This window comes from Nyctereutes procyonoides, unplaced genomic scaffold (genome assembly GCF_905146905.1).
Source record: "Nyctereutes procyonoides isolate TBG_1078 unplaced genomic scaffold, NYPRO_anot_genome, whole genome shotgun sequence".
NCBI lineage: Eukaryota > Metazoa > Chordata > Mammalia > Carnivora > Canidae > Nyctereutes > Nyctereutes procyonoides.
In genome coordinates, this window is record NW_026575051.1 from 27,111,766 (window position 1) to 27,255,944 (window position 144,179).

Below are 144,179 nucleotides of genomic sequence, written 5' to 3' on the forward strand. Positions count from 1 at the left end.
TACATGTTACCGTAAACGATTTATTATGAAAAATACATTCTCCAAGAAAACTTAATGAAAAGAGTGGCATTGCTTTAGATTTTTGCACATTTCTTCAATGTCCGCTGATGGCTAGAATCCCCCCTCTGCTTTTGCATTTAATCAGCTGCTACATGCTTTGGTTGAAGAAGATGAAGAAAATCCGGCCTTCCACATAGGTCACTGTCAAAGGACTGAAGCTCCTCTGAAAGGTGTCGGGGACCCTTCCTTCGGAGGATCCTCTTGATACACTTTGAGAGCTGCTGGCTTCGACCAGGAGCGACTGTCGGAGAAGGCCGTTGGAGTCCCGAACACCAGCTGTTCAGAGCCAAGGTGAGAATGGAGGCGGCGGGCGGCGGGGCCGTGGTGCGCAGCCCGCGGGGATTCCCGGGCCAGGGGCTCACCTGGCCTCCCTTCCTGAAAGCGCACCCAGTTAATGGAGAGGCAAATTTGATCATCAATGTTACATAGACGGCGAAGGCTGCGCGCTTCTCGCAATCGAGAAAAACCGATCCGCGCCTTCCCCCTCCGCTGCCGGCCGCCGGGGAGCCGAGAGCTTCAGGCCCGCAGGCGAGCCGCGCCCTCGGAAGACTGGGAGGGGCGCGGAAGCGCGGCGGAGAGCGACTGCCGGGGCCCCGCGGACGCGCTGCGCGGCGCGGCCGGGAGGCCCCACACTGCGCAGGCGCAGCGCGCAGGCCGCGGCCCCCGGAACGGTAAACAGTGGGGTCACGTGACGCGGCCCGGCTCCTGCCCCCGCGCCGCCGCCGCACGCCGATGGCTGCGGGGTCTCGCGCCGCCGCACGGTCCCCACGAGGCGAGCGACCCTCGGTCCCTGGGCGGCGGCGGCTGCTAAGAAGCTACAGGGGGCGGCGCGGAAGCCAGGCTGGTGTCGTCAGCAGCAGCCGCCCGGCCCGGTGAGGAAAAGAGGCAGTGGCAGCGACGCCGACGTCCTGCGCGTACCCCCTCTCCCCGGCACCCACCGGGCCCCCTCCTCCTCCTCCTCCTCCTCCTCGCGGCGGCGGCGGCGGCGGCGGCGGCGGCGGCGGCGGCAGCGGCCACCATCTTCCTCTTGCTGCCAGTGGTAGCGCTCGTCTGGCGGAGCTGGGTGAGTTGCGGCTCCGGCCGCGGCCAGGGAGACGGGCAATCCTCCCCTCCCCCATCCCCTTCTACACGCACAGCGCCTCCGCGGGCCTCCCCGCCCCTCCCGCGGCGGACGCTCCGCGCCTTTCTCCCGCGCAGCCGGGAAGCCTCGCCGGCCTCTTGCGCAACGTCCTCGGCCTGCCCGGGCCGCGCCTCTGTCGCCCGGGAGCGTTTGGACCGCGGGCTGGGAGGGAGCCGCGGCGGCGAGGGCGCCTGGCGGAGGTTCGGGACCGCGGCCTCTCCCCGGCTCCTGCTCCCGGGCCTCGGGTGGTGAGTGTGCCCCGCCGCCGCCGCCGCCGCCGCCGCCGCCGCCGCGCGGGCGGGCGGGCGGGCGGGCGGGCGCGCAGGCCCGGAGGCACCGCGGGCGCTGCCAGGAAGGCCTGGCCCGCAAGGCCCCCGGACCCGGCCTGTCGGACCTCTTCCCTCCAGGGGAGCCCGGCCTTGAGCCTCGGGCCCGAGGTCTGGGAAGCCGGGATTGGCCTTTGCCGGCGAGGCCGAGCCCAGTCCTAGCTTTTTGGAGAGGGGGGAGTTGGCGCTCTGTGCATCCTCCTGCTTACCGCGCGCTTTTGTGCTCGGGACCCAAACTGTCGACTCCTTTTGATTAGTTTGAAATGGGAAGCCTAGAATCTGGCCTTCGGATAATAGGAGTGATTTAATGAACCACTTGTCGATACTTGCGTGTTAATGGTGCTAAATAACTGATCACCTGATACGGGGGGGGGCGGGGAGGAGGGAGAAAGGGAGAGAATGTTGGTACCGCGCACAGCCCTGTTTCCCTTCTTCCCCCCAGCAATGTGTTGCCGGGTCCGATGACCTTTTCCCACCTTTGGATTTTTAAATGCCATTTCCTAGAGACTAGGATTCGAGGTAGTTTGAATGCATGATTATTGGTGCTATTCAGGAATCATTTCGCAGATTATGATCATGGATAATCATTAATGTAAGTGGCAACAACGCTTTGATACCTGCCTCTGTAAAGCCTTCATTAAGTGTAGAGATACTTCGTTTAAAATGAGACTTGGTTACTGAGCCTTTCCCAAATGCTTACTACCTTTTTTTTTTTTTAAAGCTTAAAAAAAAAAAAAGAGAAAGATACAGTAAACTATTTAGGGAGTACCTAGTACATTGTTCTATTTAGTTACTATTTCGAGGTCGAACTTGTCTTCCTTTTTACAAACTGGTGGTTTGAGATCTTCCAAAACTACGCCTCCATTACTCATTCATTTCCTACCATTTTTTGATTCTTGAATGAAGTGTTTGGGATCGTGAAAATGTTTGTAGTTGTGTTTGTGGTTGGAAAGAGACAGGAGTCGAAGAACCAAGAAATCTTTGCGGCGTTCTTCTGTTTTTGAATTTTTGTATTCATTCCAGAACACAACAGATATGTAAAGATTATTATTTCGGATAGTTTTTATCTTCACTAGTACTCGACTTTTTCTTAATTATCTGTCCGATTCTTCTGTTTACTGGCCCTGTATTACAATAATGGATTTTTTTCTCCATCATCATTATCACTATTAATTTTTTTTTTTAAAATACAAACTTCATTTCCTGACGATAGTAATATAATTTAAGAAGGGACATAGGAGCTATTATTGCTCTGATTAAGCCACGCACGGTTCAGTCAATTCTTGAGCTGCAGAAAGACGTCTCAGCTGACGTGGGCCACTTTTTAAGTGTTCAGAATTACAACAATAGACTTTAAGCTTTATTTGGTAGCTGTACTCATAATTTTTCAAAAGATAACAGATGAGCTTCTGGTGGGACCAGTTCCCCCTGTTTGTTTAATGGTTTATAGGTCTGTTTATTGAAGAGCATGAAAATGTAATTTATTAATACTACTTTTGCATCCTTTGGGAGGGTAGTGAACTAACTTATCTATCACACTGCGTTAGTTTTGCATTCCATCCTATTGGGATAGACTTCGCAGAACTTCAGTTGATCCTTTGGTATGTATGCTCATCTGTTGCATATTCAAAGAAGTCAAATCTAAGAGAAGCGGTCTGTGTAAATAAATAGAGGTGAAAATTAGTGTTGATTAAATGCAAATTTCAGGATAGAAATGTGGAAAGGAAATTGCCTTTATGTCAAAATCCTTTAAAACCATACTATTAAAATTTGTATTGAGATTGGAATTTGTTAAGGTTGATAATCTTTGATTTATGTAATAGAATATTAATAAGACTATTATTGATAAAAGTTTGGGAGGCAGCAGTCAGCAATTTGGATTACTGTAAAATTATCCAGAGTTTTTTTTTTTTTTATGGAGTATGGATTATATTTGGAAAAAACTGGTGAATGTAAATTATCACACCGTTCTTTTTTTTTTTTTCTTTTTTTGAGTACTAAAACATAATAATGGTTATCTTCCTCGGTAATATGGTGTTTCACTTTTTGATACATTTTGCTTTTAAATGTGCACTTTTTCCCCGTATTGTTGTTTGTTTTTTTACACAGATTTCTCATGAAATCTGTTTTGCCTAATTTTTTTGTCTGAAGATAAGATCTTTTCTATTTTTTAATGAGATTTATTGATCAACATCTTAGGTTTGTGGATTACCCATAACTACTTCACCAGTGTCATGAAGTATCAGTGTTCTTGGAGGGTTGACTTCTAAATATTTTCATTCATTGATGTTTTAGGAAATCTTTCTGACAAGTGGCTGCTGGGTTTCTTTCTTGTGTGGAGTAGTACATCTCGTGCTCGGTTTCTCTCTTATTTCTTCTTAGAGCACCTCTGAGAATCCTGGAGTATCTTTTCAGAAGCATAAACATTTTTTAACTACAAAAATGACTCGGCAAATTGTTAGACACAGTATAGTTGCATGCTGAACAGCAGAAGATACTCCCTTTTAGTTGCTGCTCTTTGATTACTGGGAAAAGATACTGAGAGTATTGGTTTGGTTCAAAATATGAGACCTAGGTGCTGTTTGTACCCTCAAGAAACCTAGGTTGAGAAACAAGATTCAAAGACATGAGATGTTAAATCATTGTATTAGAGTTAAAAGAAGAAATTTCAAGACTTAAAAAAGGAATTGTGTGAGGAATTGCCACGTGTATAGATGGGACACTTACTCCTATGCATTTTGTGCTTAGTTTAGATCATTTTTTAATGGTCAGGGGATTTTGGTTTCTATGATTATTTGTAACATGAAGAGAGGGGATGGATGAAAAGAAATAGTTTAATAAAAATTTCAAATATTATCCAGAAATTTTAATCTGCACAATGTAACTTTATTAGATGAAGTTTTAAATTTTTTTTTTTTAAATTTTTATTTATTTATGATAGTCAGAGAGAGAGAGAGAGAGAGAGAGGCGCAGAGAGAGAAGCAGGCTCCATGCACCGGGAGCCCGACGTGGGACTCGATCCTGGGTCTCCAGGATCCCGCCCTGGGCCAAAGGCAGGCGCCAAACCGCTGCGCCACCCAGGGATCCCTAGATGAAGTTTTAAATGGCATAGTAGATTGTACAGAAAGGCTAAACTTTAATAATTTTGGTTCACTCATAATTTGTGTGAGTTGGCCACATGAAAACATTCTAAAATTGTGGACTTGAAAATAAATTGCAGAGTTTAGTTGATAACTTCTAAAATGATGTTTATACATAGAATAGCCACTGTATTTTTATGTGTAGGGAGTGGCTAAGTGTGTATATTCTGACTTATTTTGGAGGAAGTGTGTGTCCCTTTGTTTTTAGTATTTGTAGGATTTCATTAGTGATACATTAAGAACAGAAACATAAGTAGGTGTTAATGTAAGTAGAGTGCATAAAATATAGTAGTTTAAACGTGTAGTCTCAGGAATCACACTGCCTGGGTTCCAGTTTGGGTATACTGGATATGTAATTCTGGGCAAATTACATAATGGTCTGGGTCTCAATTTGCTCATCTGCAAAATAGGTATAATAATTGCACCTGCCTCACAGGGTTGTTGGGAGGAACTAAAGAGAAAATGCATTACAATACACTGAGCATATGGCCTGGTGGCGCATAGTATATACTAAAGTACATTTTAGCTTGGTCTGTTACTACCTAGGCTATAGTTTTAGTGATGAACTGCTTCCACTTTTTCTATGGTTAATCCACACTGTTAATGCTTCCCATAATATGAATAGGGTATAGTTGTAAATATTGAAGTTTTAATTCAGTACAGTTGGCTAGTGTAATTCTGCTTTTGCCAGTTTCAGCTTGTACTTGATGGTTCTTTTTCTGGATTCTTAGGTTGGCTTTAGTCTTAGTATGGCAGATACTTTTTGGATTCTTTTATATTTGATATAAGAATAATATACCTGATAAATTCAGAAAAGTTATGAACCTTGCTGCTGCTTACAGATTTTAACCAATGAAACTAGAGTAGAATTTGGTGTGTGTCTTTAGAGCAATTGATTAGGTTGCATTGCTCTACAGAATTGTACTTTGTAGAATTGGATCATACTATCATGGTTTAACTGTTCAGTGCTTTTCCTTTATCCTGGAAGAATAACCTATTTAATGTTGTTATATTATGGTGGTTAAGAACTGACCTTTATGTCAGAGCAGAATTGAGTCCCAGCTTTGTCACTTACTTATTCTGTAATATAGGGTGTAACTTTGCTAAACTTTAGCCCCACTTTTACAATTTGAGAATAATAATAGTACCTTCCTAGTTGTGTGGGTGTGAAGATTAAATGACATACATTTAGATTTAGCATAGTACCTGGCACATAATAAATATTTAATGCAGTTTACTTTATAAACAGATAATATGGTTACCCCATATTATGGTAAGTGCATTGATTCTTGAATGAAATTTTCTTGGTTCAGTTCAGATTTCAGCCCTACCACTTACTATAGCAAGTAATTTAATCTCTTTAATCCTAATTAATTTCTTCCTTCCTTCATTTGTGTTTTTCTTCCTTTGTTTAATGGATTATACTATAGCATGATTGTGAGGATTAAATTAATTAATAAATGTAGAGCAGAGTTTCTTAACGTTAGCAGTTTTCTAGCTGGGTAATTCTTTGTTGTGGGGCTTTCCTAGTGCATTGTAGTATATTTACTAGATGCCAGTGGCCTGCCCTCCCGTTTTGATGGCCAAGTGTCCTCTGGAGGGGGCATAATCACCTCTGATTGAGAATTACTGATGTGAAGCGTGTAGAACATTGCCTGGTGTGAAATTAGAAAACCTCATTTCACATTTTTCATCACTGTTAGTGGTGGTACTTTTATTTTTCTACTACTACTACTTATTAGAAATTTGTTCATGGTATCGTGCCTGATGAATTGATGGCTTAATTTAAACTGTAATGTTGGGGCTAGAAGGCACCAAGTTTCCATTCCCAGGGCCTGCATTTAGGTCTTGGCCTGGATTGCTTTTCCCCATTTTTGCATGGACCACTCTCTCTTTCCAGGTTTTGGCTTATATGTTGACTTATAATAAACAAAATCTTAATTTACCATTGTATGTAAAAACCCTCCTCCCCCCCATCACTATTACCTTGTTTAATTTTTCATCATAGATTTTATAATATCCTGAATATATTTGTACCCCCCCCCCATGCACATAAAACAGAGCATAGACTGCCTGAGAGAGCTTCATCATGGAATAACTTCTTACGGCCTTTGATAGCTTTAATAATTTATTGTTAGGTTTAGATCTGTTTTTTTTTTCAGGTGATAACATGATAAAACATAGTTTTACTTTGAAGATGAGTCAAGATAGTTTTAATGTACTCTTAATGTAAAGGGGATTTTTGAAGAGGTGTAATTTGTGTGTGTGTGTGTGTGCTGTTGGTGCTTTCCAAATCTTTTTGCTTTCTATTCATACATGGAACAATACGTGCTAGTTTTTTCAGTGTAAACCAAATTTGGTTGCAGTATAATTTTTTGTGAATCAAGATAAAACAAATATTTTAAAGCAGTAAATATCTTCAACTCAGCTTAAATTTTACTCAGAATGTTGGTAGTAATACTTATTTTTAAATTGCATTTTGAGTCTTTCTAAATGGTCTGTTAGGACCAAATTCTATCATTCATAATTAGCACATACTATTCCTTTTGCCTGGAGTATCCTCTGGACCTTGAAGATCCAGCTCATATATTACTTGCTTAGATTTTCTTGGCCTCATAAATTTCACCTTCCTCTCTGATACTGTCTGCAGTCCTTCAGTATGACACTTTCATATTTTGTTGTGATGTTTACATGTTGTTATATTTGTTTATATGTTTATACTCTGTTTTATATTGTGAGTTCCTTGAGTTTTGAAAATGGCATTTGTTTCACTGGTACCTATGATAACTAATTAAGTGAAATATCCAATTCTCTGACTTAGCTGGATATATTTTATCATCTGTAAACATGAGATGTGACTGTGAACTGAGAAATAATTTCTGGTTTTAGCATATATATTCCCAAAATATTTGTATTGATTTAATTGTACATATACATATCATTAGCCACTTAGCACACACCTTAGATAGGCTTATTATGTTATTTATTTATTGCCAATTTTATTATTTTTTTGTTAGGGAGGAGGGGTGGGAGGGGAGAGGGACTGAGAGAATATCAAGAAGTCTCCACGCTCAGCATGGCGTACAATTTGGGCTTGATCTCATAACCTTGAAGTCATGACCTGAGCTGAAATCAAGAGTTGGACACCTAACTGAGCCACTCGGGTGCTCCTTGAAGATTTTATTTTTAAATAATCTTGCTACACTCAGTTTTGGGCTTGAACTCAGAACCCTGAGATCAAGAGTCGGATGCTCCACTGACTGAGGCAGCCAGGTGCCCCTGTTTTTTTAAAATTAATTAATTAATATATATTTTTTTAATTTAAAGATTTTATTCATGAGAGAGAGAGAGAAAGAGAGGCAGAGACACAGGCAGAGGGCAAAGCAGGCTCCATGCAGGGAGCTTGACGTGGGACTCGTTCCCCAGTCTCCAGGATCATGCCCTGGGCTGAAAGCGGCGCTAAACTTCTGAGCCACCCGGGCTGCCCCCCTGTTTTAATTATTACATTTATAATGCCCAATATAAGGAAGCATTTAAGTATAATTTCATTGTAAGAGATAGGAATTTGTTTAACTCAAGCAGTCTGTTTAACATACTGAATCAACACAGTTTTTCTCCTTAATTAGATCTGATTGTCTTTGTTTATCCACATTATTAGATATCTCCCCACATTTTAGCTTTTAAAATATGGTTTTCAACAATATCATTTTTTAAAAGTTTATTTATTTACATAATCTTTACACTCAATGTTGGGCTTGAACTCATGACCTGAGATCAAGAGTCACCTGCTCTCTGACTGAGCCAGCCAGCTGCCCCTTCTCTAAATGTAGATTAGTGTTTTAAAAAGGACTTATTTTAGAATAATTATAGATTTATAGAAGAATTGCAAGAATTGCTTATGTAGTATAGAGTTCCTATTATATGCCCTCATCCCAGTTTCTTGGTTGTTACATCTGACATAATGCTAGTGCCTTTGTCAGAACTAGAGATTAACATTAGTACATTGCTATTAACTAACTTCCAGATTTTATTCTGTTTTTATTGGTTTTTCTACTGTCCTTTTTCTTTTCCATGATCCAATCAAGTTTACCACTTCGAGTTAGTAGATGAGTGTGTTCATGTTAAGTGAGTTAATATTTCTAAAATCAGCTTATATTTGTTTTTCAGTTTAGCATGGGAAATGTTATTTTGGATACTGAGCACTTGAAACTGATTTTTAAAAATAAATTACTTAATTCTTCCATTAAATGTTACTTTCAAGATAGTCTTATGGGATGACTGTATACCATCATTTTTGAAATTCTTCCTTGGAATTACCCCCAGAGCCAGTTGCAACTGCTTAAGAAAAGTTAGTCTTACTAATTTATAACAATTTTACAAGAGAACTCGTCTTGTGATGTGTCCTGTAGAAATCATTTCTTGGGACCCTAAAGTTTGGGATGCTTTATACCCTATTCTGTATTGGCATATTAAAAATATCTCAGTGGCAGTTATTTAGTAAACATTTGAATGAATTAAAGATATTATTAAAGAAATGTAACTTTGTTATGCCAAGTCCTCCTCAACATTTGACTATGGAAGCTTTTTCCCTGATTTGCTTATTTAAGTCCAGATAAAACACACTTTATATGTTATATACCAGTTTGGCCACAAAGCTGTACTGGAAAGTTTGGTTCACCTATGTTGTTTACAATATGCTTTACCTTTTTTTTTTTTTTTTTTCCTTCTTTAAAGACTGAATATTGTGTACCATTGAGATAAAAAAATATGCCACAGGCTCTTAAGGTACCTTTTATAAAGGAGTTATTGGGATGATTCACCGATAGCAGTGTTACTGAAAAAAAGGTCACTGTTTAGAATGGGGTGGTCTTTCCTATAGCTTTGTGATTTGGGGCTGTGTGATCGTAATTTCTGAATGTTCTGATTGTCACTTGAAAGCACATAGTAACAGACTGACTCCAGGTGAAGTTGTAGAATTTACTTTTGAGACTATGGGAATGAGTGCATTTTTAGTAGAATCAGCATATTTTTTTGTAGAAGGAAAGTTAACTATATGCTTTTAGAACTGGAATTGTCCTTTTTTTCTTTTTGATTCATCTGAGGAAAAAAAGATTACTATTTGGGATGCAACTTTGAAAAGGAGGTAGTCTTGGCCTGTAGCTTTTGGATGCCAACAGATTCAGACAAACTAATTTATCTGTAGGTCCAGCCACTTGGTTTTGTTAAACATTTAGTAAAATTTTTGTAAATTATTTTTAATCACCAGAAATTTATTACACTAAAATTTTTTGGTCCCTAAAAACATATGAGTAGAAGTATTGGTGATGTATGATAGTTGAGCCTTTCCTAGGTAATGAGAATCAGATAACATTAGGGAATTAAAACTTTTCCTGACTTTTCATCTGCATTGTAAGTTATAATTTTCTTTTAATGTTATAATTAGAAGAATGTATGTAAAATAACCAGCAAATCAATCAAATAATTACTTTATTTCAGTTTTTTAAATATTTTAATATAAGTTGCAAAATTTGAGGAGAGATGCTAAAATCCTTCTGTTAAGGGGATTGACTTTTGTGAGAATGAGGAAATTTTCTTTCCTTTTTTTAGGATTTTAAATTGAGTTGCATTAAACTTTGCACTTAAAATGAGCTGGTTGATGAATTTTAGTGGATGTATATACTATACATTCAGGATTTAGGTACATTTTCATCATCCCCTAAAGTATCTTCCTGTCCCTTTGCAATCTAGCCTTCTGTTATCCAAGGACCCAGGCAACCACTCATTTGTTAGAAAATTATGGAAAATTATTTTTATTTTTAAAAAATATTTTATTTATTCATGAGAGAGAGATTGAGAGAGGCGCACAGAGACACAGGCAGAGGGAGAAGCAGGCTCGTGCAAGGAGCCAGACGTGGGACTGGATCACACCCTGGGCTGAAGGCAGGCAGGCACCAAGCCGCCTAACCACCCAGGGATCCCTGGAAAATTATTTTTAAAGAAGATCCTTTAATGAGTCAGATCTAGTCAACTTCTAGCTCTGTAGCTCGGTGTGAAAAGGGAGGAGATATGGCGAGGGCTATGGAGTTTTGGAACCTGGGATTGAGTCTTGGCTATTTTATGATTTGGAGGGAAAACATTTAAATTGTTTAAATGAATTTTGTTTCATAAAGGAAATTATTTACATGTACTTTTTATATAGAGTCTATTATTATTGGAAATACATGGGTTAAATTTAGGTAAAATGGTTAGCAGCATATAATATATAACCAGTAAATTGTTGGATGTCTTTGGACTTACCCTTCCTTTATCATTTTTATTGGGGAAAGAATCAGAGACAGTTTGGAGAAATTTGGGTAGATTTGGAGCCAAGCAAAAAAATTGGAATTTTGGAACCCAACATGTTTCTCTGTTAGTCAATTTTCTAGCCAACTCAATATTAGATGTTTTTTGTTGATGCCTTGCCTTCCCCCATCATCTAGAATACATTGGTTCATTTTTTTCTGGAACTAGTATTGCAAGTAATTAAACTTTTGATTGATTGAGGCTCTTGTAGAGCATTAGATGACCTTTCTGAGCAGTATCTAGTATCAGTAGGAAACTAGCTTGACATCTGTATATACCTCACATGATTCACTAAAATAAAATTAAATCTCTGATGTATTGTTTTCTTATCATTTATCTCATTTTATAATACATTTTATGATAAAAGGAAGTCATTTCCTCCACTAAAATGCGTGTACGTGCACATCTCTTTGCCTGTGTATGTGTAGTTTTTTGAGTTTTGGTTTGTTGGGTTTAATTAAATTTCTTTCCATTTTTTCCTCCTATCCCTGCAAACAACCTTTTCTCTATATATTACCTTTCTTTAAATGATTAAAATGCTTTGTAAATAAAACAAGGCTATTTTACAGTTTTAATAGTTATGGAACAGTAATTTAAATGATTTAATTTTGATTCTTTTATATGGATTATTGTAAAAGCAGCGTCATTCTTCATTTATGAAAAGATTATGGTTAAAAAACGGTTTTTGTGGTTTAAGCCATGTCATTCTTTCAACTGTATCAAATTAATGGATTATATACATAGAGTTTTTTTTTTCCCCTCAAAATAATGAATTGAGTAAACATTTAATAGGATTTCTGGTAAAATGATATTCTACATGTGTGATGAAGAAACATTTAGTAAAGATTCGTTCTACATGTCCAAATGTTTATTCTAAAAACAGTGAGGATTTTTTTTAAACAATTCAGAAATACCTGAGTGTGTTCTTAGACTCAAAATTATTAAAATAATTTGGTTTTAGGTGATTATCAATTGATAGCTTTATTTCTTATGGTATTTTTTTTGTCTTTCTATAGGGCTGAAAGACACAGAAGTCTTCATGGATATAGTTGATACATTTAATCATTTAATTCCTACTGAACACTTAGATGATGCCCTATTTCTAGGATCCAACCTGGAGAATGAAGTCTGTGAGGATTTTAGTACAAGTCAAAATGTCTTAGAGGACTCGCTGAAGAACATGCTCAGCGATAAGGATCCTATGCTAGGATCTGCAAGTAACCAGTTCTGTTTGCCTGTTTTGGATAGCAATGATCCCAATTTCCAGATGCCTTGTTCAACAGGTAATTCTTACTTTTTTTTTTTTTTTTTTTTTTAGTCTGCAATTTAAAATAAAAAATTTTCAGCAGCATCTTTTTTTTCTTTTTCTTTTTCTTTTTCTTTTTTTTTTTTTTTTGGTGAGGGTAGTGAATTTAGGGTTCTTTAATATGAATTTAGAGCTTCTTTTCTAGAAATCAGAATTAGACTTTAAATTTTCTTCCAAAGAGTGTGGAATTAATTATCTTCAAGGATATTATGGATATAGATAGGATGATCATATAATTTATTATCCATAGGAGGATACTTTTTTAGAATTACAGGGGTGCTGTTAATAGTTACATCATGACAAAAAGTATAAATTGGGACTCTCCCTAGAAAAAGGGGTTTGCCTAAGAAATTGGGACATTCATTATGTCATCCTAGGCCTGCTGGAGTCAATGGGAACTGCCGAATTGTCCTTTTTCAGTGCCCCTCCCAGCCCTTCAAATTTAATATATTGTGTGCTTCCATTTCAGATATTTTGGCATTTTGTACATGTATCTTAAAATCAGAGAAAGAACTCTAGATTTGTGCTGTCCAACGTAGTAACCACTAGTCACATAATAACTGTTAATCACTTGAGAGGAGTTCAGTCTTAACTGAAATGTGCTGTAAAGTGCACATTAGATTTTAAAGACTCAATATTGAAAAAGAATGTGAAATATATTTTATCAGTTTTTAATGTTGATTATATTTGTGATATTTTAGATACTTTTGGTTAAAACATATGAATAGAATTAATTTCACCTTTTTTAAACCTTTTTTTTTAAAAGTGACTACTTGAAAATATAAAATTACGTATGTGGCTTGCATTATATTTCTATTGGATAGCACTGCTCTGGGTTCTGTAGTGGAAGTAACTGAAAGATTGAGGATAGTAACTTTCTGGAAGGCTAGTCTAATTCTTAAGAAATTACTTCAGAGATGTTAATATATGGAAGAAGTAGGTTTTCCTTTATTAAGCAAAGCAAATATTACAACAAACTTTGGGGCAATTAGCTATTCTGTAAGCTAAAATTAAATAAAGGAAAATCAGCCTCAAGTGGAGAAGTTAGGCTTTCCTTCACTGTCCCCTAGAGTAATTCACAGGTTTATGTAATGTTGATCTGTCTTTCAATGCTTCTTGACTTCTGCACTAGTTTTTCAGTATAGTTTTTGTTTCCTTTTAATATTTTCTACCTAATATTTTAATAATATTTAAAGTTTGGTTTAGGCTGGCCTGCTATTCATCCATAAATTTGTCAGATTATTCTGCTTGAAGACCTCAACACTGACTACTAGGAATCTTTTCATTTTAACAACTCTTTAATGCTGAGGTCCTTTGAATTGCTTGCTAATGGTTTATCTCGAATTATATACATTGTATTGTGTTATTTCATAGGTTTACATTGTTTTTGTTGTATTCTAAATGTTATAAAGCTTTTAAAATTTTGTTTTATGTATACATTGTTCAAGTTTTTTTACTTTGGTTCCTATGTCAGTACAGTGTACCTAATTATCTTTATTGTCAAGTGCTTTTGACAGTTCTTGGTTGCATACACAGTTTCACAGTTCATTCCAAATTCAGGAAAAACATTTATTGAGTACTTATGTGTTTGTTACTGGAAATGTAGTTACTCTTAAGTATGTTATGATAGGTCTGAAATTGGCAAATGTGTCATCTTCTTAGACTTCTTCATTTATAAAAATTACAGCCTTTTTATGGGACCAGTATTCCTACTTTCTGTTCCCCTTATTAAAAAAAATTGATTTCTGTTGATATGAAAAGATTTTATTGATGTTCTTGAGTTTGAACATTTCTTTTGTTAATAGAAGACTTAGAACATCTTTATTGAAATATTTGATTTTTTTGAGGTATTACTAATTATTTGTGATTCTATTATGTTACAAACTTTAACTTTTTTATTTGAGAAGTTAAGTAGAATTATCTAAATTTTTGAATTTTAAAATGCTACAATTTATCTTGGTTCTGAAGCAGAACTGTTTGTATTACTATGTATGTAGTTATATGTGTTTTTAAATTATGTAGAGTATTTGTGGAGGATATTCTAAATAATAAAGTTCTTCTGTCTAGGATTGTTTAGATTTATTTGTGCCACCAGGTAGGGCATTTATCTCGATTGCTTCAAAGTTCCTTTTGCCCTTTGGGATATTTGGTTGAGTAAAAGACCTGTGTATATCCTAACGATAGCAAAATGGAAATCATTTACATTTTGTAAAAATTTTTTTGACATAATTTTGGATTTAAGAGAAAGTTGGAAAGAAGACATAAACTAGTGAAAACCTTATATGGACAACTTTTATAAGTTTTAGCTATTCACATATTATTTCGCTTTTAGTCATACAATAAAAAAGGATATCGTTTTTATCCAGATGTTTTGTATGTGGGTCCATAGTTTTTACTAATTATCTAGACTTACCTTTAGCAAGGAAATGATTCTGGCAATATTCATGTCAGTAAAAGCTATAGATTATGGTTATTTTGTAACCTTGGTTTTGACAGTGTTAAAACTAGAAAACTAAGTGTTGGTTTTGTTCTCTGCTATGCTAAACAGAGTTGATTTGCTGTAGTTGTTAAAGGCCAGTTTTTTGTTGACATAGTTGAGTGGCTTGTGTATATTTCAGTTATCTCCAGAAATCATAGAGTCGCTTTAAAAATTACAAAAATAGGAAAGAAACATGGAAGATTACTTTTAGGGCTCTGTTCAAGGGAAAAAAGTTAGGATGCTAATTGTTTCATTTTGGGAGCTAACCAGTAGATTTCTCATCCCCCCCCCCTTTTTAAAAAAAGATTTTATTTATTCGTGAGACACACACACACACACACACACACACACAGGCAGAGACATAGGCAGAGAGAGAAACAGGCTCCATGCAGGGAGCCTGATGTGGGACTTGATCCCAGGACTTTATGATCACGCCCAGGGCCGAAGGCAGATGCTTAACCACTGAGTACCCAGGTGTCCCTCTTCTCCCTTTTTTTTTAAGTGCATTTGACTCCAGATTATTTCTTTATGTATATAATTGCAGTGTTTACATAATGGTTTTTAGATTTGCTCAGTAAACATTTTTTTTTTTTTAACTCCAGTAAGGAAAATCATTAAGTATTGGGGAAATGTTTGGTCTTGATGATCAAGCCAGTTATTGTTTTTTTTTGTTTGTTTGTTTTTGTTTTTAAGATTTTATGTATTTATTCATGAGAGACACAGAGAGGCAGAGACACACAGGCAGAGGGAGAAACAGGCTCCCCTCAAGGAGTCCGATGTGGGACTCGATCCTGGATCCTGGGATCATGCCCTGAGCCGAAGGCAAACGCTCAACTTCTGAGCCAACCAGGCGACCCAGTTATTGGTATTCTTTTAAAATCCTGTTAGCCTTGGGATCCCTGGGTGGCGCAGCGGTTTGGGGCCTGCCTTTGGCCCAGGGCGCGATCCTGGAGACCCGGGATCAAATCCCACGTCGGGCTCCCGGTGCATGGAGCCTGCTTCTCCCTCTGCCTGTGTCTCTGCCTCTCTCTCTCTCTCTGTGACTATCGTAAATAAATAAAAATTTAAAAAAAAAGTCTATAAAATCCTGTTAGCCTTAAAATAAAAATATTTGCCCAAATAATAGGTTCAAAATGCCAAATATATTATTTATATATACCACTTAAAGAATGTATATAAAATCATCAAAATGGTATTTGAAAACCTGGTAGTACAGAGTGTCATGAAGAAATATTTTATCTCTCATTTTAAAACATGTTCCCCGGGCAGCCCTGGTGGCTCAGCGGTTTAGTGCCGCCTTTGGCCCAGGGCGTGATCCTGGAGACCCAGGATCGAGTCCCATGTCGGGCTCCCTGCATGGAGCCCGCTTCTCTCTCTGTCTGTGTCTCTGCGCTTCTCTCTCTCTCTCATGAATAAATAAATAAAATCTTAAAAAAAAATAAAACATGTTCCCCTTTTACATAGATGCCTGTGATTCATAAATGTGAAGCAGATCTCAGTTTGACCATTTTTTTACATGGTATATTGAAAAGAAAAGTTCAGTGACTGTAATTTGATTTATTTTCTTAAGAGTAGGAAGATAGATACATTGTAGATATATGGATATTCAGAGTAGCCCTTCATTCAAGTAGCACTCATAGCTACTGCACATTGCAGTGATAATCAAGATGTTCTTTCCAGGCTACATTATGGCTTACAAAATCTTCATTCACTAAATTTAAAAAAAAAAAAAAAAAGTCCCTCCTGTTGCATTGTTTTTAGAGATTAAACAACTTAGTCATTACATTTTTACAGGTACCTAGCATATTGACTAATAGTTGATTCATATTGTTCACTTAAATATTTTTTTTCAACTATAAAGGAAAATTTCTGTTAACATGCACATGTGATACTTTCCTATCATGAATGACATTGGTAATACATGACATCAAGCAGTTTTGTTTAATAAGAATTTTAGCTTGTATTGCTTTCCTCTCAGCAAAGTATTGTAATACTTAAGACTGGTTTTATAAGCCTTGTAGCTAGTATGATTTGGTTCCTTTTTTGGCACACGAGTTTTTAATAAATCATAGCTCTGTAGTTGGGGCTTCATTAGAGGCAGAATTCATTTAGGTAATATTAGAAAAATGTGTACTTGTTCTGAAAAAATAATGGGTGTCTTATTGCATCACTTGAGATGTGTTTAAAAGGTCTTTGCAAGTTTTTATGGCTTCATGTTTCTCTTGGACATTTCTAATTAAACAGTACATTGAACTAAACACAGTGGACCTTTGGTCCAATAAAATCCTGTTTTCAGATTTTAATTATTGTTCTTGTCCATACTTTATTTGTGGGAGTGGCAAACTCTTTGTGTAAATTATTTAGATATGTGGGTCCAACTATGCATATAAATTCATTCCATATTTTCACTGGGTCCTTTTTCACTGTTTCTGTTTATTATTCTGAGTGGTAGTGTTTTTTTTGTTTTTGTTTTTTTTTTCTTGTGCCATTGCAAGAAGTCAGTGAACCTCTTGTGTGGTTGATCTTTTTGAGAATTACATTTGAACAAGAAAATACAAACTTAATACATGTAAGTAAAGTAGTACGAATAAGATGAAATATATTGGTGTATACTGTTAATTTTAGAGTAACTGATCAGTCCTGTCAGAACATGCATAGCCTTATAACTTGATTTCTTAAGATTGATTATTAATATTAAATATCATATTGAGTTCTTAGGGGTTTTGGCAAAAGTGGGTATGTTTAAAAGAAAGCAAACAGAAAAGAGTAGAAAGGTTTGTAGAGTTAGAGATGTAATTTAGTGCTGGAAGGTGGAAAGAATAGAGTATATTAACAGCCATAAATCCTTGAAAGTTTGTCACATTGGCTAGAGATTTGACCTTTTAATGAATAATGGGAAAGAGCTAGACCCATTTGATAGCAGTTAGAGCTACAGTTTGGCTAAAAGGAAGAACTTGGGGTTCTCCAAAAATCGAGTAATAGTTTTCTGAGGATATAAATTTATCCTTTTTTTTTATAGTTGACTTTTGCTCACCTTACTTTGCTTGATGTAATATAAAGTCATGTATGTATTAATTTAACTTTGCATTGACTGAGCATTTAATTTTCTGTCTTCCTAATTTAAAATCTGAAATCATGTCTTCATCACTATATCCATAATTAATGTCTTTCATTTTTTCATTTTTATCACTTAAAATTTATTTCATTATTATTCCTGTAGCCCGTTGCTTATTTCGCTTAAAATACAAACCTTGGATCAAGAGTAGAACAGTTTTTATTCTTTGGGTTGCTGACTCAATCTTTTATTTAACTTGCACATCTGTACTGCTACAACAGGCTGCTTTTTTCAGGGCCTTTGAACATTTGGTTCTGTGGAATCTACCTTTTTTCAGGATGTGTGCCTCACAGGGCCCTCTGTCATTGTATTGCTCTTGTCTAGATATGCCATTCTTCAGGCCTGTTGAATATCTGTCATCCTTGAGCTTTATTGCGCTCCTTGAGAGCTGTTGTTTTCCTGTATTTCATTTTCTTTATCTGTGCCCTCTTACTGACATTCTTAGTAACTTTCTTTCTAATAGCATCATATTTGAGTAATAATTTGCTTTTATATAGAAAACAAAGTTGAACATCACCTTTTCTTAAAATTTTAAAAACCTTGCTTCTTAGCCTTCCTGCAGCTGGTATTGTGGATGGGTTGTCTGATTTCTTGTATGAGAGTTTTGCTTTGTTAGGTGGCTATCCCTGACCCCTGCTTTGGGATCTTTTCTTTATCTTTTGGTGTTTAGTATTTCATTTTTGTTGGACACTTGGTGGGCCTTTTCCATTTGTGTGTCTTTTTTTTTTTAGATTTTATTTATTTATTCATGAGAGACACAGAGAGAGGCAGAAACCTAGGCAGAGGGAGAAGCAGGCTCTATGCAGGGAGCCCGATGTGGGACTCGATCCCCAAACTGGGATCATGCCCTGAGCCAAAGGCAGATGCTCAACCACTGAGCCACCCAGGCGTCCGGGCCTTTTCAATTTGAAGAGTGTTTGAAGAGTGATCCCTTTGGCTTTGTGAAATTATTTCTTCTTCTTCTTTCTTCTTTCTTCTTCTTCTTTTCTTTTCTTTTTTTTTTCCCTGCAACTGCTAGTAGACCAATTTTGGCTTTTTTTAGAGCCAATTTTTTAAATCTCTTTCTTGCATCTTTACCATCTTCTGTTTTATGTCTTTTTAACGTTCACTGCCATATTTTTTTGTTTCTTTGAATATTTAATTTTGACAATTATATTATTGTTTCTAAGAACTCTTGTGTTTATTCATACCATTTAAAGAAATATTTCAAGAACATTTTTTTATTAAGTTCTATACCCGGTGTGAGGCTTGAACTCAACCCTAAGAGTCACATGCTGTACCTACTGAGCCAGCCAGGAGCCCCTATCCATACCATTTTAAAATAGTTTTCTTTTGTCATAGGGATATATTTTATAGTCTAAATTGTTTTTTGTATTTGTATATTTTGATCTTTCTCATGGTGTTGCAAGCTTTTTCCAAATGTCTAATTATTTTTGGTTGCTTGTTGATGTTTAAACTGGGAGAATTGGAAATTTATGTCAGGTTTGCTGTGGGATAAATGAATGTTTGCTAAATAGCCTACAGTTATTTGGGGGGAATCTTTGAATAACAGGGTGAAAAGCGCTTTATCATTAGGTGTTACCTGCTCTAGTCTCTCCAGCTTGTTCATTTAGTTAGTTTCAGTTTAGGGTTAAGAAAAGACTGTCTTGCTTGGAATTCAGTGCTTGGCTTCAGGCCTTGCTGGGTATATTAAAGTCAGGAGAAGGGATGAGGTTGTCTTCTCAGGATGTTCGTCCCTAAGTTAATTCTTTATTTCTAGCCCAGTCATTACCAATGCCCTTTGCCAGGTGGGGTTGTTCCCTTTTGTCTCTAGGCTGTGACTTTTTCATTCTTTGTTTCATTAATCTTTTCTGTTTCATTTTCTTTTCATTTTTCAAAAATGTGTTAAATCTTTCATTTGCTTTTGGGCTTCCTCTTATACTTTGTTATTATAGGCTTTTGCCTTTTATTCCTTTATTCTTATTTTAGTGGGATTTAGTGAAAAAGGGGAGATAAAAGTTTGCCCTTGGAGCCAATGACTCTTTTAATTAAATCAGATAAAATGTCTAATGGCTAGTAATTCCTGCCTAAGAATTTTGGAGCCCTGTCCATTATTATCTTGCCTTTATCAGTGTAGAATTTTATCCTTTTCTTGATTTCTTCCATGGTCAGTTTGCAATTGTTCCCTTCCTTTTAAGATTTCTTAAACTGTTAGTAGTATTAATTGGTAGTTTTTTTTGTTAGTAATAAAGCTGTTAACAAACTTCTCAGACTTTGCAGGTATATTAAAGTTTTCCAAAGAAAGAGAAATCAGTAGGGTTTGTGTGTATGTATGTTTGTGTATTACATAGGGAGAGAGAGATATTAAAATTAAGATTGTTTTATTATAAGAAATTAGTTTATGTGACTGTGGAGGCTAGCAAGCCTAAAATCTTCAAGATAGTTTGGTAGGCTGGAATCTGAGGGAAGAATTAATGTTGTATCTTGAGTCTGAAGACAGAATTCCCTCTTATTTGGGGGACCTCCATCTTTTTCGTAAGACCTTCAGTTGATTTAATGGGGGCCCATCCATGTTATGTAGGATAATCTGCTTTATTCAAAGTCTACTAGTGTAAATGTTAATCTCCCATCAAAAATATATTCACAGTAACATTTAGATAGGCATTTCTGTAAGTAACTGGGTTCTGTGGCATAATGAAGTTAACCATCAGAGCAAGGTACCAGACTGTCAGAACATGATAGATTATTCTTTGAACTATTAATACTAGTTTATGTATGTTGTCATGAAACTAATCTCAGGATTTTTGAGAAAGTGGTTTCTTGGGGAGTTTGCAGGCAGAGGTAGGTTATAAAGCTCCTAGGTCTTTTCTTTGTAAGTGATTATATATAAAGGAAGTTGATAGAATAGCTAGTATGTGTGAATGTTAATGTAACAAGTACTGTACTTGGCCAGCATTGTCTCATTAACTCTTCACAAAAACCTTGAAAGCTGTAAATATTATTAATCTTACAGCTAAACAAACAGAGATTTTGAGTCTCATTAAGTAATTTTCCAAGTTCACTAGAAAAGATTTCTCAGTCTTTCTGCCTCCAAGTACATGAGTGCTCTTGAGATCAAGGCTCTAAACTGTACCCCAAATTTCATTTGGCTTCATAATTCAGCAAAAGTAGAATAAGGAGCTTTTTTTTTTTAAGCTTCATTTTTAAAAGAAAAAGGAGATTTTCTTTCAAAGAATATGGGATTTGTAAGAAAGATTTATGAATGCCTGATATAGCTCTTTCCTATTAAAGACCAGATGTTTTAGAGAGAGATAGTCCTTAAGTGATTTTAGTCAATTGTAAATCCTAGAAAGTTGCTCTAAGGATGTGATTTTACCCCGTGTCAACAGATAGAAGTGTACTGCAAGCTACATCAAACCTTTAACAGGTAAAGTATTGTTTTAGGATAGTATTCAGTTAGACATAAAAAAAATCTAAACGCTCCTCATTTTACAGTCGAAGAAATTGAGACTTAAAAGTAAATATTTACTTAAAGAAATTTTGTTAAAAGCGGGTTGTTTTGGCTTTAGTCACTTATTGTGTATTTCGTATCAGGTAGTGTGTCAGACAGTAGAAATAGAAATATATATATATATATATATATATATATAAAACGTTAAATGAAACAAAACTCAGTGTCTGTTAATGGAACTTCAGGTTTAGTATAGAAGTATTTTTTCTGATGTTTTGAGGGTACTTAATAAGTCTAGTTATTAATTTAACATGCACTTACTGGGAGAGGTAGTCTACCATGGGTCTTGTGTGTTCCTGAATGTTCCTGCTGAGTGTGCCAAGAATGCAAGGTCTTAACCACTCTGAAACTGGGCCATTTTTTAGAGTTGTGTTTGAAGCAAGCAACCTTGAAGAATAAGATAACATTTATTCCTTCACTCCCCCCCCCCCCCTTTATCCCAGACAAATTGCAGGCTTGCTTACTGTTTACTGTGAAAACAATAAATTCCCCACAATGTTCTTCTCCTGTATCTCAGCCCACTGTGTAGGCTCACCTGTTGCCCCTGTGGACTTGGGGTGGGGGAGGGGGGCAAAGAGAACTGACAGCATCTTGGTCATGCTGCTTGCTCTGCCATGATGACAGAATTCTTTGTCTCTGACCTAGTAGTCTTTTGTCAACACCATGTATCAATAATAGGCTAGTTTTTTAGTTTGCAAGTAGGGTAAAATCCCAGACCCTTCATGTTCTCAGCATGTTGAACTCTGTTCAGAAATGATCATATGAGGGCTTACCAAGCACTTTAATTATTAAAGATGGAAAACTAATTTACTTACATGAAGGCAGGGATAGCTCTATCTCTATATACGTTGTGGTGTTCATACAGGTATTAGAATAGTACCTAGCCTAGCACAGAGCAGGTGTTCAGTAAATTTTAATGGGGGGTGGGTGGGAGAAGGGACATACAAGGAAAGGAAGAAAGTGGGGCTAGGTACTGGGACCAGAAGTTAGGGTAGTAAATAGAATGTTTGCTGCTGGTGGGGCACAGCTTTGGCTCCCAGGTTTCTAGCAGTCACTGTGGAAGAGGAAAACCTTTCAAGGTGCAAAATTAGTCTTAAAGTAAAAACAAATCCAATATCCAGGAAAAGGAAAATTTCTGACACTAAAACTAGAAAAATTTTATCCAAAGTTTTTTTTTTTTTTAAGGTTTTATTTATTTATTCATGAGAGACACAAAGAAAAAGGCAGAGTTATAGGGAGAGGGAGAAGCAGGTTCCCTCTGGGGAGCCTGGTGCAGGACTCGATTCCAGGACCCCAGGATCATGGCCTGAGCCAAAGGCAGATGCTCAACCACTGAGCCACTCAGGTGTCCCATTATCCAAAGTTTTGTCCTAATGTGTGATACAACTTAAAAAAATCCTTAGCAACATACATTCAGTGAACATGGGGGTTTATTCTTATAATATCCCTCACTATGTACCTCAGTATGAGTAGTATCACAAGGACTAGAATAATGGTCTGACCTAATCCTATGTTAGATGTTACACTACTTTCAAACAGCGTATTCCTTGGATATCATTTCTTACACTAGATTTTTAAATGTATTCATGTGAAGGTGAGTTGTATAATACTGTCCGAGAACTGATGGGAATGCAATTACCTTTTTTTTTTTTTTTTGCCAGCCTAAATGCATAGACATAAACTTTATAAATAAACAGGGCTGTATGGGATTGTGTAAATTTAAGAGCTCTGATGGGAGTATTTGTTTGAATAAGAGGCTTCTCTCCCTCCCTAGCAGAGGTCAGAGCCATTATTTTCCTCAGAAAATGATTTTTGCATACTCTGTGAGGTGTAAATGAACAGGAGAAGCCTCATAATTTCAGACATAAATGATGATCATATAGCACAATTTTTGTTTTATAGCCATTGTTTTAAGTAGCAACTTGAGTAAAAATAATAGATTCTACCCTCTTTCATTCCAATCGATTAGATTATTCTTGGTGTTCTCTTCTAGTCATGGGAGGATTGTATAATCTCTTGTGGCTATTTTCACTATTATTACTGCCTCGATTCCTTTGGAACTCTTTAGGCTTGTTCTTTCTACTTCTACCCCTTGTACTTTTCTCTCCTCTGTATGTATTACCTTAGTTGGATAATGTTTTGAAAAGATTTCTTAACTGGAGCTGCTGGTGTTACTATTGTCCTCTGCCATCTCTTCTCTAAAATGCTGCCTTTCTTTAATTTTGATATTTTTTCACAGTGCATCTCGAATGGTAATTAGTTACGAATCGTATAAAGAGGTAAATTGTTATGGGTTGATTAACTAGAAGTTTATTTACTAAAGCAGAGAGATATCCAAAATTGTTCTAAGCTAATTGATCTAATTCCCTTTTTTCCTGGTAAAGGTATTTCCTGAAATCAGAGCCTCAGATTAGGGTGAAAGCATTAGTTGACTTGCACAACTTTAGTAGGTACCAATCCAGGAATACAGTGTGAATAATGCCCCCTTAAGTTGAGTGGACAGCTGACTGGGATAGTTTACATTTATATTTAGATATTTTTACTTAAAATTGTGCCTGATAATTATTTAATTACATTGTGGTTATGTTAATAATTTTTGATTAAATAGGAGGAATGCGTCATATTATCAAATCTCATTGGAAGACTACTAGCTTGAAAAACTAAAACTAGACTTCAGAAACAAAACAAAACAAAAAAGCTAGACTTCTGTCTGAGATGATTGGACTACCATCACCTAGTGGTGGTGTACTCTCATAGCAAGAGAAGAGAAAAATACCTCCTGTACTTTGAGTCACAAAGGCAAGGTATTTTTTTTTTCTTCCTGAAGCTAAGTATAGTCTTAATTTTAAAACATTTATCAGAAATAACTTTTGTTATTTAAAAAAATGTAAAATTTATAAGATATGGATGGCACAGTATTTTGAAGAGAATGTCAGATATTAATGATATCCTAATTATGTTAAAGTGTAGTTAAAATGAAGAACTTAAAAAGGAGTCTGTTCTGATGTATAAATTTGCATTTACCTTCCTCATTTAATAGGGTTAGGAATGGTCAGATTTTCATATTAACTTTCACATGCTTCTTAAATGTATACTCTGTTGAATTAAAATAATAAAGTGAGCCTGACCTCTGAGGCCTGGTTTTGTGGAGAAGTATGAAAGAGAAGTGTTGTTTGTACCCCTATCCTGGTGCATTTTGAAAATACGTGATATGCTTGTTTTTGACTCTTATATTTTATTATCTGAATTTTCTTACTTTTCTGCCTCTTCCCAACTGACTTCCTTTTAGCCTTTCTTTATCTGTGAGTTTTTCTCTAGAATTAACTGCTTACTCTATTATCAGAATTTATTTTTACACCTTGTCTGTGATTTCAGCTCAGAATTTAAGCAAAGTAAGCTTATCGCATTAGTACCTGCCTGATTTAGGTGTGATTGGTTACAGTTCCAGGACTGTTTATATTATTAAAAATAATGGTTTTTTTTTTTTGCATATAAGACCTTGTTATTTTTAATATGTTAAAATATAATTTTTTCTGTTAATCTTTAAAGCACTTTTCTTAGTTTCCAAGGGATAATATTACAACACACCACAGACTTACTAGTTTAAACAACAGAAATTAATTTTCTCACAGTTATGGAAAGTAGGAGTCCAAGATAAAGATGCCACCAAGGTTTTTCTCCTTCTAAAACCAAACCAAACCAAACCAAAACAAAACAAAAAACAAACAAACAAAAAAAAGAGGATCTAATGCAAATGATTTTACAGTTATTGGATTTTTGTGCATTCTAACGTAGTGGGCAAAAAAGTTTGGATGATGAATAGTATTCTTTGGGCAGAAATGCTAATATTCTGTGATTTTGCAGTTTAAAAGACTAGAGTCTTAAATTGACAGTTTAAAGTGGTAGCAGTTGGATTAAATATACTTATTTCTCATAATCATAGAATATTTAATATATGCTAGATGTGTGAACATTGATATTTAGCTTATTAATAACATGAGATGGTTTATGAGAAGCTCTTAAATCTTTAAAGTAATGAATTCTACTTTGTAATTTAACAGTAATTTTGGTATAAAGAAAATTAAGGATCCTTGAGCAAAGGTTTCTTGGCTTTGGTTTTGATCTTCTGTTCCTTTGTCTAACCCTATAATTTTAAATCTTACTGATTTTTCCATCTGTAAGAAAAATGAATAATGAGCTCTCATTTTGCTGTCTCTTGATTTTGCTATCTCTTGAGGATGTTGACCAAAAGGAATTCTGATACAAGAGTGAGAGCTGCATCTGCAGTTCTTAACGAGATCTCAATGTTGAGACAGTTTGGCTGACTTTTAGTGACCCTGGAGAGAGATTACCTTGTTTTAAGGCCCTGTCCTGGCTTACCTTCCCTGTCCTAGTGATTAGTGTACCTGCCAGCCAGAGGAGTTGAGTTTCATAATTCTTTGGTAGTGGCTAGAATATGGAAAATATTTCTACGATCAGTAAGTAGGCCTAGGATGCCTAGGTCTATGATTTGGGGAATCTAGGTAATTAGGCTTTCCTAATTCTCTAAAAACTGAAATCTGCCACTACCAAAGAATTATGAAACTCAACTCCTCTGGCTGGCAGGTACACTAATCACTAGGACAGGGAAGGTAAGCCAGGACAGGGCCTTAAAACAAGGTAATCTCTCTCCAGGGTCACTAAAAGTCAGCCAAACTGTCTCAACATTGAGATCTCGTTAAGAACTGCAGATGCAGCTCTCACTCTTGTATCAGAATTCCTTTTGGTCAACATCCTCAAGAGATAGCAAAATCAAGAGACAGCAAAATGAGAGCTCATTATTCATTTTTCTTACAGATGGAAAAATCAGTAAGATTTAAAATTATAGGGTTAGACAAAGGAACAGAAGATCAAAACCAAAGCCAAGCTCTGTTCCTTCCCTAGTCTATTGCTGTGATAGATTTGGTTCTCATGAGTTGTGATTTACTGGGTTATCTTGATAAAAATTTTTGGCTTTTTGGCCTAGGATTAAGTTCATTTTGGGAGTGGCAGAAAACTGGTGTGAGGTGGTATCTCACTGTGGTTTTGATTTGTATTTCCCTGATGGCAGTGATATGGAGCATTTTCTCATGTGCTTGTTGGCCATGTGTAGGTCTTTGGTGAAATTTCTGCTCATGTCTTTTGCCCATTTCATGATTGGATTGTTTGTTTCTTGGGTGTTTTTAATAAGTTCTTTATAGATCTTGGATACTAGCCCTTTATCTGATATGTCATTTGCAATCTTCTCCCATTCTGTAGGTTGTCTTTTAGTTTTGTTGACTGTTTCTTTTGCAGTGTAGAAGTGTTTTATTGTGATTTCAAGTCCCAATGATTCATTTTTGCTTTTGTTTCCCTTGCCTTCATAGATGTATCTAGCAAGAGGTTGCTGTGGCCAAATTCAGAAAGGGTGTTGTCTGTGTTCTCCTCCAGGATTTTGATTGATTCTTGTCTCACATTTAGATCTTTCATCCATTTTGAGTTTATCTTTGTATATGGTGTAAGAGAAAGGTCTAGTTTCATTCTTCTGCAGATGGCTGTCCAATTTTCCATGCAAGGTTTTTTTTTTTAAATAACAAAAAACTGTTGATGACATTCTATAACTGTAAAATGTTGAAGGCAAACAAGTGGTTTAAGAGTGCTGACTCCATCACTTATGGAATTCTCACTCTTCTCTCAGGATATCTCTAGATAAATTGTGACTGACATGACAAGGATGCTAGTGTCAGCTTGATTAAATACTGGTGAAGTTTAATTTCTTTTTAGTTTTTAGGTAAGTTACTATACATAATAGGATTTCATTCCCAGAGAGAGATTGATTGATTGTATGTCTTTAGATCTGTATGCCTCCTTAAGAGACCATTTGTTTAGTATATACTTGAAGTCTGATGAAGGTTGTTACAAGGATATCTATTGAAATGGTATTTTATTTAGAGGCAGTATCTTTTTAATGAATACTGACCATTTTTTCATATTTTTAAGGAGTTTTTGATAAGTGCCTGACAAACTTTGACTTCTAAGCTTCATAAAATGTAAATATTTGTTTTTTTTTTTTTTTAAATGTAAATATTTGTAACTCATTCTGGGCATCATCCTTGACTTCATCTTAGTTTCTCACCCATATTTTTCGTTTGTTTAGTTTTTTTTTTTTTTTTTACTTTTTTCTTTTTAAATACTAGCTTATTTGTATATCTTTAGGTTGTCATAATTGGTGCACAGATTTAAAAAACACATTGTGTTATACTTTTTTTTTTGATGCTCAAATCGTCCTTTTTGTTTCATATGCTTAAATTGCCCCAGATGTAATCAGTGTATTAGTGTGTATTGATGTCCAGTTGTATACATTTTTGTAGATAGAATTTATATACATTGGCTTTGTTACAGAGGTGGAGTGCTTTTTTTTTTTTTTTTTTTAAAGATTTTATTTATTTACTCAGAGAGAGAGAGAGGCAGAGACATAGGCAGAGGGAGAAGCAGGCTCCTGATCAGAAGGAGCCTAACACGGGACTCGATTCCCAGGACCCCCGATCAAGACCTGAGCCAAAGAGGGAAAAAACTCAACCATTGAGGCACACCCAGGCATCCCAGAAGTGGAGTAGCTCCTTATTTCTTTTTTTCATTCTGGGATTGAATATTTAAATTTTGGCCTTAGAACCATATTTTCTTATTTCATGGGTATAATTACAGTCAATTTCTTGATAAAAGATTTCCTCATAAGCAGATATTACAAAAGTACATCTAATATGTAAAAAGAGGTCATTTTGGTTAGCTGATCTGTTGATAGGTTTTGGTAGAAAAATTTTCCTAGTTTTAAAGTTTAACGTTGATAGAAATGCTTTATTTTTTTATGTTTTTACTATTTATTTATTTATTTATTTATTTATTGATAGAAATGCTTTAAATCAAATTTAATACACTTTAGTCACAGGAGAATTGTCAGATAAATGACCTTGACTACTGGACAAGCAATATTGGCCTATTTATTTAAGATTTTATTTATTTATTCATGAGAGACACGGAGAGAGAGGCAGAGACACAGGCAGAGGGAGAAGCAGGCTCCATGCAGGGAGCCTGATCCGGGACTCGATCCCGGGCCTCCAGGATCACGCCCTGAGTCTGGCTCAACCTCTGAAATAGGTATTTTTAAAAGATTTTATTCATTTATTTGAGAGAGAGAACATGAGCAGAGAGAGGGGCTGAGGGAGAAGCAGACACCCTGTTGAGCAGGGAGCCCAACTTGGGGCTCAACGTGGGGCTCTATCTCAGATCCCCAGGACCTTGGGATCATTACTCGAGCCGAAGGCAGATGCTTAACCGGCTAAGCCACTCAGGTGCCCCCGATATTATCTTTAAAAAAAGAAACACCGATGATTTAGGAAAGTAATTATCCATATAAGATAGTCCCCAAGAAAGAGGTAGTTTTGAAATGCTTTTTTTATTTTAACTATTTTGGGTGGGTCATTTTCTAATATGTGTTACAGAACTCTTCTTTTAAACATTAGTATGGTGAACATGAATTTAGTGACTGTTGACTGAATTATCTTAGGAAATAAACTATTACATCATTATTAGTGATATACTTAGATACTGTTTTAGTAGATAGGGCTTTTGGTCCCTACAGTAATTGGGCCTGAGGCAAATATACTTGGAAAAAAATTATTTTAATGATTTATTTTTCCTTTTTAAAAATAATAATGTCTTTGGAATGATTAGCATGTCTTTCCCAAGCTTTGAGTGTATTTTGTTAAATCTCAGGGAAATGAGATTATTAAAAATACATGAAATAAAAGTAAGGGGGTACATGCTTGTAAACAAAGATACGTGTGTGTATCACAGAAAAAATAAACTTTATTAAAGTAGTTTTTCACTGAGGCCTCTATTTACTTTTCCTTAGGAAGGGCTCTAGATTTAGACTCTTTGCTGAAATGAACTTGGTAAGGAATCACCCAGTCCAAAATTGATCATAAAGGTCTAGAGAGACTCATTGAAATAACCAAGTATGTGCTGACTTCTAAACCTACATTATGAAATGGAATGAGATATGCTTTATTATATATACAGTTGCTTTAAGGCTAAATACTTCAAGTATTAATTCATGTTTTGCTCATTAAATTGAGACCTTTACCTAGGAATATTTATCAGTATTTTTAAAATTCTTTTGTTGTGTTTTTCAAGTTGTAATAATTCTCATATGTGTTCTAAATTTATTGCAGAGTTGACAATGTTTTTGAGTTACAGCTTTTAAATTTGTGTTATTGAAGCATAATTGGCATATAAAATTGTATGATATTTAGACTGTATATCATGGTGATTTGGTATACATATACTTTGTGAAAGGATTCCCCCATGTAGTTAATTAATACATCATCATCTGACATATTTGTGTTCATATTCATATTTTTGATAAGAACATTTCACTTAGCAAGTTTCAGTTTTGCAGTAAAGTGGTGTCAATTATAGACATCATGTTTTACATTAGATCCTCAGATCATACTCCTTTTATAGCTGAAAATTTGTATCTTTTTACCAACCTCAACCTCTATTTCCCCCACAATGTGGCATCTATATTTTTACAGTCTGTTTCTATAAGTTTGATTCCATTTTTTTTTTTTGATTCCACATATAAGTCATACCATGTAGTATTTGTCTTTCTCTGTCTTTTCCTGACTTATTTCAGTTGGCATAGTATTCAGGGTCCATCCATGTAATCCCAAATGACAGGATCTCCTTTTCTCATGGCTGGATAATATTCCATTGTGTATGTATGTGTGCGTGTGTATGCGTATGTTTATCTACCTAGATACACACCACATCTTTATCCACTCATCCATTGATTGACACTTTAGTTTCTTTATTAGGGATATTGCAAATAATGCTGCAAATATGGGAGTGCAGATATCTCTTTGATACCCTGTTTTCGTTTGGTTTGGTTAATGTACCTAGAAGTGGGATTGCTGGATCATATGGTAGTTCTACTTTTAGTATTTTGAGGAACTTCTGTAATGTTTTCCATAGTGCCTATACCAGTTGACATTCTAACCAACTGTGAACAAGGGTTCCCTTTTCTCCACATCTTTATTAACATTTGTTATTTTTTGTCTTTTTGAAGATAGCCATTCTAACAGGTGTGAAGTATTATTTCATCTTGTTTTTGATTTGCATTTATTTCCCTGATGATTAGGGATTTTGAATGCCTTTTCATATACCTGTCCATTTATTTGTGTGTCTTTTTTTGAAAAATGTCTATTCAGTTCCTCTGCATATGATTTTATTGGATTGTTATTGGCTATTGAGTTTATATATATATATATATATATATATATATATATATATTTAAAGATTTTATTTATTCATGAGAGACAGAGAGAAGCAGAGGGAGAAGCAGGCTCCCTGCGGGAAGCCTGAAGCAGGACTCGATCCCAGGACCCCAGGATCATGACCTGAGCCAAAGGCAGATATTCAACTGCAGAGCCACCCACGTGTGCTCCGTTCCTATTCGCTCCTATTCGTATGCTTTGGATATCAATGCCTTTTCAGATACATGATATGCAGATCTTTTCTTCATTATGTAGGTTGCTGTTTCATTTTGTTGATGGTTTTCTTTGTTGTGCAGAAGCTTTTTAGTTTGATGTAGTTCCCCTTGTTTATTTTTGCTTTTGTTGCCCTTGCATTTGGTGTTAAATCCAAAAAAGTATTGCCAAGGCTAAAAAAAGGAGCCTGCCCTTGCAGGAGTTTTGTTTTCAGTGTCTTACATTCCAGTCTTTAATTCATTTTGAGTTGATTTTTTTGTATGGTGTGAGATAAAGGTCCACTTTCGTTCTTTTGCATGTAGCTATGCAATTTTTGCAACACTATGGAAGAGAATGTTCTTTCTCCTTTGCATATTCTTGTCTCTGTTGTCATAGATTAATTGATGTAAATGCATGGGTTTATTTCTGAGCTCTCTGTTCTGTTCTATTGATCTCTGTGTATTTTATTGTTTTGATTGCTGTAGCTTTTGTAGTGTAGTTTGCAATCTGGGAGTGTGGTGCTTCTAGCTTTGTTCTTCATTTTCAAGATGGCTTTGGCTATTTGAGGTATTTTGTGGTTCCATAGAAATTTTAGGATTGTTCTATTTCTGTGGAAAAATGCCATTGTAATTTTGATAGGGATTGCATTGAATCTGTTGATTGCTTTGAGTAATTTGTGAAAATTTTAACATTATTATTATTATTATTTTTTAAATAGGCTCCATGCTTAGCCTGGAGCCCAGCAGGGCTTGAACTCATGACTCTGAGATCAGGAGTTCAATGTTTAACATTAATTCTTCTAATCCATGATGCAACATCTCTCCATTTATTTGTGTCGACTTCATTTCTTTCGTGTCTTGTAGTTTTCAGTGTACAGATCTTTTACATACTTGGTTAAACTTATTGCTAAGTATTGGGTTTTTTTTAAGCAATTGTAAATGGAAGGTTATATCTTTAATCTCTGTGTGATAGTATACTTGGCCAAACTTTCTTTGTTGTTATTTGGTTGTTCCATGGTAAGATACTTCTGATCTTTGTTTTCTAAACTGTTAGCATTCTTTTTTCTGAGTCTTGTAACAGGTTGAAGTGCTAGGTGTCAATCAACACTACTGTTATGGAAGAGAGGTGCTTTATTCTGTTTCTTTGCTTGCTAAGGGTAATTTCCTGATTAGAGTCTAGTTTAAGGTAGAAATTCTAATATCTTGAAATGGAAACTTGGGAACAGTGACATTTTAACGTACTTTCATGCAGTTCATTCAAACTGCGCAGGGCTGAGGACTGTATATTCTAGGTGTGTTCTAGGAACTAGGGATGTATCAGCATAATGACAAATTCCTGCTCTCATGAAGTTTACATTTTATTTATTGTGTAAAATTGAAAATCTTCTCTTGCACTGTTACAGATTAGAATATTAATTAAGTCTTACCTACTGAAAAATATGTAATCCTCTAAGAACTTTTTCTCTTGGCTTCATTTGTTTTTGGTTTTCTCTTATATTTGAGTAAAAGTGAACCAAACATCTGGTTATAGAACAAAGTGCATAATTGAGATCTGATTCATTGAAATGGGAAACTGAATAAATAATGGTAAGATCCATATAACAAGATGGAGTTGCATTTTTTCCAAACAACTTTTGTTTTATGGTGTCATTCTTTTTTTTTTTTTTAATTTTTATTTATTTATGATAGTCACACAGAATGAGAGAGAGGCAGAGACATAGGCAGAGGGAGAAGCAGGCTCCATGCACCGGGAGCCTGATGTGGGATTCGATCCTGGGTCTCCAGGATCGTGCCCTGGGCCAAAGGCAGACGCTAAATCGCTGCGCCACCCAGGGATCCTTATGGTGTCATTCTTAATAGCATTCTAGGCATCTGGAGCTTATGGCATAGTTCCACAATGTATAATGATTTGCTTTGGCATAAAAGCGGTTGGTACTGTCTGTTCATTTAACAAATATTTATTGCATACCTATCAGGTGCCAGACTGTTCCCAGTCCTGGAGGGTACAGTTTTGGTAGAGACAAATTAAGCCCCTGTCCTAATGGAGCTTACAGAAAGTGTAAGGCAATAGAGAATGGTTGCTTGGTGGTGGAGGCCATGGTTTACTTGAGTTGGGCTGGTCAGAGGAGGTCTCTGTGGAGGTGACATTTTAGCAACATTCTTAGAGACATGTTGTGGTCAGCCTTTTGAAGATCATGGGTTCCCAGGTAAGTGAACTATGTTCCACATAGAGAAATAGGTAGTGAAAAGGATGCATAAATTTAGGCGGTGATTAGCGAGTCCCTTTGTTAGAATAAAGTAATCCACTGTTAATAAATAGCTCTAGTATCTCTCAGTTGTAGTTACATGATTGCATTCATATTTAGTTTTTCACCCAGAAAATGTAAATGAACTATGAAACACAGATATTCCCATGTGCTATCCCACCAAAAAAGAAAAAAAAAACCCTAAGAAATAAAGATAAAATTAGATAACCAGAAGCAGTCCTTAAGCAACTAAGTACTCCCCAGTACTCCCTAAACATTCAAGCTCATGTTAACAGTGTTTACCTGGTCACTGTAAGGTTTCCACAGTTAGCCAGTGGGTAGCCAAGTGCTTCTTCTCTGTGCTTGTTTTTAGAACCATGGTACAGAGCTAATTAATGTGAAAATTTGTTAATGTGCATTTTGATCTTTTCCTTAATTTCATAATAAGTGTTTCCTGGTAGTTAAAAAAAAAACTTTGGTATGATTTTAGTCCTTATGGCCTATATTTAGATATTTATGAAATTAAATTTTCATGCTTTGAGATTAGGTTTTTATTTTTTTGTTTTCCATAGGCATGATTTGTAATGTTAACACAATGAGACATTTACTCTTTTTGTTTTATCTCTGGTAGAATTGAAGTCTGTACACATACACACACACACACTGTCAGATCTTTACAATTGAATTTCATCGTTATCATAAATCATGGTTTGGAAGTTCATTTTGTATACATTTTTATATGTATTTGTCATATATTTGCATTACTGTATTCTTTTGCTCTTTGCTTACAGCAAAACTCCTGGAAGGAATTTTCTGTGCTCTCTATATCCAGTATCGTTCCTCCAAACTCTGATTTTGCCGTATCTACTCCACTGGATTATAGTTACTATCACTCTGCCAGATACCAAGGCCATTTTTCTTTTATCAGTGGCATTTAATTCATTTGATCTCTGACCTTGAAATGATTTATTCACTTGATTGGTTTGTAACTCTCTTCCTTATTCTTTCATCTTCCTGCCTTCTTTCTTTCAGTTTCTTGTAATATTCCTCTTCATTTTCCTGACTCCTAAACATCGGAATATCTCAGTTCAGATTTTAGGTATCTTTTCTTTTTCTACTAACTATTGTGCTGATTTTATCCAGTTTTATTACTTAAAACCTTTTTATGAGGTGCCTGGCTTGCTCAGCTTGGTAGAGCATGTGACTCCTGATCTCGGGGTTAAGTTTGGGCTTTATGTTGGGTGTAGAGATTACGTAAAAATAAGATCTTAAAAAATACTCCTTATGATTAAGTGTGTGTGTGTGTGTGCATATATATATATACACACACACACACACACTTATATATGTATCTTTAGTTTCAACTTAATTTCTAAACTTGTATGTCTATTGGGTATCTTAATTAATGTCTAAAACTAAACTCAGTGCCTGCTTTCCTACCTCCTAGTTCCCCTTGTACCACTTCTTCCTACAATCTTTAACATCTGTATAAATGGCAAGTCCTTCTTTTGAGTGGCTTAGCAAAAAAAGTTTGAAGTCGTTATTTAATTAATCCTTTTCTTTCACATTTTCATATTCAGTTGGTCAGCAAATCTTGTTGGCTTTATTTTCAGGATATCCAGAATCTGACTAATTGTACTTCTCATTTTTTTCACTACCACTGTGGTCTTAGCCATTACCATCTCTCACCTGGATTATCCCATTAGTCTCTAAGTGACTTCTCAGCTTCTGCCCTTGGAGATTTATAACAGTCTGTTCTGAAAAGAGCACCAAAAGTAATCCTTTACCAAGTTAGGTTATATCACCCTTGTGTTCACAGTGCTTTGGTAACTTTCTATTTCACACAGAGAAAAAAAGTTAAAGTCCTTGTAGTTTAGACCCTTCTTAGTTTCTCTTTACACCTCTGCAGTTTTACCTGCTATTCTCCCCCTCACTTTCCCTAATCTAGCCACACAGACCTGCCTCCCATTCTGTTCTGACATCCTAGGATGTTTCTTCTTCAGAGTCTTAGGTATTTGATATGCTTCTAGAAAGCTGTTGCCACAACTGGTGTAGGTTTTTGCTGCGAAGTCTTCTCAGCAGTGTCTTCCCCAGTCCCTTCTAGACTATACAGTGCCTTTTTGGGAATTAGAAAAAGACACCGTTTCTTCTGTGCACTGCTTGGAGAGCAGCAGAGGGGGGCCTAGATTTCAGTCTTTGCTTTAACCTTTGGGTCAGAAGCTGTTGTGCAATAACCAGTACAAGTGTCCCTAACTTTCCCTGGGTATTCTTTTTTCTTTTTTTAAAAAAAGATTTTATTTATTAATCATGAGAGACCCACAGGGAGAGGCAGAGACACAGGCAGAGGGAGAAGCAGGTTCCATGCAGGGAGCCCAATGCCAAACTTGATCCTGGGACTCTGGGACCACGCCCAGAGCCAAAGGCAGATGCTCAACTGTTGAGCCACCCAGGCATTCCAGGCATCCCGTCTGACCTTGGGTATTCTATTTAAAAATCAAACCCATCCTTTGTTCCCCTCTCCACACACTCTTCGTCTTTTTCTTAAGTGTTAAGACTTATATAATATGGTAAATGCTTGTTTCACTCTTATTAAAATGTAGCTGAAGCTTTATGGAAACCGTTTCTAAAAATTTTGCATTTTATGGAAAACATCAAACAAAGCAGTGAGAATAGTGTAATCAACCTCCATGTACCTGTAACTTAGCTTAAATAGTTAATAGTTGGTTTTATTTCATTTATATCCTACTCCTTACCTACCCCCCTGCCCCAAGATTATTTGAAGCACAGCCCAGAAGTCCTATAATTTCATTTGTAAGTATTTCAGCATGTATCTTTAAAATACAAGGATTGGGGTGCTTGGGTGACTCAGTTGGTTAGCATCTGCCTTCTGCCCAGGTTATGGTCCTGAGATCCTGGGATTGTGGGATCGAGCCCCACATTGCATTCCCTCTGCCCTTTACACCCCACTCATGATCTCTCTACTGCTTACTCTCTCAAATAAAATCTTAAAAAAAAAAAATTCTTTATTTTAGAAAAATAGCCACAATATTATTACCCAGCCTAAAAGTTCTTAATATTGGGCAGCCCAGGTGGCTCAGCGGTTTAGTGCCACCTTCAGCCCAGGGTGCGATCCTGGAGACCCGGGATCAAGTCCCACGTCCAGCTTCCTGCATGGAGCCTGCTTCTCCCTCTGCCTGTGTTTCTGCCTCGCCCTCTCTCTCTGTCTCTCATGAGTAAATAAACAAAATGTTTTTTAAAAAAGTTTTTAATATTTTTAAATTGAGCTTTCATTTTTACCCAGTTCCCTAAACATTTTCTTTAAGTTTGAATTGGAATTGAAATAAGATTAATACATCCAATTGGTTAGTATGCAAGTATGTATCAGTCTATATAGGTTCCTTCCCCCCCATCCCCTTTCTCAATATTCATTTGTTGAAGAAACCAGGTAATTTCATCTTAACTATTCTGTATCATTGGTACCTAGAATAATCTAGGCCAACATGTGACATATAATAGGTACTCAGTAAATATTTTTTTTCTCAGTAAATATTTTTAAGGGAATTGACTGAAAGGTAAGTAATTTATAGTATTCTAGGATGGAATTAAGATGTTAAATTTTTAGGGAATGATTACCATCTCACTTTTACATTAGCTTGATAGAATGATCTTGGCAATAAGAGAAATTATTTAGACAGTTGAGAAGGGGTCAGATGCAGGGCACTTAGGGCTACAGAAAGTTAGTTGAAAAAATCTTCCAAGATACATTAATAATTGCTACCATTTAAGATCTTATTATTTATATACCATGCACTGTCTTAGAAGCTATATTAGTTAATTCAGTTTTTACAGCAATCTTTCAATGAAGAGTTCATGTCTTCATTTTCCCAGTGAGGTAATTGAAGTTTAGTGGGAGAAATGGAGAAGTGGGTCCTGGGCATTAATGTTTTTCCTAATAAATTTTTAGAAACTAGAGACAACTCTTTAAAACCGTGTGCATTTATAACTTTGGTAAAAAAAAAAAAAATAAGTGGCAACAATGATACTATTTCCCTCTACATAGAAAGCCTTTGTTTAATGTGTATCTTTCTAACTGCTTTTTCTAGAACTATTTTATATGAGATGGATTGGAAAATGAATAAGAAAAAGGAAAAATCTCTAAAATAACCATTATTAGCATTTTGGTGTATGTTTGGGGTGCGTGTGTGTGTAAGAGAATATAAAACTTGGAAAACAATTACATTATACCACTTGCAGTTCTTTCTTTCATACAATGCCTGTTTAGCATATTGAAGACTGAAGATCTGCAGTGGAAAATACTGTTCTAATTTGCTTTAACCCAGTGTCTCTCTTTTATACTTGCTTGATAGAAAATCACCTTTCCAAGACATACTAATAAGTTTTACCCAAGTATGAAGTTGAGTTTGGCAAAAGTTGAAATATTTGTGCATGTTTGAATATAAGACTTTAGAATGTGTTAAATTACACATTCTAAATTTGATGATTTAGAAAGGATGGATAATTTAATAGTATTAGAGTAACTGAAGACAGCATTCTGAAGAAAAATGAGCTTAGATTGACATCAGATAATACTAAAATAAGGTAAACAAGGGAAAATACTTGCATCAGGTAGGGTAACATAGATATTATATAAAGAATTCATAAACATTGGAGAGAAAAGCACCTTTACACCTGAGTGGCAGAGTAGGCAGAGCTAAAGTAATACAAAAAGGCAGTACACATGTGAGTGTTCAAGGTTCTTTAGTAACTCTTTTAAAAATCTGAAACTCTATGCCAGTGAGTTCTTATTAATATGAAGCTCTTTGTACTGTAAATTCTTTATAATCTTTATGGAAAACTATATGATGAGATATATAAAATAGTAAAATATGTATATTTTCATTTTTTGACTCAGTAAACGTATGTTTTAAAGTTCATTGGGTTTTTTTTTTTTTTTGAGATTTTATTTATTCATGAGAGACACAGGGAAGCAGAGACACAGGCAGAGGGAGAAGAAGGCTCCATGCAGGGAGCCCTATGTGGGACTTGATCTCAGGACCCCGGGATCACACTCTGAGCCAAAGGCAGACACTCAACCACTGAGCCACCCAGGCGTCCCTATTTTAAAGTTTATTGTAGAGAAGGAATTGAAGAGGAAAAAAAGATGTATGTGCATAGTAGCAATATTTGTATTTTTCAAGTTAGGAATGTCTAATATCTAAAATGATAAATTTACCCCAAATGGTTCATTTTATGTAAACATACAACCTGATATATATCATGCCACAGCTGCTTTTAGGAATGAATAGGTGTATCATCCGTGAAGGAAATAACTCTCACTGAAAGGAGTCTAAATAGTGGCTGGGTGGTATTCTGCAGTATTAGAGGAGAAAGCTGTGGGGCCTCTGTTAGGAGGACATACCCATATAATTTCTTTTTCTACTTCATCAGTCCTGTAAATAGATTCCTAAAGCTTTTTGCTGCAACGGTGCAGCATCATGGTTTTAGGTTTTTCTCAAGTCTGATACTTAATGCCAACTTTTGTAATACAGTAAATGTTGAGGAACTAAAAGTAGTTGAGATTGGCCTTTGTACTGCCAGCATTAATTAAGGCATGTCAAAAATGAAGAATTTCTTAACTGTATTTGTGGTTCTCTCTTTTATATGGTATTAAAGTGATTTAAACTAATTCTAGTTGTTGAGAAATTCAGTAAGTTTAACTCCAAATCATTTGGTTTTATTTTATCTGATTTACCTCCTCTTCCCAAAAAGATAGATTGGAAATAGTCTGGAATAAAGTAATAGTGTCAGGAGGACTTCACATAGACTTGACTGGCGCCAGAACTCAGCAGATTTAATAAGGGCCATTTGTGGATAAGGATGGGAGAAATTTTAATGTGATCTGAACGCAAACTCAAGGATTTCTGAGTATGATGGTATATTTTATGCCAAAATTTCAAAATGAGAGTGGCATCTAATTCTGGAAATCTGGCAGGGAGGAAAAAACATTGTTTTTTCTGTATGGCATGACCATACACTGTCTCCTAAGGAATGTGGGCCATTGCATTGTTTTGATAACCCACAGTTCCCATTTTAGTGAATTTAAAAGGTGGATATCAAATACTTGTGGCAGGAGGGAGGAGATGTGGGAGGTCCCTGAGAATAGGCAGTGTTGGTAAAACAGCCCAGATTCTCCTTTACTTCTATTCATTTTCTTAGCAGAAGCAGTTGGATTAAACTGTTTAAAACACAAATACCTAATTGGGAGGGTTTTGCCACAGAGTTCATTCTGCAATGTGAATTACTTTAGTCAGATGATTGGATTAGAAGAAAGAAATTTCAGATACTTTTAAAAATTTGATTCATTCTAGGGAGGGTTGAAGAAAAGCAGTGAGGAAGAAGGAATACGTAAGTTTTGATATCTAAGGGGGGGGAGACTGAAACAAGTTAATAGAGGGCTTCCCAACTTCCAAGTGTTTTATATATATTAATTTAATTATCACAGTAGCCCTCTGACCCACTAGTATTTTCTCCATTTTATTGAAGAATTTGAGGCACAGAAGTTAAGTAGGTTCTTTACTTGTTGGGGGCCTTGTTCAGATGAGAGAGCCCTGGAAATATTAGAGACCATGTAGAACTTGATTTAATGTAAAGATGGGCTTTTCAAGGTGAAGGAAATGTGTTGCCAAGTAGAGCAGGAGTATAAAAAAGGCTATATTCTTAGAAATTTCAACTCTGAAAAATATCCCAAATGAAATCTTAGGTATTCTAATCATAGGTTTCTTATTTAGGGGGTTTTTGTATGATGATGGGACCGCAAGGCATTACTTACACTTTAAGTTATTTTCTAGCACATACAAATATGCAGTATCTTTGTTGATTTTTCCCTTCCTCCCCTTTCTTTTCTCTACCTCCCGCCCCACTCTTTTTTTTTTTTTTTTGCCAAATTCTCTCTCCCTTCCCATTCCCTCATCTGTTTCCAAAAGGTGATTCTCCTTGCCTCACCTCCTTCCATTTCCCTTTCTCATTTGTCATTTACATAGAAAAACCATCTTTTGTCCCTTTAACTTCCTTGTTTGTCCACCTTTGTCTTTTACCATTAAACTTCTTAAAAATAAAAGACTGCAGTTGTCATTCTTTACTTTTTTTTTTTTCCTCTTGTCATTTCATTCTCTGCTTCGGTGTGTCAAATTAGTGGATTTTCCTCCTTCCATTGTTTTTCTCTGTAACAATAACCTTCCTGATCTGTACTTCATTGAAATTCTCCTTACCCTTTTTTGTGTGTGTGATGTTGTATTACCTTGATGCTTCTTTTGCCTGCTCTTTTTCTTTGTATCATCAGTATATCCAAAAAGTGAAGTCAGTGCCTCACTTCCATGTTTATTCTTTCCAACTTCTTTCTTTTGGTTGGTGAGAACCTTTTTTCTTTCACTCATCAACATTTAAAATTTCCTGACCCCCCCCCCCCCTTTTCCCTAATTCTTTTGCTCAGCAAATATTTCTGGAGTGTTTCCTTTATTACCAGGTTATTATTCTAGGTTCTGAAGTTTCAGCAACGAATAAGAGAGTGACTTGTAAGCTTACATCCTAGTGGAGAAGATAGTTAATAAACAAATATTTAGGTAGTGTGAAACATGTTTTAAAGGATAAAGTACACTAATGGTCAGTAGGCAGTGATGGGAGCGTATGCTGTTTTGGCTAAGATTGTTATGAAAAGTTTCTTTGAGAAGACGATATTTGGGTAAAACTTGACGAGAGTGAGTCACGTGGATATCTGGAAGAAAAGCACCCCAGGCAGAGGGAATAGCAAGTACAAAGACTCTGAGATGATCTTAGGTTTTCCTGTGTCAGCAAAGTGTCAGCAAAGGCCAGCGTGACTGGAATAGAGTGAGTCATAGAGAAGTTGGCTGGGGAAAATCTTAGGATCCTGTGGTCTCTGGCTAGGATCTTGGATGTAAATCTAAGTGCCGTGGTAAGAGTTTGGAGGGTCTTGAACAGAAGAATGATAACAAGATATGACTTCATGTTTTAGAAGGATCACAGTGTGACTGTGTGGGAAGTAAGCTATGTGTGTGTGAGAGAGATGAGTGTATGGGGAGTGTTTGTCAGTAGAAGAACCTGAGACACTGTTATCCTATAGTTTTGATAAGAGATAATGGTAATTTGAGTAGAATGTTAGCTGTGGAGGTGGTAAATGGTTAGATGAGTGATAGATTTTATTTATTTATTATTTTTTAAAAATTTATTTATTTTAAAGAAGTGTGTGTGTGTGTGTGTGTGTGTGAGAGAGAGAGAGAGAGAGAGAGAGAGAGAGAGAGAGCGCGCGAGCGCCTGAGGTGGGGGGGGGGGCAGGAGAGGGGGGAGAGAGAATTCTCAAGCAGACTCCCAGCTGAGTGCAGAGCCCAATGCAGGGCTGCATCCCAGGACCCCGAGATCATAACTTGAGCCGAAATCAAGAGCTGGCCTGCTTAACCCACTGAGCCACCCAGGCATCCTGAGTGATTATGTCTTATAGATAGAACTAGCAGAATATGCTGATCATTTGGATGTGGTATATGAGGAGAAAGGAGCTAAGTTCTAGAGTTATGGGTTTGAACATCAGGGTAAATGGAGGTTCCAGTACCAGGAATATCTTAAGAGGGACAGTTTTATTGAAGAGGGATGGGTAGAAGCAGTGTTTATTTTTAGTATGCTAACCTTGAGATACCCATTAGAGCTAGTGGAGATGTCAAATTATACTCTTCCAGAGGTCAAATGTGAGCTTGGAGCTGGAGAAAATAATTTTGAGTCATCCAAGTGTAGATGGTACTGGATGAGATCACTTAACAGGTTTTGTGTGTAGATAAAGAAGAGAGATGGGGAAGGACTGAACCCTTAAGTCCTCCAATGTGTAGATCTCTTCCTCAAGAAAAGGAAGCACTATCAAAGGATATTGAGATGTAGCTAGTGAGATAGATATAGGAAGCTGTTGATGTTCGAAAGCTAAATGAGGAGAAAGGGATTCAGGAAGGGGAGATGGGTCAGCTACACGGGGAGGCTACTAGGAAATAGAGTAGGATAAAACTAATAATTGACCTTTGGATTTGGCTTTCTAACTCCCTTTGATTTTTGCTTTGCAATATAGCCCTGAATTTCAGAACATACTTTTTCACTCCCTGTCAACAAACATTATTAATTCTTGAAGAAGAGCTTCAATTGCTCTTCTCCTGGACTATTTTCCTCTTTTGAGTTTTTCCTTTTTCTCTCCTGATTATCATACCAAATACACACTGATTGTAGAAAAGTTGGAAAACACAGAGACAGTAAAATGATAGAAAAAACTTAAATTCTTTGTCTACCTTACCACTAGAGATAATCACTAATAACACTCCAGAGCTTTTTTTCCCCTATCCATTTCTATTTATGTATGTTTGTAATGCATATATTGTATATATGCTTTTATATAAAATTGATATGAAAAGTAGTCTTAAATTTTCCATTTTTGAATGAATATTAAAAATTTTTTGAGAATGTGTGTGAATGGGTCACAGCATAAGTATTTCATCATGATGAGCCTTCTGACTGAACTTCCCGGTCATTTCTCCTCTAATTCTATTTTAAGTGAGTCCTGATGCATTTTCCTGAAGTATATTCTTCTCTAAGCTTTCAGGGTGTAGAATAGTGATTGAAGCATAGACTATTTTTGAGAGTAATACATGCATATAGCAGGAAATACGGAAAACAGGAAAAAAGTATACTTTTATAGAATAACATAATTTTCATCTATTTTCTGCTAATCTTTTTTTCTGTTTGTCTAAATGTACATACACATGCATTTGTTTTTTACTAACAAAGATCACAGTGTTTTGTAGCCAGCTTTTTTTCCCCATAATTTATTCTATTTATAATTTATTGGTCAAAGTATATAAGCAGTTTCATTATTCTTGTTTGTTGTCAAAGTGCTCTTCAAAAAGATTGTACCATTTGAAAGTATATTTATAAAGAATTTTGTTCTCTTTAAATTTTAGGATAGACCACTATCTTGTTGAGCTCTTTTAATTGAAGTTCTTCTTGGATACAAAGATGAGGACTAGATAACTTCTTGAGGTTCCTTCTAACCCCTAGGATGAAGATAATAACTAACATTTGTATAGTGCTCTAAAGTTTACAAAGTGAGTTCTCATACATCATCTCACTTGATCCTCACAACAGCCCTGTGAGGTAGGTAGGACAGGTATTGTTATTCTCATTTTAGAGATAAAGAAACTAATAGAGAGGTTAAGTGACTTGGTCAAGTTTTATTTAAGTGTTTTAGCTGGGATTTGAATCCAGGCCTTCTGATCTAAATAATCACATTCTTTTTACAAGATTTCATATAGCTGCATATTTAGAATTATATATGTCAGCTAGTTAAATAAAATTGTTATATATAGAGATAAACCCAATGACAATGTGAATACAGTGTTTATATTTTCTTTAGTGTCCCCCGATCCTTTCCCATATTTTCTCCCTCCCCATTTAATGAAATGCTCTCTCATTTGAGTAGAAGGTAATTTAATTATATAGCTATGCACCTACCATTTTACTTCTTAGCATTTGGGAGAGGGGGAAGTTAGATGATGTTTTTCATTTCTCTCTGTGTATATATTTTTGCTACCACTTAAAGGTGTACTTTTATTACTTTCTGCACATGTAGTATAAAATCTTTAAGTAATAGAATTATACTTAGGACTAGAATCTTTTGGGTCTAGCATCAAATTAGAATCACAGGCTTTTCAGGGCATTAAACTTTTATACTACTCTAACCAAAATTGGGATAATTGAGTATTTCAAGTGTAGTTGTTTATGATGTTCACAGAGGTACAGTGAATAAAAAGTGAGAGTGACAGTGGAGGTCAAATTAAGAACAATCCTAGCTACTCTGACTAGTTACCTCATAAAAGTAATAAAAAGTTTGTAAAGCTGAATTGGGAGCTTGATAGTGGCAATATCACATAATAGAAACAGACCTAGATTTTCAAGACTGTGTAGTGTAGTATTGCATTAAAATGTCTCACAATGTTTTCTGTAACTGCCTTTAAATACTTAAGGTATTCAATATTTTTAAAAATTAATTTTCTTGTTTTTGTTTTTTCTCTAGTTGTTGGTCTTGACGATATTATGGATGAAGGAGTCGTTAAAGAAAGTGGCAATGATACCATTGATGAAGAAGAACTGATTTTACCTAACAGGAATTTGAGGGACAAAGTAGAAGAAAATTCAGTGAGGTCACCAAGAAAATCACCTCGTTTAATGGCACAAGGTAATCCTTCTAGGAAGGTTGAGCTAGAAAATCAAAGGTATAGGAACAGATGTGATAGTTTGTAAACTTGCTAAGCAGAGATATTTTCATGATGTTTACTAGTCTGAGCATTTTGATAATCAGTTTTGAGATTATATCAATTTGTTGGTTTAATTTTTAAAATTTTTTATTGAAATTATATATTTACAAAATTTAAAGGGTTGACTAATTCTTTAACTTTCTGATACTTATTTTCCTTCCCCAGAGGAAATCATTATTAACCTACCAGCTGGTTTTACTAATTTTTTGGTATTTACTTTCATGTCTGTAAGTAATAATGTATATTGCTACTTTTTGATTATTCTGATGTGTAGGTATTTATCAACTTGCCACCCTGGATGATGAATTCAGTGTTTGTTCTCTTGTCCACATCACACAAAAGTACATTTTCTCATCCTTCTAATACATAGTTTTTTTAGATTAGTAGTTATTATTTATGTTTTCGGACTCTGTATGCTGTTAGAGATCAATTTAATAAACTAAAGTTACTTTTTCCTATACAACTTTTTGTCTTTATGATTTAATAAATGTTTCTGTTCCTTTGCTTATAGTTTTGTACATTTGTACACAGTTTTCTGTGTACGTATCAGTAATAACACTTCAACTACTTTGCTGGTTGTCTAAATCTTTCATAAAAATACTTCTGCATATCAGATATTCTGTCATTTTCATTTTATAGAATAAGTCTCCTGGAGCTTTCTCATCTCCCATGTGTGCTGGTTTGTTAGCCCTGCAAAAAGCCTGATGCATAGCTATTATCCAAGGATCTCCTATACTATTCTGATGATGATTCTGTTTGGCATTGTAGTTCTTACTTCCTCTTTTTTTGGCTTAGTTCCTTCATTTTGGTGACACTTCTTCTGCTGTGAAAAAGGAACACGGAGGCATGTTATTTTAAAACTGTGTGTCTGCAAATGTATTTAATCTGGTCTCACATTGGAATTACAGTTCATAGAATTCAAGGTTGGAGATAATTTTCCCTCAGAAATTTGAAAGTGTTCCTCTACTTTCTTCTGATTTCAGTGTTGTTGAGAAGTTTATGCTGATTCCTTTTTTTTCTTTTTTGGTATGTTATTTACTTTTTTGAAGTTTGTGGAGTCTTCCTCTTCAGCTCTAGTGTTTTGATTTTTTTTTTTTAAGATTTTATTTATTTATTTGAGAGAAAGCGCAGGCACAAGTAGAGGGAGGGAGAAAGGGAGAAGCACGCTTCCTACGGATCAAGGAGCCTGATGGCACCCCGATCCCTTGCCTGAGTTGAAGGCAGAAGCTTAACCGAGTCACGCAGGCACCTCTGATATTTTTGATAATGTGTCTTGGTATTAGTGTATTTTAAGTATTGAGCTCTGGGTACTCCATGGATCCTTTAGCACAAAAACTATTATTATTCAATTCTGGGGAAATTTTTTGTATTATTTCATTGGTAGTTACTCTATTTTCTCAGCTTTCTTTCTGGAGCCCATTATTCAAATGTTAGGAGGGACTGGCCCTTCCATTTTCTTTATTTTGCCAACTTTGTACCTCTTTTTCCTCTACTTGGTAAAGTTTTTTCATATTTATCCTCCAGGTTTTCCATCAAATTTTATATTTCTAATTTCTGAATTTTTTTGTTTTGGGAATTGTCCTTTTTGTAGTATTGTGGTCTTGTTTCATAGACACAATATCCTCTGCTGTCTTTTTTTAATCTCCTTTCATCATTATAGTTTCTTTTTTCTCCATGTTGTCTCCCCCTTGCCCATCTTTCACGTTAGAGACTTTCTAAACTGTGATCCTTGATTGTTTACTCATGTTCAAGAGTATGGAACTAAAACTGTCTAAAAGGTTAACACTTAAAAGAAAGACTGTGTGGGTTGGATTTTGTCTACTGTGAGCTTCACTGTTTTATTATCTGGTTACATGGGGTTTTTTTTTTTTTTGTTCTTCTTGGGATGGTGTTTTTTTTTTTTTTTTAAAGAATCTCTGATGTCAGATTTAGGGTTATTCCCTTAGGCTCATTAGATTGGTAGCATGTTATGGGGACCTTTTAGGGAAGTTGACAGGGTATCTCAGGTTTCGATATATATAAATTCACCTAATGTCACAAATTTCAGCGTACTTTATTGCCACTTTTATCTGTGCCTGATGTTCCTTAGTCTAGAAACCCTGTCTAGAAACCCTGTTTTGTTCTCTTACAGAAGCAAGCTTTCAGTCTTGGATTAGGACCAGGAAAGGGCAGTTGCCTGGCAGATGGAGTGGGAGAGAAGGAGCTAGGGGTCTAACTGCTTCTTAAACAGCTTTCATCTCATCTTTATTTTAACTGCCTGCTTCCATCCACACTTTCGAATCACCTGGGGTCACCAATTCCTAACCCTTTAGAGTTATCAATGATACTGGTTCTTGCTGACACTGTCTTCTTAGAGTTTGTCTTTTTTTTGGGTCTCCTATATCAGTTACTTCTTGAGCATCTCTTGTTTGGCATCCAAAACTATCACTGTTTTCTCCTCTTCTCTTCACGTTAGAGTTATGCCTTTTGTATAGCTTTAGTGTGGGGTTTTCAGAAGTGGATTTTAAAGTTAGATTCATGTATTTATCATCTTTTCCTCAATTTTTATACACACACACGTGTGTATTTTAAGTTTTTTTTTTTTAGAGTGAGCATGGGGAGAAGCAGAGGGGGCAGAAGAGGGAAGGGGAAGGAAACTAAGGCAGACTCTGAGCTGAGCGTGAAGCCTTTTGCATGGGGGCTTGATCTCAAGACCCTGAGATCAATCACAACCTGAGCTGAAATCAAGAGTCAGATGCTTAACCGACTTAGCCACCCAGGCTCTCTACCCTCAATTTATATTTTTAATCAGTTTTTAAAATGTGTTATTTGGTAATACTTGTGACTTTGAGTAATGAAAAGAGTAGGATGAACATTATGGACAAGTGATTAATGTTGGCCTATTCAACCAGAATTCAAACTAAGGCAGTTTATATTTAGAGTAGAAAAACAACTTGATCTTTGGCTCAATAAATCAGTTACTATTGGAAAACGTTTTTTTCATTTTAATTACCTTTATAGTTGCATATGCTATTCGTCATTTTTAGCAACAACTTAGATAATGGGTGTTACAAGTTCATTTATTTTATTTCAAGGCAGACAAATAAAGTAGAGCTGTAAATTATTACAGGCGACAGCTTCAAAGCTTAAAATATATAAAAAATATATAAAAATATCCAGATGTTAACAAACCATTAAGTTTTTAGTTATTTAGAAATGTTACATATCTGAGCATGTGATAAACAGTTAATAATCCACACTAATTTAAAAAAATTGTTGAGTACGTACCTAATGATGAAATGCTGTGCTGGGTTCTAGGGAAATTAGAAAGGGTCTCTAAAACTAGGATGACCGAATAATTTTTTGTTTAAACTAGGACACTTTTGAGAGAAAAAAGAGTGTGCTATTGATAATCACATTGGGACCTCGGGTGTCACCTAGAACTGTTAAAGACAAATGAAGACATGTGATACCTTCTTTAAGAATTTAGTGGTATATGACAAATAAGTGAGTGTTTTAGGTATTGGTGCATATTGGTTTTTTTTTTTTTAAATCTGATAGTGTTCAGTTTTCATGCAGAGTTTATTTGGAGGCATTGGATATGCATAGAGTTGGAAATAGCTGATTCTGTATTTTAGTTTGTGAGTTCTTTTTCTAGTTAATGAATCTACTTCAGCTCTCTTTCTTTCTAGTTTCTTTTGACTCCATATGTTATCCTGGAGGGTATATCCAGATAGGGAAAAGAGGAAAAACTCACATGGGGATTCTTTGTTAGGAATATTGTTAAAGGTGGGAAGCTTTATTAAATTATTCTCATACTTTCCCCACTTTCTTTCATGATAATATTTTCTTGGCTTAAATTTCTTTGTAATTTCTCTTTCATTTCTTAGGAATAGCTTGTATGCTAAAATGGTGATACAAGTGAAGCATTCATATAAAGGAGTTAAGAGTTCTTGTGAGACTGTTTTGAAATACACAGATCCTGTTTGTGATAGGTGGTCTAGTTCATATTTTACTGGAACTTGAACTTGTTCGGTATTATTTATTTAAAGGTATTTAATGGGGCAATCCCGGTGGCTCAGCGGTTTAGCACTGCCTTGGGCCTGGGGCATGATCCTGGGAACACAGGATCGAGTCCCACGTCGGGCTCCCTGCATGGAGCCTGCTTCTCCAGCTCTGCCTGTGTCTCTGCCTCTCCCTCTCTCTCTCTCTCTCTGTATAAATAAAATCTTTTTTTTTTTTAAAAAAAGGTATTTAATGTTAGAAAAAAATATTTAGTGTTTAAAACTGTATGATAGTCTTGTTTTATGATGGGCATTAATGTAAAGGAAGCTCATTTTACTTATTTTACTCCTAGCTTAGTTACTATAGAAACTTGTTATAAACATTCTTGCTTTCTAGTAAAGTGTATCAGTCTGAATTTTGTAGTTTTTTTCTCCTGCCAAAATTTATAGAACTTTGATAAATACAAAATTTAACAGGTCTGTGTATGTGTGTGTGTGTATGTGTGTGTGTATGTATAATATGTGATGATCGTGTGTAACTGTTCAGTACATTTTCATTGAAATATGCAAATTTATAGCTCAGAATAAAGAAGTGATATTCTAAATTGTATTGAAATAAAAACACATGGCAAAATAGCTAAGTTATTTTTATTTATTTTTTTCCCTTGTGATAGAACAAGTAAGAAGTTTGCGACAAAGCACTATTGCCAAGCGTTCAAATGCAGCACCTTTAAATAGCACAAAAAAGGCATCTGGGAAGACTGTATCTGCCCCTAAAGCAGGGGTGAAACATCCAGAAAGGTGTCAGATTAAAGAAGTTTCTGTGTCACCGAAACCTGAGTACCATAAGGAGAGCAGAAGGAGCAGCCGACATATTGGACAAATTGAAGTGGTACCAGAAGTATCCGTGTCTTCAAGTCATTCTTCAGCGTCACCTTGTCTTGAAATGAAGGATGAAGCTGGATTAGATTCTAAGCAGGAGTGTAATAATCAGGGAGAAGCAAATGTGCCATCTCATGAATTAAATTGTTCACTCATTTCAGAGACTTGTGTTAGTATTGAAGAAAAGAAAAATGAAGCTCTGATGGAATGTAAAGTCAAGACTGTTACTAGCCCACTGTTTAAGTTTTCAGATAAAGAAGAACAGAATGATTCTATTTCTGATAAAATAGATGTCACTGTTGTTGAAGAAGTGAGGGAAAAGGGAAAAGTTGAACAAGAATCAAATGAGACAATAAAATTATCCCATGAAGATGACCAAATTATTGAGGAACCTGCATCTTCTGCTTCTCTTTCTGATGCTGTGGCTTGTACAAATCCAGATAAGACTGAAAAGAACCTTGTAGGTTTGTCTTGTTCTGTGGATGAAGTAAATGAATGTAATTTGGAATTGAAGAATACCATGGAAGTTTCTGATAAAGCTAAGAACTCCTTTCAAAGAAATGAAATAGAACCATTGGGTTATTGTAAAGACACAGAGTCTAATGATAAGCAGTTGGAGAAAACAGAATTTAATAACTCAAACTTAGAGATGGTTGATACTAATGCTTTTGAACCAGAAAGTAATATTTTAGAAAATGCTATTTGCGATGCACCTGACCAAAATTCAGAACAGTTGAATATTGTTGAAAGTATTAAAATGGGGCCTCATGAAATAGCAGACCTTCAGGATGACAGAAACAGCCAGTCAAGTAGTGTTTCTTGCTTAGAGTCAAAAACTGTAAAATCCAAACAAACAAAACCTATAATTCATTCTAAGCAAAACATGACCACAGATACTCTGAAAAAAATTGTTGCAGCAAAGCATGAATTAATACATAACAAAACTAAAATTAATGTCAAGAGTGTGAAACGAAATGTTGATGAACAAGAATCTCAGCAAAATTTTCATAGGCCGGTCAAAGTGAGAAAAAAACAAATTGAGAAGGATTCAAAAATTCAGAGTTGCAATTCTGGTGTTAAATCTGTGAAAAATCAAGCTCATTCTGTATTGAAAAAAACGTCACAAGATCAAAATTTAGTGCAGGTTTCCAAACCCTTAACTCATTCTTTGAGTGATAAGCCTCATGGTCACCCTGGTTGCTCTAAAGAACCCCCTCATCCTACACAAACTGGACATTTATTACATTCCATCCAGAAACAATGCCATAAGCCCCAACAGCTGGCTGCAGCAATGAAAACCAATAGTCATGTGAAGGAAGAGCTTGAACATACAGGTGGTGTAGAGCATTTTAAGGAGGAAGATAAACTGAAGCTTAAAAAACCTGAGAAGAACTTACAACCCCGCCAAAGAAGAAGCAGCAAAAGTTTTTCTTTGGATGAACCACCATTGTTCATTCCAGACAACATAGCTACTATAAAAAGAGAAGGCTCAGATCATAGTTCTTCACTTGAAAGCAAATATATGTGGACTCCCAGCAAGCAGTGTGGGTTTTGCAAAAAACCACATGGCAACAGGTGTGTGTGTGTGTGTGTGTGTCTGTGACTGAGAGAGAGAGAGGTACATTAAAGAGAAATTGCTTTTTAGGGTGTGGTTATGTGAGAATTTTTTATAGAAAGAAATTACTTAACATACAAAGACTTACAGAAGCAAAAAAACTCTCATCAATCCTGGATAAATGATAGAAAGTTGAAGCCACTGAATTTATAAATATATCATCCCAGAACATTTAAAAAAGCATAGCCTGACCAATGGCTGGTATATGGAAATATTTTGTTACTGTAACCAGTTAGAGAGTGTGGTGTAGTTACTGCATCTGAAAGAGGAAAAAGAGCTTGCTGCTAATCAGAAAATTGTTATACTGCTTTGGGTCTGTAAGTTATATATTATTTTATTTGGCATGAGCAGAACTAGTAATAAAGTGTAAAGGTCATAATGGAAATTCTATTTTTCTTTTGAAGTTTTTTTTTTCTTTTTTGTAAATGAAGCTTACTTACCATGACTTAAATACCACCACTTCATAACTATCAGACTTGACCTTAGAATGAAGTTTGGTAGCTAAAACAACTGTTAAATTATTCAGGTGAATTGTGTATGTAATGCAGAATAGAGAGAAAACCTGTATTTCTTTTTTGAACGTTTTAGGGATTTGAAGGATTTCTTGTGAATTCTAATCTTGTGATTTTAGGATTCGGTGTTGTATAGCTTTTTGACACTGCCCGACCCTCCCCCATGTATTTTTTATTTGCTAGCTTTTTAAGAGAAGGAAAACAGGAGATGAAGTGGAGTTTGCAGCTACAAGATTATCCTGTTCAAGTGTTGAGATTGCTGTTGGAACTTCTATCAACATTGACATAAAAGAACATTATAACTTGCACATTGTAATATTATCCTTACTCATGAAAGTAAATATTAGGATGACTTTTCCCAGCACTATCAGATTACATAAAAATGAAACTTTTTAGGTAGGGACAATTTAGTAAAGTATGTTGTGTGATTATTTTGGTGTGGGAGGTGGTGGTTGGGGAGAGTGGTTGGGAGTTCCTGGGGGGATTCTGCAAAAAATAAGTTTTATGTCAACTGTTATGTCAAAGACATAACACAGTTTTATGTCTTAATTTATGATTCAGCCCATGTCCTATTTTTAGTCAGTGGTTACTCCTTATAACAACATATTCCAGTTTTTGTGTTCTATTTGAATATAATTCTACATTTCTCCTCACATATGTGTTTTTTAAGATTTTTTTTAAGCACCTTATTCAGATATGCTAAAATGGGCCTGTTTAATTTTCAGTATTAAGGGCTGAGTGGTGCTTCTAAGTATTCTTTTAAGCCAGCACTTTTCTCTCTGCCAGAATATTCTAAAAATCATTACACTGACATATGGAATAGGAGCCTTAACTTGAATTGAGTTTCTAAAATGAAATTTGGACCTAGAGTTGGAAGTCATGTTAAGTATGTTACCGTGTAGCTTTGTTTCAGATAAGCTCTTCTGATGGCCTGATCCTCAGGAGTTTGCCCAGGCTTTTTAACAATGGCTCCAAACTTAAGAACAATCAACAGTTACTTTCCTAAAATGAAGATTGAGTGTTAAGCCATATTGTGGTTCCCCCACTCCCAGGCCACCTTTTGTATTTGCTCTATAAAACCTAGAGTTTATTTTGCCTCAGTGTGGAAAATGATTTAGAATATTAGATACGTAGGGATTTTGAGTTTACCCTATGTGGTTAACATGAATACTATTATAATGACATTGGAAACAGTCAATTTGGGAAGCAACATTTCACATTACTTCCAATTTTGTGAATAAAGAAGCCTAAGTGATTGTTTTTTCTTTACATATTAACTAGCCTTCACTACTTTTTTGATATATCATGCTTATATACATTGAATTTACTCAAAAAATATACCTGGCATACAGCATGTAAATTTCCTATTTTAATCCATGTGTAAGACTATGAATTTATTAGGAATGGCATATCTGTAAATAATTTTCATCCATTTCATGCACTAGCCATTTGAAAAGCTAGTGTTAATAGTGTTAATAGTGTTAATAGTGACATTTTTCTAACACTTGTGATAGTTTTGCTTCTGTAAGGACTGTTTTAAGAACTTTGGCATTTTACACATATTAAAACTGAAGTTAGCGTCCTTGTCTGTGATTCCAGTTGGAAATTATATTTTTAAATATAGATTTGTTGATGGAATCACCAAATTAATAAATATTTAACCATAAGGAACTTCTATATATATCCTAAAGACAGTAGGTATGGACTCTTAATTTACACATCAAGCTGTTGTTTTTGCTTCCATTTATTTTCCTCATTCAGCCTTGTAACAAAGTATATTATTTAAAAAAACAGGACTACTTAGTACTCATTTAAAAAAAAAAGGTCTTTGGACTTATGTTTACATAAGCTAATTGCCATTTTAGAAAGGAAGAAGTGTGTCTTTTTATATTACCTATTGCAGTTTTGTGGTATTTCTCCAGGTGTTTACATTTTTAGTTTGTATTGCAGTTTCTTGCCCAGCTGTAGATATTTTAGTGCATTGGATGAAATTTAAAAACAAATCCTCCATAGCAGGATGGATTCATGGATTTTTATCTGCAGATTAGATTGTTAGTGACAAAAACAGTGAATGTTTATGTGGAATAGAATAGTTTTAGAAAGCTGTGAATGTATATACATTCACAGTAATAGATTGTCACACACGTAACAGAACTGAAGACCCATCTTGTAACAGGTGCATTATTATTGTAACACAAATCTGCTAGGAACAGGAGTTCTCAGATGTTACTTGCCTTTGTGATTTACTTTGAAGGAACTTGAAAATTTCTTTCTTTTTGGTTTATGCCAAAAAGATTAGAATTTTAGTTTTTGTCTTAGAGTCTTAGGTTTTTTATTTTTAAATTTTGCGTATGAACACTTAGCAGTAGAAGAGCATATTTCTGAACTCTCCCAATTAACTGATTCATGCTTGCCTGGTTTACTTAACTGATCCATTGGTAAACTCCATACAACATTAGTTTTTTTTTTTTAAGTGAAATATTTAACATCCAGCTTATAGTCTTTTCCTTAAGTGATTTTGCCTATTAGTAATCAGAAATTCAAGGCCAGAGTGGGAAATGGGGTAATTCTGTTAGCTATGTGATTCATACTACCCACCACACACATTTTAAAACCATGAGGAGTAATACAAAAAGTGACGAAAATATTCTTTGTGATAGGCCTTTTTTTATAGTTTGTAAAATTTGTAGTACTTCTAATTTTTAGACCTAGAAATGATCCATATTTACATTTTTGCAAAATCAGTTTTACTTTCAAGTTGAATTAGTTTTATTTTTCCCTAGGACATGTGGAAATTATTTTTATCAGTGATTTTTCAGAATTTTATTTAACTGCATTATCTTTTTATAAAATCCTAAACTATTAAGATACCTCTGGAGATGGCACTAGAGATTTGCTTTTCAGAGCCTCAACTTTCAGGAAACATTTCCAAAGTAGACTTGAAATAAAGCATGATGAAGTACAATTACCTAGTGAGTTTTATCATAAAACAACTTTCCTGATTAAGAATTTGTAATTTTTAACACGCGTTTTATAATTTGATATTTAGACGTGAATATGGGTTAAACACATAGCTATGGCCACGATGTATGGGTTTTTAAGTAGTGTCTTATTGAAACTAGTCTAGACTTGCTTTGAAGGAATCAAAATGTAGCTCTGATAGTGGAAATAAAGGGAAACAACTGCTAGCTTTCCTTCAGTATTTCAAAGAAATACATGTACCCACCCATTCTCAAGAAATAGTTTTTATAACTTTGCAACCTGAAAGAGAAAAACTGTGCACTTGCATTTTTCCAAACTCTTTATTGGCTGGAAGATATGTATCATTGGAACATGGACCCATCTAAAATCTCCCCAAGCCTAGATAGACCATTTTTATCTTGCAAATACCATATGGTTTGAGTTTTCCTTCTGGGTTACAAATCCAAAACAATTGTGTTTTTGGGTTTTTTTACATGAGAAAGGAGGTTTTCTTGTTTTGTGTCTTTCGTGCCCCCCCCCCCCCCCATCGTTTTGGGTAAGTGATTACTTGATAAAGCTAGCACAGGCGTTACTAGTTAGGGTAAAGAATGGTGAATCAAACACAAAGTCAAGTTTCCTTAATGCACAGCGGTAGTTTGATACACAATAGAAGGGTACGTGAGGAAGAGAGAAATGTGCTGTTGAGGAATGAGTATTTGCTGTGACTTTTTTCAAGACCTGGAAGGTTTGAAAGTGATTTTTTAAAAAAATAGTTTCAACCTCAAAACCTCTTAATTATTTAGAGAGTTGGCCATTATCACGCATTGTGTTACCGTAAAGCATTTTCCCATTAGGACACAGGTTTTTAAAATGAGTTTTGGCATTGTTGGGTGCCACTGTTAGCAAAATCAGCAGAAAGTCTTTAATTCATTAAAGAATATACCTGTCTTTTTTATTCTTAATCTTTCAAACATACCATGAATTACCAACCTGAGGATGAAAGGATAATTACATATTTAAGTGAGCTCTCTAGTTTACCTAACAATGGGTTAAGAGCTTTTAAAAAGTAACTTATCTCTGAAGATAAGAGTAACTTACCTCTTTGTACATCTGATTTATCATTTTATTCAAAAGTAATTCCAGATAGTTCTAAGTTAGGAAAACCAGCTTTTTAGACTCCTAAATCTCGTGCCCCGTGATTTTTTTTTTCCTCCATTGGTTAATGAAGTTATTTAGATAAAATGCAGTAAAGGGAAACTTTTATAAGGGGATTGGAAATTAAAGAAATTTCAGCCTGAATATTAATACCTTCATGTTAAGATATAATGATTTTTGCTCAGAAAAACAACTTTATTATCTAAACCATGATCAGTAGTAAGGAAGTCTGCACTCGGAAGTCTGTTAAAAAAAATTCTTCAGCTTAATCACTGACACCATGAACCAGAATATTTTGAGCTCAAAGAGTAAATAATGACATAGTTAAGATGGTTAATAAACAATCTGAGAGTTTCCATTATGTTAGTTGTTGAGTTGGATTTTAATTCCAATCTTTGGCATTCAAAATTATTCATTGGATAAGTGGTTCTTCAGTTTATATAGGATTTCAGATCTGTGGGGTAAATGTAATTCAACTTTCATGCATTATCTGTGATCAGATTATCATAGCTCTTAACACCCTTTTCAGTGGAGAAATGTTACTTTATACTTTGTTATTCTACATAGTATGCTCACAAAGATCAGTTACCCTTTTTTTCACTTTATGGTTTTTTTGTATTTTCTCATACTACAGGGAATATATTTGACTTCTTAAAAGTTCCTTCTTCATAGAATATTCTTTGAAAACTTGCTCCATGTTGAACCAATAGAATGGGTAAAGATGGAAAACAAATAGAAGATGATTAAAAATTTAATTTAGGCTCATTTTTGACATTTTTAAAAAATGTATTGAATCAAAGTTTCCCCCCCCCCCCTTTTCCCAGGTTTATGGTTGGCTGTGGGAGATGTGATGACTGGTTTCATGGTGATTGTGTTGGTTTAAGTCTTTGTCAAGCACAACAAATGGGAGAAGAAGACAAAGAATACGTGTGTGTGAAATGTTGTGCTGAGGAAGATAAAAAGACTGAAATAGTAGATTCAGATATTTTGGAAAACCAGGCTAAAGTTGAAGTCCAGAGTGAAGATAGAACAACGGAATATGAAAAGCTTGGATTATCAAAGCACACCCCGACAAACGACAAAACCAAATATATAGAAGACACAGTGAAGCACAAGGTCAAAATTTTAAAACGGGTAAGCTCGTTAATGCATTCTTTTTACTTAATTCTGTATAAGTCTGGCAACTTGAAATTTTTCTTTGGGTTTCATTGTTCTGAGTGTACGTTTTCAAATTTGCTTTACCAAAAATGGATGGATTTTATTTAAAATACTTTGGCAATCTTGGTGAAAAAAACAAGTAGTGAAATCTTCACAAAATGTAGATCTTATTTCTTACAAAGTTTTGTGTAGTTTCTAGTCTCTAGGTTGGTATTTGGATTTTTTTTTTTTGATAGCATGTGTGTGTGATCTTGTGATATTACAGTGGTACTAAGCTGTACATTGTGTTTGTTGATACACTTTTTAAAACTTTTCAGTCCATAAATATGTAGTAATTCATAAGCCACATTCTACATTATTATTTTCAGGTAGAAGAATTACTTTGTCCATTTAAGGAAAAATAGACCTAATTCTTTTGACTTTGTGCCAGTGTTTGCTTAGAACCTTCACTTCATAATTTCTTTCCTAAAAAGGTTGTCAGTTTTCCCTTATCTTATATTTTTAACTAATTTCTAAATGTATTTTCTAAACAGAAATTTCAAGATGGTCAATTGCAGAAGATTCAGTGCTTTATCTGATTAAACTTTCAAATTTTCATTGTCTACGTTTTTGTTACGTGATTTTTCTATTTTATGATTTTCACTGTCAACATTTTTGTTACATGATTTTTCTATTTTGATTTGTTATTCTTAACAGTTCTAGGAAAGAGACAACAGTGGCAACAAAATATATGTGGATAGTCAATATAATAACCCAAAAGACATTGAACATGAATTGGAAAGTTAGAAGGAACCTTGGAAACCTTGTAATCCAGCCATTGAGATTAAAGAATCATAAGCATGTTTTCTCCAAAATCATCTTCATTATTTACAAACTCAGTTCTTTGAGATACTCTGTATAGGACAAATCTGGATTAAGTTGCAGTTGGCTAGTCTTGTAGCATCCAGCATTTTCTGACTGCTCAGACTTTTTGAAAATCAGATTATGTTTTTCTGACATTTGCTATTCCTTTTCCTGTTGATTTGATTAGCACCAAAGTAATTGATGATTTAGAATTGAGAGATCCACTGAGAACAGTTCATAGCACATCTTTGGAAGACTTTTAATTATTAACTATTAATCATTATTTCTTGGATGTGATATCTTGGCCAGTCAGGAATATAGCTCATTGTTTTGTTGTTTAGCTAAGTTGTCTCCATCTTGTCTAAAAAGACATAAAACATTAGATGTTTGAGAAACCACTCTATTCATTCTCTATGTCAGAAAAGAAATTAAGTTAGTCTGATTTTGTAAATATATGTGCCACCCAAATGAAATGATTGCTGCTTCCTTTTCTTTTTGATGATGAACTGTTAAATCTTATTTGGATTTTTCTCATTTTAGTTTATGGAATCTGCTTTCCTAAAATACTACTTCTTATCCTTAGATTTTATGTTGAACCATTTATTGAGTTCCTATTGTGTGCCAAGCATGGTACCAGACTTGGGTATATAGCGCTGATTGAAATATGTTGTTGCTCTCAAGTCTAGTTGGAGAGATAGAAAACAAATTAAAAAAAATTAGAGGGGGAATCCCTGGGTGGCGCAGCGGTTTGGCGCCTGCCTTTGGCCCAGGGCGCGATCCTGGAGATCCCGGGATCGAATCCCACGTCGGGCTCCCGGTGCATGGAGCCTGCTTCTCCCTCTGCCTGTGTCTCTGCCTCTCTCTCTCTCTCTCTCTCTCTCTCTGTGACTATCATAAATAAATGAAATAAAGAAAAATTTAAAAAAAAAATTAGAGGATTCCAAGTCTAGAGAAAATCAGGTTTTTTGTATGTACCGTGTCTTACAACCTATAAAAACCTATGATTATATATCATAGTGTTTTTCTATCTTTCAAACACTACCATGATGTGATTCATTACTTTAAAAAGTCTTAGAATTCTAGTTCACTGGAGTTCGTTGTGGTGGGTTATAGTTAGGATGAGAGTAGCAGGTATTCTGATGGTTTGTTGTACTTTATGGGAGTTAAAATTGCCAATTGATACAGTGAGACTTTAATTGAGACACTTATAGGTGGGTGATTTCATTTGTTTTAGGAAATAGTGAAAAACATGATACCTATTTCTCCACAATCTCTCCCTCTGTTTTCCATATCCACATAAACTAAAAGAACTCTTGTACATAGTTTTCTAATATCATTACTGGGAAAATGTTATCCACGTTTTTTAGTTTCCCTTTATAGGCTATTATGTGTTCTGCAGAATAGGTGCTTAATGTGGATTTTGAGTGGGAGAATGAGTTTCCTTTTTGCTATTGAGAGTTATTTTTGTACATATTTTTAAAAAAAACTTAAATAATTATTGGGCTAAACAATATGATATTTGCTATCTTGTAATACTAATCAGGTTTAATTCTTTTCATCCACGTACTCTTAAGCCTTGCTTTAGTAGTTTTCATTCTAATAAGTTAAATACTGTTTTCTTCCAGGAACCTGGTGAAGGCAAAAACTCAGCAGACTGTAGAGATAGTGAAATAAAAAAATGGCAGCTAGCTCCTCTTCGAAAGACGGGACAACCAGTTTTACCTCGGAGATCCTCAGAAGAAAAAAGTGAAAAAATAACAAAAGAGACTACAACTGTTATTTGCACAGGAGAAAAAGGCTCCAAGCCAGGTAGTAAGATTAATAAAGATTAATTATGTACTAATAAAGTTGGATTCCATATACCATCAATTATCATATTTAGGGAAATTTAGCTATTTTAATGTTTTAAAGACAATAAAAATAGCTTAGATGATTGACCTTTCTTGAAATTAAAAACCATTGCTCTAAATTCTAGGAAGTACTAATGAACTTAGTAAGAACCCTCCCTCATGGCACTTACACACTAATAGGAGAAGAAGACAATAAGAAATACAAGAAATACAGCATATAGGCACTGTGAGAAAAAGTAGATGGGGTGAAGAGTAACAGTTGCAGAGAGTAGAGGGAGTTTGTTTTAGATAGAATGGAGAAGGTAACCTGTGAGTAGGATTTGAAGGGATGGGAACTTTTTTTGGAGGACTGGGCAGGGTGCAGAACAAAGGTTTTGAGGTAGAAATAAGCTTGGTATTTGAGGAGCACGAGAGCTATCATGGAGTGGTTGGATGGTAATAGGAGAGAGAGAATGATGGCCAAGATGAGTTCATAGAAAATTACGTAAAAAGTTTGAGGCCATGGCAAAGAGTTTATATTTTATTCTGAATGTAATGGGAAAGCTTCAGAGTATTTTGTACAAGGGAATGATGAGTTACTGTGGTTTTCCTATGAAGATTAGACTATAGGAGAATAGGAGAGAACAAGGTTAGTTAGGAGTCTATAGTAGTATCCGAGGAAAGAAATGATGGTAGCTTGGAACAGAGGTACAATAGAGGAATGAGAAGTTGTCAGATTCTAATATATTATATAGTAGAATTGGCAGAACTTGGTGGTGGATTAGTTATAGGTAGCTGAAAAAGAGAATCTACCAGAGGATTAGATAAATGTTAATGCTATTTTTTGAGAAAAACAGATTTGGGGAGGAAAATTTGAAAAATTATGTTTAGGTGTTTTTAGCCTGTTAGATATCCAGGTGAAGGTGTTTAAGTAAATCTTTGGCTGATGAGTCTGGAGTTTAGAGAAGACTTCAGGAGGTGGTATATAAATAAGGGATATATCAGTACATAGTTATTTAAAATCATAGACTTAGATATAAACAGCTACAAAAAGAGCTTGATAACAAAGAGGCAGAAGCATAGTTCTTAGGGGACATATCGGCATTTAGAAGTTAAGACAAGAAGATCCAGCAAAGGAGACTAAGAGGTGGTCTGTGGGAGACCATGATGAAGTTTCAAGGAGGAGGGGATGATCACTTGTGTCCAGTGTTTGGACATCTAATAACATGGACACAGATCATATGTGATTTAGTGAAGTGGAAATCATTAGTGACCTTGAATAGAATGGTTTTGGTGGAACACTGGGGATAGAAGCCACTTTACTGGAAGACTGGGAAGAGAGGAACCAGAGATACTGATTACTGTTTTAAGTAATTTTGCTGTTAAAGGGAACAGAAATGGTGTGGTAGCTAGAAAGATCTGTGAGGTCAAGGATTTTTTTTAAGGGAGATAATATTTGTAAGACTACGGGAATGATCCAGTAGAGAGAGAATTTGATGATGTAGGAGAAGGAGGTGATAACTGAGGGGTTCAAAGTCCATAAAGAAACAAAAGGGGATGGGATTTACATAGAAGGGTTGGTCGTAGAAAAAGACACCAGTGTAATGGTAGGGAAAGATGACTGTGTATGGTAGAAGGGAGGATAAATGCAGGTAGGTTAGATTTGGTGATGGGAAGATGTGAATAGCAGTCATTTTAGTGAAATATGAAGTGAAGAAAATGAAATGAGGTTGAAGTTGTGGAAGGAGGTATTGTTGATTTGAGAAGAAAGGAGAAAAAGTGTAAAATAGATGTTTTGGAATGTGTGAGAGAGGAAATTTACTAGGAAAACAATAGGATTAGAACAGCAGATTGTTATCTACTTAAGATTTGTGGTTTTAAAATTAAAGTGAGATCTGTTAGCATCAGTGTTTTTCTCCAGTTGCCTATAGCTGTTTGTAGGCTATTTGGGTGAAGGATAAAGTTGGCCTTTACTGGTGCTTGTGGTTTTGCAAATGCAGATGTTTAAAGAAGAGAGGATAAAGGTGTTTAGGATGCAAGGATGTAGTAATAATGTCGGACTGTCTCATCAAAGTTGGTTATGTGGGAAAATAAGAACATCAGTGGTAAAAATGATAGATTTAAGAATTGTTGAAGGGGGGCACCTGGCTGACTCAGTCAGAAGAGCATGTGATTCTTAATCCTTGGGGTTGTGACTCAGAGCCCCATGTGGGGTATAGAGATTACTTAATTAAAACTTTAAAAAATGTGAAAAAATAAAATGGGTAAAGGATATATATGTTTCATAGCTTTAGGGCCACTTTTTAGTCACTTAATTTGTAATTAAAATTCATTTAAATTAGAATTTTTTAATTGATATAATTAGTATATGGCTTTATGTTTCAAGTGTGTAACAATGATTGGATATTTGTATATATTGCAAAATGATCACAAGAAGTCTAGATAACAACTGTCACCATACATAGATTAGAATTGTAATGCCTGAAATATTTCAGTATGGAATATGGGTTCTGATCTTATTTCTGAATAGTAATTTTTAATCAGTCAATTTTGTTTATAAACTTACATAATGCATTAAAAAGGAAGATGACTTTTTAAAAGCAACTTAATGAGTTTTGATAATTGTTTAATTTAGGGGCTCATGAGAAGCAAGAGATAAAAAAGAAGAAAAGTGAAAAGGGAATACCTAATGTGCATGTTCCTACTACTTCTACTTCTAAGCCTTCTGCAGATCAGATCAGACAAAGTGTCAGACATTCTCTCAAAGACATTCTTATGAGAAGGTAACATGCGTTATAATTATACAAAATTGAATAATACATGCTTCACATATTTGAAAGATAATTGAATTATTCTAACTTTAAGACTTACAGAATCAAATTTGAAGGTACCAGAGGAAAAAGCAGCAAAAGTTGCCACAAAAATTGAAAAAGAGCTTTTCTCTTTTTTTCGGGACACCGATGCTAAATATAAGAACAAATACAGAAGTTTGATGTTCAATTTGAAAGATCCTAAAAACAATGTAAGTGTTTTTGTTCATGTTTTTCTTCATGTCTATAGCTACTTATGCTTCAGCTTTCCTAAATACATTGGTTTTTAAGATTATAATAGATCTATAATTTATTTCTTTAAATGAGACTGTCATTTTAATAGTCTTTTGCTGCTGAACTGAGTTATGAATTCTGCATAGTGGTGGCTAGTGTTATAAAATGAGTCTTTTAAAATGTAAAATACGACGTCTGTCTTAACCTGATTTATGTGAATTTTTCCCCTTTGTCTCTTATTTAATCCAGTTTATTAAAAATAAATTCATATGTATTCTTTAAAAACACTGTTAAGCCAGAATTCATAACAAATACTATACTGGTACTTCTGATCTAAATTTAAAAGCAGAGTAACACTCTTTAAGAAAATAAATACATTTAGTAAAAAAAAGAATATAACTTAAAACATTTTGCTTATTTATTTAAGATTTTATTTATTTATGAGAGACCGAGGCAGAGAGGTAGGCAGAGGGAGAAGCAGACTTCCTGTGGGGATCTGATATGGAATTCGACTAGATTCCAGGACCCCGGGATCACAACCTGAGCCAGAGGCAGATGCTGAGCCATCCAAGCGCCCCCCATGTTGCTAATTTAAATATGACTTTAATTCTAAGTATCTTTTACTTGAACTGTTAATCATTTCCTGGCATTTCTTGTTTGGGACTAGAGGAAATCTAAAAGCTATGTATGTGTAAATACAAACTCCTTATATATTTGCTTAATTTTTATAATATTTTTACATAATAAGTTGGTCAATTTGTATAATAATATTTTCAGTATATAGTATGTGATATGAGGTATTTCCTTGAGGTATACTAACAGCTACTTAAGAAAAATCTACATTGTACAATCTGTTATCATGGTCCAGCGGATCAGATACTTCAATAATATAGTCAGGAAGCTCTTCTTCAGTAAGTAAACATTTATTTCCTTTAGGTTTCATTCTTGCAGTGAATTCTTTGCTTTGGAGTCCCTTCTAAGCTTGTTAGAACTTAAACATGAAATCTTAAAAATATGAAAGACCCCACATTCAGCAAAGTTTACATTTAAATTTAAATCATATTCAGTTTATTGTTAAAAATAGAGGATCAAGAGTTTTGTAAATTCTGGAGATGTGGCTCTCAATTTTTTTTCTTTCTTTTTTTTTTTTTTTTTTACACTGTAGTATGCAGTACGTAGCTATACTACAGGTTGGCTATTATGACTGAATGTGTGTTCCTGGGAAAACTCTAAGAATCTATTGTGGGGGTGGTGGGGGCGGGGAACAGTCTCCATACAATTTTTGGGTAGACGTTTTAAGGATTCTGCTGGACACGTTTCTCCACTATGTGTTGATTTCATATGAAAGGGGTATTTTGGGGCAGCCCGGGTGGCTCAGTGGCTTAGTGCCGCCTTCAGCCCAGGGCCTGATCCTGGAGACCTGGGATCGAGTCCCAAGTCAGGCTCCCTGCATGGAGCCTACTTCTCCCTCTGCCTGTGGCTCTCCCCACCCTGTCTCTCATGAATTTAAAAAAAAAAAAAAAAAAAAGTATATTTTGCTGACTTAGATGATAAGTTCTTAGAATACAGGGCTGTCAATAAATTTCTGTTGTAGATAATATATAAATCATTAAACATTTATAAATCAGGTTTCAAAATTGCATCTTTATTTATTCCAAGTTTTTATACAGCAGTTCCTCTTTATTTTGAAAATGTTTTTCTTCTCTTTCATTCTTGTTTTAAATATTTCCAGATATTATTTAAGAAAGTACTGAAAGGAGAAGTAACCCCTGATCATCTTATAAGAATGAGTCCAGAAGAACTGGCTTCTAAAGAGTTAGCTGCATGGAGGCGGAGAGAAAATAGACATGTAAGATTATCTATGAATATGTGTTTGGATTATCAGAACCTATAGTTTTCAGCCATAGGGGAAAAATTACATATATACACACAGAAGTAATTTAATACAGAGTGCACAATAATATGAACTTCCTGTTCTGTGTGTCTTCTAAATTACTATCCCCCATTAATGAAGTTCTTAAATTCAATCTTTTTCCTTATCTCTGCTGCTTTTTTCTCATTTTTTTCCAATTATCAGATTATATAATTAACTTTATTTTGTTATACTTTGTAAATCAGAAAGATGGGAAAATAGGTCCATCTTAATCAGATCTGTACTTTTCAAAAATGCAATTTGAAGGTATTATGAATATTGGTAATTTTTAGCACTAGATTCAGAACGAAAATTTTATAGGTGAATAATCCCTTACAATTCAGTTTCAAATGCCAAAAGTTCAGAAAAACAAGATTTTTCCCCCTTAAACACGTTCATTGATAAAACTTGATCTGAATTGTCATGTATAAATGTTCATTATACAGAAATGTTGTGGGCTTAAGTAGCTCATGAGGTCCCAGCTCAACTGAAGTGTTATGTAACATAAATAGTATGTGCACCATAGTCCATTTTTAAAACTAAAAAATTCTGGAAGTCACCAATGCCAAGAGTTTTCTTTTGGATGTTGTGAACTTTGAAATACCTTTAAAAATTAAGAGAATATGTGACTTTAAGTTATTGTGATAGTGGGATGACCACATTACTGTTTTTATTACAGTATCCTCAGAATATTAGCTTTTTTTATTCTAGAAAATACTGGTTACTTATAGTTCATGTGAATTCTTCATGGTTTACCTGGTTCTTTTTTCCATAATACTTGTACCTTAGGCATTAAAATCCTCCACGTTGGTCTTTTGCCAAATTTAGTTTGAAGCACAAAAGGGCTTGATATGATGTATTTATTAATATATTTCTTTGACTTTCACCCTTTGTAATTTTTCCTTTTATTTTGAAAACAGTCTCACTTTAACTTCTTTCCCTCCATATTCCAAATATGTGTACGCCTCTCTTCTGCTTTAACCCTGTGGCTACAAGTACCATCTGCTTTGGAGACCAGTTTGTTCTTTCTTTAGGCCATGTATCTGATTTCTTTCTTTAAAGATGATTTGTACTTAACAAAGGCAAGACTAATGACCAGACCCATGTTTACCTTTCTTAACCCATTCCATTCTTGACTACTTTTTATTAGTTCTTGCTACACTCGCTTAATACTTTGTTGCCAAGGTTTTTCAACTAATTATCACTGTTTAGGAGACAGCTAAGGGACTACCTGATAATTTTTGGTGTTTAAATAAACTTCCATTATTTTGGGAGTTGTTAAGAACATCAAATTAGGAATCTGAGGAAGGTATTTCTCATTTCCCTGGTGGCAGCTGGTAAAATAGTAAATCAGAACTAAATACAATGTTTTAAGAAACCCTTTGCAAATTACGTAGCACTTCAGTTGCTTCTGGTTAATTTACATGTGAACTTCTCAAGGCTTATGACCCCCCCCCCCCCCCCCCGCACCAGAACAGTCTCTAGCATTTGTAAGTACTCATTATATATTTATTGTTTGAAAGATCACCTAAAAATTAAAAATCATCTGTGATGTTGCTTTCATTTTTAGATAAGCTTTTATTATTTAAAGCTGTACATTTGGAAATATGTATATATATTTTTTGGAAATATGTATATTTTAATTGTGAAATGTTTCTTTAAAATATTTCCTTTAGACCATAGAAATGATTGAGAAAGAGCAGAGAGAAGTGGAAAGACGACCAATCACAAAAATAACTCATAAAGGTGAAATTGAAATTGAGAGTGATGCTCCAATGAAAGAACAGGAAGCAGCCATGGAGATTCAGGTAAAAATAATAAAATTGTCATGTTTTATAGTGCTCGAAACATGAAGATTCAGAAAAGATTTATTTGCCTAAAGTGTACTTAAAGGTGAAAGAAGAATTTTAAGAAATACATATATTTTAAAGTAGCTCATATTATAGTTTTTTGAGAGTGTTTACAATATTGTTTCTTGTATATAGTTACACAGACTATCTGCATCACAAGCACCTGTTAAGCACTTGTTAAAATGTAGATTCCGGGGGTCTCTGTGACTTGGTGAATTCTTTAGTAGGCCTGTCAATCTCTAAGTGCTTCTTAGGCAGACTGATATGAGAGCTTGGCATAGCTTTTCTTGCTTTCAAATATCAGGAAATTTATGAAATCTTCTTAGAGGCCTTAAAGAATGAGTAATGTGAATTTTTGTTCTACTTTAGGTCATAATTAACATTTAGCATTTATTTTTTAAAGAAATAGTGAAGGAAGCGCCTAGGTGGTACAATCTGTTGAGTGCCAGACTCTTGGTTTTGCTCAGGTCATGATCTCAAGGTTGTGAGATCGAGCTCCATATCAGGCTCCTTGTTTGGCGTGGAGTCTGCTTGAGATTCTTTTTCCCTCCCTTCCCTCTGCTGCCGCCTGCCCCACTTGCTCTAAATAAATAAATAAAATCTTAAAAAAAGTAAAAACCTATGAATGGAACAGTTTTCATTTTAGAGAAATATCAATATGAAATATAAGTTGATTTTTAATAATTGGGGCTGAATTTTGCTAAAACTTTTTACTTTTTTTTTTAAAGGAACCTACAAGTAACAAGTCATTGGAAAAGATGGAAGGAACTGAAAAACAAAAAGAAGAGATTGATTCTATGTCCAAAGATACCACTAGTCAACACAGACAACATCTTTTTGATCTGAACTGTAAAATTTGCATAGGTAATTGGAACTTTTTCTTTCTGAAATGTTGCTTTCATTTTGAAAGATGCTTGTGTTTGTAATTTAGATAGGCTTTGTTTTTTCAGTATAGGGGAGGTACCTGTTCACTCCCTTTGAGAAGTAGCACATTTTTTGACTAACTGGTCTACAGAGTTGAGGTATAGTTTGTTACTGTGGTATAGTTTATTGTCTACAATTAATTGTATTATGTAAAATCTAAACTTAACAACCCTGGGGGCAAAAGACCAGAATTTAAGCATTAGAATAGGCATCAGAAATGTTGTGTAGTTCTGATGGTACCGTCATTTATTAAATGAAGGAGTAAAGTAGCATTTGTGTTTTTTTATTATATATAACAAATGAAACAAATCCTAAAATACCTTTTCTCTAGTACTCTTCTATTTGGTCATTCATTCAGTAAATATTTATTGAATTCTTGCTGAGCAGTTTCTGGTGCAGGGAACATAGTGGTGAAAAAATCAGATGTTATCCAAACTTTAAGAAAAACTATAGTCTAGCAGGAAAGACAAACAGGTGATGATTTGAGTTACAGAAGTACAGTTATAAATGTATTTAGCTAGCAGGAAGACCTAGCGTAGACTGGGGCACTGGGGGACTTGGCTGAGGAATTGACATTTGAGACATGAAGGTTGAAAAGTAAGCCTGCAAGGAGAGAAAGACCATTCTGAATAGTGGGAATGGCATGAACTTGAATTGAATTTGAGAAGAGGAGAGAGGGATATGATTTGTTTGAAGACCTATTTATAGATCACATTTTGTAATATCTTTTTGCCTTTCAAACTTGAGATTGTGACTTTGTAGTAGTGAAATCAATTGAGTAAGTAGTTATTAGCATTTCAAAAACAAAATAGAAAATACCACAATGACTGCACTTATAAAGATGAGTATCTATAACAAAAAATACATATACACACATACATATATGTACATGTGTATAATTTGTGTGTGTATATATATATATATATATATATATATATACACACACACATACACACATGCACACACACCCCCACAGAGGGGTGTGTGTGTGTGTGTGTGTGTTTAAATATGGATAATGGGATAAAATATTTACAGATCATGATCAGAAATGCTGAAAATATACTTTTGTAGCTGCATTGAAGATTTTTGGTCTTTAAGATCAGTGACAGTAACTATAAAGGGTTTTTTAGCAAGGGAATGACATGATCAAATTGTAATTTTATGAAGATATCTCTGACTTTGAGAAGAGATAACAGTGGGAGAAGCAAGGAGAGGAAGGAGGGAAACTCCGTAGGAAGCCTTTACACTAATCCAAGTGGGAGATGACAGTTTTAATTAGAGTGATTAGAGTGGTCATTGGAAATAAGTGGAGGCTTTAGATACTCACATTAGGTAATATTAATAGATGTTGGAGATTGATTAAATTTAGGGCATAAAAAATTGGGGATGTAATTAAGGAATTTAAATTATATTCAGTTTGTTTAAAAAAATAGAGGATCAGGAATTTTGTAAACCTTGGAGACATGGCTCTTAATTTTTATTTTTTTTTTACTATAATATGCTAAGGAATGATACGTACCTTGTACAGTAAAATGAAAATTCTTAGGTTAATCTATTTGCTGTCCACCATCATTGAATTAGAGGCTAGATGAAATTTATTTTACAAATTAAGTAATTTTCCTATAATGAAAATAATCCTATCTTCTCAAAGTTGTGTTTACATATTTTACAATCTGTACAGTGATAAAGACTTAAAGGGCAGAATGTTTTTAGACTTTGTTATTCTTAAAGAAAGCCATCCATGGTATGATAATATTTTTAAGTACCAGATTTAGTTCTGTCTTAATAAAAAAAATTCTTAATCATTTCTGTTAATTTTAATCATTTCCATGGTAATATTTCAGTAAATTTATGGTAGCACACAAAAACGTTTGTTAAACACTACTACACTTAACCTATTTTCAGAAAGTCTTCTTGATGCTATAGCCTGAGATCAATGTCATTTTTTAAACTTTACTAATATTTTTCGTACTTAGTAACTAGGCACTGCACTATGCATTTATGTCATGAGCTGCTGCTGTATGTAACACAAAGTAGGGTGCAGAGTTGTTTTACTCAGTTCTGAAGACTTGGAATTTGGTGTAGTTGAGTTAAAAGAAAATTGCTAGGGAATCAAGAAGCCTAGTTTGGGTTCTAGTTATAATGTTTCCATTCCAGCTTATCTAAGTTAGTTAACATCCTCTTTTCCTAATTTTTCATATCAGAGAGGTGTAATATAACACAATATGAGAGATGATGATAGTTAAAAATTACCCCAGGAGATCTAAGGTTATGCAACAAGATTAGTTTCAGATTCAGAAAAATTGAGTAACTTTAGAAGCAAAAATAGATGAAGTTACAGAAATTTCAGATTACAAAAATGGTTTATTTTGGTGTCATCTGGTGTTAGGTCGAATGGCACCACCTGTAGATGATCTTTCTCCAAAAAAAGTTAAAGTTGTTGTTGGAGTATCTCGTAAACATTCAGATAATGAAGCAGAAAGTATAGCAGATGCATTGTCTTCAACCTCAAATATTTTGGCTTCTGAATTCTTTGAAGAGGAGAAACAAGAGTCTCCGAAGTCAACGTTCTCTCCTGCTCCACGGTAATTTTCTCTTAGCTACAGTTTCTGTAATAATCATTCTAGATCTTTGCCAGACTACACTTGGAGATCTTCAAAAACACAAAAGTAACATACTTCTCAGGGACCTTCCTTTTGAGAAAGTAACTGTACCTTCTTAAACACTAAACTAATTGAAATAAAAGAATAAGACTCAAAGTTAATTTAGAGATTTGAGTCTGTGTATGTGGGGACTTGACTTTAAAATTCTGTTTAGTTATGTTGGTCCAGAGAGGCAAGAGGATAGGTCATTTAAGAAAAATTGCTTGTACTTCTCTGGACGTTCATCTAAACCACTCATGAAGGATGATTTTGTAAAACATGATCACATAAATACGAATGTAGTTTTATAAAGTGAAAATATAAACTGATCAATAGTCTTTACATATTTTGGCTTTCTTTATATGCTAAAATAGAAGTAATTGATGACTTAGTAGAAAATAGATTTATTCGTGAGCATATCTTTAAGCTAAAAATTTTTAATGTTATATTTTAGTCCAGAGATGCCTGGAACTGTTGAAGTTGAGTCTACCTTCCTGGCTCGATTGAACTTCATCTGGAAAGGTTTTATCAACATGCCTTCTGTGGCAAAATTTGTTACCAAAGCCTATCCAGTGTCTGGTTCCCCTGATTATTTGACAGAGGTACTATGAACTTTTTTACCCTTTTCTGCTTGGATTGACATATGTGTTTCTCAAAACAGTAGGAGAGAAAACAATATTATAAATAATAAAAATATTTTATTTTCATTCATAAGAAAACTAGACAGTGATCCTAAAACCATTCAATTAATGAAACTATGAGTTCACAAATGGAGGGTTTGTTTTTTTTTTTAAGATTTTATTTATTTATTCATGAGAGACAGAGAAGTCAGAGACACAGGTGGAGGGAGAAGCGCAGGCTCCTCCACACAGGGAGCCCGATTTAGGACTTGATCCCTAAACTCTGGGATCATGCCCTAAGCCGAAGGCAGACACCCAACCACTGAGCCACCCAGGTGTCCCACAAATGGAGTTTTTGAAGTATAGATAACTGTGTTCTGAAAGTTTTAAACCCACATGTCCTATACTCCAAGATGTGCTTTACTATATCAGAAAATTAAAAATTAATGAGAGTCTGCATAGAGAGCCTAAGTCTTTCTTTAAATATAGATTTGATAAAAGATTGTCCTACTTAGTATGCTCTTCAGTGTTAGCCTGTCAGGAAGATTTTTCCTTGTTAACAAGTCTTGTTATGCAGTATTTACGGAAAATAAGCAGCTGTAGTATTATATTATGGTATATGAGAAAGTATGCCATTTTTGAACTATTTTGAAGAAAGTTATATTTTTCTGTTGCAGAAAGAAAATAAATCCATACACTTGTACTGTATTTTTGTTGAGGTTACATTTTCTATTATGTTCATATCTTACATTATCCTTTTCCATCCATTTTCAGTATGCTGACCATGAAGGCAAAAATTAAAAACAAAACAAAATTCTTTCAGTATTTGAAAAAGCCTAAGTTATAATTATGTTTTAATAACCTAATTATTTCACATATAGTTTTCTTGGCAAATAATTTTAGAAACATTGATTTTATATGAGGAAAATTAAATGGACTGGACCCCATGATGTTCTTTTTAAACAAATGTGTTTAGAAATGTAGTCTGATCAGTCTGTGGTGATGAGAACTCTTCTTTTATTTTTTTTTTATTTTTTTAAATAAATTAATTTTTATTGGTGTTCAATTTACCAACATACAGAATAACACCCAGTGCTCATTCCGTCAAGTGTCCCCCTCCGTGCCCGTCACCCATTCACCCCCACCCCCCGCCCTCCTCCCCTTCCACCACCCCTAGTTCATTTCCCAGAGTTAGAAGTCTTTATGGAGAACTCTTCTTTTAAATGGGAAAGAAGTCCTAAACAGTTTGGACTTGATTTTAAACAAAGCTATTCTCCTTCCTGGGCCAGTTTCTGTGTGGTTGCTTTCCAGAATTCTATCTCTACTTTCTACTTTAGTTTAGGACTAAAATCCCAAATATATATTTAAAGCAATTAATAATTTAAATAAACTGAATTGAACTTAATATCAATTAATTATTACTTTTTATGACAGCTTCATAGAAAAAAGAAACATACTGGTTAGTTTTAAATATTTTTAATTACATAGTTAACTGATTTTATGTATAGTCATCTGTTTTCAGAAAGATTCTACCATTTAAAAATATGAACTTGCATTATTACAGTGTTATTCCTTACTGTGCAAAAATATGCTCTGTAATTAAATTCGATTACTTCTGAAATCCAGCTATTAATGATTAAGTAATATCCTTACCCACTACCACCAAGCAAAGGTGGGGGTGGGAAAGAAGGAGGTTGGAGAAGAAAAGCAATATTCTGAAATGAGGTTGGAGAAGAAAAGCAATATTCTGAAATCTCTTATATTCTGGATTGTCAATGTGTCATATGCTTGCCACTGCTGCTTCCCTTTTCCTGTCTTTCGTGCTGAGAACTGATATGACCTCAGATTCTATTTCAGTTGTATCTTGGGTACCCACGTTAGTTATTTGCAGTTGACATTTGAGGTGTAAAGCTTGATGGCTGCCCCTGTACTTTCTTGTTTTATGATACAAATCTTTTTATTCACTTGTTTTTTTTATTACCATTTGAAATTAGTCTTAGAGCTAAATTTGAATGAATTATGAATATTATAATAAAGATATTCTGTCTCTGTTGCTCATCTTCATTTTTTACTGTAGGATCTACCGGATAGTATTCAAGTAGGTGGCAGGATATCGCCTCAGACAGTTTGGGATTATGTTGAAAAAATTAAAGCATCAGGAACCAAGGTAAGGAAAATTTCTTTAGTTATATTAGCATGAGAGAGTATTTGAGAAGTAAATCATTGGGTTCTTTATGCAGGATACCCTGGGGGATGGAGCCAATACAAATTATAAATCTACATAGTATGCCTGACAAAACTGAACTAAAGCCATTTGCTAAAAGCTCAGAACAGCTCAGTATTCCTTTTGTAGGTTTTTCTTTCTTTCTGGTATGCTTTCGTAATGATTTCTGTCAGTGTTTTGGAAGAAATGTTTTAGGTTTATGTATTGAGATTCCTCCTGGATTTTTGCCTTGCTTTGATTATAGACATTTGTTCACTTAGGGCATAGGCTAAGCTGCTGCACAGAGACCCTAAAAGTATAGTGGCGCAAAGAATATAGAGGTTTGTTTTTTTTAATATGTCAGTGGTTCAGAGTAGTTCTGGGGGCTCTTGTTCTATAAGATCATTCAGGGACCAGGCTTCTTCTGTCTTGTTATTTGGCTGTTTCCAAGAGTGTTGCCCTTTTCAGTCAAACATGGTCAAAGCTGACTTATCAACCTCAAGAGGGAAAAATGAAGAATGCCTGTTTGTTTTAAAAGCAAGACCTGGAAATTGCTGTTAACATTTCACTTCCTCTAACTTACATTGGCAAGAACTTTTTAGTAATGTAGCCTTATGTACCTGCTAAGAAGGCTGGGAAATGTAATCTCACGAAATGTTGTCTCTCTGGGTTGGTGATGTGCCTGGCTAAAAGGCTTCTTTTTGTAATAAGAGGAAAGGACGAGAATAGATAGTTGGTAATAATTAGTAGCCTCTATCACAATATTATTTTTTCCTTTTCTCTTTCTATATTTTCTATCATTTCTTTAACTTGTAGAACAGGACTATGTAGGAAAACTTAATCATTAGAGGAAATTATTTTTTCCCTCCAAGGATGATAGTACCCAGCATATTACAGACATTCAAAAAATCTTGAATAAAGGAACATTAATTTTTTATCTTTTTCTTAAGACTAGACCTGTTTATTAGTAAGATTAGAAATAATCCAAAATGGATGATCTCAAGCTAAAAAGAATATATATTTTTCAATAATAGATTTTAGAATTTAGATTGATAGAATACAAATAAACTTTGAAGCACTCTAAGAAAATTACAAACACTTACTTGCCTTCACTTTCTCATGATAGTAAAAGTCATGGGAAAGCATTGGGAATGTATTACCCTTGGACAGTTTGGGAATCACTCTTATCTATCCATATATTTCTGCCTGACACTTTATAGTATGCCTCCTTCCTGAACTGACTGAAACACTATAATGTTACCTCTAAAAGGGGACAGTTTAGATGACATACCTTTTATAAGAGCTAGAACCATAGTTTAGATCATTTGCACATTTTTCTTTAGGATCTAACATCAATTTAGGCTTTATCGCAGGTCTGGCCCTCTCCATTTTGACTGTACTTTCATGAAAAGGCATCCAGTTTTTTACATTACCAAATTAATACTACACTGGGACACCCTTTTCTGTTGGAAACAAAACCTAGAACCCAGAGTCACACAAATAAGTTCCCAAGTAAGCCAAATGATTCTACAAAATTTATGGCCTCTGTGTTTTTTAATTCTCCCACACAGCCTCTTTTATTTCTGTATCCAGTCCTTGTAAATTGGATTTGCAGTGGATTTAAGTATTCTTGTGTATATGTACATGGCAGTATTCTTGTGTATATGTACATGGTACGTGGTGGTGGTAGGTGATATTTTCAGTATGCTGAAAACACAGGCAGCCTTTTGTGGAGGCTATAACATCAGAAATGAGATTGTGTAGATACCAAAAAACTTAGGTTTAAATATGTTCTCTGTCACTGACAATTGTGTCACCTTGAGCATACTAATTACCTTGGGACTCAGTGTCTCATGGGACACCTTCAGATAAAATGAATCTATCAGTGGATCAGCAAAGATCTTCTGTTAAGAGTTGCTGCCATTTATTATTTTTATCTACATTCAAGTTATAAATCATGTTATTTGGCAATCATCATTATAAAATTTACTAGATTATTACTAATTGAGAAATGATATTTAAAACCAAGCTATTCTTTAGGTTATTTTAAACAATCATGTATTATTTTCTTGAATAGGAAATTTGTGTCGTTCGCTTCACACCCGTAACTGAAGAAGATCAAATTTCTTATACTTTGCTATTTGCATACTTCAGTAGCAGAAAGCGCTATGGAGTAGCTGCTAACAACATGAAGCAGGTTAAAGATATGTACCTTATTCCTTTGGGTGCTGCAGATAAAATTCCACACCCTCTTGTGCCTTTTGATGGACCTGGTAGGTACACATTTTAATAATAAGAATGAATAAAATAAAGTGGGAGGTGAGACTAGAGTTACAGAAGGGATTCTTTCTTTCCCAGGATCCAGCCCTCTAGAGCTAACTTGAAAGGGGCAGGTGCCCACTTAATAGGCTGTAATAAGTTAGATGCAGAAATATACCCTTTATTGTAATGTTTGAAAATGACTATTAATTGATGTTTTTTATTTTATACAGGGCTTGAACTACATAGACCTAATCTGTTGTTGGGCTTAATTATCCGTCAAAAACTGAAGCGGCAACATAGTTCTAGTACTAGTACTAGTCACACAGTTGAGACTTCTGAAAGTGTACCAATGACTTTGCCACCTGATAAAAAAAGTAAAATAGACGTTTCCACAGAAGAAACACCAGAGGAAGAAAATGACTTTTTTAATTCTTTTACAACTGTATTGCACAAGCAGAGAAATAAGCCTCAGCAGACTCTTCAGGAAGACCTTCCGACAGTGATTGAACCTTTAGTGGAAGTCACCAAACAGGAGCCACCAAAACCTTTAAGATTCCTTCCTGGGGTATTGATTGGCTGGGAAAATCAACCTTCTACTCTGGAATTAGCAAATAAACCTCTTCCTGTGGATGATATACTTCAGAGCCTTTTGGGCACTACTGGTCAGGTATATGAACAGGCTCAAACAGTGATAGAACAAAACACTCTCAAAGAAATTCCATTTATAGATGAGCAAGCTGACCCCAAAGCAGAGAAAATAGATAAAGTGGAAGTAACTGATGGTGAAACCAAGGAGGTAAAGCTTAAAGTAGATGATCTTTCAGAATCTGCAGGTAATTCAGTAGTAGGAGGAGAAGAAACATCAGTAATGGGGTCTTCTTCCATTTCTCCTGGACCTTTGACAAATCTTAGCCTCAGAGGTAAGCCACCAGATGTTTCTACAGAAGCATTCTTAACAAATTTATCAATTCAGTCAAAACAGGAGGAGACTGTGGAGAATAAAGAGAGAACATTAAAAAGACAGTTGCTACAGGATCAAGAGAATAATTTGCAAGATAATCGGACTTCAAGTACTAGTTCTCCATGCAGGTCTAATGTAGGAAAAGGAAACATAGACAGTAATGTCAGTTGCAGTGAAAACCTTGTTGCTAATACAACAAGGTCCCCACAGTTTATCAACCTGAAACGGGATCCTAGACAAGCGGCAGGACGAAGTCAGCAGATAACTGCTTCAGAAAGCAAAGATGGAGATAATTGTCGGAATGGAGAAAAACACACCCTGACTGGTCTGTCACACAACAAGGAGCACTTAACAGAACAAATCAGTGTAGAGGAAAAGTTGGCTTCTGTAGAGAAAAACTCCTGTGTTCAGCAGGGGAACAGTTCAGCAGTTGCACAGAACTCACCATCAGTAGAAAACATACACGCATCTCAAACAGAACAAGCAAAACCCTTACAGGAGGATATTTTAATGCAAAATATCGAAACTGTGCACCCGTTTCGCAGAGGGTCGACAGCAACATCATCTCATTTTGAAGTTGGAAACACATGTCAGTCGGAGTTTCCTTCTAAAAGCATCAACTTTACTTCCAGAAGCACCAGCCCCAGAACAAGTGCAAACTTTTCACCCATGAGGCCACAGCAGCCTAACCTTCAGCATCTCAAGTCTAGCCCTCCCGGATTTCCATTTCCAGGGCCTCCTAATTTTCCCCCACAAAATATGTTTGGATTTCCACCACATTTGCCACCCCCTTTACTTCCTCCTCCAGGCTTTGGCTTTGCTCAAAATCCCATGGTTCCTTGGCCTCCTGTTGTTCATCTGACAGGCCAGCCGCAACGTATGATGGGTCCCCTTTCACAAACATCAAGATATATAGGCCCACAAAATTTTTACCAGGTTAAAGACATTCGAAGACCAGAAAGGCGCCATAGTGACCCTTGGGGTAGGCCAGACCAACAGCAACTGGATAGGCCATTTAATAGGGGGAAAGGGGATCGACAGAGATTTTATAGTGATTCATACCATTTGAAAAGAGATCGACATGAAAAGGAATGGGAGCAAGAATCTGAAAGGCATAGACGCAGAGACAGAACCCAGGACAAGGACAGAGACAGAAAAAGCAGAGAGGAAGGGCACAAAGATAAAGAGAGGGCACGGTTATCACATGGTGATCGAGGAGCAGATGGAAAAGCAAGCCGGGATAGTAGGAATGCAGACAAGAAACCAGATAAACCTAAAAGTGAAGACCATGAAAAGGACAAAGAACGAGAGAAAAGTAAACATAGAGAAGGAGAAAAGGACAGAGATAGGTACCACAAAGATAGGGACCACATTGACAGAGCTAAAAGCAAAAGGTAAAATTTGCAGGCTGCTTCAAGATTACATTTAAATAACTGAAATGTATCTTAAAAACTTGACAATTGCCTGCTAGGATTGTGCCATCTTTTAAATTTTTAATATTGGTGGTTTGCAGAACAATAAAATCTGTGTGTTGGTGCAGACTGCTCTCTGTCCCCAGTGCCCATTGTCCCTTTCACACCGACTGTCCCTAGTTATAGGAATTTAATATTTTTAAAAGTTTTACATTGCTGTATATTCAAAGATTTGTTTTATTAATATGCAATAAAGGCTTAGAAATTTTAGTTTTATTCCTTACTTGGTAAATACGGTTAACTATGGAATATATTTACTGCCTCTAGTGAATGTCCTTTATATAATGACTAATTTGAGAGTAATGTGTGCTCTGTAAGTTTGTTTTAAATTGCACTGTTTTTAAAGAAACTGTAGAGGAGCAACAGAAAGCCAAGCAACTTCATAATCAGATTATATTAATCATTTAGTTCAGCAGTTTTGACCAAGAATCAGATGCCCAAGGAGTACATTTATTGCTTTAATCTGCATTCATTGAAGGCATTTATTACCATATACTACAACTTTGTGGTAGGCCATTTTTTTCCTTTTCATTTTTGGCTCTTTGGAAACTTGAATACTTAAGCTTGTACATGATCTTGTGTTTTGCTATCCTTTTTACTGTAAAATGTAAATATTTTAAGGGATATTTTGATTCTAAATATGATAAAAGAATTTCTCACCTATTTTGTGTGTGTGATTTGAAATTCAGTAGTAAAAGTATTTCTTCTTTAAAGCTATAATTATCATCAGATACTAAACTCTTTCTCCATCCAGAACATACAGACAATAGCTCTCTGTGCAGGCAATAGATGAGGGAAAAAACAATTCTATATCATGGATTACAGGCTATTGAAATAAATCATGCAGTTCTAAAGAGGTTAGAATTGAGAACTACCAATGAACAAATGTGTAGCTATAACACATTATATAGGTATGTTTCTGAAAACTTGTATACCATCAAAATTTGGTACACTAATTGTTACAGAACTTATTTAAGAGACACGTGTTGTGAATCTCTGTAAAATGTGTAATTAACTGTTGGTGGAGGTGGGGCGAGGAATATAGTTTTGTATGCCAGTTTTGCGTGAAATAGCACATGGAGGCTATTGTTAATCCAAATTTAAATTTATTTAAACCCTAAATTACCTACTGTATTGATTGTTATAATTAAAAAAAAAATAGCTACCAAAAGATACTAACACTTGAGACCCAAAAAGAGAGGGGAAAAAACAGTATTTGAACTCATTTATATTAATGAAGACAAATATAAATGACTTCACAAAAAGATAAAGTTTGTTTTCTTAAGTCTAAAGATTACAGTTAAAAATAGCTTTTGAAATTGAATCAGCTTTGCTGCTTTCACTGGAGAGAAAAGGAGTTTGAATTCAAAACCAAACATTTTGTCTCATTTGCAGCCCTTGTCATCCTTATCCTCTGAAATCAATCATCCTAAAAGTTCTGAAACAGAGGACTTGTATTTAAATAAAGTTTGTTTAATTTTGGTCTACTTTTCTTTTGGAAATTAACTTGTTAGAAAACTAGCATTTTGCAAACAAAACCCAAGGTCACTCATCTTTTGCACCATTTGATGAAATTGTTTTCAGAGTTTTACTGAAAACAACAAAAACCCACTTCAAAAAGTTAGCATATTTGGGATCCCTGGGTGGCACAGCGGTTTGGCGCCTGCCTTTGGCCCAGGGCGCGATCCTGGAGACCTGGGATCGATTCCCACATCGGGCTCCCGGTGCATGGAGCCTGCTTCTCCCTCTGCCTATGTCTCTGCCTCTCTCTCTCTCTCTCTCTCTCTGACTATCATAAATAAATTAAAAAAAATTAAAAAAAAAAAACAAAACAAAAAGTTAGCATATTTATTTCAAGTATGTAGTAAGTCTGCTTTCTCTGATTTATCTGGTTGTGGGGTAGAGCAGACACTGGGTTTTTTTAATTTTATTTTTTATTTTTATAACTAAAGAAGAATGGGCTAACCAGTGGAAGAAAGCCTTTAAGTTAGTTTTTGATTACTTTTTAGTCTGTAGTTTCTTGTGTATATTGTGATGATTAAAGTTCTTTCTTCATACCTCATTGGAACATGATCCATTCCATAGAGACCCATATTAGTAGTGGCCATCTCCTGAGATTATAGGGCTAAGCGTTAGAACCAAGTCTCTCAACCTCCTGGTTGACTGAAATATTGTAGAGAGTAGGGGAAGTATAGGTGTATTGAGTAAGGTTTTAACTTGTGAGGAAAGAGGGGAAAAAGAAAAGTTTTCGGTGAGAAGTAGATCCAAAGCTATTCTCAGTCTTTAAGTCTCACCTACAGCGAGCCTTACATAAAGATGAGTTAAATGAAGTACATCTTTGTTTCTCCTGTCTAAAGGAAAACTTGCTCTGTATAAATGGTTTGATGCTTTTTAAAATTTAGAACCATCTTAAGACAGTTTATACATTATATTACTAAGTTAAATGTACCGCAGAGTCTCAGTATTTTAAAAATGCACCTCTTGTAATCCTCTGTGAACCCTCTGTATGTCAGATCCTGTGTGGGGTGCTTTATATAACCCGTGGTCAGCCTAAAAGGTGAAGACTCACCTTAAAGGAAACTTGTACTTAGAAAACTTTTTTTCTTTTTTTTTTTTTTAATTTTTATTTACTTAGGATAGTCACAGAGAGAGAGAGAGAGAGGCAGAGACACAGGCAGAGGGAGAAGCAGGCTCCATGCACCGGGAGCCTGATGTGGGATTCGATCCCGGGTCTCCAGGATCGCGCCCTGGGCCAAAGGCAGGCGCCAAACCGCTGCGCCACCCAGGGATCCCTAGAAAACTTTTAAAACTTGCTCAAGGTTAGACTGCTATTGTCAGAAATGAATTCTAGCTCAGTTCTGTTTTTCTCCAAAGTCCATTATGCATGTCAGTTGTATGAGAATTGAGAACAGGAGAGAGAGACAAAAGCCTGGTTACTATATAGGCCTTTCATAGCCTCTTTCCTCTATTTCACCAACCTGTCTTGAAACCTTTTATTGGACAATGCAGCTCCTCAGAATGAGCAGGAAGACACAAAAACCTGTAGTCTCCCTTGCATAGATTTGCAAAGTTTACATTCATTTCAAATCCTAATTCTCAAGCCCTCTTTTATCTTCTATTGCTGCTGTGACAAATCATTCAAAACAGTGGCTTAAAACCACACAAATTCATTGTACATTTCTGTAGACCAGAAGTCTAAAGCAGATCTCAGCAAGTTGAGACCAAGGTGTCAGAGGAGGGTATTCCTTTTCTGGAAGTGTCTTGAAAACATGAGTCTAATAGAGGCAGAACAGTCATTGGGAGAGACTCCCAACATACGTACTTAAAGTATGACTACGAATACCCCCAAATACTGCTTTTTCTGTGAAATAACTCCGTGTGTATGGATATATCTACCCAAGCTGTATTTTTAAAATATTCCCCATTTAAAAGGGGATACTTTCCCCACAAGGTTAATGATTTTTTTGCAGCAGCTTCTTTAAAAGGAATCTTTTCATTAAGTCATTTTGACTTAGAGGAAATTGCTGGGTAGCAGTTCTTATTTATTTTGTGCCTATTCTACTTTGTGCTAGATTCTTAGAATTCATCAGTGAGCAGTACCATTAGCCTCCAATCTCTTGGAGCTTGCAGTGTAGTGTAGAAGGCAGGTTGTTATGTCTTAATGTAAAATTGCAGCTGATAAACAGCTTTAAGGCATTCTCAAACTTTGGTTTCAGGATCACTTTACTCTGGAAAATTACTGAGAACCCTAAATATGGGTTCTATCATTTAGCATTTTAGAAATTAAATGTTATAATTTTAAAAACATTTAACAATAATCCTATTATGTTAATATAACATTTGTATGAAAAATAGCACTAAATGCCATTGATTTCATTTTTTGCTCCTCTCCAAAGTCTGACTTAAAAGACAGCTGGATTCTCTTAATCTTCTGCATTCAGTGTTTTGCAGTATGTCATTTTGTTTGAAATACATGAAGAAAATTTGACTTCGCATGGAATAATTTTGAGAGTAGTAGTATTCTTTGGATCCCCAGAAGATTTATAGGCTTTCAGAGATCCTTGTTTTACACTTTGAGAAGCGCTGCTTTAAAGATAGGCACTCTGCATTTATTGAGAGAGAACATGTGGCTGGCTACTGTGATGGGGTGTGTGTGTGGTTCACTGAAGGTTTGGTAACCTTAGAAGGTGTTCTTAACTTTATACATAAAATGTGTATTTTTAAAGTTAGATCTAATTATCAGCCATCAAAATTATTTAAGAGCAATTATTTTGATCTTAGTATTACCAAAATTAAAAGGTATGGACCAAAATAAATTTAGGTCAGTTTTTCAGCGAGTTTTGGACAATGTTTTCTTGCATGGTTTCTGTTAAACTATGAATCAATATACAGACATTTGGAAGTTTTATATTTTACTATTTTAAAGATTTTATTCATGAGATAGACAGTGGGAGAAGCAGACTCCCCACAGGGAGCCTGATGTGGGTCTCATTCCAGGACCCCGGGATCTTGATCTGACCCCACACTCAACCACTGAGCCACCCAGGTGCCCCTTGCTCACACTTTGTTAATATACCTGGGGGCAATTTGTGTTCTCTGAATGGTGCCAAAGCTCCACTTTAGTTCTGGGGCCCTCCAAGAGCATCTGTAGCTTTCCTTTCCTTTCCTTTTTTTTTTTTAAGATTATATTTATGTATTCATGAGAGACGCAGAAAGAGAGGCCAGAGGGAGAAAGCAGGCTCCATGCAGGGAGCCTGACATGGGACTCAATCCCAGGTTTCCAGGATCATGCCCTTGGCCAGAGGCAGCACTAAACCGCTGAGCCATCCAGGCTGCCCCATCTGTGTAGCTTTCTGATTGCAATGATGTGGCAAAAACAAGCCTCTCTCCCCAATCTAAAATCCCTCAAATGATAAATTGCTTACCTGGTTTCTTTGTATAGACTGGAACCTGCACAGGCAGATTTTGCTTAAAGCATTGAGAAGTTAACCATGCACCAATCCTTTTATTTATAAATTCTCATCTCCATTTAATGATTATATATTTTTCCTTTCAAATTTCACCAGTTGCTTATTACCGAGATGATTTTTTTTTTCTCCGCATAGTCCTACCTATTAGTGCATTGTGTTAGTGATGGTGTCATTTGCTTTCTTGGTGGCCAAATGGTTATAAATTGTAACAAACTCTAAAAATGCTAAATAACAGCAGCAATAACTACTTCCCAGTCTGCAGCAGTGGAGTGGGGTGGAGAGAGAAAATTCTGTTCACAGTTATATCAATAACTTGAGGTTGGGTAAAATGGACTTTCATAAGTTAATGCTTTTAATGATACAGATAGTATAACTTCAATAGCATTATTCAGATCCTGTTATATGCCCAATTTTGAAACCTATAGACTTGAAAAGTGTAAATGAACTTTAATTTTTACATTTGATCAGTTATATAAATACTTGCTTTAAAAAGTCAAGTCTATAAGAGTCATAAAATGACAGTTTGCACTACTCTTCTCTCCAGAGATAACTATTTTCAATTCTTTTAGCCATTTCTTAGGATATTTGCCTTCATATTTGTGACCCATACTTAAAAAATTACAAAACTGTATTTATTAATGTCTTACTGTAGAAGATAAGTGTTTAACTGTCACCAGCCAACTGTCCTTTCCTCCACTTTCTGTCTTCCCACATTCATGCAATAATTTTTGGTTTCCATATTTAAATTTCACATTATTGTAATCACATATTTACAGCTGAGCCATGCAATAGAAAATGGTTATATATTTTTTCTTATATAATTTTTATTTTTCCTATGATTAATTTGCTATATTTCATTTTATTTTTCTTTGTATCAATTATTCCACCTAAATTTTATTTAACAATTCACAGATGAGTAAACATTAAATGAACTAATGGAGTGAAAACTTTGGAATCAACGTATTTACAGATACATTAGATGTAGAAAAAACAACAAAAGTCATATTTTTAGCTACATTTTATAAGCTTACAGAAAAGATGTGTTAGCATTTAGACTACAATGTGCCAAAGAAATAACTATCAAAACAACTACATTTACACATATATTTTGTATATTGAAGTCATCAATACTAGTTGGTATAATTAATTTTGTTCATCTCCATTAAAAACATTGTATCCCTCGGATTTAATTAGCTCAATTTTTTTTGAATCCTGAAAAAATACATCTTTAATTCTGCCAACAAAATCTTTCTTAAAAATCTCATGAGTCACTTTATTTAACTTTTGGCCATATTCAAAGCCCCCTAGATAACTAATGCCATCATAGTTCAGAGCAACAAATTTTTTGTGAGGGTCAATATCCTCCGAGAGAATTAGATTGTTATCTAGGTAGGCCTTAATAAGAGTCTGATTTTGAATTACTCTTACATGGTGCCATTTATTACAATGGAATGTGCCGTTGCTATAGGTCATATGCACAGAAATGCTTTCTCCTAAGTTGACTGCTATTTTCAAGGACTGATTATGGAGACCAATTGCCAGAAAATCATTTTCTTCATTTTGAGCTTTTCCTATCCATGCAATTAAGCCTTCTGTTTCAGTAGTACTGAAATTTAAGGATACAGTAGTGAACTGAAGGTTTCTCCTTCCGTAATCTGGATCGATGTATTTTATATAAGAATTACCCATAAATTTTGCAGTTGAAAATGAAGTTTTGTTTTCACAATACTTTCCTACCCAACCCAAAGCACACAAGCAACTGTAAGAAAATTGATCAGGTATACACAGAGATTGATGAAGACAAAGGTTATTCAAACAATACACAGACTGGTCACATGTGTTTCCAGTCCAGTGTGGCAAACATCTGCAAGAAAAAGTTGTGCCATTTACTATACATTCACCACCATTTCTGCACACATTATACCCACAGGGTGTCCCATCACAGTCACCTACATTTGAGCCTCCTTTTGCTCCTAATTCAGTTAACTGTAATTCTTGATTATTTATGATAACTTCTCGGACACAACCCTGAAAACCTGAAGGTTCATTTGCTATTGACATAGGATTTACAAGATTTAAGGATGACACTCCTCCAATGTAGAAGTCAGTATTCGTGTCCAGGGAGCTCATTTTAGCATTGGCTTTTTCTGTTACATTTATCCCATCCAGATCTAAGTAGCCTTCTGCACCAACTCTTCCTGCTTTAATCACATGCCAGGTACTTCCATTTGTAGTTACTTTTTGGAGAGTCTCTAGAATGATAGTTCTGTCACCAAGATTGTAGCGAAGTTGAACAAAACCATTTACTAGGGAGATACATAAAAAATCCCCTGTTGAGAAAGAAAACCAGTTAATTAGTAACAGTAAATTGTCTCTCCATTAAAAAAACTTGCCCTTTTTGGCCATTTCAATAAGTTTTGGTTTGGGGGAAAAAAGGCAACAGTCCGGATCAAAATAAAGTTAAGAGAATTTTGTTGCCATTTACAGATCAAAATACAGATGTATATATTCATACATAAATCCTGTATTATTCAGGAATTGGCCGCAAGTGATTTTTCCTAGTTGTAAATATTTCACAATGTGAATGTAAATATTCCACAATGAATGTCTTGTGGTACTAAGTTAAAGTGAGGTTTTCCTTTAATGATTTTATATGGTTAAGGATGAATGTGTAAAAATAAGTAACATAGATGTTTTACTCCAAGCTGCTGATTCTGTTTTTAACAGCAGTTGAGGAAGTAAGCAAGATTATTAAAAGCTCTCCAAAGTTTCAGTCCTGTCATTGGCATCAAGTTCTGACTACAACTACACAAATCCCTAGTTGAGATCTCCTCGGGTGTTTAAAAGGCACGTCCAACATCAAAGTAAAGTTCATATTCTCAGGCTGTGAACTTGCTTCCATATACTTGGCATCTTCTGATCTTTCCAAACTAAGGGAATCCGTTTCTCCTCCGCTTCTTCAAACCAAAAATGTAGGTGTGGTCCCTGGTTCCATAATTATTTTTTTGTTTCACAGTAACCAGTCTATCAAAGACTGGTCTCTCCTGAAACAGATTTAACATTTTGGTTCACTGTAAACCTGCTGATTCTGTCTGCCTATGCCACCTTCATTAGCTTTACTGTCATCTTTAGCTTGATCTTTTGTTGGAGTCTCCTCACTCTTCCTTTCTAATTGAGTTTAGAATCTATACTGAGGCTAAAATGATCTTTTCAAATGAAGAGATCTGGTCATTATACTACCCTTTAATAGCATCCACGCATGTTGAAATAAGAGCCTAAAATCCTTAACGTCTCTGCAGGTTCCCAGCCCCTTTCTCTAGCTTTATCTGGAGTGTGTTCTCCTCCTCTTCCTCCACTCACTATTCCAGCAACAGTGCCCTTGTTCTTGCCTCAGAACTTTTGTGCATGTTGTTTTCTTTTTCCAGAACACTTCACTCCATTCCACCTCATCTAGGTAACTCCTAGTATCCTTCAGATCTGAAATTAAATGCCACTTCCTCAGAGACATGTTCTTGATTCCTCAGAGTTGGTAATTTTTTTTCTATTAGTACTTTAATTGTACCATGTTTCTCTTCTTAATATTTCTCTCATTTTATAATTATATAGCCATCTGTGAACAAATCTGAACAAATATGATCCAGCATGTATATGAAGTTGCAGTGAGGCATTCAGAGGAAAAGTAAATGCAACTCTGTATGCCAGGGAAAGAATGCAGCCCTTCAACGTAAGACTATTTCAAGAAGTTACCAAGTTGTTTACATAACAAATAATGGAGATGTCTTCCTCAAGACAGCATTTTCCCTTCTCCCTCACATTTAATAGCTAATAAAAAATTTCTTATCCAAGGAAATTTCTTGGCACATGCTACTCTTCCTTCCTTTTCTCCTTGGACAGTGCCACACTACACCACCTTCCTCCCAAAAATAGTGTCCTTTTCTTCTACTGATCCTTGTGGTCCACTTCAGACCGTTATTCTAGGATGATTGGGAGACCTAGGAGTTCTATAATCCACCTATGATTTCCACTTGAAAACTAAGCCCACACAAAGTATGGTTCTCTTAATCATTTTCCTCATAGAGAATTTCTAATGAATATAATGTCATTACATCTGTGACTATTTGATTAATAGCTGCCTTGTCCACTAGCTTGAAAACTTCATGAGAACAGGGTGTGTGTGTGATTTGGCCCAACAGTTTATCTCTGGCACCTAGCACAGCTCCTGGCACATAATAAGATGCTAAATAAACAATGGTGGAATTAAGAAATCACCTTTGTATAGTTGTGGGGTGAAATGACTCCAAGTATTTCTCAAATACTAGCTTGAAGCTGAAAAGCAAGAAATAAAACATCTTTTTCCTGTAATGATATGCAAGTTTTAAAAAATTCCCAATACGAGGAAGAAATTCACTCTATTTACATATTTTCTAACACGAATAGTATTTTAAGTATAAGATGGAGAGGAATTTGCAAACTTTTATTTATTTATTTTTTATTTTTTTATTTTTTGCAAACTTTTAGATTATATAAAAGAAAATTAAATGTGGACTGAATTATCTAAATTTTTTTGTACCATAATAAGCCAGAACAATGAAACATAATTGATATTAGTTTTTTAAAATATATACCACTCTGAATATACTTTGTGACCTGTAATGGACACAAATTCACAGGATTATGGAAGAAGTTTCTCTTGCTACTTGTATCCTAGAGTGTCCTTTAGTAAACTGGTACAGTGAAGAGCTACACTGGAATAAAAAGTATCTAAAAAATGATTAGGAAAGCTAAAGCTGTGATCTATAATATCACTGGTCAAGTTGCCAACTAAGAGCAAAGAGAAGAGCTCTTGCCAGGGAAGGCTTATTTTAACATAGCGTTGCTGGTATGTTCTTGTCTTGTGAAGAACTGACCTCCCAAAAAAGGTGTTTTTCTTTTCCCCTTCTGTGTCCCTGGAAGCTAAAATTGCTCTTGTATCTGTATTAGCAGATTTTGTCATGCAAACCTTTTATTTTAGTTGACTAGAATATAGGTCATGGCTGTAGTCATGGGATATGAATACAGATTGGCATTAGGGTAAGTTTATGTTAGAAGTTGACTACTAGTGGACAGTCCTAAGAAACTTGAGCTCATAAATGGAATAAAGCTCATAAATGATTTCACCTTGGCTATGTAGTGCCTTTTTAACCATGTCTAGGGCCCTTCCTTCCTCATCTGTGCTGCCATTGCCATGCATCAAAGCCATCTTTTAGGACCTAACATTTGTGAAGGGACTATAGAAGAAGTACAGTAGGGAAATTTTATATATTTTTAGCTCCCTACATTTATCTTCTATTGTTTGTTTGAATATGCTTTAACATTACATTGTGGATGACTAAGCTTTTTAAAAACATATTTGTGAGGATTATAACTATCAAGATGAATTCAGGCTGTGATGAATTTGTGCACTGATAACTTTTATGTAGCAGAACACTCACTTTAAGGTATGAAATACTTAAACAGTAAACAGCAATGGATAAACAGGACCTGAGGGCTTATTTCTTTAAAATCTCTTTCCAAACATCAAATAACTAAAATCAATGAGGATAATTTTGAAATTATCATTTTGTTTTAAATTTTATATTATTTGAAATTATTAAAATTATTAACCTCCAAAAAGAGATACTTTGTTAATTGAAAATTTGTTTTTTTACATATGATAATCTAGTTGGTTGCTGATATCTAAATTTGTTTTTTACATTGTGTATTAAGTGGGCATTTTTACCAAAAGCTCCACTTAGCAGAGAATTAGCTAGAAGGCTTAATTAATTTTTACATCAGACATAACTCTTAGAGATGGCACAAAGTATGAGAATATCACTTGTATTTTATGCAACCATAAATAAATGAAACATACTTTGCCACTTCATTATACCGATTGAACACTAATAAGTAAGTCTATGCTTTTCATCTGGTAAGTACCTTTAGGTTAATCTAAGAGAATGAAAGCTTAGATTTTTAACATTTTAAGGTTTTCATGATTTCCTTACATAAGTGTCAAATGCAGCATCAACCATGACTTGAAACTAATCCATTATCTCTTTCCAAAGTGTTTAAGGCAGAAAAAAGAAAACTCTTGACTGACATAAATTGAAATACAGTGCCATTTAATGACAGGTGTAAGAAAATATGCCCTTGGCTGCCTCTATGTGTTAATGTGTATGAATTTTTTACATATGTAAACATAATTACATATCTAGTGTATTAGTTAGAAAACTACAGTACAACATTCTTTGCCAGCACAGTTCCAAATCTATCTTGATTTTATACCCTTATCACACAATGGTTAATCCTGAGTTTTTTAATGAGCAGCATAACTACAGCTGATTGTCTTTTAATGTCTCTTGATTTGTAAGTAGAAATTTTCCATTTGTGTACAATTCATTTCATTTGGCATTTTCACAGGGAGATTTAATCATGAATTTAAAATGAAATATCAAATCTCAGGAAAATAAATCTCTCCTAAGGTATATTTTGTAGTACAATCATGTTAATTTTTTTCTTTGAATTTATCTTTTCTCCTTGAAATTATTTTGAAGGTATTTCACCAGTGCACTGAGATGGAAACACTTGAGTCTAATTCTCTGATAGTTTAATCATTTAGCAGCATATTAAGACACATTCATAAGAGCTACCTTAAATAGTTTATGAAAACCAGGGTACCATTTGTGTTGACTACAGAAAATAGAATAAACTGATTTAATTATTTCCCAATACTAAAATTTCATTTTCTGAGAAACAAGATGAAAGAAAAGCCAAACATAAAATCTATAAATATTTTGCAATAGGAATGTAACTGTAAATGCAAATGTCTTTGTCAAAATTCTGGAAAAAGATACATGAAAATGGAAATCAACAGTAAAGTAATAAAAACTCAACGTTTTTAAAACTGCAGCATACTACACAGATATTTTTATTCCATATTGTTTTGCGATAATTGTGCTACTTTTATAGTTAAAAAATATTTTTAAAACTTATTTTGGAATGTGAATCCTAGGTTTAGTATTTAGATAACAAAATAACTTAAAATTTTTGGAGTTATAAATGTGGACAGATTTATGGAAATATATCAATCATGCCTTCCTTTATGTTTTATATACATATTTTGTTCCTTTTGACATAGGACTATTATGCTCAGCTTCAACATCTTTTCTGATGGGATTGTTATACAGTTGATAATGTACTATATTTGGATTTTGCTAATTTTAATTCTAACACAACTCTTGCTATTTTATTAAAATTTATACTTAGAGAGTCAGTTCATTAACATACACTTTGATAACAGAACATACAAGTATCAAACATTTAGATATTTTATAGGCTAGGTGACTTAAAAAATAAAAATACTTCATTATACATTACTTAACAGACTATTGGGAATTCATTAGGATTATCCCCCCCACAAACATGCTACCAACTTTACCTGATTGTGCTTTTAAGTGTTGTGCAACATAAAATAAGATGCCATCTTCGGAAAGTGGCTGAAACTGCAATTGAATGTGTGTGTTTTTTCGAATACGGAAGGAAGCAAAAGACATCCAGGATAATTCATGGCTTCTGAAAGATGGATCACTTATAGATAAAGCTAACAAAACAAAAACATGAGTTAAAAAAAACTAGTATTGCTCATAAATACCAGTAAAGTTAAATAATTTTATCATTTACGGATTTACCTTATCTTCCAAGAGTTGCTCCTCGCTAAATACATTGAACTATGGTATTCATTATAAGACATTTAAACAGTATGGAAGAAAGTAAAGTAAAACAATGAAATTCCATTGTTCTGTCTCCTCTAACCATTGTTAGCACTTTATTGAACATGTAGCCAGACTTTACTTTCTGATGCACATATACTTGATGTGTGTGTATATCTAGTACTTGGTTTATTTCACATAAAAGAAACCATATTATATACAAACTATGCATAATACATTTACCTTCAGGACACGTGGATGGCTCAGTCAGTTAAATGTCTGACTCTTGGTTTTGGCTCAAGTCATGATCACAGGGTCTTGAGATCAAGCCCTTTTCATCAAGCTCCATGCTCAGTGAAGAGACATTCTTTTTCTCCCTCTCCTGCCCTTCCCCCTGCTTGAACTTGTGTTTTAATTCTCTCAAATAAATAAATCTTTTAAAAAGTAAGGTACTTACTTTTTTCACTCAACAATCTATCTTAATGAGACTCTGATGTTAGCATATTTTGCCTATTGCTTCTTCTAAACACACAGTATTTTAAAAAATAAATTATCTTTAGGGGGCCTAGGTTGCTCAGTGGTTGAGCGTCTGCCTTTGGCTCGGGTCCTGATCCTGGGCTCCCTGCGGGGAGCCTGCTTCTCCCTCTGCCTCTGTCTCTGCCCCTCTCTCTCTGGGTCTCTCATGAATAAATAAATAAAATCTTAAAAAAAATCTTTAGAGAAGTTTTAGATTTACAGGAAAACTGAGCAGAAAGTACAGTTGTTTCCATATACTTCCCTGCCCCTAACTCCATATTTATATAAATATATATATATATGACCTTTTCACTATCAACATTCTGCTACAGAGTTGTACAGTGCACAATTGATGAACCTATATTGACATATCATTATCCAAAGTCCATGGCTTACATTAAGGGTAATTTTCATTGTACATTCTATGGATTGTGACAAATGTATAATGACACGTATCTACCATTGCAGTATCATACAGAATAGTTTTACTCTCCTAAAAGTCCTCTGTGCCTCACCCATTTGTCCTTCCTTTTTCCTCCCCAAACCTTGGTAATCACCAATATTTTTACTGTCTTCATAGTTTTTGCCTTTTCCAGTATGTCATATAGTTGGAATCATATAGCATGTAGCCCTTTTAGTTTGGCTTTTCTTCAGTTAGTAAAATGCATTTTAAGGTTCCTCCATGTATTCATGTCTCATTTCTTCATAGCTCATTTCTTTTAGTGTTGATTAATAGACCATTGGATGGATGTACCACGGCTAATTTATTCATTTATCTACTGAAAGATATCCTGGTTGCTTCCTAATTTTGGCAATTAAGAAGCAAGATGTCCTAAACATCTTTCCAATTGTCCAATTCTCTTCCAAAGTGGCTATACCATTTCACACCCATCAGCAATGAAAAAGAGTTCCTGCTGCTCTACATCCTGGTCAGCATTTGGTGTTGTCAGTGTTTTGGATTTTAGCCTAAAATGGTGTGTAGGGGTATGATATGTTAGATGTTGATATGTCCTAAAGAGAAATATCTGGGTGTACGCATGTAGAGTCAAGGAAAATGACATTTGAATTAAGACCCCACAGAAGTGAATAAATGACCATTCACAAAGGTGAATGCAAGGCCCATGAGGTGGGAAGTTTCTTTCCATGAACAAGGTCCAGGAAGAAGGGCAGTGTGACTGGAGGAGCAATAAAAAAGTGGAGAGTTTTAAGAGAGGTCAGAGAGGTTATGAGGCCAGATCACGTTGTCAAGAATTGTGATGTATTTTAGATTTTACCTACTGGTAGGGTAATAAGAGACTGCCACATTTCATAGATAATTACAGAAAACATGAAATACCTGGGTCAGAAACAAAGGACAGTTTATTACTCATAGCAAGTAACAAGAGTTACCATAAATTGTCAGTTTCAGGAACCCCTATTCTCTTACAAAAATGTGAGAGGACCAAGTGATTACTGTGTGTTGCTTAGAGAGGAAATCTTGAGTTTAGAGGTCTAAGTCTTTTTTAATGGACAGGGAGCATGCCTGCTCTTGCTCTGAAGGAAGACATTATTTCTGTCTTCTAAAGCAGGAAACAAACTGGCTCTTTGCTTCAAAGTTAATTATCAGTGGTGAGATGAGTCTACATTGTGTATTCTTCATGTGCACAGAATCATTTTATGCAAAGATTTGTGGCATTTCTGTATTTCTGCAAAGATTAAGTGATTTGAGCCTGGCCATGCAGAAACATCAGATGGATCTGAGTGGAAGGTCATCATCCTACAGAATACTGTCAAGGATATGGAAAACAGGTAAAATAGAGAAACTGTTCCAGACTAAAGGAATCTGAAGAGACAGGACAACCAAATGCAACATACATCCCTGGAGGGCATCCTGGTTCTAAATGAATAAACACATGTTGGGGCAGCTGAAGACATTTGAATCTGGTCTGTGAGTTGGATGGTAGTGTTGTACCAATATTAATTTCCTGATCTGGAGGTTTGTGTGCTGATTATATAAGAGAATAGCCTTTCGTTTGGGGGAAATAACCACAAGGATGTTTAAGAATGATGGGGCATCACATCTTTAGATTGCTCTTAAGTGGTTCAGAAAAAGACTAATAATGACAAATGGTGTGTGTGTGTGTGTGTGTGTGTGTGTGTGACAGTGAAGAAAATGAAATGATACAGTTGGGGAGAGTATGGAAGAAGGAGATATAGGAATGCTTTTTATTACAGCAACTTTTCTATAAATTTATAATTATTTAAAAGTAATTATTAAAAATTATTTTCCTTACTATTTTTATTATACACCTCTTTTTATAAGCACTTTCAACACTTAAACTACCTTTGTGTTTTTTGAACAAAATGATTTTTTAAACATCTCAAAAACAAGCTCAGATACAGCAACTAAAAAACCAAACCAAACCAAAACTCTCAAAGGTGAAGATTAAACTGATCATCATAAGATCTAGTGCTACCTATTACTGATAGGGGTGATTAGCTTGTTTTTTCCTCTGAATTATAGTTTTGCAAAAATCTGTAAATGTTTATATAATATCATTCTCTTGGTATTTATTGAGGCTTGTCTTATGGCCTAGAACATAGATAATATTTGTAAATGTTTCATATGTTTTTGACAAGAATGTGTATCAGGAAGTGCTGTGTTCTTTATGTTCCTATAGCTAAGAGCTATAGGAACCTTCATGAATCTGGGAAAAGTCTAGATTTTTCAGTGACACTACTAAGTTTTTCTAACAGCGAGTCATCTTACCAGGTTAATTAAGAAGGAAACACCAACACCCCTCTTCTTGGATAAATAATCTACTGGGTTCTGGCCAACAGCTTCAGGGATGGTCAGTGTAAGGAGCAGTTACAGAAGGGATAGTTTTTTGAGAGGAATAATAGCTAATGATTCAAGTGATTTTCTAAATTATACACACTTCAATCATGGCCATCACTTTTATGACATTGTTAATTATAAATAGGATTCTCTGAGAAATTAGTAATATTAATATTTACCACTGTTTAACAACTGTGTCATTGATTGGCACCAGGCTAGCGCAAGCTGGTAAAAAAGAAAGTAGAATGGGCTATTTAGTGAAGTAAGAATCCTTGGATTGCAATGATGCACCATCTAATTTAGGGAATCCATAGATTTCTAAAACGAGCCATATTTTAGTTTTAAAGAAACTACCAAGCTATTTTCTAGACTGGCTGTACAAGTTTACATCTAATTTCTCTACATTCTCACCAGCATTTGATATTATCTCTATTTTTTAAGTTTTAGCTTTTCCAGTAGGTGTATAGTGGTATCTCATTGTCCATAAACTCTTTTTAGATTAGTGGGTATATATGAAATTTTTTGTTTTCTACCTTGAGGCCTTAGTAGAAGCAGACAATCAGAAAAGTCAAATCTCATTGCAGAGTGACTCAAATAACCTCTAACTCAATACTTTGCTAATTAAACACATTTATGCTCACAGTTCTCTGCAAATAATCTTTAAATAATTTTAAAATATTGACTCCCAGGGGAAGAAAAGAATGTACAAAATTAAAACAATATTAAGCCAATCTAGAATTACCAGTTTAATCAAATTATTGCATATTCTTTTAAAAATGAATTATTTTTATCCTCTTGTTTGGAAGTAATTTTTACTTTATAAAAAATTGAAAAAATAAAATTACTCCAAAGAGTGTTGTACCCATATTTGTCTTGCTAGTCTTAAACCCCTTTACTAAGCTCTATCTAGCTATCTATATATATTTTTTCTGAATCATTTGAGGATAAGTTCCATACATCATGGTTCTTTGCACCTAACAACTTATAGATATTCTCTTTATATAAAACCACAGTACAGTTATTACTAAATGTAATGTTAATACTATACTTTTGTCTGACATTCATATTCCAGTATTTTTAGTTGACTAAACATCCTTTACAATATTTTCCCCTGGAGTGTGAAATTACATCTAAACTGAGATGTTGCACTGAGTTTTCATTTTTATTTTTTTAAGATTTTATTTATTTTTTTGAGAAAGAGAGCATGAGCATGGGGAGGGGCAGAGAATTGAGCAGGAAGCCCAACTTGGGGCTCAATCCCAGGACGCTGAGATCATGACGTCAGCCAAAGTCAGACACCTAACTGACTGAGCCACCCAAGCACCCTATCATGTCTCTTTAAAGGTCTTTTAAACTAGAACATTCCACAGCCTTTCATTGTCTTTATGACCTTGACATTTTTTGAGATTTAAATTCAAGTTAGCTAACATAGAGTACAGTATTGGTTTCAAGTGTAGAATTTAGTGATTCATCACTTACATAAAATGCCCAGTGCTTATCCCGAGTGCCCTTCTTAATGCCCATCACCCATTTAGCCCATCCCCAATGCCCTCCCCTCCAGCAACACTTACTTTTTTCTCCATAGTTAAGAGTCTCGTATGGTTTGCCTCCCTCTCTGTTTTTACCTTATTTTATTTTTTCCTTCCCTTTCCATATGTTCATCTGTTTTGTTTCTTAAATTTCACATATGAGTAAAATCAAATATGTAACTTTCTCTGACTGACTTATTTTGCTTAGCATAATACCCTCTAGTTTCTATCCACATTGTTGCAAATGGCAGGATTTTGTTCTCTTTGATGTCTGAGTTCATTTTTGCTTTGTTTCCCTTGCCTCTGGAGATGTGTCTGATAAGAAATTGCTATGGCCGGGATCCCTGTGTGGGGCAGCGGTTTGGCGCCTGCCTTTGGCCCAGGGCGCGATCCTGGAGACCCGGGATCGAATCCCACATCGGGCTCCCGGTGCATGGAGCCTGCTTCTCCCTCTGCCTATGTCTCTGCCTCTCTCTCAGTTTCTCTCTCTGTGACTATCGTAAATAAATAAAAATTTTAAAAAATTAAAAAAAAAGAAATTGCTATGGCCAAGGTCAAAGAAGTTACTGCCTATTTTCTCCTTAGGATTTTGATGCTTTCCTGTCTTACATTTTGGTCTTTCATCCATTTTGAATTTATTTTTGTATATAGTGTAAGAAGGTGGCCCCGTTTTGTTCTGCATGTTGCTGTCCAGTTGTCTCAACACTGCTGAAGAGGCTTTTTTCCATTGAATAGCTTTCCTGCTTTGTCAAAGATTAGTTGACCATATAGTTGTGGGTCCATTTCTGGGTTCTCTGTTCTGCTGCTTTGATCTATTTGTCTGTTTTTGTGCCAGCACCATTCTGTTTTGATGATTATAGCCTTGTAATACAGCTTGAAGTCCAGAATTGCGATGCCTCCAGCTTTGGTTTTCTTTTTCAACACGACTTTGGCTATTCAGCATCTTTTCTGGTTCCATACAAATTTTAGGATTGTTTGTTCTAGTTCTGTGAAAAATGCTGGTGTTATTTTGATCAGGATTGCATTGAATGTATAGATTGCTTTCGGTAGTATAAACGTTTTTATTTGCACTTCCAATCCACGAGCATTTATTTCTTTGTGTGATCTTCAATTTCTTTCATAAGTGTTCTATAGTTTTCAGCATGCAGATCTTTTACCTCTTTGGTTAGGTTTATTCCTTGGTATCTTACAGTTCTTGGTGTAATTATAAATGGGATCGATTCATTGATTTCTCTTTCTGCGGCTTCATTAATGATGTATAGAAATGCAACAGATTTTCTATACGTTAATTTTATATCCTGAGACTTTGCTGAATTCCTGTGTCAGTTCTAGCAATTTTTTTGGTGAGGTCTTTTGGGTTTTCTGCATAGAGTATTATGTCATCTGCAAAGAGTGTGTTTGACTTTTTCCTTGCCAATTTGGATACCTTTTATTCTTTTTGTTGTCTGATTGCTGAGGCTAGGACTTCCAGTACTATGTTGAACAATGGTGGTGAGAGTGGACATTCCTGTTCTGTTCTTGACCTTAGGGGAAAAGCTCACAGTTTTTTCCATTGGGGATGATGAGCTGTGGGTCTTTCATTTATAGCCTCTATGATGTTGATGTATGCTCCTTCTATCCCTACTTTCTTGAGGGTCTTTTTGCAAATAAGGATGCTGTATTTTGTCAAATGCTTCTTAAGCAACAGTTGGGAGGTCATATGTTTTTTTATCCTTTCTTTTATTAATGTGGTGTATCATGTAGATTGCAAGTATTGAACCACTCCTGCAGCCCAGGAATAAATCTCACTTAATCATGGTGAATTATCCTCTTAATGTAATGTTGGATTCAATTAGCTAGTATCTTGTGGAGAATTTTTGCATTCATATTCATCAGGGATATTGGTTTGGTTTGTAATTCTTTTTAGTGGGGTCTTTGGTTTTGGAATCAAGGTAATGTTGGCCTTGTAGAAGAATTTGGAAGTTTTCATTTCTGTTTTTCTGGAACAGCTTCAGAAATATAGGTATTAGTCCTTCTTTAAATGTTTGATAGAGTTCCATGGGAAGCCATTGGGGACTGGACTCTCGTTTGACAGCAGTTTTTTTATTATTGTTTGATTCAATTTCTTTGCTAGTTATGGGTCTGTTCAAATTTTCTACATCTTCTTATAAGGTGTTAGATGTGATCTCTCTTCTTTCATTTGTGATTTTATTTATTTGGATCCTTTCTCTTTTCGATAAGTCTGGCTAAGGGTTTATCAATTTTGTTAATTCTGTCAAAGAACCAGCTGTTAGTTGCATTGATCTGTTCTATTTTTTTTATTTGTATATCATTTATTTCTGCTTTAATCTTAATTAATTTCCCTTCTTGGGCTGGTCTTAGGCTTTATTTGCTGTTCTTTTTCCAGCTCCTTTAGGTGTAAGGTTAAGTCATGTATTTGAGACTTTTCTTGCTTCTTAAGAAGGCCTGTATTGCTATATACTTCCCTCTTTTGACCACCTTTGCTGCATCTAAAAGGTTCTGAACTGTCATGTTTCCATTTTCATTTTTTTCCATGTATTTTTAAATTTCTTCCTTAATTTTCTGGTTAACCCATTCATTCTTTAGTAGGATGTTCTTTAACTTCCATGTGTTTGTGGTCTTTCCAAATTTTTTCTTGTGATTGACTTCAAGTTTCATAGCATTGTGGTCTGAAAACATGCACGGTATGATCTCAGTTTTTTTGTACTGGTTGAGGTGATTTGTGACTCAGTATGTGATCAGTTCTGGAGAATGTTTCATGTTCACTCAAAAAAGAATGTATATTCTGCTGCTTTAGGATAAAATACTCAATATATGTGTTAAGTACCTTTGATCCAATGTGTTATTCAAAGCCATTGTTGCCTTGTTGATATCCTGCTTAGATTATCTGTCCATGCTGTGAGTGGTGTGTTAAAGTCCCCTACTATTATGGTATTATTATCAATGAGTTTTTAAAAAGTTTGTTGTTAATGGATTTTTATATTTGGCTGCTCCCAAGTTGAGGGTGTAAATATTTAAATTGTTAGATCTTCTTGGATAGATCCTTTATTATGATATGGTGCCCATTTTAAAAATCTCTTATTACAGTCTTTGGTTTAAAATCTAATTTGTCTGATATAAGTATGGCTACTCAGGTTTTCTTTTGATGTCCATTAGCATGATAGATGGTTTTCCACCCCTTCACTTACAATCTGGAGGTGTCTATGGGTCTAAAATGAGTCTCTTGTAAACAGGGTCTTGTTTTTTAATCCATTCTGATACCCTGTGTCTTTTGATTGGAGCATTTAGTCCAGAGTAATTATTGATAGATATGAATTTAGTGCCACTGTATTACCTATAAAATTGTTGTTCCTGTAGATTGTCTCTGTTCCTTTCGTAGTCTTTGTTGCTTTTGGTCTCTCACTCTCAAAGGATCCCCTTTAATTTTTCTTGCAGAGCTGGTTTAGTGTTCATAAACTTAGTTTTTGCTTGTTTTGGGAACTCTTTATCTCTCCTTCCATTCTGAATGACAGCCTTGCTGGATAAAGTATTCTTAGTTGCATATTATTTCCTTTTAGCACATTGAGTATATCATGCCACTTTCTTCTGACCAGTCAAGTTTCTGTGGACAGCTCTGCTGCCAACCTTATGTGTCTACCCTTGTTAGGTTAAGGACCTTTTGTCCCTAGCTGCTTTCAGAATTCTCTTTTTATCTTTGTATTTTGCAAATTTCACTATGATATGTCTTGGTGCTGATCTGTTTTTGTTTATTTTGAGGGGAGTTCTCTGTGCTTCTTGTACTTAAATGTCTGTTTCCTTCACCAGATTAGAGAGGTTCTCCGCTATATTTTATTCAAATACATCTTCTGTCCCTTTACCTGCTCTTCTTCTGGGATTCCTATGGTAAACAGATATTATTGTACTTTGTGTAATCGCTGAGTTCCCTAAGTCTATATTCATGATCTAATAGTTTTATTTCCTTCTTTTTAGCTTTATTATTTCCCATAATTTTATTTTCTATATTACCTATTCATTCCTCTGCTTCTTCCATCCTTGTCGTAATTCCATCCAGTCGGTTTTGCATCTCAGCTATAGCACTTGTTATTTCAGCCTGAGTTGTTTTTAGGTCTTTTATCTCTGTAGCCAGGGTTTCTCTGATGTCTTCTATGCTTTTTTGCACCCCAGCTAGTATTCTTATGACTGCCCTAAATTCTTGTTCAGATATATTGTTTATATCTATTTAAGCAAATACCTGGCTGTGATTTCTTCTTAATCTTTCTTTTGGGGAGAATTCCTCCATCTTGTCATTATGTCTAGGTTTCTGTCTTTTGAGTGTTATGAAAGCTTGTTATGTTTCCTGTTCTTGAGAGTAATACTATATTAAGTAGGAGTCATAACACTATCCAGGGCCTGGTGCTTCAGGAAGTGTTCCTGGTGTATGCGTGTGCACCATGCTGTTGTGTTTTGGCTGCTCTTTCCCACAAGTCAGTCCTCTGCAGAGTTCCTTCTGGCTCACAGTGATAAGTGTTTGGACCTTTAATTAGGTATGCTTAAGATAAAGCTGATTTTAACCCCCCCAAAAGACAACGGCCCCATAACCAAAAAACCTGATCCAAGAAAAAAGGAAAAGCAATAAGCAAGCAAGCAAGCAAACTATCAGCCTGATTCCAAAGGAAAAAAAAAAAAACACAGAAATTTTTTTTTTTTTTTTTTTTTTTTTTTTTTTTTTTAGAAAAAAATTTTAAAAAAGGAAAGCCTGGTCCTAGTTTCACCAGAACTGAAGCTGACACTTTGGAGCACTATATTATCAATAGACTTGGTACAGATTGGGGCCTCTGTTGGTCTTCTGAGGGAGAGGTTGCTGCACTGCTTCACAGTCACATCTACACTAGTAAAGATGACCCAGCTGGGAGTCGGGGGGTCGAGTTTGGTGTGACTCCAGCCTCCACTGGAGGTGCTTTGTTTCTCTCTGAAGTCCAACCATGCTGGTGTGCTGTGATAGGGGTGAGGAAGGAGTGATGGGTGGAGGATGGCATCACCCCACCTCTTGTCCCTGGGAAGGGGAACCTGTGGCCACCACTATTCAAGAGGCCTTCATGGAAAAGTGAACAAATCTCCCCTCCTGTGTTCCAGGCTTTTTTTCATATCCCTGCCCTCAACCTGTCTGTGACTGGGCCTTTAGCATACCCAGCAATATAGTTCTCCAGTGTTTTCTCTGGCCAGTGGCTGAGATTCAAAACTCCAAATCTTAAAGGACCCAGCAAGGTATGGGCCTGGCCTGTTCTTCAACCCCAGAGGACAGCCTCATTGTTCTGTCCCAGAAAAGTAGTCATCACCTGTGTAGGTTCCAAGAGTCTATAGTGAAAAGCTGTAACCAGTTATAAGCTCTCTTATGTGCACCTCTTTCCACTGCTGTTGAATGGCCACTCAATAGTGCCATGGAGAGGCATTATACCCTCTTCCAAATGTGCTCCATTTAGGGGAATGTTCTCTCCCAGTGTGATCCAGGGAATCCCGACACCATGGAGTCTTGCACAAACCTTACACACTGCTGTCCCACTCTCTCCCTCCTTTCCTGATTCCTCTCCATGAAAAGTGCTTCTTCCCCTGCATGGCACTGTAGCTTTCCTCTCCCCCAATTCACATCTCCAAATTCTGCATCTTCAATGTTCTCTGTCCAATTGTGCAGATTGTTTTCTTAATCCTCAGATTATTTTTCCTAGTTGTTCAGAATGATTTGATGTTGATCTAGCTATGTTTGAGGGACAAGGAAAGCCCAGGGTCTCTCTACTATTCCACCATTTTTTCTTCTCCCTATGACCTTGACATTTTTTTAATATTTTCCTCCTCTTATTTTTTTTTTAAAGACTTATTTATTTATTTAAGAGAGAGAGTGAGAGAAAGACAGAGAAAGAGAAAGAGCACTTGCATGGGGAGAGGGGCAAAGGGAGAGGGAGAGAATCTCCCCCTGAGCAGGGAGCCTGACACGGGGCTCGATCCCATGACCCTGAGATCATGACCTGAGCTGAAACGAAGAGTCAGATACTCAACTGACTGGTCATGCAGGTACTCCCCTCTGTTTTTTTGAAATGAATCATTTTGGGTTTGACTGATTACTTAATAATTAGATTCAGGTTATGCATTCTTGGCTGAAATAATTCATAGATGATGATGGATTTTTCTCAGGGTATATAACATATGGAGGCATATGATATCTATCTGTCCCTCATTGGTGAAGTTAACTTTGATCACCTTGGTCAAGGTGTTGACTAATTTTTTTCTACCATATAATATTCCATTGTATAATTGTGGCTTTATTTTTTCTTGCAATTCATATGTAGTGTGGGGAGATAGTGTAAGACCATGTATATCTGCTATTCATCAAAACTACCCCCTAGATTTAATATCCCCTGATGATTCTAGCCTGAGTACGTCTTTACTTGGATGCAAAATGATAGTTTTCCAGCCCTACCAGTCTCTCCACAATTATGGCCTGGATACTGTAGCTTCTCAACTGGCCTCTAGAATTCTCAAAGAGGCATGATGGTCCATTTATTGTTGTTTACTTGGTGTCTGTTGGGAGAAGCAGAGTTTGTAACTTCCTTTTCTGCCATCTTATTAACCTACATCTCTGCTTTTAATGCATAAATTTCCTTTAAAACCTAAAGCTCTGCAAAACTCCCCTCATTTATTAAAAATTTTATCACCTCTCTATCTTGGATGTAGCAACTTCATTTTTAAAATTTTGCTTTATTTTTTAAATTTTTATTTATTTGAGAGAAAGAGAGAGAGAGAGAGAGAGAGAGAGAGAGAGAGAGCGCACAAGCAGGGAGAGGGGCAGAAGCAGAAGGAGAGGGAGAAGCAGATTCCGCACTGAGCAGGGAGCCTGACGTGGGCCTAAATCCTAGGACCTTCAGATCATGACCTGAGCCAAAGGCAGAATCCTAACTGACTAAGCCTTATAGGTGCCACCTCCTTTTTAAAAACATACCTTTAATCACTTTAAATTGAATAAGTCCCATTGAAGGTTATTTTACTACAAAATGTTTCTGTTCTTAGTGGTGAACTCAAGATTTCTAAGATACATTAATTCCCAGAACACTTTATCATGATGCTCTCAGAGCATAGTTTACCTAGTAAATAGATAGTTCTCAATCTCCATATCCTATAAGCCTATGAAGTTAAACAGATGTTCCTCACTGATTTACATCTGCTGTGTTCTCAGCAAATAGATTCAGGGCTCTCCATGTTATACTTTCAATTTCATTATGTTTAATGCAAAATATTTTGATTTTAGCCACAGTTTTTCTACTGTACCATAGCTATGTTCTATTCAGTTAGTAAAGACAACAAAATAAAAATAATTTAAGACTTTTTATAGTATTTGTTAATCTATTATTTACCTCTTAGGTCTATGGGTAAGTGCATATGACTTCAGTGTAGCTTCTTAACTTGTTATAATCTAATGGATAGAGGTAACTTTTTTTCCATCCTTAACTATGTGAAATCTTAAGTATTTACCTGTCCATCTCAACTTAAGCAGCTGGACAAATTTTAGGTTAATTATACACCTTGTTATTATAGCAAAAATGGAAGCTAAACATCCTTTCTCTTTGCTGGATCATTACTAGAGTCTTATGGGAGTGGTGTGAATGAGCAATTGAACCTGTTGACTAATTGCTAACAGAAGGAATGGTTAAGTATCAATTACTAAAAAAGTAAAATCATTCCTTTAGGCAGACTTTCTTTAGCACCCATATGGATAATGCTGAATAACACTATTTAATTGTTTAACTCATTTAGTTATTTGAATGGCGATTTGGTTCTAAATGATCTTTGGAGGCCCATTAAGAAGGAGTGTTGCTTAGAAATTAAGTATTCTATAAAAATCACAAGATTGTTTTATGATACTTAGCGACATCTGGTGATTCTTGCTATCAAAATCTTCTAGGACAAGGTGTTCTACTCCCTATTTTTTGGAGAATTTGGGGTTTTGAATTGATGCCTAGCTAAACTTTAATTTTCACATGAAAACACCAGCTTTGTCACTTAAATCTGAAAAATAAAGCATGTAAATGAGATAAAGCATGTAATAACATATAATTCAATTAATAACCAGGATACCTAGACTCTTTATAGGGATCTTAATTTTTAATTTTTTGCTTTGCCTTGACTATCAAAAACTTTGCTGATATAATTTATATTTTAAAGCAATGGTTTAGGGGCACCTGAGTGGCTCAGTCAGTTAAGTCTCTGCCTTTGACTCAGGTCATGATCTCCGGGTTTTGGGATTGAGCCCCGCATCAGGCTTCCTGCTCAATAGGGAGTCTGCTTCTCTCTCTCCCTTTGCCCCTCCCACTGTTTGTTCTCTGTCTCTCTCTCAAGTAAATAGATAAAATGTTTAAAAAAAAAAACAATGGTTTAAAGAAAATGTTAAATAATATTTTTAAGGATTAGTATTATCCCAGAAACATGCCACATCATTAGAATTCTTTATTCATGTAGCTTTGGCATAATTATTTATATGGAACTATAACTTTATATTATACCCTTAGCCTTTATTGTGTGTCAGTATGATAAATGCCCATATATATATAATGTCTTTTCATTTTCTTTTTTTTTTTTTTAAGATTTTATCTATTTATTCTTGAGACACACACACACACACACACACACACACACACACACACACACACACACACAGAGAGGCAGAGACATAGGCAGAGGGAGAAGCAGGCTCTATGCAGGGAGCCTGATGTGGGCCTCGATCCTGCGTCTCCAGGATCACGCCCTGGGCCAAAGGCAGGAGCTAAACCGCTGAGCCACCAGGGATCCCCTGTCTCTTCATTTTCTAGAAAATTGTCATCAAATATATATATTGCTGTTTATTTTTTTTAAAAAATTGGAGCTTACTCAATATGTTTTATATTAGGACACAATTCTTTGTCCTTAATGTGATGACTTTACCGGTATGCTTTCTTTTATTAGGCAATAATTGAGTAGCAACCTTTGTGTTTTATGTTTTGAATTCTAGGAAATCTAAAGTTAGTTTTACATTCAGTTGCATACCATGTTTTAGACTTTAGTTTTGTCTTGTGTTGCTCGGTGTTTTCTTTTTGTCCCTCTGCATATCAATTATCCCCTCTCTTCCCTCTTTTCTCTTTCTTTTCTTTCCTTGAGAGGACAGATTTTATATTTCTACCACTATCTTGACTACTTTTCAAATATACATATATATATATATATATATATATATATATATATATATATATTTTTTTTTTACTGTGAGCTCTTTCTTATGCTACTTGGAGTGTCATAAATAATAAAACAAGCCATTGAATCAGGTAACTTGTGTAGGAAGATTTATGGCTGTTTCAGGAGTCTCAAAGGCTTATTTGAAGGTCTGGGAGACTATATTGATTATATGCATATGCCATCCACATTATAAACCTTGGATAATCACCATGTACTTCACAAATGTAATTGAGCATCATTGATGTGAAAGGCACACCCTCCAGCTCAGTAAGCATCCCCTGATGACTTTTCAATCCATTGTGCCTTACACTTGTCTCTTCCTTTCCTTCTCAGAGGTATTTTAATAATTTAGACTTTATCTGGCATTCCCTTTTCAGATGAAGAGGTTTACTCACATTTGCAAGTGCATTCTTTGATTCTTCCGTATGCTTTCCTAGTGGCTCTCATTCTTAGGAAAACTACCTTACCATCCCATTTGAGTCTATCCAAATCTTACCTATTTTTTGATACCTACTTTAATTCCATTGCTTTCTAATGCCTATTCAATCCTTAGTAGCAGGATATAATGCACATATTGCATCATTGTTTAGCAATTAAAACAGTCAATCCCCTGGGATATTTCTTCCTCTTTTCCCTGAACTGTGATTTCAATTATATATTTTGATTTGATTGTCACAGACTTTTGCCTGGTGTCCAATTAAATTGTTGACTCTTTGAAAGGAGAGTCTGACAGTGCTTTGATCTCTTCATGTGGCCTGAGTATCTTCTAATAAATATATTTTTTAAACATTTAATAATCAGCCATACTCCTACAGAGAACGAATTTTTAAAAAAAATACTTTGTTCAGTCATTTTGAAAAGTTTATGTCAACTATGTTGATCATAATGATGAAATATTTTTAAACATCTTTTATATAATAAAATGACTGTTTTTTTCACACTAGGAGGTTTAAAATATTTTGACTTAAGAATCTATTTAAAACTAACCCATATTTTAAAAATGAAAATGTTCAAAATGTCTATGCGGACTTGGCTTGTATTTAACACAACTGTAATCTAATACATTTTTCTTCCTCTGTAGGAGGGGCTAATTACTAATGGAGTTTTTCTTGGGTGCCAGGTACTGTCCTGGACATTTTTTTTTTGTCCTGAACTTTTTACTTCAATGAGATCCCATCATAAACTTTATGAAGCTGTATTAGGAGACTCTTAGCCAATTCTGCCTCTCAGACCATAGTGCTTTCTTGACCATTTGTCATATGATATTCCTTGGTCACTAGAATAACATGGTACAGGAGAGTTTGCTTTTTAAATTTTTTTTTAACATAGATTATACAGATTTTATCAAAAGAAGAAAATGAAATAATATTTCTTTATATCTTTCATGATCATGAAACTTGTAGTTTGTCACTTTTCAGTATTATTATTGGAAACAGGAGGGAGCCTACCTCTTAGCTCCCCAAATTGGAAGGTAAAGTTTGTGGTTGGATCTTATCACTGTTAATCATTTCAGATTAAAAGGTAGGCAAACCTACCTACTCAGGGTGGGGTGGGGAGGCAACGAAGTCCTGTCCATAGAAAGTGACTAAGCAAACTTTTAAAATTAATTAATTAATTAATTGATTGATTAATTAATTGTTTTGCTGCCTTCTTAAGGTGGGGGACAGGGTTTATGTTTCAACATGTGAAACATTTCAAGGGAGGAAACAGTAGTAAAAGCTGCAAATGTAATGTGAGTGCGTTTTGTTCATTACTTACTGTTATCTTGAATAGAAAATAAAAAGGACTTTGTTGAAGAAAAACCTCTTATAGATGTCTGTCTCAAGAGTTTTTAACCTTCCACTCACTACCTTATAAAAATGAATAATCATTAATTTAGGACTTGACAAAGAGTATGGACTCTTCCCAAACTTTGGCCAAAAATTTCCCCCAGAGATTTTGACATATTCTCTTTTCACACTTGAGAAACACAATGTTCAGGAAAATTAAGTTACTTGCCTAAAGTCCAAGGTTGGGAAAAAGCAGTTGTGTTTGTTTCTTTCTACTAAGATTCACCTGCAACTTCTATTCTTTTAGACACTTGGAAAGCTTAATGTTCATATAAACCTTAGAATTGTTACATATAATTCACTTCCTCGCTGAGTTTCATTTATGATTTAGCAGCTTGTATTAAAGAACACAGAAAGAATACTAAAGAACTAAAATGTGTGTTCCTAGGAATTATAGCTAGTTCCTATTTAGTTTTTACAAGTATTACAAAATTCTACAGATAGAGGATCTAGTAAACATGTAACCACATTCTTATTAACTGTCAAGATGGGATTGAAAATAGGGGAAATAAAGAATAAAATCCTTTTTTTTCTATGAAGAAAGCTTGTGAATTACCTACTCTACTCCCAGATGGTTAAATACATCTGGAAAGGAGCATCTGAACATAGACAAACAGTAACGATTCCTGAAATTGTCATCTATAAGTGCTGTGGCCTATTTTCTCTACTATCAGAAAAACCAAAGACTTGGCTGGAAAGCACCCCATGTGTCAGGAAAGCTTGAAGAACTGAGCTTCTCCATTAGCTTGAATTAATTTCAATGAAACCTAGGGCTTAATGGGCCATAAAGTATCCTTGGCATCAAGATGGTCTAAGTAGCTTGAACGTTTGCCTTTTCATTCAAAATGCCAGCATGTGAATGGGTTTCTGTACCTAAGGGAATGAGAAATGGGTGGACAAAAATTGCACTAGGAATGGAAAGAATGTAAGAAAAATGGAAACATTTTCAGTATTTTCCAGGCTAAAAGTTAAAAACACACATATTACAGAATCTCATTTGGCTAAATGTCAACAATATGCAATAGCTAAAATTTAGTGGTATAAAAGTATTCCAAGAAAAAAAACAATTTACCAATAATATGAGGAAAATAAATGGAGAGGAGAGATTTTATGATTCAGTAATTATATGTGTAGTTGTAAACCATAGATTGTAACAGGAAATACAGTTACAACAGAAAAAAAAAGAGTAAATGAACAAGCTTTGAGTAAATAAGGTAAGTAACTGGGCATATTGCCTATCTTGCAAAATAATTGTAAGCCAGAATTCTGCTAGAAATAGAATATTTTAATGACTAAACTGGATTGCAAAATATTTACCCTAAACTGTTATTTCTTTTTAGGTTAAGATCAATAGTTCTGTGAACTGTCAAACCCAGATCCATTGCTTGCTGACCATCCTTCTTTATCTTCAGTTTAATCTTTAAAGCTGGTTTAGGTTCCCTCAGTGTTTAAAAAACACACATCTGAGCTGTGTTGTCAGCCAGGCAATGTGAACATTGTGGATTCTTGCACTTCTGAACCAGGCTCAGATATTTTGAATCATTTTTGGTGGCTATGATCCTAAAAGCCATTGAATTCAAGTGGCCTGTTAATATTTTACTTACCACAGCACCATACCTCAGTGGAATTCCTAAGGAGTTTGAGGTGAGGCCATAGTGAAAAGAAAAGTTATGCCAATCAGGAATTCTCCTTCTCTTGTCCTTAGATGGATTTTTCTTTCTGTCAGTTATAGGTAAATGTTTTAAGGGATTTGAAAGATCACTTTTTCCCTTCAGTCAGACATCTTAAGAGTAAGGGATAGACAAAGTCAAATTTCACTACTTAAATTGTAACCTTGGGATAAAAATTTCCCCCACCACTCTTCTCAGATACACACTTATATTTTAAAATGCTTAAGACTACTTAAAATGCTGGGACAAGGGCATCTTATTAACCAGTTTTACATGTCACAAGCTGCACAGGATTCCATTTATTTCATGTGACTGGTAGTTTTTATGTATTGATTATGAAATATAAACAATACAGTATCATGGGACACTCACTGGATTGGCAGTGTGAAGGCTTATATTTTCAGTACCATTAATCCAGAGTTTTGATTTTTACCTCTTTCAAAGTAGAAGAGTTGGGATTAAGTGATATTCAAGCTTCTTTTCAATCCTAGCTTTTGATGACTCATTTAAATACCAACTTTACTTTTGAAGTTATTTGAATTTTAATGATCATACTGTCCTTTTATTAGGTTTTCTTAGATAACTGGAGTATGATAGTTGTTGATAAATATGTTACCTCTATATTGTTAGTTCCTATACTACATTTAGTTCTGGAATGGCTATTATAAGGGACTGCTAACATCTAGAAATAGAGTATTTTTGAACTCATTGATGATCTACTGTGTTAATATTAATTAATTATTAAGCAACTACTAATAATTGGATTGAGAGTCCAGAGACTTGATTCTGAGATTTTTGGTACATTATTTAATTTCTCTGAGCATTAGTCTCCTCATTTAAAACTGATACGGTTGGACTAGAAGATGATTGGTAATATTCTATGACTTTACATTCCTGGAACTCCCTATACCAAGATTTATATTTAGTTCATAATAGAGCTGAATTATTTTATTAAGAATGTTGGTCTGAATTTTGGATCTTGAGAACAAGAGGAAAAATAATACTCTATATTTTATAGTACTTTATACTTAATAACTTTTTTATATGTTACCTCCTATGAATTTTGTAAGGTAGACAAAATAATACTTATTATATCAGTGAGGGTCCTGGCAGTGAACAGATGATATGATCAAATAGAGTAGTCTCAAAATAAGGGAATGGAAAGACCATTTACAAAGATGTGGGCAGGGTTTAGGGAAATTATAGGATACAGGGTGTTGCCCTGGGGTTAGTCTCAATAGGGAACTGTTTCTACTCCTAGGCCTAAAATTGGGGTAGGTGAGAATCTCCTGACAGACACTGTGTCCTTGGATAAAGGAAATTTTGATGACCTAGTGGCAAGGAAGTTTATTTCTAAGGAAATAAATAACTCTGTCTCGCTCTTCTGTCCTCTGATGGCCTGTTGGTGACTTCCTTTGGCTAAATTCAACTGGAGGCAGACTACATGGGAGCCCATTGATGTAATCCTTTGGGAAGGCCTTGGGAATACAGAGCAGAGGGAGAGAGGTGAGAGTAGTACCAGGAATGGGGGGCAGATGGAAAATAGGTGGCACACTTACGATTGCCACTTTATAGATAATGAAATCGAGGCTCAGAGAGTTAAAGGATACAGCAGAAACAAATCACTAGTTATTGGAAACATCAGGATGCAAGTTTTCTGCTTCTTAGACTCCTGCTTATAGTCTTCACAGGCTTATTATTTTGTTAGCATGAAATTAAAATTCTTTACCATGTTTTCCAAGACTCTATGTGATCTGACTTCTGCTTGCCTTTCCAAATTCATCTTATAATACTATCTCCCATTCTGGGAATACTGGCTGCCTTTCTCTCCCTCAAATATGTAATATTATTTACCTGTTGTTGTTTTTTTAATTTTTAAAAAAAGATTTTATTTATTTGAGAGAGCAAGAGAGCGAGAGCAAGAGCGAGCGAGCGAGAGAGCACAAATGAGGAGAGGGGGAAAAGGGGAAGCAGATTCCCTGCTGAGCAGAGAGCCTATGGGACTCAATCCCAGGACATAGAATAATGACCTGAACTGACTGAGCCACCCAGGTGTCCCTATTTTCCTGTTTCTAGGTTTAGCCTCTGCCTAGAGTATTTATCCCACGTGCCTTCACACATGGCTAATTCTCACCAGATGTTAGCTCAAATATCCCTACTTACAGTCCTTTCTTGACGATCCCAACTAAAATGTACTCTTCCAATGACTTTTTATCTCCTCTTCCTCTTTATTTCCTTTCTGGCATTAACTCAATCTGTATTTTTCCTCACTGATTGGTGGATATGGTGTTTGCTTGCCTCCCCCTATTAGAATGTAAATTCTATGAGGCAGGGCAGCTATCTTCTTAAGGGAGTATTCCCTCGCACTTGGTCTGGAACTAGTAAACAATCTTACTAAATTAGTGAATAATCCATACTATAAGCAGTTCTCCAAGGGAAGGAGAAAAGAACAAAGGTTACTAATGCTTGACTGTATTTTGAGGCAAGTGACACCCTTTTACCATTCCTCCCCCCTCCAGTGTCATTGGATTTGCCAATCAATTGCATCTTGTTCTTGTCACTCAGAGATTACAAGCATGAGTTTTGATTCTTGGGGGGGGGGGGGCTTATTTACAATAAAGATGGTCATAAAACTAGGTAGGTGTGAAAGCTGTAAGTCAGAGGCTCCATGTATAGTCAAATTAATTTTCCTACTAAGACTTAAGGTTTCTTGGAATGGGAAAATAGAAAAGAAGAAGGAAAAAGAGGACATCTTAGGCATTTGTAAGTTTAAGGATGCTGGTACTGAATTCATTGATAATTTTTATAGCAGTTTATAAGTACAATAAAGGTGAATTGAATCCCAATTCTAGGTGCCCATACTGAGTAGAAATTATGGGGTCCTGGTTGTGATGCAACTGGGAAAAGAGCTGTCTGGTATTTAGAAAAATGCAGCCATTGGCAAGACACAGTAGTGCACTGCTGCCTGGTTTCAGAGGCCTGGTTGCTATGTGCTATTTATTTATTTATTTATTTAATTAACTTTTAGTACCATAGCTACTATTTTGGAAAATTGCCAAGTCAATGGGTCAATGGAGATGAAAAAAACAGACTTAAAATTAGACTTAAAGTTTCTCTTTGTCAGGATGACTTGGTGGCTCAGTGGATGAACATCTGCCTTCGGCTCAGTGTGTTATCCTGGTGTCCCCCTCTTTGGCTCAGGGCATGATTCTGTGTCCCAGGATCGAGTCCTGCATCAGGCTCCCCACAGGGAGCCTGCTTCTCCCTCTGCCTGTGTCTCTGCCTCTCTCTACCTCTGTGTCTCTCATGAATAAATAAATAAAATCTTTTTTAAAAATTTTCTCTGTCATTTGGATTAAGCTCTCTTCATTATTTCCACCAAAAATACAGTTTATAGTTCTTAAAATACAGTTTATAGTTCTTAAAATCAACTTTAATATAAAAATTACTATAGAAGATGACTTTCAATTGAGAATCTAAAATCTATGGCCCCACCCCCCATATAATATTTTTTCCTGTCAAAAAAACTGCATTTATGATACAATTTTTTATGACTTATTTTTTTAAATGAGTCAAACTCATTTTATAGCATAGCAGGGTATATCAGTAGTCAACTCTGTTCAGAATTCTATGAGGATGATACAATTTTTCTGACAGCTTTTATCATACTTTGTAGACTCTCTATGAAATAACTTTATTGCTATCACTATTTCTGTCTTTATCTATCATCTCAATCTGCCATTTCTCTATATAACCTATTTATATACACACACAACCCAAACAAACTCTGGGTTAACCCCCCAGGTCTTCATCATTTGAGCTTTTAAGCTTCAAAAATCTATCTTGCCCTATTGTTAGTTACTAGCCCTTATGTTAACTTGTTCTATTATTTCTTTCAGTTTCTAATGGCTATCTTTCTGGGAGTAATAGAAGTACACTATCTTGATAAAATTTTGAGTACTTAGCTGTTCACTACAGTCAAGAACTATTGCTTGAAAACTATTACAATCAGTTTTTATTATTTTAGAACCAGTATGTTGAAATGTATATAACAGATACATCTATCTATCTATCTATCTATCTATCTATCTATCTATCTATCTATCTTTTTTTTTCTTTTTGCTCTGCACTATATGATGGGTGTTAGAGATTTAACAGTAAACAAAAATAGGCATGGTCACTGCCGTCACTTCTATGACAGAGAATCAAGGAAGGCTTCTCTAGAAAAGTAAGGTCTGAAATTGAAACCTGAAGGATAAATAAGTATTAGTGACTGTAGAGGGGCAGATGAGAACATTTTAGGCAGAGGAAAGAGTATGAGAAAAACTGCTATTCCAGGATGGAGTGTGGCACATTCCAGGAACTAAGAACTGCCATTTTTAAAAGATCAAGATCTGTCTCTAATGTCATTATGAAAAAGACTGATTTCCATAATAAGCCAGACACAAAACTCCATCTCATTATTTCAGTTACACCTTGTGACATGATTAAAAATTTCTTTCACTAAATCACTAGTATTTTAAACCTCCAATGTCTTCCATTTATCAACACGTTTGACTTTTGGAGGAGAGTTAAACACACATACAATCTCAAAGAATATAGGATAAGAAATATTTGCATTAGTGTATATGATAAAGTTATCTGAGATTAAATTTGTTCTTACCACACATAGGAATATGATATTACGATAACTGCCGCAAATTATATGTCTATACAACACAGTTGGTGGCTGGCTCCTGTACTCCTTCTATACCAACCTTTGTTCCTAAATAGGGGAAGTAGAGGCTAAGGTTTTATCTTCCAGGTAGAGGGTGAGGTGGGAGAGAGTAATAGTAGATTATCTAATCTCAGGTAAAACTCCATGACCCCCTATTTTCCAGCTTAATCTCTTGAGATTCCTTAACCATGAGTTCCTTGGATTCTCTGCCACACTGTTCTGAAGTCCCAGTCAGTCCCAAGACCCACAATCATCCCTAGTGATACTTAAACTGAAAAGGACAGCAGCCAGCAGGTGGTAGCAAACTGAAGTAGGAGTGGGACCCACTTGGATTGTGCATCTGGATACTGACTGGCTGGGCAGGTTCAGTCAGGCCATTCCATTAGCCTTATAGTAACACGACTGGGCCTGTTACACAACTAAATTTTTAGAACTCTGAGCATGATGTCATGGGGATCTTTTATTTGAATTTTGTTGTGATATTTAGAACTACACCAAATATGACAAAATGAAATATGCAGTATTGATTTTTGGAAGATGCAGAACTTCAGATATTCAACAACATATACTTTCCTAGTTTTCACCATAGACTGATGGTCCCCATCATTTATGACGTCCCCATTTAGACTTTGAGTTTGTGGTCACTTGTTCACCTCAGGGGTTCTCTTGTCCTAGTGTTCCTAGAGCTTTATCAGAAGATAATGCTGTGATTGAGGAGATTTGAAGATGGCAGAGTTTTCTTAACCCTCTCATCAATCTTGCCTATAAGGGCAGGGATAGGGGAAGGTGGTCAGGGAAGTTATAGGAGGAGATGAAAGCATGAAATGTAGCATAGAGTTTTCGCTTGCAGTTTGGGGATAATAGGCAGTGGAGAAACACATTCCTTCTCCTGCCAGTGTTAGCTGAGTGATAGTCCATGAAGATGAGTTTGTGCTATTAGGCTACAAGCGGCACGGCAGAGAAATGACTTTGGTTCATCTCTATTTATGATGGATAGAATGAGAGTGCCCTATCCTGCCTACTCCCTTTCACCCTACGGTGTGTGTATAATGTGGAGGAAATCCAGATCTTATGCAAGTTGAGGATTATTACATATTCTTAATTTCACTTTTCCGAAAGGACATGGACTTAGTTAATTTATGAACAATCAAGAGTTGAAATTTTGCCTTACCTTGTTCACAATAGATTCCAGTGGTTCCCAGAGGGCAGTAACAGGTGTATCCGTGAAGCGACGGAACACAAGTTGCTCCTTTGCTACAGTGGTGTGGAGGGTCATGTTCAGGGTCACAGGTGGAAACTGCCTCTGTGCAGAATTCTCCTTTCCACCCAGTGGGACAGTCGCAGCTGTAGGTTGAGAAAGAAGGTCACATGATTTGAGCATTTGAATAGAGATGGATATACACTTGCTGATGTTAGATTGAGAGTTTTGACTGAGGTCCCAAGATAGAAAAGATTTTGTATATCAAAGCAAATTGTGATTCATGCTACCAAGAGCCAAACTGTTGAGGGAAAGACCTAATGACTGATTATAGGATTACTGGGCTTCACATAAAAATTAAAAAAAAAAAAGGTTTAGCACATGGAAATTGAAGAAGGTTTTAGAGAATCATTGCTTTGTACAGAACAGAATTGTAAGTCCTTCTCCCTGCCTGACCTCACCACCCAGGGAGAGGCTGTGAACAGAGTCACTGCCTCTTAACCTTGATCCTAGCAGAAAAGAAGTTCAGCTCAATTTATGTTCCCCCACGTTGGTGAACATGTAAGTCTAGCTCCTGGGGCTGCAAAAGGAAATGTGAACCCCTCCAGAGGCAAGGCAGATGGCAGTGACACCCAGGGATGGGCTGGGCACTTTGAGTTAGGATCAGCTTGGGGACATGTAAAAGGGATCTTGCCCAGAGGGTATCCTCGTAGCTGAAGAGACCTCAGCAGTGACAGGCAGACAGTATACAGCAGGGCCAGAATCTGAGAGGTAAAGGAGACTTCCTATTTTGAAGACAGACTGTGTCTGGATTTAGAGAGTGATATGGAGGGAGCTCAACAGGAGAGTGGTGGACCCACTAAATGTAAAGATGCCAAATAAAATGTAAGGCTTCTGATTAAATTTAAAAGTCAGATAGACAATGAATACTTTTTCAGTATGTCCCATGAAGTGTTTGAATTTCAGATAAGCAACATTTGAGATAGACTAAAAAGTATTTATTGTCTATTTGGAATTCAAATTTATCTGAGTGTCTTGTATTTCCCCCCTAAATCTGGCAACCCTATATACCAAGGGCACATGAAAGAAAGGCTTGCTTTTTATCTCTTCCAGGCCCAGAGAGCACTAAACCATCAGACAATGGTGCAAGTCAAGGAAGTCCATTCCAGGATGCGGTGCGTGGCGCTGAGTCAGAAACCACTAGACTGGGAAAAGACAGCAGTAGCAGATCACACCTCTCTCAGAGACCTTTCATTCATGTGGTAAACCCTGGCTGAGTTTAGGCCAACAGTCATGAAAAGTGAAGTGTTGTTAGTATTTTGAAGTGGACCCTTTGAATTAATGAATTGAGAGTATATTTGCAAATTAAAGTGTCTTATTAGTTCAGCTGGAGCAGAAATTTCAATGGACCTCCCATGTTTTAATCCAGTTCTAAGAAGACAATGACTCCTAAGCAAGTTTAAAAAGACAGCGAGCAACAAAAGTAAATTTACGTTATGACTATATCTATGAGACCAGGGTCAAACTGACTTGTTCTCAGATCATTACAATGGTTTTTTGCTTAATGACAAACTATAGACACAGATGACATTAACAGCACTGCTGGGGTTGTTGAATGCATTATACCTATAGTATAATTCCTAAAGTGAGCAAGTCAAGATAAGACAGGTAGAAAACAGAAATATTTTCAGTTTTATTTTTTATTTAGGCTGGAGGAATCCTTACAGATTCTGAGGATTAAAGGCAGCTCATGTAGTCCGCACTGGGTGGGTCAACCAGTATATGACAATATCTGTCAATAGCAACATATATGGCACATTATATGTCATGGGGAGGGGGAAGGGGGAAGTAAGGACAATGAACACTCTTTCTGCAAACATCATTAACAATAGGTAAGAGCTTCATAAAATTGAGATTAAATCAAAAGAAGAAAATCAAAATCACTTATAACTTCTGACCATGGTAAGACTGACATTTTTTTTAGCACTTGCCATGGATCTTTCTGCTACTTCCTCTAAGTAAATTTTAAGATTAAAAATGCTGGGAAAATTGGATATTTACATGTAAGAGAATGAAACAAGACCACTATTTTAACCACTTAAAAAAATTAACTTGAGACGGATTAAAGAATTAAATGTAAGGCCCAAAACTGTAAAACTCCCAGAAGAAAACAGTTTTTAGTTTTCCTTTTCTTAAAACATTATATAAATGTAATGATATTACTGTCTTTCATTCCAGATTACATCTTTGGGATTCACCCATATTGACACATGTAGCTGCTGCATTAACTGTCCATACCATATAACCCGATGAACAGAAGTTCCTATTTTTTGTGTAGTTGAAATTTCAGTGTTTTCTTTTATGGTTTGCATTTTTAATAATTTATTTAAGAAAGCTTTCCCTATTTCGAGGTTAGCAAGTTATTATTTTATGTTGTCTCTTCAGACTATTACAGTTTTTTTCCTTTTACATTTATATCTTAATACATCTGAAATTATTTTTTGTGTTTCATGTAGGGTTAGAGATCCAGTTACAGATTTCCATATGGATGACCAATAGTTTTAGCTTTTCTTCATTGACTAGTTCATTCTTTCCCACTCATGAGCCCTGTCCATGTGTGCACTGTCCTGGTCCTCTCTATCCTGTTTTTCTAACCTGGCGCCAATATCACACTGTCTTTTTTTTTTTCAATATCACACTGTCTTAATTTCATCTGCTTTTATAATAGGTCTTGATGACTAGATCGGCAATTTTCTGCTACCTTGTTTTTCTGTTTGAGAGTGTCTTGGCTATTCTTAGCCTTTTATTCTGTACACCTTTCCCTTCAAATGAATCCCAAGTTCAAGATAGCCAAATTTCCTTGCTTTCCCTTTGTCTAATAACAAGGCTTATTTTTCTTTTGTTCTTCCATTGATGGTGTTGCTCCTAGGAGTCTCAGGCCTGGGAGGAGTCTGCTAATAGATCCCCTACTAGGCAGTCCTTAGCTTTTAAAACAGGTCCACTGTAGCCTGTGCAGCCCTCAAAGGGTAAGGTCATACATGCTTCACATTTTAGCAGGAACTCAGGGCAAAAGCCAACTTTGGTGCTCACTTTCTAGAGTCTTGCTTTTATTCATTTGAGATCTATAGATGTGTTGTTGTCCCTTTGGGTAATAGTGTTCTGAATATATACACTTTATATTTTATTCGGATTTCAACATTTTCATTTGGGAAGATCATTCAAGATGTATAATACCTCATAGTTCCACTAACAGAACTCTTTATTCCATATTCATTAAATTCTCTTTCACACCTCACATTCCGTGGTTGAATGTTATTTCACTGACTTGATAAGATACACTTTATCCTTATAGTCACTTGTGAGATATTATGTTTTTAATTTTTCACTGTCTACAAACTACAGTGATAAAACTCTTCTAGTTGAATCTTTGTGCACATCTTGGTCATTTCCTTGGGGTAAATTTAAATATCATCATGACTTCTAGGCTTTGGACACATATTCCAACCTGCTCCCCATAATAATTGTACCAATTTACATTCCCATCATCAATGAATGAGAATGCTCCTGAAATAATAGATGTATATAGGCTCAAAAATAGGCAATATTTTATAGGCTTCTTGTTCTTTATTGACCCAATTATTATTTCTTAAAATAAAAATGACCGTGTTTGCCTATTCATATTTATTAAGAACATATTCATTTCAAACTCCTATATTTTCCTATATTATTTGGCATTCTAATCACATTTATGCTTTACCAAAATTCATTTTAACAACTAAATTTTTTTTGGTATTTACTATGTGCATAGCACTATCTTAGGTCATAACAGATGGGCAGAAGGCATGTAAGGAATAAACTCTGGCCTCGGCAGAGGTGAAGGCATGCTAGAGGAAAGCACCACTGGGCTGCATAGGCTGAGGAGCCAAGTAAGTAGCACAGACAAGTGCTGCCAGGATCCAGAAACCAGCATGGGGAAAACTCAGGGAACAATATTCATATTACAGCCACATGCTCACCAATGTACTGTTACACTCTGGTGCTGGGAGGAATTCAAAGCAAAAATTCTTGTCTATTTGGAACTTATAGAAAGAGGCATAGGCACATGCATAAAATGGTCAAAAACAAGCAAACAATAGTTTCTGAGGATGCTGGCATTTCATTAAATAGGGTATTTAGCTGAGTCCTGATGAAAGAAGATTTATATGATTATTGTATCAAAGTTTGTGCAGAGAAAAAAAAGTTTGAAAAGTTGCATAAGGTTATGTCCAAAACGGAGAAAAACAAAATACTGATTTAAACTGCTAAAAATTGCATATCGATTTTAGTTATTGTTTGAAGAGTTCAAAAAGCATGAAATATGTAAAGAACTATAATACAAAAATAGACTGTCTTCCGGCTCACAGTCCTCTCCTGCGGCGCTCCCAGAGGTGGGCCTGCACTCGGTGGCCTGAGCCTGGATGACTCACGTGGGGGCGCTGCTGTCCCCCAGCAGGGACCGTCCCTACCGGCAATCCACTGTGTGCAACCTTCTTAATGTACCTACGGTCCTTCAGATTGAAAAAACTGCTTTGGTTGGATCATTTCGACACGTTTCAAGTGGCATTTTGTACAATGAAGTTTAGAATTTAGGAATTTAGGGTATGTGTAGGGCCTTCCTAGGCTAGCACGAGATGCCTTTGCAACTACTTTCTGACATAGGGAAGGCATGATATGCACTGTATGACATTTTGGCTATTTTCCTGTAAATGTTATTTTTTTAAAAATAAATTTCCGGGGATCCCTGGGTGGCCCAGGGGTTTAGCGCCTGCCTTTGGCCCAGGGCGCGATCCTGGAGACCCGGGATCGAATCCCACGTCGGGCTCCCGGTGCATGGAGCCTGCTTCTCCCTCTGCCTGTGTCTGCCTCTCTCCCTCTCTCTCTCTCTCTGACTATCATAAATAAATAAAAATTAAAAAAAACTTTAAAAAAATAAAAAATAAATTTCCTTTTCTCCTCCTGTTCAAATTGACAGATTTTCTATTTAATAGATTCTAAAATAAAAAAACAGAAGCCAAAAATAGACTGTCTTACCAATTTCATAAAAGAAATAAAGGTGTAAGAATTTTTATGACTATATTACTTTTTATGATAATTGCGCCATCTAGTGGATTATTTTTATCAACTTGGAAAAAAAAAAGCTAAAACCAAAATTAATCTCATTGCCTTATAGACAGACATGACAACGGTAAAATATTTATTTTTATATTAAATATAGCTTAAATCACACTAAACACAGTATAATACAGATGTTATGAACTTGTTTGAAAAAAATAATTCTTAAATAAAATAAATTCTCATATTGTTCCTCTCAGAATTTTTAGGTCAGAAGCAGTTAGCTCTGCATTTGAAGATTTAAAAAATTACATTCAAATACCATATATTATTTTCTTACATTATATTTTAAGAGATATTTTCACCCTAATGATTTTGTGCAAGATCAAAATTTTCTTTTTGTTCTCTTCCTGGCTTCTTTAGCAACCTGTGAAAGGTAGATAATAAAAAGTCTCAGATCTGTTTATTCATTGTTCTCTAGTTTGGATGACAATATTTTTCTAAGCCTTGAAATTAATTCATTAACATTTCATCCTTTAACCATGTATTTACTACTTCCCTTGAGGAAATGTGGGTTTTGGAAAGGTGTGTGTATGTGAGGTGAGGTGTCCATAGAGTGGAAAAAGCAGAAAAAAACTCAAAGAAGAGGTAGATATTCATTCATTTAAATAATGTTTGTTACTATTATTTTTTACAAGCTAAGTGTCTGTCACTGTGCTCATGGACTTGCTCTTTCTGAGAGGATCAGATTAGTAAGCAGACAATTTAAATACAATGTGACAAGTGCAAAGATGAATACTATGTGAGCCCATGGGAAGGACAGTTAAACAATTTTAGTGAATTCAGGGAAGGCTTCTGAAGTGAGATTTGCCTACATGAAATGAGTGCATCAAGAGGGAAAGGCAGTAGAAGATTAGGCTAGAAAAGGAGGTTTGAGCTCAAGGGCTTTGAGTAACAGGCTGAGATAGTTCAACTTTTTTTTTTTTTTTAATTTTTAAGTACTCTCTACACCCCTATGAGGGTTGAACTCACAACCCCGAGATCAAGAGCCGCATACTCTACTGATAGAGCCAGCCAGGCACCCCATGAAAGTTCAATTTTAAGTTGACTACTGACATGACTGATGAGGCATATTTTAAAAATATTAATTTGGTATGTGTAAGAGGACCCCATGGTGTAACAATAAACTCTATAGTTAATAGAAGTTTAACTTTAGTGGGATCTTACTATCTTTTTTTAAAGACTTTATTCACCCAGAGAGAGCTAGAGAAAGAGCACACGTGAGCAGGGTGGGGGGGGGGGAAGAGAGAGAGAGAGAGACTCTCAAGCAGACTCCCCATTGAGCATGGAGCCCAATGTGGGGCTCGGTTCCATGATCTTGAGATCATGACCTGAGCCAAAATCAAGAGTCAGACACCTGACCAACTGAGCCACCCAGGCGCCCCAGATCTTACTGTATTTTTATCATTAGAACAGGGGCTGGCAAACTTTAGCAGTATATAATTTGCTTTGTGGCCATACAGGCTCTGTTGCAACAGTTCAACTCTGCCCACTGTTGAGAGCAGCCACAGACAATCCACAAGTGCATGGACGTGGCTGCATCCCAATTAAACTTCATCTACAAAACCAGGTAATGGATCAGATTTGGCCCATTGGCTACAGTTTGCTGATCCCTGCGCTATATCATTAATGGCATGGGGGTAGAGATCAGGTCTGTTTTGCTCTCTTTTGCAGTCCCAGGCCCTAAAACAGTTCCTGGCATATAGCAATTTTTCATTGAACATCTGGGGAATAAATAGGTAAGTAAATGAATGAGTCACAGCTGGGGGACAAGGAAGTGCATGGATGCAAAGAGCCCTGGGCAGGGAAATGGCTTTGAGGATGGAGAGGTAGAAGCAGATGTGACAAGCATTTGGTAAATGTTGGTTTGAAAGATGAAAGGTTATAGTAATGGCAAACATTTACTGAGGCTTACCATATCCCGGGCATTCTTCTTAGCACTTTAAATGTATTAATTCATTTAATCCTCCCTACGATCCTATTAGGAGGATACTATTATCTCCTCATGTTGCAGAGGAGGAACCTGAGGAACAGAGGAGTTAAGCAAATTGTGTGGCAATTTGTGAGTGAGGGAACCTATGCATGTAACTTCTATTCTATGTCTCTCAATCTATGGAAATCTTTGGGGTTTCAAAATTAAATGACTGAAAGAGTATAGTGCCATTATTGGGAACAGGGACATCTGGAGAATATAGTTTAATGGAAACATATAAAAATCTTCTTTTAGCTACAGAGTTGGAGGTGACAGCAGTGATAAAAGGGCTTTTTTTCCTTTAAGTATCTAGTGATACGGCTCTTCAATTTGATGAGAAGTGAGGATGTAAGTAAGACGGATTTGTAAATTAAGCAGATCAGCAGACAAACGGCAGAAACACCTACTGAATAAGCTAAGAATATTCAAAAGATACTGAGGAATAATTGATATTATATATAGAACTGTTTTCTTAAGTCCATTCCAAAAATGTTAGCTATCCTCAATTGTTAATACATAAAGAATAGTTTGTGAGTTCTTCTGCCTCTAAACATGGAGAGATGATAACACAGAAGAAAGTGTTAGGCACTTTATAAATATGAGTAGCAGCTGGTCACGATGGCAATCGAGAATTGAGTATTGGAGTATTTTACTAATATAGCTAATTATTTTACATCTGTGCATTTAGAATGAAACTGTTTTAAATTTCTAAATTGCAGATAAACTGAGTTTTATTGCCAGTTTTATAGCTCAGAGACATCTATGGATTAATTTTTTCTTGTTACAATAGATATTCAACATGAAGAATTTAATTTTCTTGTAATTAGGCAATTCTATGACTTCTAAAATATAAGATGAACATTGACATATAAAAGTTAACTGAAAATGAGATGATGGAAGATTTAATATTCTGTGTCTGAATATCACTTAAACATCATTCAGTTGCTTAGTAAATATTCACCAAAGGAGAAGTATGGTATACTGCTCTACTCTGTTACCAAGGTGAATACAAAGCAGAAAACATGGTTTTTCCTCCCAAGGGCTTTATGATAATTTATTTACAATAAATTATTCATATGAAATATATATATGTAAAATATATTATTCAAAGTTTTTCAGGGCCTCACTTTAGTCCAGGCACCATTTTAAGGTTTTTTTTTTTTTAGGTAGTGACTAATTTAATACCCATATTAACCCTCTGAGGTAAATGCAATTATTAGTTTTCTGTGTGTAGTTAAAAAGCAGAGACTTAGAGAAATATAACCCCTGCCTAACCTTCTTTTTCAGTTTATCACATAGATTCTTATTGCTTTGCATAAGAGAAATTCTTTTACATATGTTGAGGCTAATGAGGGCAAGTTATTAGAATCATCACTGAGATGAGAGCAGAAAAGAGGGGATGCCTGACTGGCTCAGTTGGTAGACTCTGGTCTCAAAGTTGTGAGTTTGAGCCCTATGTTGGGTGTAGAGATTACTTAAAAATAAAATCTTAAAAAAAAAAAAAAGAAAAAGTTTTTGGAGAAAATTTACCTTGAACTGGATCTGTAAGAAAATTATGGTTACAGATTTGTGGGTTTTCTGTGCATAAGTAAAATCACAGATACAGTACTTAAAATGAAATCTATGTAATGTGATAATAAAGCTAATATGAATAATGGAATTAATGCATGTTATTTAGCAACAGATGGTCACATAGCTTAAAGGACTCCACTTCTGCATATACAACTTATTTCTTTGTTATTTGAAGGAAAAGAGAAACATACATGAATCTCCTCCTTAGATAGACCATCTGTTGTACTGAATGACTTCATGTCAGTTTGCTTTCCTTTATGATTTATTTCCATTTCAGTAATAAACTGGGAGAATAACGTAAGTGTGATATGATGGATATCATTTTACCTGCCAAAATTTACTCAAATGTACAATTTGAGTACATGTACGTGCTCAAATACATGCTCAAAATTTGAGCCTTTGAAAAATATGCACACAACAGTAAAACAAATGAACCTCACTCTACAGTAGAACGTGATGGCATGTCAAGACAGAACATGCTTACAAGGAAGGGTTTCTATAATCACTCCACCTACTAAGTTTCCCCATGGCCTTCCTTTCTTTGCTGGTGAGATCATTCATCAAACTCTGATGACACCACACAGAGTGTAGAAGGATGAGAAGAAGCTACTCTTTACATACTAAAAAAAGTATTGGCAGTTGTCTGTGGGCTTCAGCCCTAATGGTTCTGTCCTCCAAAGTGTAAAGGCCTAACCGTTGTTTCATGTTAACAGTTGGATTCAGTTCCTCTTAGTGAGGGAATTGTCTTTGGGGAATTATTTACATGAGCTTCTTGGAGTAGATGGTGGACCCTAGCTGTAGTAATGTGAGCATGAGCCTGGACTACAAATAGAAAATAGCTAAATTGCTCTGCCTAGGGCTAGACGGGAAATTTGGTTTGTTTTAACCTAGAGAGTCAGTTGGAGCAAAATAAAGCAATAACAAGAAGATACAGATTAAGTGGAGTGGAGTGGCCATGTATTTTTTCTGCAGGGGTGGGATGGACAAAACACAAGTTGAAAGTGGTTTAGGTGGCTATAATATAAACAGTTTCCTTCTATAGCTGCATGCACCCCCTCCCCCTGTACCTATATAAACTGTCTGATCTATCTCAAAGTGTGAATGGTTTTGTTAATTTGGTAGAAATCAAATAAGTTGCCACTTTTAGACATACATTATATGGAGCAGAGTCTGTATGGGTGGGAAGGAGACCTGCAACCAGAGAAGGTTTTGAGAATATACCCAATCCTCCTGGAATCTGCATTAACCTTGGAAAGATTTTTGGACTTCCACAGTGTAGGGACCTCTCAAGAGTCTAGGAGAAAGCAACTGACATCTGAGTTACAAAGCAGGAGAAAAAAGAGATTCCCCTTAAACCACAGTAATAGGGAGGCCTGCTAAAATCTACACTGAATTCTTACTTCGATTGTTATTTTCTCTCGATTTAAATAATAAAGGTATGAACTTCTTTTGGAATTTACATCCTTCAAATACATTTTTCCAAAGGTGGCATCAAATAATGGACTTGCATAGTTTTGGCAACTAAGGAACTGAGGGTGAGGAAAGACTGGAATAAAATATCCCCACATTTTTTTTATCCCCACATTTTAAAAGTAGCTATCTATAACTGGTAAAAGCATGCTATACTTTATTTTATACTTTATGAATTTTCAAATTAGACAAAAATGTATATTATATGTACTATTGTTTTAAAATTCAAATACAAAAGTAGAAAAAAATAGTGTAAATCTATCTCCCTAAACAGTTTCAAACGATCAATTTTTAGCTCTTAAGTTTCATTTGCTTCTTTGTCTACTCTTTTTATTGTTTGGCCAAAATGTTTTGAAGCCATTCCCATTTTTACAGTACATATATACTATAAATATTTCAGTATATATCACCAGCAGATAAGAAACAAAAAAAACACAACGTAAAATCTGTATTGTACCCAAAAAAATGACATTGATACCTCATGATCATCTAATTTTTATGCTCAGTTAATTATAATTATCTCAAAAAGTTTCTTTTTTTTTTTTTGACAGTTCATCAGGATCCAAACAAGTTCCACAAATGCATCTACAGAGTATGTGTCTTAAGGCTTGTTACCTAGATAAAAATTCTCCCATTGCATTTCTTTCCATCTGTGTGCTTTGTGTGTTGTTTGTACAGTAGAATTTGCCATATACTAGCTTTGGTTGTTTATATACTTGTAATACCATTTAGCTTGTTCTCATCTATGGCCCTTATTTTTCAGAGTCTCGAAGATACAGAGGCTTGATTAGATTCATGTTCGGGTTTTTTAATGCATTAGAGGTGGTACTGTGTAAGTAATGACATCTTACCAGGAGGCATGTAATGTTTGCTCCACATTTAATTTTGACTAGCCAGTTGGTTCAAGTGGTGTTAGCTTGATCCAGCCATTATATAGTTTTCTATCAACCTTTCAGTAAATGATTCAAGTAGCCATTATTTTCTGTGATGGTTATAAAATGGTGATATTTCTAATTTCCATTATTTATCCTGCACTTAAATTAGCTCAGTTCGAATAAGAACTACTTCTCATCAATTATCTGGCTAGTTAATATTATTTAGTATTAGTTACCTATTGTTGCATAATAAATTACTCCAGAACCTTAATGGTTCAAGGCAATAATAACCATTTTTTATTATTATGGACTCATAATAGGTTATTCTGCTCTCAGGCTTGCCACCTGTAAATTTGTTTTCTATACAACTGCCAGAGGAACTATATAAAATAGAGCCTGACCATTATTAAAACTGTTCAGTGGGTAGAATAATTTTATCCTTTAATTTCACAATTTAAGAAAGGAATAGTGCTAACAACTTTTTACCTAGCTTTGAAGTCACAAGCTGTCATTTATAGAACATCTTATTATTTATCCAGGTCAGCATCTATTCAGTGTGGGAAGGGACTACAGAAGGATGTGTCTCTTAGGAGGGCCACTGGGAGGCTGGCTACTATACTCTTTATAGAAAGGGAAGGTTGAACCTACCCATCTTTCCTTTTAGTTGGATTTCAGAATAATGAGTGGTACACTAGCAATCTCCATAAGGGACAAGTTTTTTTTGGTGGAATGTGTGTATAGAGTATCATTATAACTACATGTATTTTATATATTGGTATGTTTAAACCCATTACAGATATTATTCTCTGGGATTCTGAAATTGTTCCATCTTTAGCCAGTGGGAGTCTCTTAAGGTTGGCTTCTGTCTTCTTTCAAAATCACCCTAGTGGTCTTTGACAACTCTCCTGTTTTCAGGCACAAAAAGACATCCAGGATCATATCATACATTTCCTACCCCGGAGTTGAATGTCCAATTATACCAGAAGTTCTGGTTTATTTTTTAATTTTTTTTAGAAGTCATGTTTATTTTTTTGTGGAAAATGCTGTTTGGAGATAAAGATTTTGGTAGTAGAGTTTTCATTCCTACCCAATCACTGTTGTTTCTGGATTTCTTTAGTGGACATAGCTAGGAAATAATTAAGTCATGAATTCATATGTTATTTCGAGTTCAAATTAAAAATGAGGTTTTTACTTTTTGATTTTATGTCTATATCGCTTTTCTCTTATGCTGAAAATCTTGGTTCCTAATGAGAAATATTAAGATAATTACTCATTTGGTTTATATCCATCCATTCATTCATCCATCCATCCATCAAGCTATCTTGCTACCTAGCTTTTTTTATCTCTAGTTTCAGAATAATACCAATGCTACCATTTATATCAAGATCATAGGATGCAACATAAAATATCTTTATGGTTCTTTTTGTCTTTGGATATAACTCACTGTACAGTCAATTAATAATCATTTGAATTAAGTGTCTCCTAGGTTATGCCACCAATTTGTTTTTTTAATTTTTTAAAAATTTATTTATTCATGAGAAACACACAGAGAGAGGCAGAGACACACAGGCAGAAGAAGAAGCAGGCTCCACGCAGGGAGCCCGACGTAGGACTTGATCCTGGGACTCCAGGATCATGACCTGAGCTGAAGGCGGTGCTAAACCGCTGAGCCGCCCAGGCTGCCCTATGCCACCAATCTGAAATACAGTTAGATTCATTTATTTCCTTATTTTCTTTTCAATGCTTAAGAATTACTCCTTTTTCTTTTTTTTTCCATCTTCCAGGTGAAACACTGACCTAGTTCCAAATAAAAACAATGAAGCAGACTATATTTTTAAAAGTCCAGCTTTCAAGCCTGTTACTTCTCCTTGTTCTCTTTCTCATTCTCAGGTAACCATTTATAATTTTTTCTGTAATCTTCCTCTGTTTTTTCTCCTTAGAAAAACATGAGCACATGTGTATGTGTATATATAATACACATACTTATATGAGTGTATTTATATCTATTTATCTATATTATTCCCTTTCCTTGCATGCTTTGCTTCTTTACCATACTATTTTCACTTACTGTATCCTAAGGATCAGTAACATATAACGATTTTTATAGCCATGTCCTCTCTTGTGTAAATGTTCTTTAGCTTTACCAGTCAGATACCTAGTGATGAACAGCTTGTGTTTAAACAAATAGTTTGCTCTGGTAACGACAGTGTCTACTTCTCTACAGCCCTGCCACTAAATTAGGCAATTTTTGAACTCTCTCTTAATCTCAAAGGTAAGAAAAAAATATTAGCCTTAACTTGGAATCCGTAGAAAACAGAGACTAAAAGCAATTCCAGGGAAATGAAGGGGTCCTCTGCCTTGCAAGCAAGAGTAAGAAAAGAGCAAAGGGAGAGGAAGGAAGAAAACCAAATGGGAGGTAGTGAGTTACCTAGCTGGCTACACCGGCTGGTTGCTTGGAGAGGGAGTGTTTCCTGAGGGGCTGGAGAGTGATATACAATTCGTGGGGATACTGAGCGGGAGAAAGTCCAGCAGGAGCAGACAGGGTGACAGCAGGCCATGTGACACCTTGAATAGCAGAAGCAAGAACTCATGTTTTGCTGCACTGGCAATGAAAGATGAAGGGACATTTTGAGCAGGAAAGAGAAGCAGAGTTTTTAGCAAGATTCAAGGGGAGGGGGTTTAGAGAGCAGGGTGCTAGTTGGCGAATGATAGCACCGTCAGGCATAGGAGCACTAGTAGACTGCACTAAACTCTGCTGGGTGAGATCAGAGGACAAAATGGGCAAGGAACTCTTCATTTGGAGAATTTGGGGACCCCAGAGAGTCTACAATTGGGGAATTGGAATTGGACCTTCTAACATTTTACTCACGTTTTTGTGTCCGAAGTATTTATTTTTCAGAGGAAAGGAATTTTAGGTTTCACCTGATTCTCAGACATCTGTGAGCCAAAAAATAATCAGGAAACCCAGGGTTGGTGAGATTCTGTGCTCATTGATAGATTCATTTATGAACTTATTATAAATCTTGGGTGCATTTCACTTCTGGGATCCACATTCTCTCTGAACTCCTATTGTACCTACTGTCTGTGTGGCTCACTTTTACATTTAGCTTGTTTTTGTAAGTTCTGGCTTTCCTACACTGTTCTTTTCTTCAAGGAACACATGTCATATCACCCTCAGTCATCATTAGAATATGACTTTATGGTGCTAAAAGAAACTGAGGCATATTAAACATTTTGAGTTTATTTGAGCAAAGATTGATTTGAACTGGACAGCTCCAGTCTAGCAGATAGAAAGGAGCTCCAAGGAGCTGTACCAAATGAAAGACTTTTACCGCTGGCAGAAGGGAGTAGGAACAAGGAAGTTATACCGGCAAAAAAGTAGACTGGTTATTACAATGTCACTTCCCTTTAGGGGATGGCAGGGGTCTATCAGATTATCTAAGTCGTATTGATCAGGTGATTCCTGATTGACTGGTTTCAGATTTCACTTCTGGGACAGCCTAAACCTTAGTGAAGTCGAATCTCGGTTTGGCGATGTAGGGCTTAGCATAAGCAACTCCATTTTGGGTCTGTTGTTTTGTTTTCAACAAAGGTCAAGCAAAATGCAAATTAAATGATATAAAATCTGCTTTAAAACATGTTGCACAAAACACATGTACATATATGGGTAAGCTACAACTAAACAAACCTTTTCTCTTAGCCTTGGCTGCTGACTAACAAGAGAAATAGCTTACTGCTTTTCTGTTGCATCAGAGCTTATCCCAGGAGCATGAAGTCCTTACATGAACTCTGCCTTATTATACTCTCATTTGAGAAACTGCATTAGAACACAACTGGATCTGTGTATGCTGACGTACTTGGAATAGGAAAGCAGGGCTTGCAGTGGTTTACAGAGTCCCAGAGCACAGTCCCCACCTTATCAAGCCTGACCTCTCACCTTACTTGGCACAAGGCTTCCCCTTAGGTATCAACAATGCCTCCTACTCCCAGCTGTGGGAGTAGGAGCCAAATGGAACATTTTGAATTCTTTTTTTTTTTAAATTATACCATTCAGCTATGCATTGTTAAGACACTGACCAGCTTTGAGATTTTGCTTTTAAAATTTATTCCAAACACCATCACATTTATACTTCTGAGTTGGGACTTACCTCTTGAGCATTTAGGAAATGTTTTATTATATGTGTTAGTTATTTTTCAGAAAAAGACCAAACTTTAGCTTTGATCTGTCTATATTATTACCTAGAAACTCAATGTAATATTACTCTGCTTCAGGTAAAAAATAAAAGCATAGAGCCATGTAAAGTTAAAAGCCTGGGATAGAGGAAAACTTCTTAAACACCACTGAAAAGTAATTACAAAGAAAACAGCTTCTTTTGAAAAGGGATTCTTATTATTGAGATGAGAGCAGCATTACAAAACTTACCAAAGTAAAATTCTCCGTCAACTCTTGCTACTAGAGCTGAATGACTGTGAGTGGGCACCTTAATACTTTTAAACAGCTTTATTGAAGTGTAATTTACATACCATAAAATTTACCTCTTTTAAATTCAGGGAGCTGTACTTTTAATAAATAATTATATAATACTCACAAGAGCTACATCTGACTAGATACGTGTTTCATATGTAGTTAATATGGTACATATTTTGTTATTTTATTTATTTATTTAAAAAAAGATTTTAAAAATAATTTATTTATTTGAGAGAGGGAGAGTGAGTGGGAGGGAGAGGGAAAGAGTATCTGAAGCAGACTCCATGCTGAGCACAGAGCCTTATGTGGGGCTTGATCTCATGAGCCTGAGATCATGACCTGAGCCAAAACCAAGAGTCGGATGAGCCACCAGAGGCTCCTGTTGTTATTTTAATAAGAACCCAAATATTGGTCCCAATTTTGGTAAGATGGATTTTAGAATCCTATAAAGAAACTTATCAGAGGTATCATTCCCATTGTACATGATTAATCAAGTCTATTTGTTATTCAAGTCAAGGCTCTCATGTTAGACTGTGAGATACAGTTTTCTACCCACACAGGAATTGATGAAACCCCCAGGCTCTGTGTCATGAGGCAAGTTACTTCCAGTTTGGAGAAAATATGGAATGTCAATTGAAGACAACTTCATTTTTTAAAAAAATTAAGGATAAATGAGCAGATTACACACTACAGATAAAGAGATACTTAACACATTTGTTACCTTATCTATATTATTAGCTGCTTTTAAAATGCTTTAAATTTCTTGTTATTTAGGTTCTGAAAGAGTTTTGATCCAGGAACTAGATTTGATTTTGGGGCCTGCTGTACACTTTTAAGATGCTGGTTTATCCTCTTGATTCACTTGCAATCTTAGTTTCCCATCCATTAAATTGGGACTAGGATATCTGCCTTGAGTAATTTAGGAAGGTGTAAATAGGGGAAATGGAAATAATGTACGCAAAAAATGCTCTGTTAGCCACAAACTTCTGTGCAATTATATGGTATTACTTTTATTATCACAAATCAAGAAAATTTTCTATATTAATCGAAATAATCTGCAAATAGTTCTGAATGTCTGTCTACACTTGGCATTATACTTTCCAGGATAAACACTTGTGGCTTTTTTTTTAAAAAAGGTTTTATTTATTTATTAATGAGAGACACAAAGAGAGAGGCAGAGACACAGGCAGAGGGAAAGGCAGGCTCCATGTAGGGAGCCTGACGTGGGACTTGATCCCAGGTTTCTGGGATCAGGCCCTAGGCTGAAGGCAGTGCTAAACTGCTGAGCCACCTGGGCTGCCCACACTTGTGGCTTTTAAATGGAAACAGACCCTTCGTTCCACATGGAATAATGAGGAGTTGGAGTGAATGTCCTACTTGGGCTTTCCATTTTCTTTGCTTTCTTTATAAAGATTTTATTTATTTATTTATTTATTTATTTATTTATTTATTTATCCATAAGAGCACAAGCAAGGGGAGCATCAGGCTCCTCGCTGAGCAGTGAGCCCAATGTGGGGCTCAGTCCCAGGACTCTGAGATCATGACCTGAGCCAAAGGCAGATGCCTAACCCACTGAGCCACCCAGGCACCCCTTCCTTCTGCTTTCTTCCTGTCACTTTCCACTGTTTGTTATCACATTCTTTATTACTATCAGTATAGTATCACATTACAAGATAACAAATCACCTCAGAGGTGACCTGAAGAATGACCACATTTCTTTAGATAAAGTGAGGTAAATTTGTTCTTTTGAATAATTAAGCTTGGCTGTAGAGCAAATTAGAATGCCTAAGTTATAAAGCAAACCTAAAGGTTTCATTAACAATTGTAAAGAAGGAACAGTAAAATCATAATGGTTAAGCTAATTTGAATTTATATTGCTCCATGGTGGTTGTGTCCCAAGCTTCAGGTTTTGTCTTTAGCACTTCCATGGACTTGATCACATTATACATTTTTTCTTCACAAGTTTCCATAAAGTTCAGCTCATGCTTTTACCTTACTGTTTATCACATTAGGTGTATTGGATCTACCTGAACACATCAAGCCTTTTCATATTTGTTTTGGATTAATTTAGATTTAACTCCCCCACTGACCTTCCTCCCACAATCATAATCAATAGGTCATAGTATACCATGAAAATTTCTCTATAATATTTTCTGAATTAATTCTTTCCTTTTTTTAAATGACTATTTCTTGAAATCAGGCCCTTCATAATGTGCTTAGATTTTCCAAAACTGTCTCCTAGTGATTCTGTGATACATCCATGCTGCAAAGGGATGTTTACATGTTTACAGGATTGTCTTTACTATGGCTTTTTCTTGCCTAGAAACTGTTTATGTCTTATTCTTGAGGACAATCAAATCTGTTATCTATCACGTAAGTTTCTCTTCCCTCTATACTTCATCTGCCCCATTTCTCATACTTAATCAATTACAATATTCTGTTTAGTTTGTCTTCATTCTCATGATCATCATGGGATCACCTTGCTTGTCCTTATATTTGCATTAGTGCTTAGAACCTTTGGAATACAGATTCCTTCTGCTCATTGGTTCATTAACGGAACAATTAATGAATGTCTATTCTATGCTGGGCAACTCTTCAAGGTATGAGGGGTACAATGATAGAATGAAAGATCAGGTCCATTGTCAGGGAAAAACAATAACTAACACATAAACAGGCAAACAAAGAGAATGATATTTATGGAGAAAGGAAAATGTGATGATGTGATGGAGAATGAGTAGAGTGAGGGATAGTTTTGAGTTGATCTAAGGGAGCACTTTTCTGAGGAGGTGATATGAAGGAGGCAGCCAAATGGAGACTGAGTGCAAGGGTGATCCTGCCTCTGCTGGAAAACACAGGTCTAGAAGCAGAAATGAGCTGGATGTGTTCAAAAGACGAAGTAGGGTAACTGGACTTGAGCGTAATGAGGGAGGAGTAAGAGAGAAGATCTAAGAGGCTGCAGAGGTCAGATTATGTAGGGCCTATAAGAAACTAAACAGTAGAGTGGAAGAAATGGAAAGACTGAGTGCTTACTTTCTCTTTCTTTGGCATATTCCAAGATAACCCTCTTATATTACCTGTGCAGGGAGGAAATGATCAACAAAAGAAGTTCTTCATAAGACAACATTCCTTTGTTCTTCCCATTTAACAAGTCCATGTTTTTTCTTCATACTAAAGTAGTTCAGAAGTCAAATCACACAGCTCTGCTAGGGTCTACCTAGCAAAGACCCTTTCTTTTTTCTTTTTTTTTTTAAGATTTTATGTATTTATTCATGAGGGACACCAAGGGAGGCAGAGATATGGGCAGATGGACAAGCAGGCTCCATGCAGGGAGCCCGATGTGAGACTCCATCTCAGGACTCCAGGACCACGCCCTGAGCCAAAGGCAGACACTCAACCACCGAGCCACCCAGGCGTCCCACGAATACCCTTTCTAACAGAGCTCAAACCTAAATATGAAAGCAAATCCCAGTAGGCAAATTCTTGTATGATTAACATCTCTGGCAATACTTTCAATGTTATGAATTTAAGATTATTTTCCATGGTATCTGGAATGAGATGCAGTGACTCATTTCCATTGTTGAAAGAATTGAGAAGGTGGCATAAATGCTGCACCGACCCTTTTCCAGTTTTTATCTGTTGTCCAATCACCTAGGAAGTCCACATAAACATATTTTAAATGTGAACATCAGTCTGTGCGAGTGGAGTACTGCTTAGCATGCCAATAACTTGCTAGTTTATTTCTTAATAATATCATACTTACTATACAGTGAAACCAGTCTCTATGCACATCCCACCATTGGCACATTTCATTAAACTGCAGGGAGAAGCATCACACTGGCTAACACTGCGCCCAGCATTCGGGTGGCCCTCAGGGTTTCCCAGACCTCTGAAATGGTCCTTCTTCTCAGTGCGAACTTGCATAGTGAAAATACAACCTTGAAGAAAGGCAAAAATACTTCATGTAAAAAAAAACTGGAAGAAATAAAACGAGAAGTATTTTTCATTTTTAAAGCAGCGTTTTTTTCAACAAAAAGTAATATATGTCAATTTTAAAGGAAAAACTATAAAAACTTAAAAACACAGAGAAGCACAGAGAGAAAAATAAAAGAAAATTTCTACAGTATCAACACTGTAGAAAGGACAATTTCTTTAAAAGATTAATTTATGTATTAGAGAGTGAGAACAGGGGTGGGGCAGAAAGAGAGAATCTCAAGCAGACTCCACACTGAGTGGGCAGCCCAATGCAGGGCTGGATCCCCAGGACCTGAGATCATGACCTAAGCTGAAACCAAGATTTGATTGCTCAACCAACTGAGCCATCCAGGCACCACTAGAAAAGACAATAATTATTAACATTTTGGTATATATTATATGCCACTAATTAACATTATATATGTATATATATGCATATATATACACACACAGCAGTTTTTCTAGCTATATTTTATTTTAAACAAAAATAGAATCCTGCATTAGATATATATCAGAAAGTATTCCAAGCATTTGTATATCATAAATACCATTAACTCTTTTTTTAATAGCATTAACTATTTTTAAATGATGGCATACAGTTCTTTTATATATTTAATTAACCTTCAATTATTGGGCAACTGACTGAGTTCTACCTTTTTGCTATTAAAAATAATGCTATGATTAACATAAGGATATCCTTGTGTATTTGCTAATTATTTTCTTAGTAATAATTTCTAGCAGTAAAACTACTAGGGCAAATGATATGGATGCTTTGAAGGGTGCACCAATGTCATAGATATTTTGCACAGTTTTATCTCCCACACTGGGTACTGGAACACCTGCTTCTTTACAAGTCACTACATGCAAGAGATTATTATGTTTCATTTTAAAATGAAATAAAGAATAAAATTTTCTTTTGCTATTTTTAATTAAGGGTTAAAACTTTTAAATAAATTTATTAGCCATTTGTATTTCTTCCTTTTCATTTGTTTATTATGTAATTTTTTCTCTGTTCATCCCTTTAAACATCAATTCAGAAGATCTGCTTACATGATGAGCATATTAGTTGCTTGTCATGTATTGTTAATAATTTTTCAGTTTAGTATTTGTCACTTAATTTTGCTTACGTGAAACTTTTATTTTTTTATATGGAAAAGTTTTTAATATTTATGTCACAATACTCTCTTTTTTTCCCCTCAAGGATTTGTCTCTGCATATATCCTTAGAAAGTTCTTTCCCAGTTATACACTGATCTTACTTATATATGGAATCTAAAAAAGTCACTCATAGAAGCAGAAAGGAATGGGGGTTGTCAGGGGATGGAAGTGGGAGAAATGGAGAAATGTTAGTCAAGTGGTACAAACTCTCACGTACAAGATGAGTAAGTTTTGGGGATCCAATGCATAGTTTGCACTGATAGTTAATAATACTGTATTATATACTTGAAATTTGCTGAGAAAGTAAACTTTATTTTCACCACACACACACACACACACACACACACACACGGTAACCATGTTAGTTGATGAATGTGTTAACTTGACCTTGATACTCTTTTCACAATGTATATGTATACCAAACCATCATATTCTACACCTTAAATATATACTATTTTATTTGTCAATTATACTCAGTAGGGCTGGGAAAAGAAAGATCTTTCATACTCCAAGACAAGGAAAATATAAACAAAAAGGACAGTTCAACAAAGAATTTATATGAAACTGTTTGAGATCCTGAGATGTATTATAATTTTACTCATCTCCTTCTGCACTTAGAGTTTGTTCATAAAGTGTTTTTTTAAAAAAAAGATTTTATTTATTTATTTGAGAGAGAGAAAGAGAGAGAGCACAAACTGGGTGGGGGGTTGTGAGGGGGGAAGGAGAAGCAGACTCCCCACTGAGCAGGGAGCCCAATGGGGCTCAATCCCAGGACTCCAAGATCATGACTGAGTGGAAGGCAGATGCTTAACCAATGGAGCCACCCAGGTGCTCCCATAAAGTACTTTTAAGTTAATATGGTTATCAACCATAACTAGTGTCTTTAAAATGAGAAGCTAGGGCAGCCCGGGTGGCTCAGCAGTTTAGTGCCGCCTTTGGCCCAGGGCCTGATCCTGGAGACCCGGGATTGAGTCCCACATCGGGCTCCCTGCATGGAGCCTGCTTCTCCCTCTGCCTGTGTCTCTGCCTCTCTCTCTCTCTCTCTCTCTCTCTCTCTCTGTCTTTCATGAATAAAAATAAATAAAAATTAAAAAAAAAGAGAAGATAAAGGCTAGACTGGATTTTACTTTCAAAACTTTCAGGAGCTAAATACATGGAATAATTCCTCTTGGTGAAAAATATGGGTTTAGTTTTGAAAGGTCAAGAATTTACTTTCCAACTTAATTTTCACTGGCATTTTCACCGACAAGCACCACTCTCAGCAGGCATTGATATTTTCTTATTGTGAGAGAACAGTGATTGTCCTTCCTCAGATTTAACCTTTATTATTTCTTCAAGTCCTGCCATGGGCTATTACATAAAAAAAAAAAAAAAAGCTCTGCACAAAATGAAGAAATTAATGGATGCTACCAGCTTTATGCAGAATAACCAGATGACTTAATTAACAAAGCAAGGTTTCCCATGCTTTTTGTAGAGTGAAATGCACTCATCAGAGAGCAAAAGTACAAGATAGAGTCAGGTGGGTTTGGGTTCAACTGTAATCTCTGCCATGTAATGGGGAGATGATCCACACTGAGTGTCAATTGCCAATCCTTGCACTTTTAAAATGGAGACAAGAATAACTATTCTCTGGGTTAAGAGGAATAAGGTAATGTACATAAACTGGCCAGTATGACCATGGGCAATTAGTAGGTCTCATCATTCTACACTACCTCACTGTCTCAAGCCTCTTCCCACCTTTATAAAAATTATTTCCTTTTTAGCAAAAATTGAAGGATGCTAATATTAGCTTTGCGTAGTTTTTATAATCACACACTGAAAAAAACTTGTAAATGACTATAACAAGTATTAAATTCTGAAACTGTTCATTTAAAACTACTTCTTTATATGGATAAATGAAATGTTTTTGTTAGAAGGAACTGCTGAAATACATTTTTGGCTAAAAACATGGGAATGTTATATTTAGAGAAACATTTGGCTAATACAAATAGTTAATTGCTTTTCTTTTACAGAGAGATGCTTCATGTCAGTCAACATATGCAGCGCACAGGCAATTACAGTGGAAGCCATATGTAGAATATATATTGTATATTTTCAGTCTTATTAATATAGCAAAGCATAACGTGCTTAGAGTAGCACCATGGAATAGCTATTCGATACAGACTTCCTGCGAATGGTACAGTGGTTATGAGAAAGACTTGGAAGCCATCAGCCATGTGTATATTGGAAAGTAGGACCAGCAAAAAAGTGACAGCATTTTTTTGAGAGTAAAATAATATTTAAATTACTACAATAAGTCCTTTTTCGCCCCTCTTATGGGTTCTGGTTTGAAAAGTACCATGCAATTAAAAAGAGAGAGAGAAAGCTGAACTATCAAGAAACTGACAGTACTGACAGAGCAGGGCACTTTTAGTTGAAATAACATGTTCTCTACAGTGTTGTTACTGAATCTGAATCTATTTCATGTCCACTCTGATATTCAGTTAAGTAATAAATATTTAGTAATCCTGGTATCAATGAACCCGAGCTGCTGCAACACTAGAATAATGGATGGGACAGTAGATTTCCTCATGTTCACACTAGTCCAAAGTAATTTTTAATTCTACATCAGTACGAAGTAGGTCTGTCACTGAAACCAACAGATCTTAGAATATTGATGAAAGCGATGGATCTTCTTCCCATAAAATGCAGATGGGCACGTGCATGATTGTATGTGCGGTTTTAGAAGACTCCAGGACCCATTGAATCCCATTCATGAACATCACTCAACCTGAGACCTCCACAGCTTTGGAATAGATGTAACTTTGGGGGGAAGGCAGAAGAGAGAGTCTTTCTCTGCCTGGTATATGTTGATTACTCCAGAGAAGGGTTAAATAACTTCAGTATCTTCATAAGTACTAAAGGTTATAGGGAAATAACAGCTCATTATAAACCATTTCCAGAACAAAAACACATGGGCTTTATCAACAGTAATGATTTGTGTTTTAGACTGAGAACTTCTGGATTAGAGTCATTTTATATTAGGAATATGAAAGCCTAAATCATATAATCTTTTACTATGTGTGATTTAATTGCCACTCTAAAGACAAATGTGATAACTTTAGTCTAAGTATTAAAATTTTTCATGAAAGTCTGTATTTGTTTTGTTATGATTAATTAATATACTGGCTTATAGAGTTGCAAAATTTTACTTATTTATTATTTTTTTATTTTTTGAAATGCAAAGTTCTAGATTCCATCATAAATATTTTGATGAGGTAGTTCTAGCATAGGGTCCAGAAATCTATATATTTTTTAAGATTTTATTTATTTATTCATGAGAGAGAGAGAGAGAGAGAGAGAGAGAGAGAGGCAGAGACACAGGCAGAGGGAGAAGCAGGCTCCATGGAGGGAGCCTGATGTGGGACTCGATCCCGGGTCTCTAGGATCAGGCCCTGGGCTGAAGGCAGCGCTAAACCGCTGAGCCACCCGGGCTGTCCAGAAATCTATATTTTAAGAAAATTATCCTATATCATTCTTTACAGACAGTAGAGCTCACCTTTTGGGAGTCAGAAGCTTGTGGTACTGCTGTGATCTGCTTGTTACGGTATATTGGTAACAAGTGTCTATACTTTGCAGAATGGTAAATGTGAGTTTATCAAGGCGGAGAGGCAGACATCAACAGAGGACTCAAGAGGTAAGTGTGATAAGAGTAGGGGATTTCAAGGTCATGGAACTTCCATGAGACTGGATTAAGTGGCAGTTGCTAAGAAGACCTGCCCAAGACTTCTATCCTGAGAACCATGGCAGCTTATGTGGCTCCAGGTATGTGCAATCCTAGCATTTCTGCCAGAGGAAGGGCCTACTCTGCATGCTCAGCTTAGGTCACCGACACACTTAAGGAAAAAAATGACAGGTTTGAGGAGAGCCTCTGTTCTCATTAGCAAAGTGTGCAGAAAATTTGTAATAGGAGGGAGAAAATTGCACGAGAAAACCTCAGGAAGCACTGGACTTCAATAAATTTGACAATCTCAAATTCTATGACAACAGGTTAGAGTGCTAACAATAGTAAACATACATTGAGTGTTTCTTATGTATTGGTTTCTGGGTTAGGCACTTAATATAATTATTTTACTTTATTGATTAACTCAGGAGAACCCTATGAAGTATATATTTTTCTCCTCTGAGGAGAAAAGAGAAAAAATGGAAACACAAAGAGTTTGAATAACAGGCTACAAGTTAGGTCCGAAGCTGCTATGTGGCAGTGCCTGAATCTGAAGATGGCCTGACTCCAGAGCCTGCACACCTAACCAGTGTCCACACGAGCAAGAGGAGAATGAGTGGAGCTGTGCCACCTCCCACCAGCAGCACCGTCATCATCGCTAACACAAAGCAGGCTCTAATCTTGTGTTCTCTCACCATTATCTCAATATCAGAACTACATAGCAAGAGAAGTGCTATTATTATTCCATTTTATAGGTAAGAGGCACAGCTAGGCACAGAGAGGTGACTAGCCAAGGTCATGAGGCTTGTAGGTGGCAGAGCTGGGATGTGTATCCAGCCAGTTGGGTTTCTGCGTCTATGCTCTTATCCTTGATGGTACACCCAGAGTATTTATGTAAGCATTTGTCTGTGAATAAATGACCAAGTTTTGATGACCCCTCCCAGGATCTCCACTTCACCGAGTAGATGTGCTTCTTCACATTCATAGGTTTACCCATCCCTTTTCGTGAATATAGTGTTTTCAAGAACTCATGGATTTGTCATGCCCTTACAATCCTTTTCAGATTATCTCCTGCTGAGAAAGAACTGTTGAATTATTATATTTAGCACAGTGCCTTAATAGGCTTTAAACTCTTGTATAAGACACCCTTCGGAGAATCCACACTGATGACATAATCAAAGAAAAAGTTTCTTGGACAACCTTGGCAGAAGGAACTCATTTTGCTGGAAGAGGAGCTTGTATGATGCTGGATTGGCTATGTTGCTTTCACATGTTTCACATATGTGGGTTCCTACATCCGTGTTTAGGCAGAAGTTGGTGAAGGTGAGGAAAAGGATGCTGCCAGGCAGGCAGAGAACTCAAGTGCCTGAAATGGCTGTTGATGGCAGCTCCTATCTCACAGAAATGTGCATCACATCCTGTCCCCATTCCTTGATTCCGGCCAGAGAGTAGGTTGGTCATGGGTGGGTGGCTGAGGACACTGTAACAAACAGCTCCTTGACCAAATATTCTGAGACTAGGATCCATCAAAAAGCTTAGTCTCACCAAATGCACTACTATAATAATTTGAAGCATGTCTTTATTTTATAAGTCTACTAGAAGTCAGCTTTGTGGGAGAAGTTCTGCGTCTATTTCCCTTCCTGAACACAGGGAGACAGACTATGGTCATACAATTACTTGCTCAAGCATAATAATCCTCTTGACGTGTGGTGGCCTCTATGGTCCACACCTTGGTGGCATGGATCAGTTAGCTGCAGTCTGTCTCTCACCTTTACATCAAATATATTCCAAAGTTAGTTGGAGTTTCAATTTTTAGTGTGATTCCATGAGGTTTATCTTGCTTGCTCTATATTAAAAAGCACCCTGTATAAAAAAAATTAGCCATGCCCCGATCCTCCTCGCCATAATGCTCTACATTTCCTTTTTCCCCTTACAGAGTTTATCAGCTCATACTACTATATAATTTACTTATTCATCGTTTTTAGTGTTTATTGCCTTTACCCCATTGGAATGCAAACTCACAAGTGCAGGGATCTTTGTTTTCTTTACTGAAACATACTAAACATGTAGTACATAGGTAGGAAGCAATGAATAAACAGTGACTGAATGCTTTCCATTAAAATTAAACTTTGATTAAGTCTGATTAGAGAGCAATTCATTTTTCTAGTTTTGGAACTAGAAATGTATTATTTAAAGTTTTTTCTTGTCTCAGAATTTGAAACTGGTAGGTAGAGTGTAAAAACTATCCAAGCCTTACCTTGAAAGCCATTTTTAAAATCGGCTCCATTGGGTAAGAGATCTGGTATGTATTCACTGTAGCCACCTACATAAAACTGACTGACGACATTGAGACCAACCAGTCTTCCCGGGGAGATGATGGATTTATTTTTATGATCATCTACCTTCAAAAGGAAAAGAATTCAAAACCTATTAAAAAAGGAATTAATTCCCCAGGGTGAACTGTTAAGATACTGTTTTGTTATTTTCCATTAACTTGGCATGAAAAATTCACAAAGACCTGAATTTTGAAAAAATAAAAAACACCTCACCACTCTATTCTTTGCTTCTCTGCTGGTGTCTGTTACCATGGATATATTAATATTGCAGTCATGGTTTTGCATTTGAATCAAAATCACAGTTCTCCAAAGATCAGGAGCTGGCATCCGGCTGGTCTTCCTCCTTCTACCCTTGCTCCCTCCCCTTCCATTCTCAATACAACCACCAGAGTAATTTATCAAAAAAAGTTACTCCACTGTGGTACTCAACCCCCCTTCTTAATTTCTCAGTTGTTCTCCATAGCTCTTGATAAAAATCTAACTTCTTAGCATGACATCGAAGTCCTTTGATAATACAGACCTGGTCCACCTCTTTCGCTCCTCCCTACCCCAGAGCCACACTGAACTACTTGCATTCTTCAACACACACTAGCTGCTGTTGTTTTTCTGAACTCCTATTTATTTGCAGTTGTGCTCAAGCATCACCTTTGTAGGGGAGCATTTCCTGAGCCCTCTCTCTCACCTTATCTACATTAGTCATCCCTTTTACTTATCCCCACACCACTTAATTGCAAGCATGCTTCTCATCCTCAGCTGTGAGCACTGGTCTGTGAACTGCATGGGGCGGGCAGCACGGGCCTCTTGCCTCTCGTCTCTATTGCACAGATCCAATGATATTTGGCAATGCTCCGCAAAGCTGTGGGATAGATGAAGGGATGACACTTTACCTTCAGCCAGCCCATCTGGAGGAGCCTCCCCAGACGGACTGAGTGGATGCCAAGGCTCAGATCGAGGGGATCACTGCTGATACTTGCCATGCCCGATCCCAGGTTGTAAGTATATATGACACTGCCATTGCGCAGACCCACAGCCAGGAAGTCATCGCCGTTCAACCCTGGGATGAAAAGACATGTGAGGCATGCTTGCTGAGAGATAATTCAGGTTTCTAGTCAGCTTCACTTTATTGTCTAGTTCTGAGGTATAGACCAGCATATAGGAAGGTATAATAGACATGTAGCCTCTCATCGGCACTCAGGTATGTCTGTGTCTGGGTATTGTTGTTCACACCCTTAGAAATTTTGTGAACACCGAAAAGTTTTTCTTTGAAGCCACAAGCGTTCTTGCCAGCTGAGGGGAATGATCAATACCTAAAACGTTGGGATTAACATCTCCTTTTTGTTTGAATGAAATTCAGTGTACACTTTACAATACATAGAACTTTATAATAGAGTAGAACTGCTCTGATAGTTGAGGAGATTCAATAAATTGAGATAACTGAGTATCAGCTTTGAAAGTCTATGATTTGAAGAGAGTTTTTAAAATTGTATTTCCATAATTGCTCAGGATATAATTGTTTTCTTACAAAAGCTCTTGGCCATACCCCCATGACCACTTAAAGGTGGGTTGTGTCTATGTTCCCTTTTCTCATTCTCTCTCCATTAGCTCAGGACCATCCATAGAGTACAGTGAGGACCCAGAGCATTCAGAATACAGCTCATAGAGACCCGTGGAAAAAGGGGAAGGCGGTTGGAAGAGAACCAACATCAGACACTAGAGAAGGGTTCTGGCAGTAGGTCTGGTAGCATATAGAACACTGGAGATGGTCAATGCTGCCAGCAAGTGGGCAGAACAAATGTAGGTTAAGGCAGAGCTTTTGAGTTAGGTGGACATAGGAGGTCTGTCCACAGGGAGGAGGAACCCAAATATATCATTCAGTTTCTGAAAGGTGTGTTTGTGGACTTAATACTGAGGTCTGCAGGTAGGAAACTAAGGCAAATACTTCTGCTCAGAGGAAAAATATGAGGCCTGATAGAAGTAAGAAGTTTAATCAAAAAAAGCAGAAGTGAGTCCTTGGACATGGACAAAGTTTGTTGTGAGTGTGCACAGCCTCCCTCTCCTACACTTTTAAGGTTGATGTTGTATGCTTCCTTGGCCTCTGCTGTTAGTCTAAGCAATGTAAAGGAGAGGAAGATCTGCAGGGGTGGGGGTTTCTAGATAGTGTAGGGAGATGGGCTTCCCAAGGCATTGGAAAATGGAAGACAAATATTTAGAAGTACTTGAATCTACCTGTGCTTTTCTCGTGGGTCTGCCATGGGCTGTGAGCTGGGTTATTTTTGGAAGCTCATCAGGTGAGCGTGATACGCAGCCAGGGTTGAGAGCCACAGTGTACGATTATTATTAGTATTATTAGTATTACTATGACGACGACTACTGCTACTAATTATACGATTATATACTAGTATTATTAGTATTAATAGTACTACTACTAATAAGATAAATGTGTTGTGTCTAAAGACTGCATAGGTATGGTGCTGACCACCCCAAGAGGTTATGCTTTCTATTTGAACCACAAAGTTGCTTCCAGCACAGAGAGGCAATGATTATCTTAGAACTTGAAAGATCAAGGCGCCTTTGCATTCCTTTCTTACTCTCTTTACTTCTCTGCATTGGCTAATGATTTACACTGAAAATGGTGACACTGACCTAAAGGGAGAGAAGGGAGTCCATAGATATATTTCTTTTCAGCCATTCCTTAGCCCCCAGTAAGTGAAGGGAGAGAATGTTGACAGAACATGGGTGTTTCAAGAAGTGAAATGAAGATAAGTTGACTTGATTTTGTGCAGCATCTCTAGCATTCTGGTAAGAAAAAATTACACATGCAGGTACAAGCTACAAAATACCAATTTTGGTGATTCTGCAAATGAGTTAAATGCTCTGATATTTGCATTTTAAACTGGCATTTCATGATATAAAAATGAATGATAAAAGTCTTGTTAATAATTTAATATTTTAATTTTTCTTAACTTACACTGAAATAAATAGCAACTAAAAGACACCATAAAAGGTTGAGAGACCACTGAAGAAAAGAAATACTTTCAGTACCTCTAATGGCATTTTTTTCTTTGCTTTTTAAACAAGAGACCCTGAATTTTCATTTTCTAATGGGCCCCACAAATTACTTAGCCATGCCTGAGGGAGGAATCTTTGTTGCCTTCATATAACAAATTGGGAGAGAAGAGCAAGCAATGAAAACACTATTAATCTGTGCATCTGAGGCTGTTGGGAGACTCTGTAGGTAGATGAGGTGCTAAGACTTGTGGGGGCAGATCTGCGTCAGGGTTTGTGGGGTGATACTGAGGTACACATGGGACCATTAAAGGTCACATAGCTGCTGGGTGGCAGAGCCTGCATCTGAAGTCACCCTGATGCCAGAGCCTATACTCTTAATCACTGTCCATGTAGCAGGAAAAAGAAGCATGTGTCTGGCTGGAGCTGTGCCACCTTCCACCACCACCAGCTCTTCCTGAATGTTCCTTTCTGAGGAATAAGGGGAATAATAATATCTCTTAGGAGTTTTCTAAGGATTAAGTGATATTTAATATCAGTACAGTGCCAACCCAGCACATGGTAGGTTCTCAATAGGTGCATTTTTTTTTTCCTTTTCTCCTTGCCTAGGCCTGACCCTAGCTTTGTGTATCCTGTTTTCTTCTCCTACTTCATCAGTACAAAGCCTGGGAAGCAGGTATGCTTGGCCCTTAGGCAGGAGCATGCATGTGTTCTCAGTTAACCTTTGGGGTCAGGGACAACCGTAGAGTTTTTCTTTTTTCTTTTTCTTAAACCTATAGACTGATTGTTTCAGTGCATTACTCTGATTTAACTGAAATTTTTTTGAGGGTCAACCATGTAGGTGAAGTGAAGGGACTTGTGGGTAAGGTTTGTTAGCAACCATTTATATGTCTTATGTCACTTTCCTGTGACATTTACTGAAGTGAAAATTTCTTGCCTTAAAGCACGTAATAATAT

General features: G+C 35.8%; 2 protein-coding genes across 5 annotated transcripts in view; one reads left to right on the forward strand and one right to left on the reverse strand.

The window, feature by feature from the left end:
* The first annotated feature begins 769 nt into the window (after window positions 1-769).
* Window positions 770-77,548, forward strand: PHF3 (PHD finger protein 3). Of its 4 annotated transcripts, none has more exons than XM_055330200.1 (16): window positions 770-1,123; window positions 12,005-12,271; window positions 44,264-44,425; window positions 49,162-50,944; window positions 56,437-56,746; window positions 59,239-59,422; window positions 62,078-62,225; window positions 62,308-62,464; window positions 64,219-64,335; window positions 66,075-66,206; window positions 66,977-67,112; window positions 69,562-69,757; window positions 70,269-70,416; window positions 72,512-72,601; window positions 74,715-74,910; window positions 75,130-77,548. In XM_055330200.1, the coding sequence occupies exons 2-16, from the start codon at window positions 12,028-12,030 to the stop codon at window positions 77,256-77,258; spliced, it is 6,132 nt and encodes a 2,043-aa protein (XP_055186175.1). In that variant the 5' UTR covers window positions 770-1,123; window positions 12,005-12,027; the 3' UTR covers window positions 77,259-77,548. The 4 variants fall into 4 exon arrangements, with proteins under 4 accessions (XP_055186175.1, XP_055186177.1, XP_055186176.1 ...); XM_055330201.1 differs by lacking the exon at window positions 770-1,123 and adding an exon at window positions 1,942-2,098; XM_055330203.1 differs by lacking the exon at window positions 770-1,123 and adding an exon at window positions 43,152-43,344 and having other exon boundaries at window positions 12,209-12,271.
* A 5,897-nt stretch (window positions 77,549-83,445) lies between these two features.
* The window catches only part of EYS (eyes shut homolog), a 1,553,129-nt gene continuing 1,492,395 nt past the window's right edge, over window positions 83,446-144,179 (reverse strand). The window contains exons 35-40 of the mRNA XM_055330595.1: window positions 141,104-141,270; window positions 140,138-140,282; window positions 132,809-132,983; window positions 113,514-113,686; window positions 89,759-89,920; window positions 83,446-84,632 (exon numbers count right to left, since the gene is read on the reverse strand). Coding sequence (XP_055186570.1) covers window positions 83,446-84,632; window positions 89,759-89,920; window positions 113,514-113,686; window positions 132,809-132,983; window positions 140,138-140,282; window positions 141,104-141,270 — 2,009 coding nt within the window. The remainder of the gene's footprint in view (window positions 84,633-89,758; window positions 89,921-113,513; window positions 113,687-132,808; window positions 132,984-140,137; window positions 140,283-141,103; window positions 141,271-144,179) is intronic.

Coding starts and splice junctions, on each gene's coding strand:
- PHF3 (XM_055330200.1), top strand. CDS start 12,028: ATGGATATAGTTGATACATTTAATCATTTAATTCCTACTGAACACTTA. Junction 50,945..56,436: donor AAAAAACCACATGGCAACAG/GTGTGTGTGTGT, acceptor CCCTTTTCCCAG/GTTTATGGTTGGCTGTGGGA. Junction 62,226..62,307: donor AAAGACATTCTTATGAGAAG/GTAACATGCGTT, acceptor TCTAACTTTAAG/ACTTACAGAATCAAATTTGA.